General features: G+C 42.2%; 2 protein-coding genes across 11 annotated transcripts in view; both read right to left on the reverse strand.

Moving 5' to 3' along the window:
* Nucleotides 1–20,680: 20,680 nt before the first annotated feature.
* On the reverse strand, nucleotides 20,681–84,858 carry cnga3a (cyclic nucleotide gated channel subunit alpha 3a). 2 transcript variants are annotated; one of them, XM_059963858.1, is made up of 8 exons: nucleotides 84,457–84,858; nucleotides 72,566–72,599; nucleotides 65,783–65,919; nucleotides 61,405–61,521; nucleotides 59,704–59,883; nucleotides 38,934–39,038; nucleotides 34,297–34,403; nucleotides 20,681–25,137 (listed from the first exon to the last, which is right to left on the reverse strand). In XM_059963858.1, the coding sequence occupies exons 3-8, from the start codon at nucleotides 65,881–65,883 to the stop codon at nucleotides 23,735–23,737; spliced, it is 2,013 nt and encodes a 670-aa protein (XP_059819841.1). In that variant the 5' UTR covers nucleotides 65,884–65,919; nucleotides 72,566–72,599; nucleotides 84,457–84,858; the 3' UTR covers nucleotides 20,681–23,734. The 2 variants fall into 2 exon arrangements, with proteins under 2 accessions (XP_059819841.1, XP_059819840.1); XM_059963857.1 differs by lacking the exon at nucleotides 72,566–72,599.
* A 57,139-nt stretch (nucleotides 84,859–141,997) lies between these two features.
* The window catches only part of LOC132391104 (von Willebrand factor A domain-containing protein 3B-like), a 174,185-nt gene continuing 172,003 nt past the window's right edge, over nucleotides 141,998–144,179 (reverse strand). For 7 of the 9 annotated variants that reach the window (XM_059963860.1, XM_059963861.1, XM_059963859.1 and 4 more), the window contains one exon: nucleotides 141,998–143,036. In XM_059963860.1, coding sequence (XP_059819843.1) covers nucleotides 142,763–143,036 — 274 coding nt within the window. In that variant the 3' untranslated portion in view covers nucleotides 141,998–142,762. The remainder of the gene's footprint in view (nucleotides 143,037–144,179) is intronic. The other 2 variants (XM_059963863.1, XR_009511088.1) reach the window with 2 other exon arrangements.

The raw sequence follows: 144,179 nt of genomic DNA on the forward strand, positions 1-144,179 counted from the left end.
TTCAGTTCAGTTCAGTGTTCATTATCTGCAGGCCTCCTTGATCCAGAATTGTCCAAACCAGAAAAAAAAACACATCATAAAAGTGAATTAGAGTCCACAATCCATAAACTGTGTTGATTAAACCTTGCTTTGGCACCATCCTTCATCAGCATCGTGGGAAAAAGAGAGAGAGAGAGTGTAACGTTCTCCTTCGCGTGTCACGAACGCCGAATTTAACGTCGAGATAAACCACAGTTAATAAGAACCAGATCGCAGCAAGATTAACCATTTACTGTTCACTCTTCATATTAACATATGGTGAAAACTGTTGATAAAACAATACAAGATTGATACAGTATTTGTTCCTTCCTTAATATCACATTTCAAGTGTAAATACTTGCAAAGGTGACTATAACTACATTACACTAAGGTGCAGTATACAGGGAGAGTTTACCTGCTCCATTGACTACTTTAAATACACTTCCATGCAAACTATCCGCGACTCTTTAACTAACGAAAGCATAAACATTATCTACCGTCGTTACTTCTAACAGGATCGGCATTAACATCTTAGTTCAATATATCGATTATCTATTAACTTACAGCGTTGCTCTCACTGTGATTTCTCATGCCTGCAAAACTGCTTGTGCTCAGGTGAGCCTCGTGGAAAGCCCCCACCCTCGCGCTAATTTCAAACCGGTATTTTCCCACAAGACGCGGCGAAACCGGATGTGACGTCATCGCATGCCGATATATTTTACATGCAATGAATATACTTTAAACACTTCTAATTCTAACTAGAAAATACTATTGAATGAGTTACTAAGCGAAAATATTATAAACTAAATAACTGTCGTAAAGACAGCACACTCCCCGCTTGACCTTCGTAAGGTCACAATGAGCAGAGTACAAAACTTAGTCTCTTAATCAGTCATTGGGTAGAAGTAGAATAACTTCTGTAACTGGCCTTTGCTAAATTTTCACATCGCCTTGGTCGGTAGTCTTCAATTCGATCTTCCTGACATGTCCATCCCCGCTAGGGAATGTAGCAGTGATTTTGGCCATTGGCCAGCTGTTGCGGCCGATTTGCTTGTCCCTGAGCAGGACTAAGTCTCCAACTTGAAGATTCCTGTGGGGTTCTGTCCACTTTTGTCTCTGTTGCAACAAAGGTAGATATTTTTGTCTCCAGCGAGGCCAGAACTGATTTGCCAGAGCCTGGACTTGTCTCCATTGCTTTGTGTACAAATCCTTGTCTGAAAAGTCTCCTGGTGGAGGAGGTGCTCCTGCCTTCTGCGTAAGGAGCGTTGATGGCGAAAGTATAAAGGGGTTTTCTGGGTCAGAAGACACAGGTAGGAATGATTGTGCGTTTATAATGGCTGTGACCTCTGCCATTAGGGTGCACAGTACCTCGTGGGCCAATCGGGTGCGTTGCTGCATCTCAGGTTTCCTTTTCCGGGTTTTCCGTAAGGACGTGAACCGTTTGACTGCCTGCTCTTTGTTATCTGGTGAGTGCTGGCGTGGTTCTCTGAAAGGCGATGGAGCAACCCCATTATTTGCTTCATCTCTGAAGACCTTAGTGTCTTTGGGTTTTAAAGAAATGGTATCTTGAGCTGATTGTGCAAGTTTGTTTCCGTGCTCGGTTTGAACGAAAACTGACTGACCTAGCGTCTCGTCGGTTACTTTACGCTTGGTAATGTCTTGTTGTGCTTCTTCAGGGTACACCTCAGTGAGGCAGATCTTGGAACAAGAACGGCTTGACTGAGTTTGACTGCAAACTTCTGTACAGTTCGAGCTGACAATTGTTGTCCTGGAGTGAACCTCTCCCTCCCCGCCGTCCTGTTGTGGGGGTGAAGGAGCGTTCTCGGTTCTTTCATTCTTGACTTCATCACGGAGCTGTGAGGGTAAATTTCCTTCCTCATATGGATGTGATGCAATCGTGACTCTCTGAGGTTCCTCGTAGCTGGGGAAGTTATCGAATACGTATGGAGAGGGGAGACGAGCCTGCCAGTCTGTTTGATGTTGTACATAGTCGCTTGTGCATTCCAGTCTGGTCCTTTCTAAAGTAGATCTTACTTCGGTCAGATCACGCGACCCTTCAGGTTCTTCTATGTACTCTGCTTCCGCCATGGCAGCTTCTTCTTCTCTTTCTAGCTGCAGCACTTGCAACTCTGTCAATATTTTTGCCATTTCCAACTGGGTTTCGGCTTCTCTGGCGGCCTTTTCGGCTTCTCTGGCGGCCCCTTCTCTCTGGATTTCAGCTTCTCTGGCAGCCTCTTCTCCTTGTCTGGCGGCCCTTTCTTTCTGGATTTCGACTTCTCTGGTGGCCTGTTTCATTTTCAAAACTGCTTCTTGTCTGGCGTAACGCAGTCGCACCTTGGCGGCTTCTGCCTTGGCTCTTGCCTGTGTGGACTTACTTGATGTCGTTCTACTGCCCTTGTCGCTGGGCGCCATCGACTTGATCCCGGATCGAGCTGACATTGCAGCACTTGGAACACCTGATGACGCCTGGGTGGGCTTACTTGGTGTCGGTTTACCGCCCTTGTCGCTGGGCGGCGTCAACTTGATGCTGGATCGAGCTGACATTGCAGCACTTGAAACACCTGATAATGCCGCTTTTTCACTGTCACGTTCTCCTTCGCGTGTCACGAACGCCGAATTTAACGTCGAGATAAACCACAGTTAATAAGAACCAGATCGCAGCAAGATTAACCATTTACTGTTCACTCTTCATATTAACATATGGTGAAAACTGTTGATAAAACAATACAAGATTGATACAGTATTTGTTCCTTCCTTAATATCACATTTCAAGTGTAAATACTTGCAAAGGTGACTATAACTACATTACACTAAGGTGCAGTATACAGGGAGAGTTTACCTGCTCCATTGACTACTTTAAATACACTTCCATGCAAACTATCCGCGACTCTTTAACTAACGAAAGCATAAACATTATCTACCGTCGTTACTTCTAACAGGATCGGCATTAACATCTTAGTTCAATATATCGATTATCTATTAACTTACAGCGTTGCTCTCACTGTGATTTCTCATGCCTGCAAAACAACTTCTGCTCAGGTGTGCCTCGTGGTGAGCCCCCACCCTCGCGCTAATTTCAAACCGGTATTTTCCCACAAGACGCGGCGAAACCGGATGTGACGTCATCGCATGCCGATATATTTTACATGCAATGAATATACTTTAAACACTTCTAATTCTAACTAGAAAATACTATTGAATGAATTACTAAGCGAAAATATTATAAACTAAATAACTCGTAAAGACAGCACAGAGAGAGCAAGGGCCTTCCTCTGGGAGCAGTGGATGAGAGGGAGAGATGTGTTTTGAAATGTCGATGTGGGGAGATTGATAAAAAGAGGTCCAAAAGAGGTTGCTTATCTATTGGCATTCTGGAAACTATTAGAAGAATGCCTTTAACCATCTGATGTGAGCTACCAGGCGTTCATGTAGTCTTGGGCTAAGTAAGGGTCTGATCTCATTAGTAGTCATGTTAAGCAACTCTTGTACTTAGTCAAACCATGGAATGATGCTGCTGTTATAGAGTTGTGAAAGTTATACAAGGTAACCAAGTTATTTCTCTAGGATTTAGAGGCTGTGCTCTGAATAAAATATCCAGTTACCCTTTAATCTTTCTTTTTATTATTTAAAACATTGCTCATTCTGTCACTCGATGATTGTGAATTATCACCAGATCACTGTATTCAGTTCATATCAGAATGGAATTTGAGATTTTTTGGATTTAAGAAAATCTTTATTTCTATCCCAAAATAAAAACATTCTGGAAATACTCAGCAGGCCAAGTCACATTGTTAGGAAGAGAAGTAGTTAAACTTTTGTCAGAACTAAGGTGGGTACAAAAGCAAGTTAAGCTGCAAGGAAGGATTGAAGAGTTCCCCGTTAGTTCTAAAGATTCAGTTCCAGGGGAAGTTAATGTACTACAGTCTCTCCTGACTGAAGGCAATACTTTGAGGTTAGAGAAAGGCCACGTATGGTGCATAATGCTGCCTTCTGCATTTTTCTTGAAACGGAAGATTAATGACAATCATGTCCACCCTTTCTGTAAATGAACAAATTCTACACAGCGATAGGGAAAGTAGCTGTTTGCCCATGAGGTGGAAAACTGTTGGGAGTATCCTTGTGTTGACTTTCCCTGTGGCCAACTAACCACCACAGCTAATCTTGACTCCTTTCTTAAAGGTTACCACAATTACAGCATCTCTGTAGGTCCCAGAGAAGAGCCTTGTCCATATTTGGGAAAAGGCTATGGACTTGTAACCCGTCATTGCCAAGTTTTGTGATTTTAGTTCGGGTATCATCCACTCCCAAGGCCTTGTTATTTTTGAGTATGGGATGGAATACTTGAAGGTGACAATATTGATCAATGAATTATTTCTGTTTTAACTATCTGACAGTCATTTATACCCATTATTGCAGAGATTTAATCAACAGATCCTACCAGCACTATTCTGTTACCATCTGGTACGTACCAATGCAAAACTGCCTGCCCTGAATTTTATCATTCCTTAATGCTTGGTTGAGAGTTGCAGGCTCACCCTTATTCAGCATTAAGTTCTGACAAACCACACGTCTGATCATATCACGAGAAGGAATTCAATTTCTTTCTTTCCTCTTCACTCCTCTACCTATTATTAGCCTGACAGAATCTAAATTCCATCTGGTAGTGGTGCATGAGTGCCCACAGCTGCATAGAGAGCATCAGTCAGAGTGCAGCCTGCCAAGTGCAAGCTGACACTCACATGATTTTGACATGAGCTTGGACTGAATCAATGATTGCATTACGGTACTGGTTCTTGTAAGGGTATTAATCCCAAGGACTCTCCTCCGCAATTTGGGTCAGGTTTGAGAAGAGCAGAAGTAAGAATGGTAACATTGCTGCTTCGGCAGGCTACGATCTCTGCTTGCTGTTTTTCCCAGGCAATCATTCGCACAAGTGGTTCCTTTCATTTAGACAGAAAATAAAAAATATTTATTTGCTTTTTACAGTATACAGTCAGAATCACACAACGTAGAAGTAAGTCCTGAGGAAGGGTCCAAGCCCAAAACATCGACTGTTTACTCCTTTCCATCGATGCTGCCTGGCTTGCTGAGATCCTTCAGCGTTTTGTGTGTGTTGTGTTGGATTTCCAGCATCTGAAGATTTTCTCATATTTGTGGTTCTACAGAAAAAGGCACTTTGATTCCTATTTCTTGCCCAAATTCCTTCAGCTCAAAGCTTTGCTCCTTGCACTAAATGACAACATTTATACCAATTGCACCTTTATTTTATAATTAATACAGGACATAGAACAGTACAGCCCAGGAACAGGCTCTTCAGACCATAATATTGTGGTGAACCAATTGTTTCTAAAAGTTTCTAACGTTTCTGCCTCCACCATCACCCCAGGCACCCACCACTCTCAGTGTAAAAAAAATCTTTCGCCTCACATCTCAGGTGAGGTCCTGATAATCCTCGTCATCCTTCCTATAATGAGGCGACCAGAACTGTATGCAATACTCCAGATGCAGCCTAACTTATAAAGCTGCAACATAACTTCCCAACTTTTGATCTCAGTGCCTCGACTAATAAAGACAAGCATGTTGTAAGCTTTCTTAACCACCCTATCAACCTGTGTAGGCACTTGCAGGGAGCTATGAACTTGGATCCTAAGATCCCTCTGCTCATTAACACTGTTAAGGATCCTGCCCTTAAAAGTATACTGTCCCTTTGCATTTGACCTACCAAGGTGCAACACCTCACTGTTGGCTAAGTTAAACTCCACATTCAATATCTCCGCCCATATCTGCAATTGAGCTAGATTCCACTGTATGCTTTGCCAGTCTTCTACACTATCCACAACACCGCCAATCTTGGTATTAACTGCAAACTTACTAACCCACCCATCTACATTTTCAACCAGGTCACCAATATGCATCACAAACAGCTGAGGTCCCAGTACAGATCCCTACCGAACACCACTCATCACAAAACTGCATCTAGAGCAAGTCACTCCAACCACTACCCTCTGTCTGCTATGGGCAAGCCAATTTTGAATCCAAAAGGCCAATTCACCATGGATCCCATGCATCTTAATCTGTTGAATGAGCCTCCCATGAAGGGCCTTGTTAACACCTTACTAAATTCCAAGTAAATAACATTCACAGCTCAACCTTCATCAATCACCTTTGTCACCCTGTCACAAAACTCAATAAGGTTATGATGACACGACTTTCCCCACACAAAGCCATGCAGGCTCACACTAACTAGATCATGGAGTTCCAAATGCTCAAGAATTTTACTGCTCGGAATTCTCTCCAGCAACTTCCCTACCACTGATGTGACACTCACCACTCTATAGTTTCCAGGATTGGCCCTTGTTCCCTTCTTGAATAATGGAACAGCATTAATTACTGCCAGTCATCTAGGACCTCGCATGTGAGTAGAGAGGACATGAAGATATTGTTCAAGACCCCAGCCATCTCTTATCTTGCCTCTTTCAGTAACCTGAGGTATATCCCATCTGTCCCTGGGACTTATCCACCTTAATGGATGTTAAGAGACCCAACATTATGTCCTTCTTTAGCTCAAAATGCCCCAGCATATCAATACGCTCAGCACTGATCTCCATACCTCCACATTAAACTACTCATGAAGGACCTCACCCACATCCTTCACATCCAAGCAAGTTGCCCCTCCCCCTTTTATCCTTGAGTGCTCCCACCTTCTCCCTAGTTATTCTCTCACTCCTGATGTACGTATGGAAAGCCTTGGGATTCTCATTAATCTCATGTGCCAATGACTTGTCATGGCTTTTTCCATTTCTTTTTTGAGTTTCTTTCTGAATTCTTTACAATCCTCAAGAGCTCTGTTTGTTTCTAGATTTCTAATCTTTACATACCCTTCCTTTTTCTTCTTGACTAAATTCATCACCTCTTTCGACGTCTAAGGTTCTCTTACGTTGCCATCCTTGTCCTTTATTCTCACTGGAACATACCTGTCCTGTATTCTGTGCAGTTTGTCTTTAAACAAACTCCACACCAGGTGATGACTTGCCCAAAAACGGCCATTTCCAATTAACTCTCCCTAGTTCCTGCCTGGTGCTCTCATCATTTTCCCTGCTCCAATTTAATACTCTTCCACAAGGCCCATTCTTATTCTTCTCAATAGCTATTTAGAAATTTAAGGAGTCATGTTCACTATTCCCTACCTGTTCACCCACTAAAGGGTTGTTCTCCTGGCCAGACTCATTATCCAGCAGCAGGCCCAGTACAGACCCTCCTCTTGCTGGATTATCTGCATACTGATTTGAGAAACCCTCCTGGATGCACCTAACAAACTCTGCCCTATCTAAACCTCTAAGCAGCTCCCAGTTTATATTAGGGAAGTTGAAGTCCGTCATGACAATAATCCTATTGTGTTTACACCTTTCCTTAATCTTTCTGCATATCTCTTCCTCAATGTCCCAATGACTATTGGGGGTCAGTAGTACAATCCCATCACAATGATTGCACCTTTTCTGAGTTCTGCCCATATGGTGGATGAGCCCTCCATTATGTCTTACTGAATGCAGCTGTGGTGTTGTCCCTGTAGTGCTTCTCATCTACCTCCCTCTCTTATCTCTTCTAAAACATTCAAGCCCTGGAATATTAAGCACCCATTCCTGTCTGTCTCTCTAGCAAAACTCTGTAATGGCCACAACAGCATAGTTCCATGTACTGATCCATGCTCTGTTCATCAACTGTATCCATAAAGCTCATGGCATTAAAAAACATACACTTCAAACTATCCATCCCATCATATCAATTACTTTGCTCCGGTCTGTTTTTTACTGGCCCTGACATCTAACTTCCTATCCATTGCTCCACTTTCTGCCCCAGTGCTCTGGTTCCCATCCCCCTGCCAAACTCGTTATAACCCTCCCAAGTAGCACAAGTGAACCATCCAGCCAGGGTATTTGTTTTCCCCCAGCTTAGACGCAAATCGTCCCATTTTTACAGGTCACCCTCCCCCAGAAAATGTTCCAATTATCCAAGAACCTGAAACCCTGCCCCCTGTACCAGTTCCTCAGCCACTCATTCACCTGTACTACCATCCTTTCCTGCTCTGACTAGTGTGTAGCACTAGGAGTAATCCTAAGATTACTACCTTGAAGGTCCTGCTTTTCAGTCTCTTCCCTCACATTGCAAAAGCTGGTTGACTAATACATCCAATGGCACCTGGCCTACACTTGCAAAAAGACTGATTGCTTCTTCCACTGAGCCAAGAGTGGATCCAGCTTACCACTGCCTGAATCTTGTAGGCATTTCCTTTATTGACCAGGATGCAAAATGGGGCCTTGCTGAAATCCACATAGATTACATCAACACACACAAAATGCTGGTGGAACGCAGCAGGCCAGGCAGCATCTATAGGAAAAAGTGGTCGACGTTTCAGGCCGTGACCCTTCATCAGGACTATGGATGGGATTAGTCCTGACAAAGGTTCTAGGCCCAAAACGTTGACTGTACTTCTTCCTATAGATACTGCCTGGCCTGCTGTGTTCCACCAGCATTTTGTGTGTGTTGTTTGAATCTCCAGCATCTGCAGATTTCCTCGTGTTTAGATTACATCAATCTAATTGCCTTTGGTGATCCTCTGTTATTTCCCAAAAAGTTCAATCAAGTTAGTAGGTCACAACTGTCACTGGACAAATCTTCTGTCTCTGATTGACCTGCCTTTCCAAATGAAAGTGTGTATGGTCCCTTCAAACGATTGTATTTGCTGAAGTTTAAAAGTATGAGCAGGACTTGATAGAAACTTATAAAATCCAGAGGGATCTGGAGAGGATGGAGTGGAGATGTGTTTCTTCCAGTGGGAGAACCTACAGCGAAAGATCATTGTTTAAAAATAAAGAGTTGCCCATTTAAGACAGATCCCCTCAGACCTTTAATGAAGAAAACATTTAAATATTCTTATGCCAGGGATACATTGATATTTAATAAGGCCCCTTTATTCCCACTCACTGCCTCCTGCCTGTCAGCCATTCCTCCATCCATCTTTCTCGTAACACCATAGGATTTGATCTTGTTAAGCAGACTCATGTGTGGCACCTTATTAAGTGCCTTCTGAAAATCCAAGTAAATGACACCCACTGTTTAAGTACTATGTTCCTGGTTCATATAAGCAGGGGACAGTACCAAGTTGGGTCTCCAGCATCTAACACTGGTGCTTCAACCAGTCTGTGATATCCTTAAGGAAGGTCTCAACCCGAAATGTCGACTGTTTATTCCCATCCATAGATGCTGCCTGACCTGCTGAGCTCCTCCAGCATATTGTGTGTGTTGCTTTAGATTTCCAGCATCTGCAGTGCCTTTTGTATCAGTGATATTCTTAACCCTGGTATTGATGAGAAATCATATCAGAAACCATGGGCCCTTCAGTTTCCCTCCTTAATTAGAGATTCCATTTTAACTATTCTTCCATGGTCTTTCTTCACCCCCTCTCTGTAACAAAGAGCTCTCTATTGCAAAGGTGAGTTCTTCAATTTAGATGAAGGCATTGAGAATAACATCAGCAAATTTGCTGATGATACTAAGCTGGGTGGCAGTGTGACATGTGATGAGGATGTTAGGAGAATTCAGGGTGACTTGGATAGGCTAGGTGAGTGGGCAGATACTTGGTAGATGATGTTTAATGTGAATAAGTGTGAGGTTATTCACTTTGGGAGTAAGAACAGGAAGGCAGATTATTATCTGAACGGTGTAGAGTTAGGTAAGGGAGAAATACAAAGAGATCTAGGAGTCCTTGTTCATCAGTCACTGGAGGTGAATGAGCAAGTGCAGCAGGCAGTGAAGAAGGCTAATGGAATGTTGGCCTTTATTACAAAAGGAATTGAGTACAAGAGCAAGGAAATCCTCTTGCATTTTTACAGAGCCCTGGTGAGACCACACCTGGAGTATTGTGTACATTTTTGGTCTCCAGGGTTAAGGAAGGACATCCTGGCTGTAGAGGAAGTGCAGCGTAGATTCACTAGGTTAATTCCTGGAATGTCTGGACTGTCTTACGCAGAGAGGTTAGAGAGACTGGGCTTGTACACGCTGGAATTAAGGAGATTGAGAGGGAATCTGAATGAAACATATAAGATTATTAAGGGATTGGACAAGATAGAGGCAGGAAATACGTTCCAGATGCTGGGAGAGTCCAGTATCAGAGGGCATGGTTTGAGAATAAGGGGTAGGTCATTTAGGACAGAGTTAAGGAAAAACTTCTTCTCCCAGAGAGTTGTGGGGGTCTGGAATGCATTGCCTCAGAAGGTAGTGGAGGCCAATTCTCTGGATGCTTTCAAGAAGGAGCTAGATAGGTATCTTTTGGGTAGGGGAATCAAGGGATATGGGGACAAGGCAGGAACCGGGTATTGATAGTAGATGATCAGCCATGATCTCAAAATGGTGGTGCAGGCTCGAAGGGCCGAATGGTCTACTTCTGCATCTATTGTCTATTCAAGGGAATCCTCTTCCCATCAGCACTCGAACCCTAATATTAATTAAAGAACAAGATAAACTTGGCAGACTGAACTGACAGCCTGTTCTTTTTATGTCTGCCTGGCTCTCAGCCAGTCCCTCTCTGCACTTTCCTGCCTGTGGGTTGACCTTGAAGCAGACTTTCTGCGAAGGTCTCAGCCTCTGAAATGGATTCCAGTGACATCAGCTGTTACTCAAAGTTCAGAGCCTAAGTTCCTCCAGGTGACATTTCTTGCGCTTGTGGTTGCCAGAACACAGGATGCACCCTGGAGTTTCTGCATGGCAAATGGTGTGCGTTCCTTGTATCTGTGTTCTCCTGCCATCAGTGAGCCAAGCAGAAACCAGAGAGAAAAAAAATTATGTGAATTTAAAGCTACACACTGCCTCACCAAAGCTCAAAGCTCATATGTCATAGGCTTTGCAGCTTTTGGACACCGTACACTGTGCAAGAGCATGCTGTGCTTAAACAGAAACTAGAGACATATTTCCAGGTCCCAAGTGGTCTGAATTCTACCGATTGTGTACTTAATTAAACTAAAAACTAGCGTAACATTTCTACTTGCTTATTCTTGCAAATGGAGACAGCAAGGTGAAATGAAGACCTAAATTAAACACGCGTACATTTGAAATAAATCATAAACTTGCTCTCCAAAGGCCATGGATCTCAGAGAATGCATTCAGTGAGCCCTCAACAATACGCTAGAACCTACAGTTCACAATGTATTTAGAACTGAATCTGCTTTATAGGATTACATTTCAAAATATAATTACTTCTTCAAATTACTCCTCCAGTTCAGAGGTTCCCAACTTTTTTGATGCCATGGACCAATACCATTAAGTAAGGGGTCCAGGGACCCTAGGTCGGGAACCCTTGTTCTAGTCTAACATTGCCACAGATGCAAAAGGAGAACATTCTGGAAACACTCAGCAGGTCAGACTGATCTCATTGAAACCTATGAAATATTGAAATACCTAGATTGACTGAACGTGGGAAGAATGTTTCCTGTAGACGGGGGAGATGGGAACAGAGGGCAGAGCCTCAGAATACAAGTATGTCCCTTTAGAACAGAGAAGGAATTTCTTTATAGCTAAAGGATGGTGGAATTCATTGCAACAGATGGCTGTGGAGGCCAAGTCACTAAGTATATTTAAAGTGGAGGTCAATAGGTTATTGATTAGTAAGGGCATCATTATAAGAAGAATGGGATTAAGAGGGATAATAAATCAGCCATGCAACACACACAAAATGGATCCTGCCAAAGGGTCTCGGCCTGAAACGTCGACTGTACTCTTTTCCATAGATGCTGCCTGGCCTGCTGAGTTCCTCCAGCATTTTGTGTGTGTTGCTTTAATTTCCAGCATCTGCAGATTTTATCTTGTTTGTAATAAATCAGCCATGATGAAATGGGGGGGGAAGACGGCAGGCTCAGTGGGCCAAATAGCCTAACTTTCTGCCTATCTTACAGATGCAGACTGACCTACTGAGTATTTCCAGCATTTTCTGTTTCTTTTATAGATATCCATCATCTGCAGATTTTTTGATTTACATATCAGCAGACATTCTGTATTCAGAAAAGGAGAATATTTCACTTTAAGTTCGACTTAATATTAATTGAATTCCTGTTGGCTAAGAGTTGCCCGCTTGGTATTTTAATCCTAGAGGTTTTTCCTTTTCTACCAATTGGATATAATGAATACTTGATTTGAGTGATTCTAAACTTAAAATGCATGAGTTCTAATATTATTCCTGAAATTGTTCTCAGAACTTCCTCCAACGTAGTCAAGTTGGGATCCAAGTCATGAATACTGGAATTTGTATTATTTTCAGCGATGTTTTCCCCCTTTAAAACAAGTAATCCTTTACAAGCACCATTTTCCACTTTGCAATATAAGTTTACAAGCATTTTTGCAGTCGAGTGCACACAGTTCTCTCCTGTGCTTAGAAACACAGGAGCCTAATCAAGTAAACTTTAAACTTTAGGCATTTTAACACACATTTGACTGTCAAGCACAGTACCTATTTTATGATAATGATTTCAGTGACAAAATTAATTTTGTAGCTTAGTGTTATGATACTCATTTATTACCAAACTAAATTGAGATTTAACCAGGCATTGTTTAAATTATATACAGTATATCCAATATAGAATTCAATTGCATCTGATTTGGGAACATCAATTAGTGATCAAATTTAGTTATGCTTTAAAAGGAAAAGAGAATAATTTAAGAATGGAGGTTTCAAACTCACTGTCCGAAAGGTTAGTTGAGGTAGAAAATCTCTAAGTACTACAGTGAGTACTTCTATAACTTTAGGCTGCAAGCAGAGCTGGGAGTGAGTTTAGTTAAAATTGTTCATTTTGGATCAGTACACGCAGCTCTTTCAGAGTTGCACTGTCTGTCCCGAAGAAGGGTCTCAGCCCGAACATTTCCATAGATGCTGTCTGGCCTACTGAGTTCCTCCAGTCCCTGAATTGTGTGCGTTGCTCTGGATTTCCAGCATCTGCAGAATCTCTTGTGCTTGTGATTTTCTGTTGTTTCAGTGTATGGATTAAATTGTAATCTATGCCCTATGGGACTAATATTCAGTAGAATTCTGGCTGGAATTTTTCCAAAAGGCCTCATGTTCTATCAAAATAAATAACAGCATTCTGCTTTTAAACAAATCATCAGTTTCTAAAATCATAGCTTTACCTGCAAGCAATGTGCAGTATTGGGTTTGACCCAGGAACTCATTCTATTTATTAAAGCAAAGTCAAAGCTGGGCCCACAGGGCAGGAATCACAGAGGCCCTGCTGACTCACCGAGCCCACACCACCCGATTGCACACGTGCTCCCGATTAGACTACTAACCCATACGGCATTGGAATGTGGGTCTGTGGATCACGCGGAGGAAACCCATGTAGTCATGGGGAGGACGTACAAATTCTTTTAAATTGGGGAATTGAACCCGGGTGTCTGCGCTGTAATAGTGTTACATTAACCATTAGGCTATTGTGCCAACATAGAGTTACTGCAAGGGAGCCCCTCTCAACATGCAGTAAGAACAAAATAATAAAAATCAACCCTATATACTGCATCCTCTATATTAATGTTAAATACGTTCGTTAATCACCTGACTATTGAAGCAAAAGGACACAACTATTTCTCACTATTCTATGTTCCTTCTGCAGGACTTAGAGGAGCATTCTGCTGCATCACTTCATCAGCCCAAAATGTCAACTGTTTATTCCTCTCCAAAGATGGTGCCTGACCTGCCGAGTTCCTTCAGCATTTTGTGTGACCTCCCAACATCTACAGAATCTTTTGTGTTTATGGCTTGCTGTATCCTATTGCCAGTAGCTGATTTCTGAATGAAACTAACATTTCAGTATAAGTTGACGTCCTAACAAGATCAGTCAGGGTCACTTGTAAGAATCTACCTTATACTAAAGTTAGGCAGACTGAATGTCCCCCTTGGCTGGAGTGTCCAGAATAGGAGATCACATTCTCATGTTAAAGGGCAAGAGATTTAAAGCTGAGTTGTGAATAAATTTCTTATTCACTACCACAGAAGACTATGTCACTGAGTATACTTAAATTAGATAAATGCCTAGATAAATGCAAAAGGCATCAGTGGGCGTGTCAGAGAATGGGAAAATTACACATACCAAGAAAGAGGATTAGCCTCAATTATATATTTTTAAGACATTTAGACTGTTTGGATTGGAAGGGTTACAGAGGTGTTACAAAATCCAGGAAAGTGGAAGCAGAGTAACACACATAAAATGCTGGAGGAACTCGGCAGGTCAGGCAGCACCTATGAAGAGGAATAAACAGTTGATATTTCGGGCCAAGAGCCTTCACCAGGACCAGAAGCAGGAGGTAGGCAATCTAGTCAGCATGGGTGAAGCGATCCAAAGTTTTTTTTCCATAACTCTATGACCTTATGACTTTTTGATGGTGTAGAATGGTGCAACAGACTTGACTGCACGAATAATATATTCCTCCTCCTGTTTTATGTGTTTTCTGACACTATCCAGAAGCAGAAGGGATCATTTCTTTACAAAAGAAACTTCAGCTAGAATCAAATCCAGGTTCCCAAATGAAGAAGCAGCTTCTTCCCTAAATTGATCAGATAGCCCTTAGGCACCATGTACTAATTACGGAAAGAATCTACTTTTTAATACAGGCAGTAAAAGCCCAATTCCCTGACAGATTCTGAATCTAGCAACCAAATTCATGATAAATAGCAGGGGAGGAAAGTAATAAGACCAGCCATGTTCCATAAAGTGAAACTATTTGTCTATACTGCAAGGAGGATTAACCAGCTGGCATTGAAAGGTCCCAGGTCAGAAAGATTTGCTAAAGTGTCTTTTGCAACCTCAGGACATCACAAAAGGCTTTATGGTCAATGGAATAGTTTGACGTTTAGTCACTGCTGTGACTAGTGACAAGAGGAAAAGGCTAACATAGACAAAGAGTCAAATTTATGGAGGGTCACATTATCTATAAGGTAATTGCCTCCATCAACTGTCTTGTAAAAACCACAATTGCCTATTCAGGGCTTTGGGAACAAACTGAAGACATCCTTTTGCACATTTCAAACACCTTCATACTTGTAAATGCATTCCACTTGTCTGCACCATACACAGTGTGTGAAACAAATGCAGTCCTTTTTGTATCATTCCTCTCAGAGCAGAATGATTAATTTACCGATGAACACTACTTCCCTATTTTTGTTCTTTTTGCATTACTTATTGAAAAAAATATATAATATTGTTGCAACCAAGAATGACCCCAGTTTGTGTTGCTTGTTCATACCACTGGACCCAGACTTCTGAGATCGAGAGAGCGGAACTGCCCCAGTGCAACAGCTTTTCCACTTTAAAAGCTCTTGGCGCAGGTTTCCTGTCCTCGGGACACAATGGACAATCACCATAGATATATATATTAATGTATATCTATATAGTTATTTATAATTTATATAAATGCCTGGGTTTCCCCGGGTGCTCTGGCTTCCTCCCACAGTCCAAAGGTGTACAGGTCAATAAGTTAAATGCTCATTGTAAATTGTCATGTGATTAGTCTAGGGTTAATTCGGTGTGTTGCTGGCAGCGTCACTCGAAAGGCCCGCAGAGTCTATTCTGCACTGTATCTCTAAGTAAAATTGTATATAAATATATATTCCTATATTGTATGTCTTATCTTATTGTAATTTATATTTTATGTATTACGCAAAACAACAAACTTCATGTCAGTGATAATAAACCTGATTCTGATTCTAATGGCCCAATTGAAAGACTAGAAAGGAACTTTAAAACTTATCTTGGTTAGTACGTTGGAACTAAATCTCCCAGATGCTTCAAAACTACAGTAGTGGACCCCCGTGCAGTCCAGTGTTTCCAACGCAACCCACACTCCCCATGTTCAATAGAAGGAGCTGCAATACTACCAGTGCACCTCCTGAGACCAGCTTGTCCAATATGGAGGCCACAGTTACAGCCAGGTAACTATGCTGGGGAGGTTATATCTGTTCTGCTTAGCACCAGTCTGCTGAAACTGACGGGGACCCAAAAGCATGCGAATTCTGGAAACTGGAGGAGAAAGTCAGCCACTGCAGGAACTCAGCAGGTCAGGCAGCATCTGTGGGTGGGCAGTTTGTTGGGAGACTTTTCAACTCAACTCAAAACATTGATTGCCTACTTCCCTCCAGAGACGCTGCCTGACCCACTGCAATCTCCCAGCAACTCTCTTTTTTTTGCTCCTGAGAAATGCTTTATTATCAGGCACAATAAATTCTACAGAAGCTGGAAACCTTGAGCAAAGTGATTGAGAAATTCAACAGGTCAAGCTGCATCTGTGGAGGGAAATAAACAGTCGACTTTTTGGACCAGGCTCCTTCATTAGGTCTCAGCTACAAACATCAACTATGTATTTCCCTCCGGAGATGCTGCCTGACCTGTTCAGTACCTCCAGCATTTTGTGTGTGTGTATTACTCTACTTCAAGGTGTGTAGTAGGAAGTGAATACCAGACAGAGGTAAAGATTCAACCGGGTTCTGACGGTTTCTTTGAAAAACAGGACAATCCCATTAACTCTTGGGAATCTTCGGCCCATGGTAGCTGAAACTTCAGAGGATTTGGGGTGGTATTGAGAACAAGAACTTGCATCCAGCTCACACAGAGGCCTACCTTAGTGCTGGATGGAATGGACCCCTCACACACTACCCAGTTGTCTGCACTATCACTTTCTTTCTCTTACATCCATGGAAGACTCGGAGTTCTCACTGAGGCTAACAAACCCCTCTACACCCAATGAACCTCTTTGGGACCAAGGCATATGGGATCCCCAGCAAGTGTAGTACCATAGATCTCGGATCACACTGCAATGATGAGCATGCATGTTAATAAAATCAAACTCACTGCAAACTAGATCTTAAGTAAAAGATTACAGATAAGCTTTATTTATTGCATCCACTTCGAAACATTCAAAAATGCAAAGAAATGTCCAGCATTTGCGTCAACAACCAACACTGCCCAAAGATCTACCGGGGTGGGTGGCAGTCCGCAAGAGTCACCATGCTTCCCGCGCCAAATTAGCACGTCCAGGGCTCAATAACTCGTACTTCTGTGGACTCTGGGAAGAAACTGGGAGCACAGAGCGGAAACCCACATGATAACGGAGAGAATGTACAAACTCTTCACGGACAACGGCGGGATCTTCAAATAGACGGCGCAGTATTAGCGCTACGCTACCGCGCCGCCCGGTCAAATCAAAACCCGATCCCAACCCCACCTCTCCGTATCCCGCCAGTAATGAGAATGCTGTGTATAAAACTGCATTCCCCAACGGAGCCTCTCCCGCCCCCCAACACACACACACACAGACTTCAATTAGTTAACAAAAAAAATCAAACTCAGGAACTCAGCGGGTCGAGCAGCATCTGTGAGGGAGATAAACTGTCGGCGTCTCGGGTCGAAACCCTATATTAGGGCCGTGTGTTTTCCTTGGCGCCACCTCATTGTAAGTTGTACAGAACCAAATCACCAGTGAGACTCGGGTTCGAGAAATAATCCATGTCCAGTTTTTTAAAAGTAATGCTCCGGTAATTCATTTCCTGGCCCACGAAGTCCCACCCCGACAGATGGGTGTCGGGCGCCGGGCCGCTGCTCCGAGCGGGCGCCGTGGCCAGCAGCCTCTCGGGGTAGAGATCCGGCTGGAGTCCATTCAGAAACCTCTGCACCGTTTCGCCCAGCTTCGCTTGCCTGACGAGGCGGGCGTGGATCTCCAGCAGCGACGGCGTTTCCTCGCGCTCTCCCACCTTGAGGAAAACGCTCAGCGCCGAGGCCCGTTTGTGGTCGCGGCCCCTGCGGCCGCCTCGCAGTCGGCAGCTGCCCTTCGGGCGCGGCGGCTCTCCTCTCGCGCCCGTGTCTCTCCGCTCGCTGAAAGTCACCCCGGCAGTTCGGCGCCTCTCCTGCGCTGGCAACTGTGTGTTCTCGGGTGGCAGGGCGGCCCCCGACACTGTGTCTGGACGTTGGGTCAGTAAGCCCCCGGGGGCCATTGGCGGCGCGGTGCTGACCGGGGCAACCTGACTCTCTCCGCCCTCCTCGGCCCTCTTGAACACGGCCGTCCCGGTTCTGGGTCCCCTCTGGGAAGCTGACTCGCTGGCTCTTCGCCGCCTCGGGATCCCGTTGCTCGACGCCCTTTGTAAGATCTCCCTCACAGCGGCTTTGCTGTCGTCCCTCGCCAAGCTGTTGAAGCCGCAGGAGGATCTGTGCTTCAGCTGCTCCACGACATCCCGCCTCTCCATCAGGCGAGCGTGGACCAACTCGGAGTGCCGGAGTTTACTGCGGAATCTGTTGAACAGGACACACTGATCCAGAGTGTAAGAATCCGCCACTTGCTTCTTCAGGGAGTCGAAGGCGACCAGGCGCTTCTGCAGTAACAGTTCCTCCTTCCAATTGATCGACTGAATCAACCTGGATGTTTCGACCTCTCTCGGCTTTCGTCTCTCGGCCATTCCTCAGCAGGCGGGAAGCACAAGCAAATCCCCACTCCAATGTTCTCAGTAAGTGATATCAAGCCAATTAATTCAAAGCCTTTAAAGTGACTGCAGGTTAACAACCGTGCGGAAGAGCAGGCTTTATTGCCCGTTGTTAGGGAGGCTGAATCTGTCTCGTCAGAATATAAACACTTAAGATGCATGAAATCCACACAGCGGGTGTGTGATTGTATGCAGCCTTCCAATGGTGGACGAAAACCACGACAAGACGTGCGAGCCACTGGATTGAGATAAAGCTTCCGACATCCAGAGACTCTTTCAAAGATTTCCGAAGTTTAGCTGAGAAATATCGTTACTAGGCAGACCTGTGAAACACGATCCCGTTCATTGTGTCTTTATTTCAATATCAATGGCTCGACACAAACCCTGGCGGGAGAGAGGAGCAACGGGAGGTGTGGGCAGGGTTAGCTGGAGGCGAGTGGGAGGAGATCCTCGTGAGGACTTGGACCGAATGCAGTGAATTCCACATGCTTTTCCCATGTTGGAGCATTCAGGTATGACCAATGAACAATCTACTAGAGAAACACAGATTGAGCACCATCTAAAGGGGGGGGGGGGAGCATAAGGTCAATATTTCAGGTCGAAAACCTACACCAGGATCCAGGAATGACTCATCCCCGGCTATTAAATCTTTTAAACAGAATTCCCTGACATATGTTCTTACACAATTGCACTAATTTACCCAGAAAACTAACACAGAGTGTAGAACAGTGTAGCGCAGAACAGGCCCTTTGGCCCATGATGTTGTACTGACACTATAATCCACTGTAAGATCCATATATCCGTTCCCTCCCACAAAACCCTCTATTTTTCATTCATCTGTGTTCCTATCTAAAAGTCCCCAATACCTATATCTGCCTTTACCACCAGCCCGGCAGCGCATTCCACGCACCTACAACTCTGTGTAAAAAGCTACTGCTGATATCCCCCACTACGCCCCCCCCCTCCCGTCACCGCCATGCATTCTCCCCATCACCTTAAAATTATGCCCCTTTGTATTAGCCATTTCCGCCCTGGGGGAAAAAGTCTCGGGCTACCCCCTCAATCTATTATCATAAATCTTCTCTGACCCTCACCAAAGCTTCCACATCCTTCCTGTGATGAGGTGACCAGAACTGAGCACGATACATCAGAACGGTTTTAATGAGGAAGAAAAACTTGCATTTATGTAGCACAATCAGTTGCCCAAGGTCATTGCAAAATATTTTGTTGTCAGTGCAGCTGTTGCAACATAGGCACTGCTGGTCATGTGATGGTCTCATTGTGTATGGCAAACTCCCTCATTTGGCCATCTGACAAACGCCAAATAATCAGCTTCTCTTTCTAAACATTCATAATTGGCAATTGGTGTTTCTGGCTCAAATTAAATAAAATGGATTTGCTTTCACTGGAGGTGTTAAAGGATAGGTATGAAAATGTTGAAGTAAGTAGAGCACCAATAGACAAGCCCAACTCCCTTCTCGGATAATCAGAATCAGGCCGATTATCACTGATATGTCATGAAATCAGTTGCTGTACGGCGGCATACATTGCCTTAAGAGGAGGAAGGATTACCATGTCTGGACAATAGTTATACTTCAATCAACATCACTTACAAAAAAAATACTTGAGGTCATTATAATGCTTCCGACTTCTTTTGTTTATTACGTTGCAATTGTGATAACACTTTAAAAGCACCTCTCTGTCTGAAAACCATTTGATACAAGCCATTGGACATTTTGGTTCATCTTTGGCATTAGGAAGAACCAATCTGGCCTTCCCAGTGATCCCAGAGGATTTGTCACATATATAGTTGGGTGTCAAAGTAGTGTAGTGGTTAATCAGGGTCAGCATTCTGGTTCAATTCCTGCCACTGTCTGTAAGGCATTTGTACCTTCTCCTCATGACCACATGGATTTTCTCTGGGTGTTCCGGTTTTCTCCTGCCTCCCAAAGATATATGGGTTGGTAGGTTAATTGGTTGCATGGATGTAATTGTACGGCATGGGCTTGTTAGATGGGAAGGGCCTGTCAGTGTGCTGTATCTCTACATAAGACAATTGATCTCATCACTCTGCTGGTGTTGCATGGAGTGTGTCACTCTGATTTTATCCTAACCATTGTCAGACGGGAAAACATAACAAACTTTATTGAATTGTTAGGATACTTCCACTACTAGCCTTCGCCAGTAATCGTTTTGCCTCACTCCCATGTCTCATTCACTTGCTGGGTGGTTGAGTTCAAGCACACAGCACCAGCTAAAAGCGAGTCTTCTCTCTGTCATCGCCATCTCTCTTGACAATCCACTGTTCCTAAATTGGTACAACAATACCCAATACTGATGCCTTTAAACCAAAGTACTGGTCATTATTGGATTCCTACGTGTGTGACCATTCTGAACACAAAACGGTTGTTGCATTTCTTACACTAGGCAGTGGGAAAGTTCACTTCAAGTATACCTGATTAGGTATAGCGTGCTTCCTATGCTCATGACAGGTGCTATATAAATCAGTCTGTACCTCTGAACTTCGTCATTAATTGGTTAATCACCAATCCTCCACTAAGTCTATTAGAACATAGTACAGCATGCTAACAGGCCACTTGGCCCACAAAGTTGTGTCAAACCAGCTAAAAAGCAAATAAAAAATATCCAACCTTCTACCTACACCATGTCCACATCCCTCCATCAAACTAATTACATTACAAACAATGTATGTCCTGCAAAGTCCACAACCCTTGCCAAATTATTTTGTAGTGTATTATTCCTTTTTTTATGTGTGGAATTTATTTAAACATGCAATATTTTATTTACTCTGCACCAGCTATACAACCACAAATTATTTTAGTGTTGTTGAGAGTTAACAATCAGCAATCAAAGAGATACTGAGGGAAATTTTCACATTCCTCTGCAGTTCAATCAAATATGGCTGGGGTGGCGGGGTGGAAATATGTCTCTGCCGAAGGAGGTGTAAGGCACTCCTTCCCTCCTCTAGCCTGCACGTCACCCATGGGCAAAGTGTGGCATCTGCTTAGCATGCCCCACCCCCCGATCAGGATCATGTGCAGCTATGGGAGCAGTTGGTTGTACAAACAGCTGGTACATATCGTACTCCTGGTTATGCTACCACTAACGCCAGGCAGACACTCTCTGAAGAGTATTGATAATGGGAAGGATCACTTCCGTAGAACATATTGCCAAGAGCAATCATGATCATGGAAAGACCATGGTTTGGTATTTAGGTGCGTTGTTCAGAAAACAGATTTTCAGTAATACATCTCACTGGAAACTTCAACCTATCTTTGTTTTCTTTCATTAATTAACATGAAAGAGCAATCAGTATGAAAATATATATGATAGCCAAGTTTTCAGTTTCTGTACATTTTCCACTGAACTCAGGAGCCTCTTTGAAATACTGGTTCCAGCAATAGCTTTACGAACTGAGTAGTCTTTCCGTCTGAATAAAAAAGCTAGGAAGGAAGATAGTGAGCAAAAAAAAATTAAGCCAGCACATCTTGATATGAACTGTATTAAACAGTAACAAAAAAGAATGTCTGACAACATATTTCAATTCATACAAAAACCGACAAGTTGTAAGACTTATTTTAATGTTACACTTACAATGGGCATAAACCAAATGTGTAATTTAAAATGAAAATCTAAAATCACTTTTTAACCACAAAAATTATTGATATTCTTTGGATAATAAATACATTAAAATGATTTCATTTTACCAATACATAAAAAGAATGAGAGAAAATCTTCATATCTGACAATGCCCAAGCTCTTAAATAATACCTGGGTGAACCATTTCTCAAGATATTGATCCCAAATCATAGCAATTTATTTTCATTTTTACTTAGTGCAAAGCAACGAGATGCACTGACCCAGCTGGTTCATCTTTCAGCTGCTTCTTGGACTACCTTTAATGCACTGAACTTCTTTCCCGGAGGATCAATCCCACAGTTGGAGCTGTGATTAACTGGCTCTTTCTGGCCATATTTATTACTTTGATATTTGTTAAAAGGCATAATACAGCAAACATAAGAGATCAAGCAACTGGTTTACATTGCCATGATTTGTTGCATTGTTCTCTTTTATATGATAAAGATGGGTGATGCTCAGAGAAATTAAATGACAATAATTGATACGCAATTGTGTTTGTTTGTGGTGCCTTGCAGTGTTTAACACTCAGCTGCAGAAAGCTATCATGTCATTCATTAGTCATACCCACTTTAAATTTAAAGGGAGGCATTCATATCCTTTTAGAAGCCGGACACACTTCCAACAGGCCTAATTTTTGCTGAGGTTCAGCAGGGAGGCATTTGCATCCTTTTAAAAGGTGGAAACTCTTTCAACAGGCCTATTTTGTGCTGAGAATTAGTGATATACCTCCAAAAGGACCACAGCCTTCACATTAGGTTTAGAGGCTTGTGTGCCTCAATGACCCAGAGAGCCATGTTGGCTGGAGTAAGGGCCTTGTGTTTTGGCTCCAGGTGGCGTCAACCATGTCAAACAGGGCAAAGGGTAGAGGCCCGACTAAGGTTCACTGGTCCTCCAGATTTGGGGGTTCAGCTCAGGGCTAACAGCCCTGACTGTTAAAACAATATTGTTACAGAAGCAGCAATAAAGAATCCTTCTACATCTGAGTGCAATGGTAATCCTGAGTCTCCACCCAGGACTTGCATGGCTGACAGTAGTGAAAACTGAGAGGGAGCTACTGACGTGACGAGGGAAGCCCTGAACACTGCCAGAGATGGAGGACCTTCATTGCTGTCCTAAACAGCAGTGCATAATGGGCAATAAATAAGTTTAGTGTTTAACATTTAAATTCCACACAATAACAAGGCAACTCCAATACAAAAACTTCAACAGCACAGATGTCAAAACATTAATTTGGTGTACTTTGCTTCTGTCTTTACTTCACAGTGTTGATCGACATAATATAATTCCTCTTTCTCTCCTTCCTCTCTCCTTTTTAAATCCCTCTGATGTAACAGAAGCATTTAAATCTAACTATAATTGGTGCTAATGTGAAACCTGTGTCATATTTTAGTTTGTATAGTTTAATTGCAGATCTGTGTTAATTAAATACTAGCTGATATTTTTGGTGTACACTATACCTATATAGTTCCGTAAAAAAATAATTTATTTTCGTAGCAGTAAATCCTAGTATCAAAATGGTAGGAAAAGCGAAGAATGTCCTCTAGGCTGTCACCGTCATTTTCCTTCTTCGGTGTCAGTCGCACTGTCAAAGCCATCAGACAGGTATCCACTGCCAAAGTTCTTTACTTTATTTTCCACCTTTGTGATCCTTTGCTTCAGTTTGAGCTGTGTGGATTTGTACTCTGCCATGAGCCTGGCAAACTTGGTTTGCAAAGTGTCCAGGGAGGCCTCCATTCTTTCCACTTTCTCTTCCAGGTCCTTCGGGTCTGCCCCCTCTTTTGCTGCTTCTTCGTCTATTAAATTGTCCTTCATCAGAATCTGACGTCCCTTTTCTTCCAGAATCTTCTTGGCATCCGGATATTCAGTCAGGGCTTCCATCAGATCAACCTTGGAGAGGCAGAAGAGATCGGAGTAGCCGATACTTCGAATGTTGGCTGTTCGCCTGTTCCCAGCTTTACTGCCCTTTATGTTTAAGATGCTGATTTCCCCAAAGTAGCTGCCGTCACTCAAGACCACAAATTGTGTTACCCCATCATCAGCCACCACCGCCAGTTTGCCCTCTTTGATGATATACATTTCTCTGCCAATGTCTCCCTTGCGGCAGATGTAGTCTCCGGGGCTATACACCTGTGGTTGCAGCTTTAGCACCAGCTCGATTAAGAGGCCAGCTTCGCAATCTGCAAAAATTCGGACTTTCTTTAGTGTGTCCAAGTGGACATTGATGGCAATTTCAGCTTTTAGTTTGTCAGGTAGGTTCTTGAGCACTTCTTTCTCATTTATACTCTTCTTGTTGATCCACAAGTAGTCAAACCACTTAATGATCCTGACCTCCAGGTCTTTGCTCACTTTACGGAACTGCATGTACTGTTTGATGGCGTCAATTTTGGATTGGAACTCAGCCCGAGAGGCATTCATGTTCGAGATCATGGAGCCCACGTTACCAACAATGGTTGCAAAGATAAGTACTCCCACCAGGAAGTCAATGACCACAAACAGAAATTCCTCATCCTTTACTGGAGGAGGGGTTTCTCCAATGGTGGTCAAGGTCAAGGTGGACCAGTAAAGGCAATAGATGTATTTTCTGCTAAGTCGTCCATATTCAGGGTGGGATATGTTTGGATAGACCCAAGTATCGACACCAAACCCAATTGATTTGGAGATTGCATAATAAATGCAGCCATTCCAGTGGATGATGATGAGGATATACAAAACAAGATTTCCAATTCGAAATACATTAGGGTAGTTTGTTCTGGTTTCTGTACGATCGAAGAATTCAAACATTCGACTGAAGCGGAACAGACGATTAAATCGCACCTCAGGGTAATTCAGTCCCATTGTAAGGTACGCTAAATCTGTTGGTAAAAGGGAGAGGGTATCCAACTTAAACTGAGGCATCTTCATGTAATTATCTCTTAATTTCTTTGCATCTTTGACCAGCAATCCTTGTTCAAGAAAACCTAAGTGAAGAAATGTAATGTTACTGAGCGAGACATTATCCAAAAATTAAACTACAGCTTCCCAAAGTAATAACTCTGGAAGAAAAGAATATGATACGTTCAAGAATATCAGTGAATATCAGATTATTTTTTTGGAACAACACATAAGATGCTGGAAGAACTCAGCAGGTCAGGCAGCATCTATGGAGGTGAATAAACAGATGACATTTTGGGCCTAGTACCTTCATCGGGACTGGAAAGGGAGCAGGAAGAAGCAGAATAAGAAAGTGGGGGAAGGGGAAGGAGCACAAGCTGGCAGGTGATAGGTGAAACCAGATGAGGGGGAAGATGTGGGGGGGGGGGGGTTGATGAAATAAGATGCTGTGAAGTGATTGGTGGCAAAAGTAAAGGGCTGAAGAAGGAGGAGTCTGATAGGAGAGTGGACCATGGGAGAAAGGGGGGGGGCACCAGAGAGAGGTGAAGGGCAGGTGAGGAGAACCAAAGGGGTAAGAGGGGAGCCAGAATGGAAGATTGAAAAAAAGGAGGGGGAGGGGAGAGAAATTACTGGAAGTTAAAAAAAAATCAATGTTCATTCCATCAGGTTGGAAGCTGACTCAATAGTAGAGAAGCAGATGTGTGAGTTTGAGGGAAAGGGATAATTTAGTGACCATACCTTGTATATGAGAACTTCCATGAAACCTAAAGCAAATTACTGCTAAAAGAGTCATTTCATTTCTAACTTTAACATTTTACTTTCATTACTACACAATTCAATAAACCTGTGGATATCAGCTTTGTCAATAGTATTTTTAATTTAAGTCAGGAACAGTGGTGTAGCCTCAATCCTGCATAAAATGCAGGCTGCTGAATCTGGAACACAGCTGCTTGAGCTATTAAGTCATGGCAAATTTGAAATTATTTCAACCTTGCTTCACCCTAGTGCAATCCTAACAGGACCAAATGGGCTGTACAGATTAAAATACAAGAAAGTCTGCAGATGCTGGAAATCCAGAGTAACACACACAAAATGCTGGTGGAATTCATCAGGTCAGGCAGCGTCTTTGGAAATGAATAAATATTTGACGTTTTGGGCTCTCTTTGGGACTGGACAGGAAGGGGGAAGATAGAATAAAAAGATGGGGGGAGGGGAAGAAGACAGGCTAGAAGGTGCTACATGAAGCCAGGTGGGTAGGAAAGATTAAGGGCTGGAGAGGAAGGAATCTGATAGGAGAGGAGAGTGGACCATAGGAGAAATGGAAGTAGGAGGCGATAGGCCAGAGTAGGGAATAGAAGAAGAGGGGAAGGGAGGGAAATATATTCGTTACTGGAAGGAGAAATCAATATTCGTGCCATCAGGTTGGAGGCTACCCAGATGGTATATAAGGTGTTACTCCACCACCCCCGAGAGTGTCCTCAGAATGGCATAAGACATGTCAGAATGGGAATCAGAATTAAAATGCTGGGCCACTGAGAACTTCCACTTTTGGTGGAGCTGTTCAATGAAACGATCCCCCAATTTACAGTGGTCTCAACAACGTAGAGGAGGCTGCATCGGAAGCACCAGGTACAACAGATTCGTAGGTGAAGTGTTGCCTCACCTGGAGGGACTGTTGCGGCCCTGAATCGAGGTGAGGAAGGAGGTGAATAGGCAGGTATAGCTCTTTAGCCATTTGCAGGGTTAAGTGCCAGGAAGAATAGTGGGGAGGGATGAATGGATAAGGGAATCACAGAAGGAGCAATCCCTGCGGAAAACCAAGGGGGGTGGGAAGAGGTAAAGTTATTTTTGGTGGTAGGGTTCCATTAGAGGTGGTGGAAGTTGTGGAGAATAATGTGTTGAATGTGGAGGCTCATGGGGTGGTAGATAAAGACAAGAGGAAGTCTATTACTGTTAAGGTGACAGGAAGAAGGGGTGATCGTGGATGTTCGGGAAATGGAGGAAATGCTGGTGAGAACAGCATCTATGGTGAAGGAAGGGAAACCCCATTCATTGAAGAAGGAGGACATCTCTAGTGTCCTGGAAAGGAAAGCCCCATCATAGGAACAAATGTGGCAAAGACAAAAGAACAGAGAAAAGTGAATAGCATTTTTTTACAGGACACAGGGTGGGAAGAGGGAAAGTCAAGATAATTGTGGCAGTCAGTAGGTTTCTAAAGGACTTCAGTCAACAGTTTGTCTCCAGAGATGGAGGGAGATCGAGAATGGGGAAAGAGGTGTCAGAAATGAACCAAGTGAACTTAAGGGCAGGTTGGATGTTAGTTGATGACATTGACGAGCTTAGTGAGGGTGCATGAAGCAGCACCAATGCAGTCATCACTGTAGTGGAGGAACAGCTGGAGAGCATTACCAGGGAAGACTTGGAACATGAACTATTCTATATAGCTAATCAAGAGGCAGGCATAGCTGGAGCACACGCAATTGCCATGGTTACCCCTCAAGTCTGGGGAAAGTGGGAGGAGCTGAAGGAGAAGTTGCTGAGGTTGAGGACCATTTCTGCCAGATGGAGGAGGTTGGTGGTAGAGGGAACTGGTTAGTTTTTTTATTAAGAAAGGAATGGAGAGCTTTAAGGCCTTCTTGATGAGGGTGGACAAACAAACTTGGAACAAAGTGGGGTTAGCCTTCAACTTGTTGGCTATATATTCACACACACACACACAATTTGAATTTAAACTTGTACGGAAACTGAAGTTAACTATAATACTTGAGAACAGGAATTATATTTTGTTTTCTAACTAACTAGGGATGTTAAAAAGGAAAGTTTAGTCTGTAAACTTTTAAATAGGGAATAACACTAGATCTAATTAGTTAGATTAGAGTAATAAAGGAATCTCACTGATTCTAATTAAAAAGGAATTTGTTATGGCTAGATATCTAAGATTTGGAACCTAAACAGAATGTTGGAATTTTGAATTGTTCTTGTTCATGTAAATATTCTGTACATATTGTTTTTTCCCTTATAAACAAAACCTTATTTCCAGAAGTGTGTGGTTTCTATTCGCTGCCTCCTTCCAATACCTGGATTCTTCTGATGGCCTATTAGCACCTTGTGTAATTTGATTTACTCAAAGAGTGTGACTATTAGTCACACACGTTAATACCAGTGCTACACAGGGGTTACATACAGTCCAGGTCAGGTTGATAGGACAAGACAGAATAATAGTTTGGCATAGACTAGATGGGCCAAAAGGCCTGACTCTAGCGTACGTGTCAAGGGGACTAGGCAGAATAATAGTTTGGCACAAAGTAGATGGGCTGAAGGACCTGTGTCTGTGCTGTAGTGTTCTATGGCTCTATGAGTGCCAGTGGTGCTTGTACACTGAACGTGCTACAACTACAAATGCACTATAACACTAGGAAAAGATAAACTCAACAGCATCATGAGTGTAAAGGAGGTCACATTTTGTATTTCTTGTGTATATTTTATGGATAAAGTTATTTTGAAATATAAGAGAAATGTTAGTCATTATCCAATTGCTACCTTGTTACTTTTAAAAATTTATTTCTGTTTTTCTAATTATTTTAACTTATTTTAACTTTTAATATACATATATATATATATATATACATAGCGTAATTCAGACTCTTTCTACGTTATTATGTATTGCATTGTACTGCTGCCGCTAAGTTAACAAATTTTACAACATATGCCGGTGATATTAAACCTGATTTTTTTTTTGTATTTTTTATTGAAGTTCATCAAACAAACATTTCCATAAGATGTATTTCAGACATTGTACATATACATCATATAATCATATATATCACAAATCTCCACAAAGTATTTATCTGGGGTATACACTTATAGAAAAGAGTGGAAAGAAAAAACAAGCAAAAGGAAAGAACCATGTACAAGTAGGGAGTGATTTTTTTTACAACAGATTCATTGATTTCTGAGAATAAAATCAGGCCTATGAGGCATTATGTAGTTAAACCACTTTTCCCAGTATGAATCAAATTGTTCCAGCTTATGATTAACAGATGCTGTTATCTTCTCCATTTTGTAAATGTCCATTGTAATTTCCATCCATGTATTTAAAGTTGGGCTCTCCTGTGATAACCATTTCCTAGTAAGAGTCTTTTTACCAGCCATCAACAGTATATTCATTAAATATTTATCTCTTTTCAACCATTCTTGAGGTATATATCCAAAATATATGGTCTTACTCTCCAAGGGTATTTCATATTTAAATATGTCTTGTAGGACATTGTGTATCCCCCTCCAATAGTTTTTGATAACAGGGCAGTCCCAAAAATATGATAATGATTTGCATTTTGATTTCCACAATTTCTCCAGCAAACAGGGAGGTTACTATCATAATGGGATTTCTGAGAGGGTGTAATAAAATATCTTATCAAGTTTTTCCATCCAAACTCCCTCAATTTCTGTGAATTGGTACACTTCCATTGATATCTCCATATTGTTGTCCATTCTTCCTCAGGTATAATTATCCCTCCTTCCTTCTCCCATTTTGTTTTAATGTATGAAGTCGAATGCGTTTTAAGATTTGACAACCCCTTATACATGCATGAAATGATTCTACTATCATTATCTGATTTATATACTTTTCTAAAGAGCTCTATCAAGCATGTATTTGCCTTGGTTACATTTTTAAGCGTCTTATTAACATATTGTCGCATCTGTAAATACCGATAAAAATCTTGTTTTTCTAATAAGTGTTTCTCTTTAAGCATTTCAAAACCAAACAATGTTCCTTCTTTCATTATGTTGCAAAGAACTGTTATTCCTTTAGCTGTCCAGTCCTTAAATCTAGCCTCCAATTTATTTGGTGGAAAATCAGAGTCATATGCACACCATTTAAGAATTGCAGTATCTCCCTCTAGATTATATTCTTTTATAGTGGTTTTCCATATTTTAAGAGTCAATTTCATCCATAGGTTATCAATAGTATTTATGTACCTTTGCAGGTTGTTATCAGCCAAAATTGCTTGTATGGGGATGGGAAGTACCCGCTCCTCAATGTTTTTCCATTGAGTGTCATATGATGGGTTGCACCAACATATCACAGCTCTCAACTGTGCTGCAAAATAATAATCTCTAAGAGAAGGTAGGCCCCATCCCCCCCTTTTCCTTTGCTAATTGCAAAGTTTTGAGACGAATTCTAGGCCTTTTACTCTGCCAAATATACCTTGATAACATCTTGTTCCATTCATTGAATTGATTTTGATTAATCTCTATTGGTAGGGTCTGAAAGAGATATAACAGTCTGGGCAGTATATTCATTTTAATAGACTCAATCCTTGAACTGAGACTGAAAAAAGGAATTAGGCTCCATCTTGCCACATCTTCCTTAATTTTTTTATATAGAAGCTGATAATTACATTCTGATAATTTTGGCAAATCTTTTGGCATAATGATGTCCAAATATTTGAAAGACTCTGTGTGCCATGCCCAGGGGTATCAACTTTCAATTTCTCTTGGTGGGCTATAGTTATATGAAAGTAATTGGGTTTTATCTATGTTAATCTTGTATCCTGATAATTGACCATATTGTTCAAAGGATTGCATCAAATTAGGTAAAGAGTACGTTGGTTGCCCTAGATAGATCAAAATGTCATCCGCATAACAAGCCAATTTATGCTCTGTCCCTTTAATAGTAATTCCCCTGATATCTTCTTTTTGTCTGATGTATTGAACTAATAGTTCCAGATATAGCGCGAAGAGTAGTGGTGACCATGCACAACCCTGTCTCATGCCCCTTTCTAGGATAAGACTATTTGATAAATATCCATTGATTTTAATCCTAGCAGTAGGATTGTCATATAGTGTCTGCATTGTTTTAATAATTGTGTCTTGGAAGCCAAATCTATCTAAAACTCTGTAAAGAAAATTCCAATTAACCGAATCAAATGCTTTTTCAGCATCTACGCTTATCACTATTGCTTCGAATTTATTTTTTTGTATATGATCCATAATGTGAAGTGTCCTTCGTATATTGTCTTGTGTCTGGCATCGTTGTATAAACCCTGTCTGATCATTACGTATCAGTATGGGTGGAAACTCCTCTAATCGTTTGGCCATGATGGAGGTAAATAACCTGTAATCTACATTAAGAACGGATATTGGTCTAAATGACCCACATTCCATTTTATCCTTGCCTTCTTTCGGTAGAGCTGAGATTATCGCTTCCTTCCAACTGGGTGGCCTTTGTGCCTTTTTTAGAGCCCATTTCAGTGTGGGGAGTAAAACAGGAATTAACTAATTTTTAAATTCTTTGTACCACTCTGCCGTATACCCGTCTGATCCTGGTGACTTGCTTAATTTAAGCCTACTAATTGCAGCTTTTAATTATGTCAGCAGTCATCCTTCTATTTTGTTCTTCGCTTAAAGTGGGTAACTCTAGAGAATTTAGTTTTTTATGCTGATTATCACTTAAATGAGTTTCCTGTAAATACACTACATGGGCTTGTTCTCTTTTCATTTTGGATAAAATTCTCTTACGTTTGATTGGATTTAATAGCCCATTTACATTAAAAGAAATGAATTTTACCTTGTCCTTAGCCATCTGAATTTATCTGTCAATGTATCATTGAAATTAGAATAAAACTTAATCGATCTACTCCCTGAACAAATAAGAACCAAGGAACTCAAATAATAACAAAAATGGCAACGAACGTGTGATTCCAAGGCTGAGGTCTCTAGTAAATGACCCTCTGTTGAGCTAGAGGAAATGTCTAGCTGTGGGGGATAACCCCTCCTATTTGTGAGTTGAGGGCCCTCATTGCGGTATTAATAAAAGTCAGTGAACAAATCCATTACACAGAAAAGATTTCCCTTTGTACTCCTCCTATATATACATACACGCACATACACACACACACATATTACACACATACACATATATGCACACATATACACATATATATATATATTCTCACTTTGGTGGGGAAAAAGGAATAAGTGAGCGAATAAAGAATAACAATTAAGTAATATAAAATCCACATTATAATAAGTATTTCTCGAGATAGGTATATCACTGTGTACTTTTGCTTCTGTTTAGCTTCTCAGCATTTTTAAAGTTAGCCAAACCTTATGGCTCTTCTGAAAGGGGTGAGGACTGTCTTTGGGAAACTCCCAGTCTCTTCCTGATATGTTTCTCTTGGCTTCCTCCCGTCTCTTGCCATCTCGATTCTCGCACTATTTCCCAAGCCGAGCGAGACAATTCCTCAGCCAGGCTTTCTTTTGTTTTGGTCATGCTGACGGACAACCCTCTGGCCTTCATGTCTGTAGTCGCCTCTTCCACTATCTGGTACACAGTTGCCATAAAACACTCGAAGTTTAGCAGGGTACGGAGTTTGAAATCTAATCTTATTTTGCTTTAGTATTCACTTTACTTCGGAGTATTCTTTGCATTTCTGGAGGACTCCAGGGGTGGTAATCTTGGTCAAAATATATTAATTTATCCTCTTAAAAACACTCTTCTTATCCCAGGCCCTTCATAGAATCTCCGCCTTGGTGCTGTACCCAAGGAATTTAATTACAATTGATCGTGGCTTTCTATCCCCGGTAGGTTTTGGAACGAGCGCGCAGTGCGCTCTTTCGACTTCCAGCTTCATAGCCGGGGGAAGATCCAATGCGTCCCGCAGTAACTTTCCAACAAATTCCGTCATAGATGGGCCCTCCGCTCCTTCGGGAACATTGTAGATTCTGACAATTTTCCGCAGTGATCTTCCCTCCAGATCAAGCAGTTTACCTTCTTGGTGATGTATGGTTTTTATTGTCTTGCTCAGTATCCGTTCCACATTTTGAACGCGATCTTCCACCTTCTCAATGCGAGTCTCTGCCACCACTATTTTTTGATTAACTCTGGCGAGCTCTGCCTTAATGTCATGGAGCTGCTGCTTTATTTATTTCTGGACCTCCATTATTTCTTTCAGGATTTCGAACATATTCGCCACTTCGCCTGAACAAGGCCCGGCAGCCGCCTCGCTGGCACGCGGTCGGGTCGGAGAGCCGCTCACTGCACTCCTCTCGGACGCAGACTCCGCAGTGTCGCTTTTTTTATTTCCATTCCTTTTCCCCATTCTTGCCCCTCTTTTCAGTTCAAATATTTTTCGAAAAATACTATATTTGACAGGTTAATGGGGCTTAATACGCATTTTTCTGGAGGAGCTAGTGACTTAAACTGCCACTCTCAACGATGATGTCACCGGGAACCGCTCCTTTAAACCAGATTCTAATTCTGAGTGGGCAGATAGACATTCATGGCAGCAGCCTCCCATCTCTGTACACACATGAAACTGAACTTACTGTGGAGAAGATGGGGACATGGAGCATCTGGGAGAAATAGTCAACTTAACTGGATAACCGGATGATGGCTCGGAGTAGAATGGGCTGAGGACATGAGCCATGAAGTCATACAGTGTTGAAACAGGCCCTTCAGCCCACAGAGGCTCAGCAGACCAGCGAGAGACCATTTACATAATCCTAATCTCACTTTAGTTCCTCGTATTCCCATCATCTCCCCCAGGTTCCACCACCCACAGAGAATAAGGACGATTTACAGTGGCATAGGTAGGGCGGATAATCAGTCTTTTCTCCAAGTTGGAAATATAAAACACTAGATTTATGGTGAGAGAAGGAAAGTTTAAAGGAGATTTGCAAGGCATGTTTTTTTTTTGAATACAGGGAGTAGTGATATGCACTGCCAGAGGAGATATGGAAGCAGATACGATGGCAAAAAGTAAGAAGCGTTTAGGTAGACACATTAACAGCCAAGGTCAGACAGACAGACGGACATACTTTATTGATCCCGAGGGAAACTGGGTATGGACAATATGGACCATATAAACCACGTAGGGGCAGATGGGATTTGTTTAAACTAGAGTCATAGTGGTCACAGATATCAGGTGCTAAGGAGCATATTCCTGCCCTGTCCTATGTGCTAAGTAACTCCCCTCTCCACCTGCACATTCTAGGGATGTAGGAAAAGCAGAAAAAAACCCATAGAGGGAACTTAGACATGACTGGAGGTCGAGATTGAAGCTGACTGGCTGGAGCTATGAGCCAGCTGCACTACCAGCTGTGTGCTCCGTTCAAAGCTACAAAGCTAAAGTTCCACCTTCAACAAAACCACTGCATCAGGAGAAGATGGAGACCATCTTCTCCAAGAACAGAACAAACACAGAGCCATTTATTAAAAATAAAGAGACATGTTTCTTTACCTGTTCGAAACCTTACAATTGAATCCACGATGTAGATCGTATCTGATACATAATCCAACACCAACCATAAAGCAAGGTATTTTGTTTGAAGTTCTTCAAAACAAGCTCTAGAATACAAGGCGGAAGGTTTAAGACAGCGAGGAAAACTCAGTAAGTATACTCTGATAGTTACTGTGATACACTATAGTATGGTATTAGCCAAACTTGGATGTTTTACATCATGGATTCAAAGTTAGCATGGAGAAAATTCAGCATCTGTTAAAATACTGCACTGTGACAAGTTATTAGTCCAGAGTAACATATCCATTACATGTGCTTTTAACCTATATATCCAAACTTTATTGGAGTTAGTTGCCCATTACATTTAATCCCAGTGCCTTGACCCACTTTCACCATATGGCGTAATCAGGAAGTTTCCTTCAACTGTGTCTAAGCACCCAAAATGAAAAAGAGTTTGGTTACATTCAGAAGCAAAATACTGCAGATGCCTGAAATCTTAAAATAAAAGAGAAAGCAATGGAAATACATGGCAGGTCAGGCAATGACAGGGGTGAGATTTATCATTTTAGGTGACTGAGTTATCATCAGAACTAATCCTGAAACATTAACTCTATGTTTCACTCTCTATATTTGGCTACTCACAGCAGTTGACAGCTGACATGAATACAAAGGACTGAATTACTAAGCTGCCACTTTCTTGTGACTTAAAAACCCATGAAACAATAGTAGTAGGCCTCCATTAGTCTCGATAGACCATGGATTTGGACCTTGGAAAGTTTCCAGGGCGCAAGCCTGGGCAAGGTTTTTTTTTAATGGAAGACCGGCAATTGCCCAAGCTGCAAGTCTCCCCTCTCCACGCCACCAATGTTGTCCAAGGGAAGGGCATTTGGACCCATACAGCTTGGCACCAGTGTCATCGCAGAGCAATGTGTGGTTAAGTGCCTTGCTCAAGGTCACACACGCAGCCTCAGCCAAGGCTCGAACTAGCAATCTTCAGATAACTAGACGAATGCCTTAACCACTTAGCCATGCACCAACATCGTGAATCAATACATGCAGGAGGAAATGGTCAAAAATGTCTTGGGTGCCGAACAAGATTTGGGAACCTGGCAATACACAGGTTGTGGATCTGAATGCAGGAAAGAGAATGTGTTGTTTTTAAGTATGAGAACAGAGAATCTTCATAATTAAATTATATTTGTTTGTTAGCAAGTTTCACAAGGCAGACAAGCAGTGAAACATTTCCAAGAGTGACCATTAGACATCAGGTGGATGATAGTCAGGGTTTAAAATCAAGTAACTTTTGAGGTGATCAGATCCCCATGGGCTGCTTTTAATAGAGGTTTGAACAAGGCAGTACATTTGCTCCTGATTAATATTCTTTATCTTCAGTTACGTAACTGTGAATTTCCATCTGAGTTCATGTCATATGATATTTTACAGGTAGTAGAGTCTCTTCAACCGAATTATCCAGCCTGCGACAGGTGGACTCCGCTTGTCATTGGTCTGAAAGAAAGCTATCGGGTTAGGTCCTGCAATCTCCAGGGGTCAATTTTCTCCTTTCTCAAACCCAAATTTCTGGCTTCAGATAAAAGGAATCTCTAGGGTAAAGTCCTCATCAATCCAGCTGAATATCCATTACATTGAAGAACTCTCACTGGCAGAAAAGCAGGAAGAGCATAAGAAATCGGAGCAGGATGAGGCTATCTGGCCCATTAAGCCTGTTCCACTATTCAATAAGATCATGGCTGATCTGGCCATGGATTCACCTCCACCTACCTGCCTTTTCCCCATAACCCTTAATTCTATTACTATGCAAAAATCTATCCAACCTTGTCAAATATATTTACTGAGGTAGCTTCCACTGCTTCATTGGGGAGAGAATTCCACAGATTCACCACTCTCTGGGAAAAGCAGTTCCTTCTCATCTCCATCCTAAATCTACTCCCCTGAATCATGAAGCAATCTCCCCGAGTTCTAGTCTCACCTTCCAGTGGAAATAACTTTCAAAGGCTTTAACTTTCAAAAACATAAGAGATTCTGCAGATGCTGGAAATATTGAATGAAACACACAAATTGCTGGAGGAACTCCAGCCAGAATCTGTGGAAATGTTATCTATACATTCGCCGATGATGCAACTATTGTTGACAGAATTTGAGATAGTTATGAGGAGGTGCACAGGATGAGGTAGATCAGCTGGTTGAGTGGTGTTGCAACAACAATCTTGCACTCAATGTCAGTCACTCCAAGGAATTGATTGTGCACTTAAGGAAGGGGAAGTCGAGGGTACACACACCAGTCCTCATTGAGGGATCAGCAGTGGAAAGGATGAGCGGTTGCAAGTTCCTGTGTGTCGACGTCTCTGGAGATCTACCCTGTGCCCGACATATTGATGCAATTACAAAGAAGGCTTGACAGTGGCTAAATGTCATTAGGACTTTGAGGAGATTTAGTGTGTCACCAAAGACTCTCACAAATTATTACATATGTACCGAGGAGAGCTTTCTAACTGGTTGCATCACCATCGGATATGGAGGGGCCACCGCACCAGATCGGAAAAAGCTGCAGGAAGTTGTAAATTCAGTCAGCTCCCTCATGGGCACCAGCCTTTCAAAATGCAATGTATCAAAAAGGAGTCATCTATCATTCGGGACCCCCACCACCCAGGACATGCCTTCTTCCCATCGCTACCATCAAGAAGGAGGTAAAGGAGCCTGCAGAGACACACTCAACATTTCAGCAACAACTTCTTCCCTTTCACCATTAGATTTTTAAATGGACAGTGAACACTATCCCATTTTTTTTGCTCCCTATTTGCACTACTTATTTAATTAATTTATATATAACACACACACACAATTGTAATTTATAGATGTTATAAATTGCAAGGTACTGCTGTCACAAAACAATAAATGCCAATAATATTAAATCTGATTCTGATCTATACTGTAGACACTGCCTGACTTACTGAGTTCCTCCAGCATTTTGTGTGTGTCCTGCTCTAATTTTTAACCAAATTTTTCACCATCTTTTTAAAGGTGAGATAAAGATTGAAATTAACATGTACGAATACTGTGAAGGATAACACTGTCCAAGCAAGCATAATATGAAGTTTGATGTAATTAGGCCTAAAGAAAATAAATTCCACACATCAAGTGAGATTTTTCAGGGACAGTTGTAATTATCACTTGATCTGCCATTAAGAACTCAAGTAGCTTCTTCTTTGCCAACAGTTATAATGGGAGTTTCAAAAATAAAATGCAATAATTACATTTATCAATAATCAGCGACAGATTCAGATAATCAGTAACTGAAGATTGATCAGAAGTCTGGATCAAAGTTGAAGGTCAATTGGACATCCAGATCGAAGCCAGAAGGTCAAAAGGAAGCCCAGAAGTCGAGGTCTGATAGTCTTTGAACCTCCATAGGACCTTTGGAGAAATCGGGGCTCAGTGTCTGTTAGTCGACGAGTCCACTAGAGTTTCAAGACCAAAGAAGATGGCCTATCCTGGGGTTAGAGGACTGTGTATGTGCGGGGGGGGGGGGGGGGTTGGTGGATGGGAGGGAGGAACGAGGCTTGTTTCACTGTTGTTCCTTTGTTGCTTGGTTTGTTCACTTTTGTTGTTCTGCCAAATATTGTGGGCATACTGTGTGGCACCAGAATCTGTGGTGGCACCTGCAGACTGCCCAGCACATCCTTAGGTTGTGTTGGTTGTTAACGCAAATGACACATTTCACTGTGGGTGCATGTGATATATAAATCTGAAACTGAATTCCAGTTGCACAGGTTAGTGAAAAGAACCTTGTGGTAAACCAAAGGATCATTTACAGCAGTGATGGATTTTTGTGTTTACTGGACCCCTGCATATTCCACACATTTGTGTCATATTTCCTCTGTTAATGTGCTATGTATATGTAATGCCCTGGTTCATATTTTTACTGTTATGCTGTATCTATGTCATTTTGGCAGTTCTGTGAGAACAGCTTGTTTTCAGCTTGTTCACTTTTCAGCTTATGTTTGGGTTGTTGCTGAGGATAAGAAATGAGGAGAAATGTATGCCACCCATTTAGGATGGTTGAATTTAGCGGTGGTTTCTCTGGTGAGGGACACTAAGGTTGGGCTTAGGGTTTTTTTATTTTTTGGTTCGAGAGGTGATGGAGAGGGGAGACACCAGAGAGAAGAGGTCATAGGATTCGACCTGAAGTGGAACCGTGATTCAACGAAGCCCAAGGTGAGATCGACTGAGGATAAGTGAGTTGGAGAAACTGTAAGCTCCAACTTGTGCACATTAGCCTGTTTCATTAAAATGGGCCTTTTTCTTTTTTTAGTTCTTTACCAACCCTTTAGTCAAATTAAGAATCATAAAGATAATCTTTTAATCGTATGCTGTGTACTGACTGTTATTTCGTGGCACTAATTTGTAACAGGGTAGTGAATTACGCAGCATCCACACAAACACAATCTCACAAGTTTGTCGGGCCGGCAGTTGATTTCCCTAGACTTGACGCAGCTGAGGTTACCAGGGTGTTTCATACAGTTAGCCTTGTCAATCTCATTACCGAAAACTATGTGTTAGGTTTTGACTAATTAGAGAAAACTACTGTTGTCACTTACTGGGTTAATTTTTAACCTTACCTGCACACAAGCATACACCAGTTGTACATCACAGGCATTGCGATAACGGACAGCCATCGATAGTAAAGATTGTCTGCAGGATCAATAATGTATATATCTTTCTTTCTGGGAAGGCAAACAGAGTTTGTCAGTAGAACGTATTTACACTGATTCATTTATGTTCACTTGATAAGAATTTTGTACATTAAGTTATTATTTCAGTCAAATTACATAAATTCCTCTGTATATATTTGAAGTTTCCAAAATATCAAGAAATACTTATGAGATTTGACTACCACTACTGATATACTTCACCTAAATATTCAGTGTAAGTAAAATATTTCTAGCATGGAAATTAAAGCAAAAACTAATAATAAACTAGTTGCTGTTAATAACAATACTCTGTTTACCTCATGTAAACTCAGCAGGCTGTAGTCTATGAGAATACTAATTATTAGTCATTACCATTTCTCACAGTTTCAGCCAGTTGTACGCTCTTTCGTCATAATCCATCAAACATAAGCTTTAGGTACAATATCCCATTCAAAACTGGAAGAGCTAGTTTTGCACCAAAGGACATCACTGAATCCAACGGGTGTATGGCAATCTGTACTTACCATTTGCAAATTTAAACATATCTACTACAAACGTCATCATACTAAACAAATAATAAATCAACAATAACAAATCTTAGACTGAATTGGAAATATTTAAGTATGTTACCATTTCTGAAAATATATATACCAAATCAGCCCAGACCCACTTGAAAATCAGATATAAATTACTTTCACAATTTTAATCAATACTAAGTAATTGGATATTTTTCAAGATATTATGTTTAACCATTCGTGCCCTTACAGAGATTGCCATTGAATCTGGCTCACCCACTCCCAGCCCAGTTCCTCCCAACAATTTATTCATTAGGAACACTATGGTGTGAATCTCACATTTGAAGTCTGACATCAATTTTTAGGGTGACCTGCAATGCTAGTTTCCCCCCCCCCCCCCCAAACAAAAATGTTGTGGAGTTTAAGAATTTTTGTTTCAGGGAGGGTAACAAGTCAGGATTTAAAAAAAATCATTGGGGTGAAGATGAAAGGAATTGGACTGACAGGGGGCATGAGGCAAAGAAAGGAACAGCTGTGGCAAAATCAAAGACAGAAGAGGTGGTTAATGCTCAGTTATGGAAGGGTAATATTTATCTTGTTTAATTACACTTTTTGTTGTTTAAAGACTATAATATATGGATCTTTGAAAACAGTAAAATGACCAACTGGTGTCAACAATCACTAACCTGGATCTATTGGAGTACAGGAGAACCTGCATCCAATAGATCTGATTTTCATTAGAAGTTCTTCACTTTCAAATTGTTTACTTACTCTTCCTTGTTTTTCTCATCTTTCTTTTCCTCCTTTTTCACATCTTTCTTTTCTTCCACCTTGCTGCATGATGAACAGCAGTATTTAAGAGCTTACCTCTCATTAAAGAGGCCTCAGAGGACAAAGGATAGAAAGGGCAACACTGTTGAAATAGTCCATCACAGATAAGGTCCATTGTTGGAGACCAGTTGCAAATTGAATGCCTTCCTACTGTTTACACTTTTCTCTTACATGAAAGTTAATTGATCAACTAAAGTTAAAGTCATCCTATCTGTATCCATAAAAATGCAGAATTAGTCAATTTACACGGCTTGCTCATGATTATTTTGTGATTACTGTGATGACAGTCAGAGTATTCAAGGCAATTTTCGGCCTCTTATCTAAGAAAGGATGTGCTGGCATTCAACAGAATCCAGAGGAGGTTCACGAGAATGATCCCGCGAATGAAAGGGTCAATATGTGCGGCACATTTGATGGCTCTGGGCCTGTACTCGCCGGAGTTCAGAAGAATGAGGCAGATCTCATTAAAACCTATTGAATACTGAAAAGCCTAGACAAAGTGAACATGGAGATAGTGATTCCTATGGTTGGGGAGTCTGGGACCAGAGGGCACAGTCTCAGACTAGAAGGACGCCCCTATAGAACAAAGATGAGGAGGATTTCTTTAGCCAGAGTGTGGCGAATCTGAGGAATTCATTGCCACAGATGACTGTGGAGGCAAAGTGATTGGATATATTTATAGCAGATGTTGATAGGTTCTTGATAGTCAGGGCGTCAAAGGTTAATGGGAGAAGGCAGGAGAATGGAGTTGAGTGGGATAATATATCATCCATGACTGAATGATGGAGCTGACTTGAATTAGCTGAATATATCTGCTCTTTTTCTTATGGTCTAAATTCTCTTACTACATTTCAATAATAATGCATTATGACAATGAGTTAATGGCAAAGAAATGTGTCCTTAGTTGCTTGCACTAACTGTGTTTTATAGTAGGAGATGTTCATTCTAATTCATTTCCAAAATTCGGCTCCATTGAAGTCATATAGATTTCAATTTCATATGAGCTTGATCCAATAAAAGTCAACTGGCCTGATCTACTGTGGAAGTAATGGAATGAATGTGCTCAGCTCTGGGCTATTGCAAAAGCAGAATAAGTGTCTCACAGAAGTACAAGACACTCAAGAGAAGGCAACACCCTTTTCTTGTAGTTGTACCCACTTACTTGTGATTCTCCCACTATTGAAAACAGCCCATTATCTACACAATATCTGCCAGAATGCTATTATGGTGCCAGCAACTCAGGTTCAATTCCTGCCACTGTCTGTCAGGAGTTTATTTGTTTCCCCTTTTACCACAGGGATTTCCTCCAAATGCCCTGGTTTCCAACTACATGCCAAGGGCATAAGGGTTAGTAGATTACAAAAAGCACAAAATGCTGGCAGAACTCAGCAGGCCAGACAGCATCTATGGGAGGAGGTAGTGACGACGTTTCGGGCCAAAACCCTTCACCAGGAGTGAAGTAACATGGGATGGTCGAAGGGGGATAAGAAGTAGGGGGAGGGATAAAGTAGAGAGCTGGGAAGTGATAGGCTGGAGGGAAATGTGCTAGGGGGAAGGTGGAGAATTATGGGAAATAAAAGAGAAAGAAAGGTAGGGCTGGGGGGAGAGATTATAGTGAGGGGGGAAAAAGAGAGAGAAAGAGAACCAGACTAAGATAATAGATAGGGATGGGGGTAAGGGTAGGGGGCAGGGATATCAACGGAGGTCAGTGAGTTGGATGTTCACGCCGGCAGGAAGGAGGCTACCTAGACGGGAGATAAGGTATTGCTCCATCGACCTGCGTGTGGCCTCATCTTGACTGTAGAGGAGGCCATGGACAGACATGTCAGAGTGGGAGTGGTCTGTGGAATTGAAGAGTGTGGCCATGTGGAGCAATCTATGTTCCAAGCCTACATCGGTATCTGTCCTCCTCTTTTCTTGCGTTATATCGATGACTGCATCGGCGCTGCTTCCTGCATGCATGCTGAGCTCGACGACTTCATTAACTTCGCCAACAACTTTCACCCCGCCCTCAAATTCACCTTGTCTATTTCCGACACCTCCCTCCCCTTTCTAGATCTTTCTGTTTCTATCTCTGGAGACAGCCTATCCACCGATGTCTACTACAAACCTACTAACTCCCACAGCTACCTAGACTATTCCTCCTCCCACCCTGTCTCCTGCAAAAATGCTATCCCTTTCTCTCAATTCCTCCGCCTCCATCGCATCTGCTCTCAGGATGAGGCCTTTCATTCTAGGACAAAGGAGATGTCTTCCTTTTTTAAAGAAAGGGGCTTCCCTTTGTCCACTATCAACTCTGCCCTCCATCGCGTCTCCTGTATTTCACGCACCTCTGCCCTCACCCCATCCACCCGCCAGCCCACCAGGGATAGAATCCCCCTGGTCCTCACCTATCACCCTACCAGCCTACAGATCCAACGCATAATCCTCTGTAACTTCCGCCACCTCCTACGTGATCCCACCACAAACCACATCTTCCCCTCCCCCCCCACTCTCAGCTTTCCGCAGGGATCGCTCCCTACGCGACTCCCTTGTCCATTCATCCCCCCCCCCCCCCATCCCTCCCCATGGACCTCCCTCCGGGCACTCATCCCTGCAAACAGAAGAAGTGCTACACCTGCCCCCACACTTCTTCCCTCACCACCATCCCAGGCCCCCAACAGTCCTTTCAGGTGAGGCACCACTTCACCTGCAAGTCAACTGGGGTGATATACTGTATCCGGTGCTCCCGATGTGGCCATTTATACATTGGGGAGACCCGCCACAGACTGGGAGACCGTTTCACCGAACACCGGCGCTCGGTCCTCCGGCAGTGGCGGGATCTCCCTGTGGCCACACACTTCAATTCCACAGACCACTCCCACTCCGACATGTCTGTCCATGGCCTCCTCTACCGTCAAGATGAGGCCACACGCAGGTCAATGGAGCAATACCTTATCTCCCACCTAGGTAGCCTCCTTCCTGCCAGCATGAACATCCAACTCACTGACCTCCGTTGATACCCCTGCCCCCCACCCTTACCCCCATCCCTATCTATTATTTTAGTCTGGTTCTCTTTCTCTCTCTTTTTCCCCTCTCACTATAATCTCTCCCCCCAGCCCTACCTTTCTTTCTCTTTTATTTCCCATAATTCTCCACCTTCCCCAGCCCATTTCCCTCCAGCCTATCACTTCCCAGCTCTCTACTTTATCCCTCCCCCCACTTCTTATCCCCCCTCGACCATCCCATGTTGCGTCACTCCTGATGAAGGGTTTCGGCCCGAAACATCGTTATTACCTCCTCCCATAGGTGCTGTCTAGCCTGTTGAATTCTGCCAGCATTTTGTGTTTTTTACCATCTGCAGATTGACTCATGTTGGGTTAGTAGATTGATTGGTCGTATGGTTGTAATTGGGCAGTGCAGGCCTATTACTGTGCTGGATCTCTAAATAAATAAATAAATACATACATACATATATGTATACACAGAATACGGAACAAAACTATTTAGTCTGTCTTGGTTGGAGAACTCTCTGAGCCCAAGAAGTAGCCTGGAGAATCTCCTTTGAACTGCCTAGCAGTGTCACTGTTAATTATAGCAGTGAAGCACTGGAGCCACAGCATGAGAATAGGCGGAGGGACAATAGGGTTCTTTCACTAAAGCTGAGCACTACATCACAGAAACATGCCCTTCGGCCCATCGAGTCTGCTCTGAACTAATGGAATGAATTGGGTTCTTACAGCCTTCTATTTGCTTTACAAGAATCTTCACTCTCATTGATATAAGCCTTTCAATATTGAATTCAGCGTACCAGCTAAACTCACATCCTCTGGATTTCATCAGTCTGCTATCATCGATGTTGTCCACTGTTCCTGCTAAGGAAAGACGAAGAATGCACAGCAGAGGGGTCTAATATCGGAAATGAAATATTCTCACGAAAGGATGTTTAGAAAGCGTCCCAGAAACAAAATGGCTCCCGACGTGATGTCCAGAGTCATGTTAGGGTGGCTAAATGGAGCATTGTACAGAAACAAGGTATTTTAGCCTGGTCAGTCATGGTGAATAGTGATTGCAAGAACCAACTTCTTCCCTGTGTTATAGGAAAACAAGCTAATGTAAGTAAAATGTTAAAGTTATCTTCAAATATTTCTAATTGACCCCAGCAATCATTTTAAATTTATATTATCTATTGGCATCAGGACGCATTAAGAAAAAAAAACACAGCTTTCAGATAATACTTTCTGTCAGACGGCCTACAATGGTCTATTGTAAATGGTGGAATATTTTATAGTCAGCTGATGTTAGTGATAGTAAGAAGTACTGAAGTTGCAATTATTTGTATGGGCATTTGTGAAACTGGCAAATCATGTTTAAGTATCACAGACCTTATCAATGATAGGACTGAAAGGAGATAAACGGAAACATAGGGATTCTGGGATATATCATATTGTACTACAAAATGCAGATTTAATTTATTACACTGCACTTGTAAGATTATCTCTTGATTTCTACAGCACATTTGCCACAAACACCATTCTGAAAGGCATATGAACAGTAAAACTTAAAATGCCACACTGAACTATGTCTATAACAACATGATAATACACAACACATAAATATTTGCAGGGCTGCCTTCCTCTTTACTCTCTTTTATAACGCACTTAAACTTTTTAATTTCTAACAAGAAATCAGATGCAAAATGTTTAGTTTAATTCTGAATGGTTTTGATTTAAGGACTTCCTTGTGTTTTCTTGTAAATCTCTTTGCATCTTGCAAGCTGCTCTTGCAAGATTTTCGTGCTACTTTAACCGCTTTCATGCCACCAGGAGGACATTTTCTCAGTACATGATAGTATAGCGAAAGCTAATGGCAAAATTTGTTCACTACACCATGAAATATCAGAGGACCTTGCATTAGAATCAAGTCTGTAGAGTTTGAAAGGAACCTCAGCCTTACTTTTTACTTCCTACATTGTCCAATTGGTCGATATCTCTGTCTCTTCACTTATGGTTCATTTATGTTTAAACTTAATCACTGTGTTAGTTTTCATCCTGAAAGGATATAGTATTGAGATTTATATTACAGTGTTTGAGTTTCATAATTGTGGCTTTGTTGCTTGTTGTGTAAGAGGAGAGGTCCTACAAAACCTAATGAAACAGGCTAATTTTAAGATCAACAAAGGAGGAGAAAGAGATTGAGAGGCACAAGCCTCTAGTCATGGAGTTAGTCCATGGGGCTAATGGTAACCATGGGAACTGGACACCAGGGCAGAGTCAGAGAAACACATAGACTTTACAGGCTTGGGAAGGCTGCAAAAATTGGGAGAAAAATAACCACATAAAGCTCCACCGTGGACAATCCCAAGCCTAGCTGCGGAAAGAGGAGAGCGGGGCATGGGGCAAGCAAGTCCATCCCGCAAGAAAACAGAGCTACACTGAGATAACTTGAAGCACTGGCCTATGAGTTGTGTTCTTATAGCCTTTCTATTTGCCAGTAGGGCTTCAGAAGAAGATAGCCACATGAGAATGAAAGTTTAAAGGTTGAAGCTTTGGAGGACTGGTAGCCAATGAGTAAGAAGTGCAGAGTCAATAAAGGGGAGGCCATTTTTCCTGATGGACTGGGCTGTGTTCACAGCTCCACAGTTCCTTTTGCAGAGCAGTTGTGGTACCAAGCATAGAATGCTGGAGTTGTTTTGTTGCTTGCTGTGTTCTGTGTTGTTCTGCCGATCATTGTGACCATGCTGTGTTGGGGCCAGAATGTGTGGTGACACCCCTGCGGGCTGTCCCCAGCACATCCTTACGTGCGTTGGTTGCTAACGTATGTGTACAATTATGTAAATAAATCTGAATCTATTTGCACTGAAAAGAATAATAATATATTTGGCTAACACTTAAATATGAACCAGGTTATGAAACAATCCATTCTTCTAATAGCTTGCAATTGAAATGCTGGAGGACAAGATTCAGCTTTGCCAATGTACATTTGGAATCCAAATGAATCATTTCACAAGAGCTTTTTAATTCATTCCTCCTCTGCATTGCTCAGACACACAGGACCTTTGGCATACTAACTGTGCATTTGCCAAGGTCAGTACACTACTACAGGCTACTGCATATTACAGGGAGTGCTCAGAACCCCTAGTGGGAGGAGAATGAATGGGAGCTTGGCTGCTTACCCTCCATCCTTGTTGTTGTTGTTGTTGTTGTTGTTGTTTACATTGAACTGTGCCAAGGGGCAAAAGCTGTTACATGGCAAAATACAGTTGTGTTACAAAGCATGAAATTACCTTGGAACCAATAAAATGCCACTGACACTGTAACTGATACAGTACTATGCAAAAGTCTTAGACACATACATACTATATATAGCTGGGGTGTGTGAGACTTTTGCAGAGTACTGTAGAAAATTTCTGCTTTGGCCTGTACTGATGCTGCAAAAAAAACAAATTTCCTGACATATGTGAGTAATGATAAACCTGACAATGACATGGGTCTCCGTTGTAGACTGTGAGTGGGAAAGGGGCAGGGAGAGGGGAATCATAGTTGGGAAAAGGGGAAGGGAGAGGGGAGGGTGCAGGAAGCACTAGAGAGACACTCTGTGATGATCAATAAACCAATTGTTTGGAATCAGATGACCTTGCCTGGTGTGTCAGGGTTGGGTGTGTCTGCAGTCGTGCCAGCCCCCTATCCCAGCACTCCTCTGCCACCTGTCCCATACCCCTCCCGCAGCACTCTACCCTCACCATTCCAATATCATTTGCTCCTGCCAGAGGCACAAGCTCACTCTCTGCTCCACATTGACAAATGCAGAACTACAGTTCTGTATTATATTCATAGAGTTGTGAACAGGGGAGGCATCAGCAGAAATGAAAACAAGCAAGTGCATAGGAACAGAAAGTCTCTTACATCAACAGTGATATTTAATCCAAAAACCTTCACAAAAGCCTTCACAAATATTAAAAGTGATAGCAGCTGTCCTTTGAGCAGGTTAGCATAAGCAGTATTTTTTCCTATAATAACCTCTATATGGTAACAGTACACACTTCCTGAAATACGAGCAACACACACAAAATGCTGGAGGAACTCAGCAGGGCAGGCAGCGTCTATGGAAAAGGATAAACAGTCAACTTTTCAGGCCGAGATCCTTCGGCAGGATATACCTTACTTATATATCTCACTTTTGTAACACACAAAAGCCAGACTGAAAATATTAGCTATGCGAGCACAAACCAATGTTTTCTACACTGGTTTAGCATGAAAGAGTATGTACCTATTAAAATACAGACAGTATGTAATCTCCAACCTTTCATAAATCTAACAACACAAGAAATTCAGCAGATGCTGGAAGTTCTAAGCAACACACACACACACACACACACACACACACACACACACACACACACACACACACACACACACACACACAAAATGCTGGAGTAACTCAGAAGGTCAGGCAGCATCTATGGAAATGAATAAACAGTCAAAATTTCAGGCTGAGACCCTTGTTCAGGATTGAGAAGGAAGGGGGAAGATGTCTGAATAAAAAGGTGGAGGAAGGGGAAGGAGCCTCAGCATAGCACAAGAATAGGCCATAGACCAACATGTCGGAACAGGAATTAAAATGGTTGGCCACCAGGAAGTTCCAAGTTTGGCGGATGGAGTGGAGGTGCTTGATGAAGCGGTTCCCCAATTTATGACTGATCTCACGAATGTAGAGGAGACTACATCAGGAGCACCAGACCTAATGGACAATCCTAGCGGATTCTTCTACTGAGAAAGAAGCAGAGAGCTGTAAGGTCTTCTAGATGGGGGATAGAAGTGTATAGGGACTGGACATCCACAGTGAAAATGAGGTGCTCAGGGCCAGGGAATTGAAAGTTGGTGAGGAGTTCAAGGGCATGAGAAATGGCATGGATGTAGGTGGGGAGGGACTGAACCAAGGGGGAGAGAATTAAGATACAAGGACATGAGTTCAGTAGGGTAGGAGCAGGCAGAGACAATGGGCCTACTCGGATAGTCAGGATTGTGGATCTTAGGTAGGAGGTAGAAGCGAGATGTTGTTTGCATTTAATGAAATCAGAGCAGAGCAGGGTAAGGGAGCTCTGACTTTGGTGGCAGTGGAGGGAGTTCTCCAGAATTGCTGAGGTCAGTGATGGTGTTGGAGACAGTTTTCTGATCGTCCAGAGTGGGGTCCTTTTCAAAGGGTAGGTATGAGGAGTTGTCTATGAGTTGCTGCCTGACCTCAGCAAGGTGGAGATCAGTCTGCCACACTAGAACTAAACCCCCTTTGCCTGCAGATTTGATGGTAAGGTTGCCCCTCCTTCTCCTTCATTCCAAGAACTCATTTTGGTTCGGAATGTTGTTACTCGTTTCTATCATTTGCATGATTTGTGATATTTTTCCCCCTTACTCTGTGCATTGGGTGTTGGTCTTTATATTTTTTTAAATTGGGTTCTTTTGGGTTTCTAGCTTTGTGGGTGCCTGCAAGCAAACAAATCTCAAGGTTGAATAATTTATACATTCTTTGATAATAAATGTACTTTGAAACTTTGAATAAAGATCTAGCCTGGCCATTCTCTCCCTATAACTCAGGACATTTAGTCCTGGCAACAATATTTTCAACATTCTTTCCTATGACAGGATGGCTGTTGGTGGACTTCGAAAGGCAGCTGAGGTTCCCCGTCCATATCGCAGCCACCACCCTGCGACCAGACATTGTCTTTGTGTCTGAGTCTACTAAGCAGGTGGTGACGCTGGAGCTGACAGTCCCATGGGAAGATCACTTGGAAGAGGCCTTTGAAAGGAAGCTATCTAAGTATGCAGGACTGGTCAGCAACTGCCAGCAGGCTGGACGGAGAGCGAGGTGTCTCCCAGTGGAAGTTGGTTGTAGGGGATTCGCGGCCCGTTCCTTAGCCAGAGCCTACAGAAATTTGGGCATCGAGGGAGAGAGGAAGAGGAGAGCCATCCGCAGTACCACCGATGCGGCAGAGAGGGCCTCAAGGTGGCTGTGGCTCAAGAGGAGTGCCATGGAGTCATGTGTAGCTAGCCATCTGGACACAAGATGGGGTCTGATCAGCCCCGGCTGGGTCACCTGGAGAAGGGTGTATGATGTTGAAAGACCCGAAACACCCGATGATTCCAGGAACATCACTGATGATGTGTCCAGAAGCATCAGTAGATGTATGTGCACAGCTGCAGTCGTACACAGTTCTCCAAGTGCAGCCTCACCAATGGCTTGCAGAACTGATATATAATATCCCAACTCCTCCACTCAATGCAACATACACAGAGTGCTGGAGGAACTTCCCAGGCTATGGAAAAGAGTACAGTCGACATTTCAAGCCGAGACCCTTCAACGGTACACCCTGACCGATGAACACTGGTGTGCTGATTGTCTTTTCCACCACACCGTCTATCCATCTTCTTCGAGACCGACATTCCCAGCAAGTCGCTCTTTGATGGATTCCTAATGCCACAAGTCCACGATTAAAATTAAACATCTTTTGATTGGCCTATTATTGCACAGTGTTACTTACCCACATGACGTACAAGCTCTCCCCCAGTCTGCAGACTATGTCATACTGGAAGTGCTTCAGGATTCATTCGATGACTCTGACTATAATTCCTGCAGCCCCTGACCAACACCACAGTGGGAGTACTTCCACCAGTAACTCAAAGCAGCAACTCACCCTCCACCTTCTGAATCAGGCAAGCTGTTAGCCAGGACATTAGTACCTCAAAATATGCCCATAAAATGCTTCCCTGCTGTTTCTCATAAATGAATAAAAATAGAATGAGTGACTAGCAACTAGGAATGAAACAACATCATGTGGAACCTATTTGCAACCTCATGAACAATCGTTCTCCAAAATGGGAACCAGTTCCAGAATGAACAATGAGATCCAAGAAGCAGAGGAAAATGGAGGAAGAAGTTTGCTTATCAATGTTTGGTGTGCTAAATAAGTGTTACAAGTAATGCTAGAACCCAACACAGTCACCCACAAATCAAATTGCTAAGGTAGTTTGCACCTTGAATCACAAGAAAAAAAGCTCCACACAGCTTCTCAAGTCACCTCCCCTCAGAGTTCACAGATGCACCATCGTTGCCATGACATCTCTGAGGAAATGAGCCAACTCCAGAAGAATCCTCTCCAGGGCAGCCACAGGACAGTTGCATGAAAGGTTATCATGGAGGTGAGGAAGATGGTTGGGGAGAGCATTGTATGGCACTGTTTTGTGACTGGGGAAATCCCCTCATGATGGAATATCTTGATCCATTCCTGTGCTAAAACCACCAGGAGTGATGGACTCGAAGGGCCAGTGAACACAGGATTTTGTATTGTTGTGAGGCTCGAGGGCACGGTGGTCAAAGGAAAATTAGTCCCACCAAGGCTGAGGGTTTTGAGGGGTTAGTTCTTTAAAAAAGTGGCTGACATCTGGGAGCCAGTGACAGAGGAGGTTGTAGAATTAGATACAATCACTATGTGTAAGAGGTATTTGGACTGCCATTTAAATATGATGTTGGAAAAATATGGTGCTAATTTGGGCAGGTGTCATAAAGGCCAAGTCGTACAGCACAGAAACAGTCTCCTCAGACCAATATGCTCAAATTGACTTTAAGAAACCATCTGTATTAATTGTATTGATTAGCATCTGCATGAGAAATTACTAAGGCTTGAATCATGCTTATTTAAATACCTAAAAGTTGTGAGAGTGCCCAGGTCAAATTCCCAATAGCCACTAATTGTCGTGGAAGTTGTGCTGTACCCATGGTTCATAAAATATACTCAAACAGGTCCAGTTTCTAGACAGACATATTTAATTGTAAATACATTGAAATAAAGTGCAGAAAATGTAAATGGGTTTATGTAATTATCAATTTAATTGAATTTAGCATCCTATTTAAACCATATTCATGATTCTACTTCCACTGTGGGGAAGGAAAGCAATTCTTTAGGCAACAACAGTCAATTAATATACATTGCACCTTAGAGTTTCTGATGTAATATTCCTTTTGGTGTAAGATTTAATGTCAAAATACCCTCCTTGTGGGTACTTCAACAGAATAGCTGATCTTTAATTAGCTCTCAGCAGGTTTAGAGGATCTAGTATTATTTCTGGATTCAAAATTGACTAGGCCATTAAACGCACAGTGTCAGAGGGATGATTGGAGAATAACCAGTGTTGTTCCTCTGTTTAAGAAGGGCAGGAAGCATGCCCTCTTAAAGTTCAAAGTAAATTTATCAAAGTACGTATATGTCACCATATACTACCATGAATAACTTACTATGAATTCATTATGAATAAATCATTCTCACAGTAAATACAAAGAAACACAATAGAATCAATGAAAAACTACACACACAACCAACCAATATGTAAAAGACAGACTGTGCAATTAAAAATATAATGATAATGAATAAATAAGTAATATTGAGAACGTGATTTGTAGAGTCCTTGAAAGTGAATCTATAGATTGTGGAATAAGTTTAGTGCTGAGGAGTTATCCACACTTCTTTACCACCCTATCCATGGAGCAATGGACTTGCATCCCAAGATCCACCTATACATCAATTCTCCTAAAGGTCCTGCCATTTACTGTATACCTTCCTCTTAATTTTGACCCCATGACGTGCATTATTCCATGGATTATTAACGTGACCCTTAACCTGCAGGATCAGCCTATCATGGGTGGCCCTGTCAAAATCTTTTTTAAAGACTGTGTATGCAACATCTACTGGCCTACACCCATCAATCATCTTCAACGTCTCTTCCAAAATACTGTTGTTTAGCCCCATCATGGGGCATGATTTCACCCTAGTAGACCACATGTCCTAGTCACCAAATCCCTTTCCCTTTTTAGTAGAGAGGAAAAAGAAAATTTGTTCAAAGTAAAAAGCTAACCCTATCGGGTTCCATATTTCTTTTTTTTACACAATTAATTTTTAGGAATAAAATACTTATCCATTTTATATCCCACTGTAAAATAAGCAATGTTTTGAATCTGCTGAAATGATCTGGTTTTATTTGGGCATTGAACAACTTATTTTTCTCTCTAAACTTGGCACTGTTGCCTTCATTATGTAATCTCCCCCACTCGTTACAGACATTAACAGTGGCTTCGCTCAGTTCTCAGGCAGTCTTTATCTGAAACGTGTTCTGCTCCAGCATGTCGCAGGTTCATCAGCAGGGGATGCTCAAGGCCTTTGAGATGAAGGCAACATTAGTAGTGTTCCTTCCTGAAAAGGATCTCAGCCACTTTCCCTCAATCTCTTACTATTTATTTCTCTTTCTTTATGTTGGAGAGAATCCCAGTTTCCACTTAGCATAAAGCAGCCTATTCATCCTTTTATAAAGTCAGACACCAAGAAAGCACGTCGAGTTTGACATCCAGCGCCTCACATATGAGCCTCAATATATGCACACTTGATCCAAATATACACTCAGTGGTCACTTTATTATTTCCACCTGTACCCACCGAAGCGGCCACTGAGTGTATGTTCATTGTCTGCTGCTGCTGTAGCCCATTCACTTCAAGGTTTGACATGTTGTGCATTCAGAGATGCTCTCCTGCACATCACTGTTTTAAATCGTGCTTATGTGAGTTACTTCACCTTCCTGTCAGCTTGAACCAGTCTGGTCATTCTGCTCTGACTTTTTCATTAATAAGGCATTTTTGCTCACAGAACTGCCGCTCAAAGGAAGTGTTTTGTTTTTATCACCATTCTCTGTAAACTCTGGAGACTTGTGTGTGACAGTCCCAGGAGATCAGCAGTTTCTGAGATATTCAAACCACCCCGTCTGGCACCAACAATCACTCCACAGTCAGAGTCACTTAGATCACACATCTTCCCCACCCTGGTGCTTGGTCTGAACAGCAACAGACCCTCTTGACCATGCCTGCATGTTTTTATGCATTGGGTTGCTACCAGATAATTGGTCAATGAGATACGAGCAAGTCTACAAGTGTACCTAATAAAGTGGCCACCAAGTGTAATTCTAATCAGAGCACAAAAACGCAACTTAAATACTTTTCATTCACATCTGATAAATAGAGCCCCTGCTGCAGAAGTAATCCCAAAAGCTGTGTAAATTGCCGATTTAGCAAATGTATTTTTAGGGATAAGGATTGAACCACACTAATAAAGAACGAGATTAACTACTCTACTGGGACTGCAAGGGATTTTGGGAATGAGGAGGGCTGATGTGGCAAAACAAGATGTTACTCACTTTTCTTCGTTGTTGCATTTGTTGACATTGAACTTTGCCAGAATCCTAGAACCGCAGCATTTAGAATATTAGGATAAGTAAAATGCAAACAGTGAAAACTGCAGGTTACACAGAGACTGTCAGGAGTGTAGGATAGGGAGCTGTAGGCTTAGTACTTGCCGTACAGAGGCAGACAATAAGGAAAAGATAATCTCTGCTTTAATATAAATTATGGATATAAACAGAATTGTCAATGTTCATTGAGGAACATGGTAAAACTTAAGAAATCTTTGGAATCAACAATTATACACCCTTTTCAAATCTACCTGCTGATATCTAACAATTCTTTCTCTCCAGAGACATAACTAATTTACTTTTGATCCTGATGTACTGTACACCATCGACTTCATTCGTCCTCCCTGTTGACTCTGCTTTCTTTAGTGTACAATAATTCTAACCTAATCCCCTGATAAAATTCAAACTTTATGTTTTCCAGCTTTTAATCCTTTGCCAGTTCATTAAAGGTTGTAAAATTGTGGAGAGCATACTTATGGTTTCTTGGTAGACCCATCTTCTTAATAGCAGCATAATTTTGGGAAAAAAATATCATTAATTTGTCTTGAAGCTAGAGTGGTGTATTTGTTTTATTGATTTGTGGTTGGACCAATTAATAAAAATAGAAACATAGAAACATAGAAAACTTACAGCACAATACAGGCACTTTGGCCCACAAAGCTGTGCCAAACATGTCCTTATCCTAGAACTACCTAGGCTTACCCATAGCCCTTTATTTTTCTAATCTCCATGTACCTATCTAGGAATCTCTTAAAAGACCCTATCGTTTCCACCTCCACCATCGCCGCCGGCAGCCCATTCCACACACTCACCACTCTCTGTGTCAAAAAATTTACCCCTGACATCTCCTCTGTACCTACTTCTGAGCACCTTAAAAATATGCCCTCTCGTGCTAGCCATTTCATCCCTGGGAAACAGCCTCTGACTATCCACACAATCAATGCCTCTCATTACTTTGTACACCTCTGTCAGGTCACTTCTCATCCTCTGTCGCTCCAAGGAGAAAAGGCCAAGTTCACTCAACCTATTCTCATAAGGCATGCTCCCTAATCCAGGCCACATCCTTGTAAATCTCCTCTGTACCCTTTCTATGATTTCCACATCCTTCCTGCAGTGAGGTGACCAGAAATAAGCACAGTACTCCCAAGTGGGGTCTGACCAGGGTCCTATATAGCTGCAACATTACCTCATGGCTCTTAGACTCAATCCGAGAGTAGCTGAAGGCCAATGCACCGTATACCTTCTTAACCAGAGAGTCAACCTGCATAGCAGCTTTGAGTATCCTATGGACTCAGACCCCAAGATCCCTCTGATCCTCCACACTGCCAAGAGTCTTACCATTAATGCTATATTCTGCCATCATATTTGACCTACCAAAATGAACCATCTCACACTTATCTGGGTTCAACTCCATCGGCCACTTCTCCGCCCAGTTTTGCATCCTATCATCCTATCCACAACACCCCCAACCTTTGTGTCATCAGCAAATTTACTAACCGATCCCACTTTTCCTCATCCAGGTCATTTATAAATATCACAAAGAGTAGGGGTCCCAGAACAGATCCCTGAGGCCCACCACTGGTCACCGACTTACATGCAGGATATGACCCATCTATAACCATTCTTTGCCTTCTGTGGGCAAGTCAGTTCTGGATCCACAAAGCAATGTGCCCTTGGATCCCATGCCTCCTTACTTTCTCAATAAGCCTTGCATGGGGTACCTTATCAAAGGCATTGCTAAAATCCATATACACTACATCTACGGCTCTACCTTCATCAATGTGTTTAGGCACATCCTCAAAAAATTCAATCAGGCTCGTAAGGTACAACCTGCCTTTGACAGAGCTATGCTGACTATTCCTAATCATATTATGCCTCTCCAAATGTTTATAAATCCTGCCTCTCAGGATCTTCTCCATCAATTTACCAACCACTGAAGACTCACTGGTCTATAATTTCCTGGGCTATCTATACTCCCTTTCTTGAATAAGGAAACAACATCCGTAACCCTCCAATCCTTCAGAACCTCTCCCTTCCTCATTGATGATGCAAAGGTCATTGCCAGAGGCTCAGCAATCTCCTCCCTTGCTTCTCACAGTAGCCTGGGGTACATCCTGTCATGTCCCAGTGACTTATCCAACTTGATGCTTTACAAAAGATCCAGTACATCCTCTTCCTTAATACCTACATTCTCAAGCTTTTCAGTCCACTGCAAGTCATCCCTACAATCGCCAAGATCCTTTTCCGTAGTGAATACTGAAGCAAAGTATTCATTAAGCACCTCTGCAATCTCCTCCGGTTCCATACACACTTTTCCACTGTCATACTTGATTGGTCCTATTCTCTCACGTCTTATCCTCTTGCTCTTCACATTCTTATAGGGTGCCTTGGGGTTTTCCTTATTCCTGCTTGTCAAGGCCTTCTCATGGTCCCTTCTGGCTCTCCTAATTTCATTCATAAGCTCCTTCCTGCTAGCCTTATAATCATCTAGATCTCTATCATTACCTAGTGTTTTGAACTTTTCGTAAGCTCTTCTTTTCTTCTTGACTAGATTTACAACAGCCTTTGTACACTACAGTTCCTGTATCCTACCATCCTTCCCCTGTCTCATTGGAACATAATTTTGCAGAACCCCCCCCCCCCCCGCAAATATCCCCTGAACATTTGCCACATTTCTTCCGTACATTTCCCTGAGAACATCTGTTTCCAGTTTATACTTCCAATTTCCTGCCTGATAGCTTCATATTTCCCCTTACTCCAATTAAACATTTCCTTAACTTGTCTGTTCTAACCATCTCCAATGTTATGGTAATCATCCAAGATGGCGGTGTTCATCCAAGCTGGCGGCGCGACGCAGCTTTCAGCAGTCACTTTTGAGCTGATTATCTGTTATTTGTGAAGCGGGTGCTGTGCGCAATCATAATCAGATGAAAAACGGACGTGGGAGCACGGAGGAACATCTGGAAATTTCCAGGAAGACCTTCTTCGTTGCTGCTGCTGCTGTGAGGTCCAGGTCTCTGCTGGGAAGAACAGGCCCACAGTCCTCGGGGTCACATTGCCGATGGCCATTGGTTGGGGCGTCTTAAAACGCTCGGCAGAGGATGGTGCTCAGAGAAGCTGTACGGGAGGGGATGGTCGGAGGCTCGGAGGTTCGACGGACTCAGAGTCCACTGCAGTCAGAATGCTTTCAGTGTGTGCTGTGTCTGCGAGGCTGGACTCCACGGAGCTTTCATTGTGTGCTTCGTTTGCGAGGCTGAGTCGGGCGGCACTGTGGAAGACCATAGCGGGGGTATTCCCTTCTGCCGCCTGCGTGGAATGACGAGTCTGTTGGGACCCTGAGGACTTGTGGAAACTGTGGTGGCTTCTTTTGAACTTACTGTCCTTTAACATCTTTGGACTATTTTTACTGTGCCCATGGTCTGTTTTTTTTTATCAATTATGCTATTGTTTGCACTGTTGTAACTATGTGGTTTTGTTCAGGCCTTGTAGCTTTAGTTTTTGGTCTTGTTTGGTGGAATTGGAGCTCCTTTCCGGGGAACGCGCTAAGACAGTAGCGCGATATTAATAGGCAGCAGCCTCTCCGGACTCTGGATTGGGGATTGCCAAATGTTATGTGGATTTTCTGGTGTAGTCTGTTTTGTCATATGCTTTTGTGATATCATTCTGGAGGAACGTTGCCTCATTTTTTAACTGCATTGCATTTGTGGTTTCTAAGTGACAATAAACTGAATCTGAATTGTGATCACTATCTCCAAAATGCTCTCTCACTGAGAGATCTGACACTTGACCAGGTTCATTTCCCAATACCAGATCAAGTACAGCCTCTAGGCTTATCTACATACTATGTCAAGTAACCTTCCTGAACACACCTAACAAACTTCAGCCCATCTAAACCCCTCACTTTAGGGAGATGCCAAATGATATTTGGGAAATTAAAATCACCCATCATGACAACCCTGTTATTATTACACCTTTGCAGAATCTGTCTCTCTATCTATTCCTCAATGTCCCTGTTGTTATTGGGTCGTCTATAAAAAATACCCAGTAGGGTTATTGACCCCTTCCTATTCCTAACTTCCACCACAGAGACTCTGTAGACAATCCCTCCATGACTTCCTCCTTTTCTGCAGCCATGACACTAACTCTGATCAGTATGCCACACCCCCACCTCTTTTGCCTCCCTCCCTGTCCTTTCTGAAACATCTAAAGCCTGGCACTTAGTAGCCATTCCTGCCCCTGAGCCATCCAAGTCTTTGTAATGGCCACAACAATATAACTCTGAGTGCTGATCCATGCTTTAAGCTCATCTGCTTTGTTCATAATACTCCTCGCATTAAAATAGACAAATGTTCAGTTATTAAGTTACAGCTCTCAGGCTATATATTCTTTGAGTGTCCCTTGCAAAAGGTTATAAAGGGGTAGATTATTTTCTAAATGGGGAGTGAATTCAGAAATCAGAGATGCAAAGGGACTTGAGAATCCTTGTGCAGGATTCCATAAATCTTAACTTTCAGGTTAAGTCAGTATTAAGGGGGACAAATACAATGTTAGCATTCATTTAGAGAGGTGCTAGAATATATATGCAAGCATGCAATGTTGAGGGAACGAGCAGTCAAATTCCTCCAGCTTGTATGTACATGTTGATTTGACCACAGCATCTGCAGAGTACTTTGTATTTGCAATGTTGAGGCCTTCTAAGGCAATGGTCAGGCTGCATTTGGAGTTTTGTGAACAGCTCTGGGTCTCTTATCTAAGAACGGATGTGCTGACTTTGGAGAGGATCCAGAGGAGGTTCACAAGAATGATTCTAGTAATGAAAGGGTTAACACATAAGGAGCTTTTGATGGCTCTGAGCCGTACTCACTGGAATTTAGAAGAATGAGGGGGGATCTTATTGAAACCTATCTAATATTTCAAGGTGCAGAAAGGGTAAATGTGTAGAGGATGTTTCGAATAGTGCTGGAATCTAGGACTAGGAGGGACAGCTCAGAATACAAAGACATCCCTTTAGAACAGAGATGAGGAGGAATTTCTCTAGGCAGAGGGGGTCTAATTCACTGCCACAGACTGCTGTGGAGGCTAAGTCAATGGGCAAATTTAAAGTGGAAGTTGATATGTTCTTAATTAGCAAGGGTGCCAAATGTTATGGGGAGAAGGCAGGAAAATGGGGTTGCGAAGGATATTAAATGAACCATGATGGAATGGTGGAGCAGACTCGAGGGACTGAATGGCCTAATTATGCTCCTATGACTAATGGTCTTATGGTCTTATACTTTATAATCGCTTGCCCAAATGCTTAACTATAAAACTCGAGTGCCAAACATGTTGTTGGCAGCCAGCTCGCCTTCATTTGGCAAAGACTTTGCTTCCATCAGAGCTCGATGAAGGAGATGAAATGTTACAATAGCACCTCGGGCTTTTAGTATTTGTGTTGCCTCGCTTTGTATTGCAATGTGAGCAAAACATAGAGATTACAGTCAGCAGCATATAAATACATCATACCTTTGCCCTTTTAATACCAGATTTGATCTTTCTGCCTGGAGCTGTAAGTGGCAGAGGAGACCTCATTTCCCATTTGAACTTTTTGCTTTCAGTCAACTAACCCGACTATAAAAATCTTCTGTTCCTGCATTCATGTCGATAAATTTAAATTTATTTTTTTATTCATTATTAATAAGGTCTGGCAGCAAGTGATACATTGACGTAATAAACATCATCAAACGAGAAATCCAAAACTCTACCAGAATAAGATACAAGCAGAAAATATTGCAATGACTCTAGAGGCGGAATAGGAACCATCTATAAACAAGAATATGAAGTGGGTTACATCCACACTGTTAAGTGCATTCCACACTGCTACAACAAGAAGGCATGAAACTGGGATACCAATATCAATCTAAAATACATCAATTGTCTCTCTCTGGAGACTGATTTCTGTTTCAGCTAGTGTGACATTAAGGTCAGGACTAGGAAATATGTGGACTTTCAATTGCTTCATTTAGTTTGAGTCTTGGTTTGAAAGCCACACTCTGTTCTGGAGAGACACTGGAGTCATCTTAGCCAGCTCTTGTGCAGAGCAGTAAAACTTACTTCTTACTCCTTCCTTGGTGCTCAGGATCACCTGCAGCTGACTGCGTGTTACTCTCCCGGCTTGATACATCCTTTATCTCTGGTCCCCGGAAGCGCTCCAAGAATGAATCTGGTCTCTGGTCTTCATCGTGGATTTGCTGGGTGGCCCAGTTCCTCAGCACAATGATGAAATTAGTTAGCCTGGAATAAGAGAATGATACAAAATCATGAGGTGTGTAGATAGGGTAAATGCAAGCAGGCTTTTTCCGCTGAGGTTGGGTGAGACTTGAACTAGAAGCCATAGGTTAAGGGTGAAAGGTTAGGGCCAGTTCAGTTCATTGCTCCGAGACGTTTACTTGGTCTGTGAACATACGGTCTTTGCGGACTTCAGTTCAAAATGCTATTTGCTTGTTCTTATTTTTTGCATGCTTTGTATATTGAGTGTTTGATGGTCTTTTTTTAATGGGTTCTTTTGGGTTTCTTTGTTTTTTGGCTGCCTTTTAGGAGATGAATCTCAAAGTTGTACTGTGTGTACACACTTAGATAATAAATATGCTTTTAAATTTGAAAGCTGAAATATTTAAGGAGTACCTGAGAGAGAACTTCATCACTCAGAGGGTGGTGAGAGTGTGGAACGAGCTGCCAGCAGAAGTGGTGAATGCAGGTTCAATTTCAACACTTAATAGGTAGACAAATGGGAGGAGCATAGAGAGCGATGGTCCAGCTGCCAGCCGATGGAACTAAGCAGAGTAACAGTTCGGCATGAATAGATGGGATAAAGGGCCCATTTCTGTGCAGTAGTACTGTGACTTTTTAAGAACTTGAAAGGTTACAAATATATTCCCAGTGGCCACTCAGTTCTGCATTATCATTTCCCAACCACTGAGCACATCTGCATGAAACTCTGGTGTAGGAAAGCAGCATTCATCATCAGAGATCCTCACCGCCCAGGCCTGGCTTTTTTCCTGCTGCTGCCATCAGGTAAAAGGCACAAGAGCCTCAAGACTCTCACCACCAGGTTCAGGAAGAGTTATTACCCCACAACCATCAGGCTCTTGAACAAAGGGGTTAGCTACACTAACTTGTCTATCCACTGAGATGTCCTCACAATCAACGATCTCACTTTAAGGACTCTTTATTTTGTTATTTCATGTTCTCATTATTTATTGCTATCTATTTATATTTGTATTTGCACAGTTTGTTGTCTTCTGCACTCTAGTTCATCTTTCAACTATATTACTATAGTACTATAGATAAATCTATGCTATAGATTCCCTGAGTATGCCCACAGGGAAATAAATTGTAGGGTTATATATGGTGACATAAATGTACTTTGACAGTAACATTTACTTTGTACTTTGAATTCTCTGAGAGACATAAAATGTACTGGAGATCATCCATTGCTTTGGAATTCTCTCTTTTTTAAAAGCAGTGACCCTAATTCTCAACTCTCCCACAAAAACAAACATCTTCTCCACATCTCCCTCATCAAAACCCCTTCAGAATCTCATGGTTCAATCAAGACCCTTCGCACTCACTGATTACTTTAAGGATGACAGGAGATCAAATGCCAATCATAGAGAATGTTAGATATTAGGTAGATATTCTGATGCTTTGTCCAATTATCCACAGCAAAATCTTTCTACTGCACTCAAAGTACCAAACAATTCCAGACTGTGAAATTAAGCTGGGAAGAGCAATTTGTGGAAATGTCAATGATACCTGGCAAAAGCTCCGTTGCCTGTGAAAGAACTCCGCCGGGATTCATGCTGGTCTTTAGGTTCTGCAGACGTCACCGCCTGAAGCTCAGAAGACGAGTCTTCACACAACGAGTGGGTCCTTAGCAAAATACAATGAAAAGTAAAGATTATGGTTTAGGAACTCACCCACAAAACTGATGATACCTCCCTTCCCTTTCTCGATTTCTTTGTCTCCCTGGAGTCAAACTGTCAACCAACTTCTTTTATAAACCTACTGATTCCCGTGGTTATCTTGACTATAACTCTTCCCACCTTACCTCCTGTAAAAACGCTACTCCCTTTTCTCAGTTTCTTCACCTTTGCCACAGCGTTCCATTCCAGGACATGAGATTGACCATTGGTCCATGTACCATTGACGCTGCCCTCACCCGCATCTCCTACATTTCCCATCATCTCACTGTGCAATAGTGATAGAGTCCCTCTTGTCCTTACCTACCACCCCATCAGCCTCCACATCCCCTATATTATCCCTCACAACTTCCACATCTCCAAAGGGTCCCTACCACTAAACAAATCTTTAACTCCCTTTCCTGCTCCCTCCTGATTCCCTTTTCCATTCCTCTCATACCACTAATCTCCCTCTTGGCCCTTATCCCTGCAAGTGGCCCAAGTGCTATACCTGCCCATACTCCTTGTCCCTCACTTCCATTCAGGGCCCCAAATAGTCCTTCCAGGTGAGGCAACACTTCACCAGCAAATCTGCTGAATTTATTGTGTCTGATGCTCCCAACGCAGCCGTTGGTGAAACCTGTTGCAAATCCAGGGACCGCTTTGTTGAGCACCTCCACATCATCTGCCACAAGCGGGATTTCTCAGTGGCCAAATATTTTAGTTCTGATTCCCATTCTGATGGTGATGTGTCAATCCATGGCCTCCTCTTGTGCCAAGGTGAGCCCACTCTCAGAGTGGAGGAGCAACACCTTATATTCCACCTGGGTACCCTCTAACCTGATGGCATGAACACTGATTTCCTCTTCTGGAGAACAAATCCCCCCCCCCCCACCTTCCTTTATTCCTCACTCTGACCTTTCACTTCTTCTCAGCTGCCTTTTACTTCTGCCTGGGTCCCCTCCTCCTTCCCTTTCTCCTGTTGTCTGCTCTCCTCTCCTATCAGAATCCAACATCTCCAGCCCTTGACCTTTCCCACTCATCTGGCTTCACCCATCACCTTCCGGCTGGCCTCTTTCCTCTCCCCCTACCTTTTTATTCTGGCATCTTACCCTTTCCTTCTCAGCCCTGAAAAAGGGTCGACCCAAAACGTCAACTGTTTACTCTTTTCCTTAGTTGCTGCCTGACTTGCTGAGTTCCTCCCGTGCTCTGTGTGTGTTGCTTTGTATAATTGTTGGATTTTACTAAAGGCCACATCACCACAGTTCAGGTAAGTTTCTTTAAAAAAAATGCAACAGACACTGGACTGAGATGAAAATAGTCAATGAAGTGAAAATAGCTCAATGTAATCTCACACACTTTAGACACTCAAAGAAACAGCGCGAAGTAATTGATCATGGGAATTTGGGCCATACACACTGAAAAGGAAGCGTTGCTTATACAAGCATTGAAACAATTTATTTAACATCCAACAATTTAATTTACATGGAATGTGCAAGGGTTTGGAAAAGACTTACAAAGGGAAGTCTAAATGGCAGAAAGCATAATGGCCATGTTCAGTTCCATGAAAGGATGAACTAAATGGGTGAAGAGACTGCTCTTGGCATCATCATTACAGCCCTTGTAAACTGAAGAAGACATAGATCTAGTTAAACTGTTCATTGTGTAAGAGCTCAGAAAGTAAAGAACATCAATTAAAACCACAGGAAGCCAAGCAGGTCTTTAACACCCACATGTTAATAAGTGAACGGAATAATAGTTATACGTTGGAAATGATAACTCTACCACGAGCAGTCTCAAGCCTGGCTGCGAAAGAAGGAGGGTTGGGCATGGGTCTAGCAACCCCATCACATAAAAAGCCTGATCTACAGAAACACCAAGCTCCAAACACCATATTCCTGGGAGAGGAATGATCTTTGAAGACGGGCTGCACCTGGGGAATGACTTGAAGGACTGGCCCAAGACAGAGTATCCTGGCAAGCTGCCGTCAGCGGCCTATCCTGACGTTGGGTGCAAGGTTGTTACTACGACGCCACTCAGCTAGCTGGTTTATCTCACAACTGTATGCCTTCTCATCACCATCTGAAATTCTGCCAACAATAGTTGTGTCGTCAGAAAGTTTATAAATTACATTTGAGCTGTGCTTAGCCACACAGTCATGGGTGTACAGAGTAGAACAGTGGGCTAAGCGAATATCCCTGAGGTGCGCCAGTGTTGATCATCAGTGAGGTAGAGCTGTTATGAGGGGTGACCTTATTGAAAACTATTGAGTGGTGAAAGGCCTTGATAGGGTTGATGTGGAGAGGATGCCCCCTATGGTGGGAGAGTCTAAGACCAGAGGACACAGCCTTAGAGTTGAGGGCATCCTTTTAGAACAGAGATGAGGAGGTATTTCCTTAGTCAGAGAGTGGTGAATCTGTGGAATTCTTTGCCACAGGCAGCTGTGAAGGCCAAGTCTTTATGTATATTTAAGGCAGAGGTTGATAGATTCTTGATTGGTCAGGGCAGGAGCAATACAGGGAGAAGGCAGGAGATTGGGGCATAAAGGAAAATTGGATCAGCCATGATGGTGGCTGAGCAAACTCAGTGGGCTAAATGGCCTAATTCTGCTCCTATATCTTATGGTCTTGTGGTCGGATGGTTATTTCCAATCCGCACAGATTTAGCTCTGATGGTTAGGAAATTGAGGATCTATTTGCAGAGGGAGGTACATAGGCCTACGTTTTGGAGCTTTTCAATCAGAACTGTAGAAATGATCACCATGTTTGGTGGCAATAAATCCAGGTACCAGAAACTCTTCCTCCACAGATATTCAACAAGACTTGCATCACAGTGGAGTAGGAGAAGCTAAAGATGGTGCCAGAGGTTTCTGCAGATCTGGGAGACTTTTTCAAGTTCCTCCATGAAACAGCTTAAATCTCCTGTAAATGTAAATCTGTTTTTACATTGTCAAGGTGGCTGGGGTCCAGTTGGAGTCCATGATCAACAGCTGCGCTCAAACTAGGTTCTTCACCAACGGTGGGCTTTGCTCTTCAGAACTCACCAAGCAACTGGTGTTTTGGGATCTCTAGAGTGGCTTAGAAGATGTGCACCTTCAGGGTGCGGCCTTGTGTGGCCCTGTGAACAAAATGATTTCTTGCCAATGTCGCTGACTGAAGCATCATGGGAGATCAAAACATCGAGACAAGCAGGCGCAGCTGTGAGAGGCCTCTGCACTCGAGCGATTGCTCTTTCTCGCTCCCCTCTCTCTCAATGGTGAGAAAGGGTTTGACTCTCGAGTCAGGGGAACTTGAAATAAGCGACGCTGCAGGCTGTAACATTGAAATGATGAGCTGTTGGCCTCTCCTCTGGCTGTGGCAGAAGCGATATCTCTCTCCCCCTTGTTGGTGACAGAGAGGCCTGTTGAGATCTTGAAGTGTAAGGATGGGCAGTAGATTTTGATGGTCTATAGATCATGATCTTTGAGGGCTTGCTTTTGCTTGCATGGAGGGTGGTGGGGGGAGGCTGATGCTTCGGTTTGAACAGGAGAGAGGGGAGGGGGAGAGATGATTTCTTGCTGCTTGTGCATGGGAGGGTGGAGGGGAGGCTTTTTTTGTCATTCATTCTTTGGGTTTCTTTTTTTCTGTTTTGTGGATGTCTGGGAAGAGCAAGGATTTCTGGTTGTATACTGTATACATTCTCTGACATTAAATTCAACCACTGAACACCAACCACAACTGCACAGAATAGGAGACTAAGGCTTGTGGTTGCCTGCATGTTTCTAAAAGGATTCCTACTTCCAACCTCCCTGGTTGAAATGCAATCTGAAACCAACACAATAATGGCTGGTTAATTTAGTAACAGTCACATTACTAAAGCACAGAGCTGCACATACAGTCATATGATTGAAGAAATCATTGCGTGTCTTTCCTAGAAGAGCTGAAAATAGCTACCATATTTCTCCTAAAGCAATTACAAACATCTTGCTGCAGTCTCATAGTTTCCAAGTGTTCATTCATTTAGTAATGCGGTAGGAATTCATACTGCTTTGGCCAAAGGAATTTCGCAGAAATGTTATTGCATAATTAACCCTGAGCACGGCGCTGAGAAGTTACATTTCGGACTGTCTAAAGAAGGAGATCATATCGGTGGGATACATTGAGTACAGGCTGTATAGGCTGTTAGCAGGAAATTTCCCTTCCATGTGTAGCAGGAATAAACTGAACAACAGTGGTCCAAAAGGATTTCTATACCTGCTGCTGCCATTTTCTATCCTTTCCAGATCTTCATCGTTGTTTCTGACCGAGAGTCTGTGAAGGGCTGGATACGACCGCTGTGTGCTGACTGTAGCCATGTCTGACAGATCCTGTTGCACAAGTTTAATCGGTACCTGGTAAAGAGATTAATGTTTTAAAAAAACTTAAAGCAAAGAAGACAATTTCAGTTTTTTTTAAAAGATATTAAATGGATCCTCTGCCTCAGGCAGCTGTGGAACCAGAGACCAACAATGATTTCAGGATGTAATGGGGTAGGCCTTTGAGGGGTTGTTGTCAAAAGCAGGAGTATGGGACCAACTGTATTCCCAGCAGGAATGCAAATGTTTTCAATAAACCTAATGGCCTCCTTCAGTGTCCTAATGACTTCATAAATCTGGCAAAATAATAATTAAAGAACATAAAAGCTTAATAAAGTAACTTTTCAATAAAATGGCCCTATTGGTGAACACTCGCAACAGGATATCCAGAGCTTGAAGACACAAAATCTGACATTTAACCAATGCAGGTTCCAAATGACAGACTTATTTATGTAACTCATTAGCAATAGTCCAACAGAAAGGCTAAAATGATGTGGGAGCAGATCTTCCAATTGTCTACCAGCAGCTACTCCAGTGAGCTGTTCCTATTTGAAGATAAACAATCTGACACGGTTCCATTTGACTTATGTTTCGACTAGCCACGTGTTAATCTACAAGGGTTTCCAATGCAGCGCCCCAGTGCAACTCTGCTGTTCTTACGTGGAGGCAGCCTCCTCTGACAATGATCCAGGCAGTCAGCACAACTGCAGATTGGGTTTAGCTGCAGGCGCATTTGAAATCCTGTCCATCTTATCTACTATTGCAGGCTGAGATCCGATGGTGCCGGAGCGCGATGACTCACTGCAAGCAGTGTTCTGCAGATCTATTCACTCCTTTTATTATAAATGTTCTACTCCTTTAAATCTAAATTCTAAGACTCACAATGTTCTTTTGTCTGCCTGCACTACACATTTTCTGTAACTGTAGCACAATTTTCTGCACTCGGTTAGTGCTCATCCCTAGTACTACCTTGATGTACTGATGTAATAAAATTATCAAAAACGGATGGGCAGCAAAACAAAGATTTTCACTGTACCTCAGTACATGTGACAATAATCAACCAATTTATTACAGCTCCTTGCTGTATGATTTCCAAAGCTCAATAATGGAATATCTTGGCCTAAGCCATTAGACATAGAAGCAGATTTAGATCATTTTGCCCATCAAGCCTGCTCTGCCCTTTCATCATGGCTGGTTTATTATCCCTCTCAACCCCACTCTTCTGCCTTCACCCCATAACCTTTGATGCTCTGATTAATCATGAACTTTTCAACCTCTGCCTTAAATCCACCCAATGACTTGGCCCGCACAGCCACCTGCTGCAATGAATCCCACAGATTCACCTTCCTTTGGCGAAAGAAATTTTTCCTCATCTCTGTTCTAAATGGATGGCCCTCTATTCTGACACTGTGCCCTCTGGTCCTAGACCTCCCCCACCCTCTACCATAAGAAACATCCTTTCCACATTCGCCTTTCAATATTCAAAGGGTTTTAATGAGAATCCCCCCACTCATTCCTCTAAACATCAACGAGCTTTATCCATCCAATTTCTAAATGGCTATTGAACCCATGAACACTACCTCACTTTTTTTTATTATTTTCTGTTTTTGCACTAATATTCTTAACTATTTAATAAATATATGTAGCCAATTTCAGCCTGGAGCTTCCCTGGGGCCACAATCAGGGGATGGCACCAGTCTCAGTTTCAGAGCAGCAGGAAGCCGATCAGCGTAAGTGCAACACAGCCTACTCTTAGGACCATGCGACATAGGAGCTGGTAATGATGCAATGTAGCTGTGAAGTTACAGGACCAGAGTTCTGCACCGTTCATCCAGTCCAACGTCCATTTCTCCAACTTCAGGTATCCACTCCTCTCGGCTTTAGTATTTTTAATCACCCCCTCCCCCCATTTCCCTTGTTCCTGCAGTCCTTCACCCCCTTCCCCATCTTCAAAACCTGCCCATTACATTCCCCCTGGTTCTCTACCTCCTTCCCTCTACTCCATGGTCTACTATCCTCTCCTATCAGATTCCTTCTTCCTTATCCATTTACATCTTCCACCTATCACCTCCCAGACTTTCATCACCCACCCACCTTACAGATCACCTAGTTTCACCTATCAGCTTGTGCTCCTCCCTCTCCCTTCTGCTCTGGTCCAATCCTGATGAAGGCTCTCACCCTGAAACATCGACTGCTTATCTCCCACCACAGATGCTGCCTGACCTGCTGAAAATACTCCAGCATTTTGTGTGTGTTGAGGTATTGCTTGTTAATCTTTGGAACAGCCACATGCCTGGAGAAATACCAAACAATACACTTCCAGATGATGGCCCATACTATTAGCAGTTTAGAAGAATGAGAGATGATCTTACTGAAACACACAAGATCCTGATGGGATGAAGCAGAGTAGATGTTGGGAGAACTCCTATGATGGGGAATCGAAAACTGGTGAGCACAGGTGTCAGGATAAGTGATTACTCATTTAACATTGAGATTGTAAGGGCTTTCTCCTCAAACAGGGTTGCAAATCTCTGAAATGATCTTAGAAAGAGAGCTATGTCGCTGAGTGTTTAAATATAACCAATGCTGAGCTGGATTTTTTGGATTATAGAGGAACCAAAGATCATAGCGATCAAGCAGAAATGTAGATTTGAGGCCAATGGGCAGATTGGCCTTATTCTTATCAATGGCAGAGATGCCACAAAGGGCTGTTCCTGCTCCTATACCTTTTCTTTTATTCATTTACAGAACTGCTGACCAGATCAGAATGGGTGTCAATGTAGAGCAGCTATTAGTGCGACGTTATTACAGCTCAGAGCATTCGGGAGTTTGGAATTCAATTCTGGTGCCATCTGTAAGGAGCTTGTATGTTCTCCCTGTGTGACTGCGTGGGTTTCTTTTGGGTGCTCTGGCTTCCTCTCACAGTCCAAAGATGTACTGGTTCATAGGTTAGTTGTTCATTGTAAATTATCCTGTGTTAAGGCTAGTGTTTTAAGTAGGTGGTTCGCTGCACTATATGGCTCATTGGGCCAGAAAGTCCTATTCTGCTCTGTATCTCAAAGTAAATAAATGCCCATTTCCCAACTATCCTTCAGAAAGATGACACTGAGCTGCCTTCATAAACTGCTCCGGTCTCTCTAGCGAAGGTATTCCCAGTATCATGGAGGAAGGAGTTCCAGGTGTTAGACCTGACAACAGAGAAGGACCGGCAACATACTTCCAGGCCACGGTGGCGTGACACTTAATGAGGAATCTGATGCCCTTGTCCTTTCTGTGATGCTAGAAGATGTAAACTTGGGAAGCAGTGTTGGAGTAACCTAGGGTAAGTGACTGCAGTGTGCTTTGTAGATGGTTTCTACAGATATTATGGGGATAGGATTAATGCTTAGGATGCTTGATGGGTGTCAGTCAACTAGGCTGACCAGTTTTCAGAAAAGGTAGAGTTGCAGAAATCCTTATTGTCCGTTATCAAAAATGAATATATTTTTGGAGTCAGGTCTATTATCACTGACATATGCCATGGTTTTGCAGCAACAGTACAGCACAATACATAAATATAAATGTCTTATTATATTTTTATACCTGTAAAAATAAATATAGTACAACAAGAGAGCAAAAGAGTGAGGTATTGTTCATGGATCCATTGTCCATCCAGAAATCTGATGACGAAGGGGAATAAGCTATACCTGAAACTTTGAGTGTGTGTTGTCAGGCTCCTGTACCTCCTCCTTGATAGTAGCTGGTTGGTGGGGGTCTTTCTTGATGAATGCCACCTTTGGTGAGGAGGCTAGCGCCCGTGTTGGAGCTGGCTAAGTTCACAACCCGCTGCAACTTATTTTTCTGGCCTCATGCAGTGGCCCCTCCACACCAGACAGATGCAGCCAGTTAGAATGCTCTCTATGGCACGTCTGTAGAGATCTGCTAGTCTCTTGGTAAGTTGCCGAGCACTTGCAGTATATTGGAACTGCTATGAATTGTGATTGAAGTGACACTGTCTGATAAAGAACTGGAATACTAGCTGGTATGTTTACCCGGGGCTTAAAAATTGTCAACCATTTCTTGTTGATGATTAGATATAACTTCCACACTTGCACTTGTAATTTAAAACCTTGGTTTGGTATGTGTTGTTAGACAATAAGACTATAAGACACAGGAGCAGAATTAGGCCATTTGGCCCATCCAGTCTGCTCCACCATTCAATCATGGCTGATCCTTTTTTCCTATCTCCTCCTCATCCCCGTTACCCTGCCTTCTCCCCGTAACCCTTGGTGCCATGTCCATTCAAGAACCTATCAACCTCCGCCTTAAATACACCCAACGACCTGGCCTCCACTGCTGCACGTGGCAACAAATTCCACAAATTCACCACCCTCTGGCTAAAGAAATTTCTCCATGTCTCTGTTTTGAATGGACGCCCCTCTATCCTGAGGCTGTGCGCTTTTGTCAAAAACCCCCCCCCCGCCATGGAAAACATCCTATCCCCATCTACTCTGTCCAGGCCTTTCCACATTCGAATGATTTCAATGAGATACCCCACCCCCACCCCATCCTGCACCTTCCTCATTTTCCTCAGAAACTCATGCCATTGCTGCTCTGCTGACATCCCTGACATCCAATTTACTTTGGTCAACTCCTCTCTCATACCACTGTAATTTCCTTTACTCCACTGAAATACTGTTATGTCAGGCTTTACTTTCTCCCTATCAAATTTCAAGTTGAACGCGATCATATTGTGATCACTGGTTCCTAAGGGTTCTTTTACCTTAAGCTCCCTAATCGCCTCCAGTTCAGTTGTTCATTTGTTGTAGACTCAACAACAAACTGCTCTAAAAAGCCATCTCTTAGGCATTCAGCAAACTCACTCTCTTGAGATTCATTACCAACTTGATTAGCCCAATCAAGCTGCATGTCAAAATCTCCCATGACTACCACAACATTGCCCTTCTGACACACCTTTTCTATTTCCTGTTGTAATCTGTGGTCCACCTCCCAGCCACTGTTGTATATAACTGCCATCAAGGTCTTTTTACCCATACAGTTTCTTAAATCAACCCACAAGGATTCAACATCTTCCAAATCTTTCTACTGATTTGATGCCATTCTTTACCAGTAAAACCACACCTCCCCCTCTGCCTACCTTCCTATCCCTCCGATATAACGTGTAACCTTGGACATTCAGCTCCCAACTACAACCATCCTTCAGCCACAATTCAGTGATGACCACAACATCATACCTGGCAATCTGTAATAGTGCAACAAAATCACCCACCTTATTTCTTATACTCCGAAAAATACATCGAAAGTTAGATCATCATTGTTAACAATGCTTTAGGAAATAAGGAATATTAGTTCTTATTAATTTTTGTTACTTTTATAAATTCACTGATCTTGTAAAGACTGAGTTCAGAAGACAGTCAGGATGTCACAATCCCATTTTTTAATAAGATGTACAACTGAGGAATTAATGTATACCATTCTCTCTGGTGAGTTTGGAAGTTTCATCTATATTTTTTCACTCAGAATACCAGCTCGTATCAACTTTATCTAACTACCTTCAGTTTAAGTGACTTTCATGGTTATTTTGGAATTAAGAGTTTGTACGTTCTCCCCGAACGTGTAGGTTTCCTCCAGGTGCTCCGGTTTCCTCCCACAGTCCATAGACATAACAGTTAGTAGCTTAATTGGTCATTATAAATTGTCCTGTGATTAGGCTGGGGTTAAATAGTTGTATTGCTGGACCAGAAGGCCTATACCGTGTGTATCTCTAAATTTAAAAAAAGAGGAATCTATCACATTACTATGAGTAAGAAGACCAGACCAAATGAGGGTGTTCCCCCTTAAATCACCTAGATTGTGTGTCCATTTTAAACGTGTTCAATGTCTTGAGAAGTTTAGATTAGAATTGCTAGAACTAAAAACGCCAAGCATTTTTTTAAAAAGGAACAAAAGATAAAAACAAGATAAATGCTGCAGATGCTGGAAATCCAAGCAACACACACAAACAGCTGAAGGAACTCAGCAGGCCAGGCAGCATCTACGGAAGAGAGTACAGTTGACATTTCAGGCCGAGACGCTTCAGCAGGACCAGACCAAATGAGAGTGTTACCCCTTCAGAAAATATTAGCATTTTTAGGTATTAGGGATCTTTATTACATTCAGTATACTCATTGCACCATCACTCATAGCAGTTTTATCACTAGTGTTTATCTGAATTTAAATTCCTCAGATGGCAATTCAACTCATGTCTTGGGATCTTTATTAGAATCTTTTGTATTACCACTGCAGTGACAAAGCCAGACTGTGACCACAAACAGTGCAATCTTTTCCTCAAACTGAAATGCTGTCCTTTAATTTGTCTGGGATTTGTACCCATTTTAAATGTGTTCAATATTCAGAGTATTTAAGCACAGAAGTTGCTGTAATTCAAACCAAAATGACAAAATGTTTAGATTATATACATCAAAGCATTGAGGAATAATTAAAATTAGCTAAAGTAAAATATGATTCTGTAAATTCCACTGTTGTAAGTAGTTCAGAATAACTCATTTTTGTTTGACTTTGCACATTTGAATAGATAAAAGAATATTTGTATGAGTCCAATTTCAATTAACTAGTGTTTTAGTTGATACTGAGGTGAAACAGTTTTGCTATTATCACAGGAAGTGAAGCAGTTAATACTTACTATGACATCGTTTCCCTTGCTGCAGCAATGCTTTCTATAAAGTCAAGAACACAAGAAAAAAATCTGACCAACAGTCAAAAGAAATCAACAATCCAATGACAATATGAATATAAGCTTTGCTTGTGCTATTTTACTAATGGACACTGATTAAACACTATAACACTTCATCTAAGCTCCCAGTTAACTGAGCCAAGACCAAGGATTAGCAGCTCTCTTGTGGGCAAATTATGGATGATTGTGAATTGGTACTTGTTGTAGCCAAGTCTGATTGATTGATTTAAGTTGTGTATGTAATGGCAAAGCAAGCCATTTATACCAACTGGTCCATGCCAATGTTTAAGCTCCACCAGAGCCTGTTTCTCATCTGCATTCTTTATTCTCTTTTCCTTAAAATTAGCACCAAGCCTCCTCTTAAATACATCAACACTGTTCACTTCAACCACTCCCTGTGCTCACTATGCTCATGGCTCACGGGGTAAAGCTTTATTGGTGACTCACTGGTACTGATAACTTCCATTTAAGCTCCTCTCCCTGCATTGATTCCATAAAAAAAAACTTTTCATAATGTTAAAGGTCTGTTAGGTTAATATTTTCTCAAAAGATATTGTCCAGCCTTTTAAGTGTCTCAGCCCACTAACTGTTCAATCTTCTCCATAGATGCTCCCTGACCTATTGAGTCCTTCTGGAATTTTGTGTTTGTTCCCCTGTTCATTTTCATCTTTTAATGTGTATGCTTCAATTTTTTTTAATTAGTCATACGAATTATCTAAAGGAAACATGGTCATCTTCTTCCTCAGTCAACATATCAGACCGGAACCTCTGCAGCCATGCCACCTCTACCCACGGACAGTGGGAACAATCAGACATCCAATAGGAAGAGGATAAAGCACCAAGAATAAACTCATCCTTAACAGTGGCAGCGTGCAGTTTAAAAATCTCAAGAATTTGCAACCGCATTCTTGCGGAAGGTCAAAGTCGTACTTCGTTTACTCCTGAGATTTTGATGATCACAGAAGTCAATCTTCAGCCAATCCAGTCCACAATATCAGGACGTGTCTGAGACCACTGGTAATATCTAGGCTATGGTATTAAATATTTTTTATTCCAGGGCTAAATGTTCCTCCAGACAAGGTGCACGGATACAGTTACAAAATCATCCTGAATTAAATATTGCTAAGGTACATCCTGTCTAACAAACATGAACAAATCCAATCCAACCATATGAGACTATCTTCAATCATCAGAAAATCAATGGAAGAAGTCTTTGACGGTAATGTCATCAGCACTTACTCGAGCAGAATCTGCTCACAGTCTAGATTGGTCCGCATCAGGACCACTCCACTCCAGACCTTATCACAGCCTTGGCCCAAACAGCCCAATTCTAAAAATGAAGTTAGACTAACAGTAGTTTAGAAGAACGAGGGGGGATCTCAATGAAAACTATCAAATATTGAAAAGCCTAGATAGAGTGGACAAGGAGAGGATACTTCTCATGGTGGGGGAGTCTAGGACCAGGGGCCACAGCTCAGAATACAAGGGTGTTCTTTTAGAATAGAGACAAGGAGGCATTTTCTTTACCTAGAATGTAGTGAATTTGTCTAATTCATTGCCACATATGACTGTGATCTCCGAGTCACTGGGTAAATTTAAAGTGGAGGGTGATAGATTCTTTATCAGTATTAGCAAGGCATCAAAAGTTATGGGGGAAGGTAGGTGAATGGGGTTGAGGGAGATAATAGATCAGTTATGATGGAGTGGCACAGCAGATTCAATGGGCCAAATTGCCTAATCCTGTTCCTATGCCTTTATGGTCTTATGTTCTATTTAACATCAAGACACGTTTTAGCCAACTGATCAATGGGGATCAAAAAGGAAGATCACTTTTAGTCACTTAATCAATGACCTTTCAGCAGAAGATCAGAAGTGGGCGCGTTCGCTGATCTGATGACTTTACCATGTTCAATTCTATTTGGAACTCCTCAGCAAATGAGCCGACCTATACCCCAATACAGCAAGACCCAGACAACATTCTAAACCTACCATGATTGAATACAGTAACATTCATGCTGCACCCGCACAAGCACAGGCATTGACCACCTCCAACCTGAAACTGTCAGACCCCCCACCACAGAGATCCAGTTGCATCAACATCACTGAGACCCCACCAATGTCCCAAGTCACCGCTGATTAAAACTAAATTGGGCCAGCTGTATAAATAACGTGACTACAAGAACCAATGGGAGGCTGGTTATCCTGTGCAGAATGACCCACGCCACACCCCAACCCCAAACACTTTCTGCCACGTGACAGGAACATGAGGGAACACTCTACACATGCCTAGACAAATACAAATCCAACAAGAGCTAAGCAGCTCAATGTCACCCAACAGAAAACAAATATTCACTTTCTCCACATGTTTATCTTGCTAAGTACAGTGCAATCACTCATCTTTCCTACTACACCTTCCTTCTCTCTTTTTGTATTCCCCATTCCGGCTCCTTTCTTACCCCTCCCCTTCTCCTCACCTGCCCAGCACCTTCGCATGGTGCCCCTCCTCTTTCCCTTTCTCCCATGGTCCTCTCTCCTCACCTATCAGATTCCTTTCTCTACAGCCCTTTAACTCTTCCACTTATCCCCTTGCAGTTTCTTAGTTCATCCTCCTTTCCCCCTCACCTGGCTTCACCTATCACCTGCCAATTTGTACTCATTTCTCCTCCCTCCCCCCCCCCCCCCCACTTTCTTATTCTGGCTTGGCTTCTTCCCACTTCCATTTAGTCCTAATGAAGGATCTCAGCCTGAAATGTCAATGACATATTCTCCTCCACAGATGCTGCCAGACCTGCTGAGTTCCATCAGCATTTTTAGAGTTACTCATCTAGACTTCTCCAACAGCACCTTACAAACCATGACATAGGCAGCAAGTACATAGAAACATTACTTCCTCTCTATCTCACACTGCATCCTATCTTGGAAATACACCTTCATAAACACTGGATTTAAAGAATGTTCCCTGTAAAATAGCCACGGAAGTGAGAGTTTCTTTCCCAGAAGGATTGTGTTGGCTCTGGAAGACAATTTACTACCACAAAGATATTTAAGGATGGGTGAAAAACACTCTTCTTGACCGGGATGGGCAGACCTTGTAACTAGAGAAAAAGAATCCCAATAACTGTTGTCAATGAGCTCATGTTTAACGTAAGGCAGGGGGTCCCAATCTGGAGTTGATTGCCAGAGACTCTTTCCCAGGACTGAAATGGCTAAAATGAGGGGTCATCATTTTAAGGAGATTGGAGGAAAGGGTGGGAGTCAGAGGTTCATGGTAGAAATCTATGGCATAAAAAAGGTATGGAACTTTGATGTGAGATACAAAGTGGACAGCCAGTATTGAATGACTTATCCTACAAGTACACACAGCAGTGCTCATGACTGACTTAGGAGACAATGTTCAATGATGTTCAAAAAAGTAGCAAGCAAATGTGGAACCTAGAATATTACAGACCCGTCAGCTCACTATGATGTGCCGACATTTCAGACTATCCAGGATTAATCTAGCACTTCATTCACACAAAGCCCTCCCTTCTTCTTTCATCCATGTGCTCTTAAATGTCCCCAATTTACTTGCCTCTACCACTACCCTTGGCAATGTGTTCCACACACTACCACACTCTGTAAAAAAAACCTACCTCTAATTCCCACCCTTTCCTCCAATCTCCTTAAAATAATGCACCCTCATTTTAGCCATTTCTGTCCTGGGAAAAAAGTCTCTGGCAATCAACTCTATGCTCCTTAACATCTCAGACATCTCTTTCAGGTCACCTCTCAACCTCTTTCATTTCAATGGAAAAAACACTAGCTTGCTCAACATGCTCTCTGATCCAGTCAGCACCTGGAATAGCTCCTCTGCACCGGCTCTAAAGCTTCCACATACTTTCTACAAGGAGGTGTTCAATTCTGATCACAGTATTCAACCTGTGGTCTAACCAGCTATTGATAGAGCTGAAGTATATCTCAGGGCTGTTGAATTCAATCCTGTCACTAATGAAAGCCAGCTCACCATACACCTTCTTAACCACTATCAACTTGCATTGTGACTTTAAGGGATCTATGGACATGAACCCCAAGATCCCCCTGTTTCTTCACATTGCTAAGAATCCTGCCATTATCCCGCCTTCAAGTTCAACCTTCTAAACTGTAATACCTGACACTTTTCCAGACTGAACTCCATCTGCCACCTCTCAGCCCAGCTCTGCGTCCTATCCAATGTCCCACTGTAACTCTGACAAGCTTCGACACAATCCACAACACCAGCAACCTTTGCGTCATCTGCAAACTTTCTAATCCATCGTTCCATTTCCTCATCCAAGTCATTTATGAAAATCAGGGTCCCAGAACAGATCCCGGAGAAACACCAGTGATCACCAGTCTCACCAAGCAGAATATGCTCCATCCACTACCACCCTCTACCTTCTGTGGGCAAGCCGATTCTGAATCTATACAGCCAAGTTTTTCTGCATCCCATGCCTCCTTACCTTTGGGTGAAATTGAAAATCAGTGTGATTTTTTTCCTCTAAATTATTTTAAATATTGCACCTTATAAAAATGAGAGAACATATTGAAAACATGAGAGTAGGGGAGATTCAAACAAAAGGACATGAGTTGAGAGTTAGGGGGCAAAAGTTTAAGGGTAACACAAGGGGGAACTTCTTTACTCAGAGAGTGGTAGCTGTGTGCAACAAGCTTCCAGTAGAAGTGGTAGGGGCAGGTTCAATATTTTCATTTAAAGTAAAATTGGATAGGTATATGGACTGGAAAGGAATGGAGGGTTATGGTCTGAGTACAGGTCGGTGGGACTAGGTGAAAGTAAGCGTTCGGCATGGACTAGAAGGGCCGAGATGGCCTATTTCCGTGCTGTAATTGTTATATGGTTATAAGTGAAGAACCAATTTTTTTTATTATTTAACAGGTTAGCAGCAAATGACTGTGTAGAAGTGTATATTATTGGATTTTGAAAATTAAAATAACATTTACCAATAGGCTAAATAGGATTTTTTATTCCCATAGAGAAGGCACTAATAAATTTTAGACAATAAGAAGTAGAGGAACTCTGGACGGATTTTGTTACACCCAAAGTGTCCTGGGGATCTGGAACTCGCTGCCTGAGAGGGTGATGGAGGGAAGGGCCTGTGATTTCCCGGGGGGGGGAAGGGGTGCATTTGTGGCAGAAGCGAGATTAGAATTACAGTTCTTTTTCTTCACCGCCTACCGTCACCACCCCTCCCCGTCTTCCAGCTCAAGGACAGCGTCGACTTTGCGTTTTTTTTTAATTGTGAGGTGCGACGTGTTGCAAGAAGCTTCCTCTATGACACTAGTGTGGAGTTCTAATACTTAACTGGCGAAAGGTCGGTAGCACACATCTTTGACCGTTTTAGAGTTAATACTATCAATCTAAGATCGCACAGGAACGTTTGCTTTTTTTGTAACTGCATACAATAAAAGACAATAAAAAACATCATCAAATCCTTCCAGAAGCATTGGAAGAAACTCTTCGAAATTCCCCAGGAACTTGCCAGGAGCTGAAGAGTAATGTTTCAAGGGATGCAACATGATGGCTATATGGTTCAAAGAAACATTTAACTATAATTCCCCTCCTTGTAAAGTGGCAGGCTGAAACAGGTAAAGAGACCGGGGTACACCTGCCTCAGACAGGAAATGTGAGGTTTGAGGTAAAACCTGCCCTCTACTAATGCCTAGATATCATAGAGCAGAGCTCCCTCGCCATGGTTACTGGACGGGTAACCATGGGGATACAAATAGACAAACGAAAGCTACAATTTCTAGTCTTCTTCCCTGTGAATACATTACAATGAAATCTATTGACCACGATTAAAATCACACAGAAATCAGACAAAAAAAAATTATTTGGCTGACGCGTCGCAACTGTTGATTGCCTCACCGACCCTCGAAGGTGGATAGGAAAAGGGCTTAAAGCGGCAATGGCCAGAAGCAGACAAATGGGACTAGCTCCGGTAAACAACTTGGTCAGCACAGAACAGTCAGGCCGAAGGGCCTGTTTCTGAGCAGTATTGCTCTTGAACTTCACTTCTGAAAGCCTGTAATTTCTTGGCAAAGCAAAAAAGGCCAACTTGACCCATAGTTACATAGAAAGCACCAGATACCTTACACAAACCTGATTAGGAACATCTCCCCGGATTAAGTTTGTGCAGTTACACGTGTATTGGGGATTAGTGTAAAACCTTCCCGGAGGAAAGCCGTTTTAAATCCACTGCTATCTAGTTATCCCATCAGAAGGGAGGATGACATTGAATCTCTGAAGCCACATTATAAATGGAGGTTTGATCCTAGTATCAGCCAGCGGGGGGATGGGTGATCCGACTTTATCTCTTGATTTGATGCCTGGATGTATTTTAATATATTTCTGACATCTTTTGCTCTTTGGTGCCAACCGTGGGACGGTTCAAGGTTCTTTCTTTCTTTCTTTCTTTCTTTTTCAATCTTTTTATTGATTTTCACATATACACAAAAAAAATAACATAGTAATAAGTAAATTATAAATACAATAGACTTGAAATCACATTGATAATAAGATAATAATATCCTACTAAACATCAACAAAAGAAAATACCTTAATCAAGTCCACATGATTATATGAAAAAAAAAACAAAAATAACCATTAAAAAAGAAAAAAAAAATATTAAAAAATATGTGAGAAAAAAATATATATTAAAAAAAAATAAAACACTAAACTAAACTAACATAGGCAATAAGATAGTGTCAAAGAACTCCGGAACTCCATACTTGAACATGAATAAGCAGAAAGGTCTGGAGAAGGCCAAATTAATTCATATGAAAATGTCGAATAAACGGTCTCCAAGTTTCTTCAAATTTAATTGATGAGTCAAAAATAGTGCTTCTAATTTTTTCCAAACTCAGATAAGAAATAGTTTGAGAAAGCCATTGAAATGTAGTAGGAGGATTTACTTCTTTCCAATTTTGTAGTATAGACCTTCTGGCCATTAATGTTACAAAAGCAATCATTCGTCTGATTGAGGGGGAAAACTGATTACCATCTTCATTTGGTATGCCAAAAATTGCAGTAATAAAATGAGGTTGTAAATCTATATTCCAAATTGAGGAAATAGTAGTAAATATATCCTTCCAATAATTATGTAAAGTGGGACATGACCAAAACATATGGGTCAATGAGGCCACTGCTAAATGACATCTGTCACATAGAGGGTTAATATGAGAATAGAATCGAGCAAGTTTATCTTTAGACATATGAGCTCTATGTACAATTTTAAATTGTATTAAAGCATGTTTAGCACATATAGAAGAATTAACCATTTGCAAAATTTTTTCCCATTTATCTGTTGATATGTTGTATTGAAGTTCTTTTTCCCATTCTTGTTTAATTCTAACTGATATTTCTGGTTGTATCTTCATAATCATATTATAAATAAAAGCTACTAATCCCTTCTGACAAGGATTTAAGGTAAAGATCAAATCTGTAGTGTCCATCAAAGTTGAATTAGGAAAAGATGGTAAAACTTTATGTAAAAAATTTCTAATTTGTAAATATCTGAAAAAATTAGATTTAGGTAATTCAAATTTATTAGAAAGTTGATCAAATGACATCAAAGTATCTTCAAAAAAGAGATCACGAAAACATTTTATACCTTTCCTTTTCCATATGTTAAAAGCTTGATCTGTCCAGGAGGGTTTGAAAAAGAAATTAAATAAGATAGGGCTATCAAGAACAAAGTTTTTCAAAATAAAAAACTTACGAAATTGAAACCAAATTCGTAATGTATGTTTAATAACAGGATTAAATATTTGTTTATTAAATTTAACTAAATCCGCAGGAAGACAAGAACCAAGAACAGAGAATAGAGAATATCCCTTTACCTCATTACATTCCAAATTTACCCACTGTGGGCACAGTGGTGAATCCAAATCTAATTTCCAATACAATAAATTACGAATATTATTTGCCCAATAATAAAATCTAAAATTAGGTAAAGCTAAACCACCATCTTTTTTTGATTTTTGTAATTGCTTTTTACTTAACCTAGGGTTTTTATTTTGCCACACAAATGAAGAAATTTTTGAATCAATGTTATCAAAAAAAGATTTAGGAATAAAAACTGGTAGGGCTTGAAATAAATATAAAAATTTCGGTAAAATCATCATTTTGACAGCATTAATCCGACCAATTAATGATAAAAACAAGGGAGACCATCTTGTAGTAAGTTGATGAATTTGATGAAACATAGGTAAAAAATTCAGTCTAAATAAATCTTTATATTTCTTGGTAATTTTTATACCTAGATAAGTGAAGTTATCAGTAACAACTTTAAATGGTATCCTATCAGTCAATAAAGTTTGTGCATTTAAAGGAAATAATTCACTCTTATCTAAATTTAGTTTATAACCAGAAAAAGTACCAAATTGAACCAACAAGGATAAAATAGCAGGAATAGACCTATCAGGGTCAGAAATATATAACAGCAAATCATCAGCATAAAGAGATAATTTATATAACCTCATTACGGGTAATACCAAAAATATTAGGAGATTCACGAATAGCAATAGCTAAAGGTTCTAATGCAATATTAAATAATAAAGGACTTAAGGGACAACCTTGTCTCGTACCACGAGATAATTGAAAAAAAGAGGATCTGTGGTTATTCGTAAAAACAGAAGCAACAGGTTTATGATATATTAATTTAATCCATGATATAAAATTAGGACTAAAATTAAAATTTCTCAATGTATTAAATAAATATATCCATTCAACTCTATCAAAAGCTTTTTCAGCATCTAATGAAATAACACATTCTGGGATTGTGGGTGGTGAAGTATGAATTATATTAATCAATTTTCTAACATTAAAAAAGGAATACCGATTCCTCATAAAACCAGTTTGAATCAAGGTTCAAAGTTAACTATCACTTATATGTACATGTTGCCATATACTGCACAAAGATTCGTTTTCTTGCAGGCATTTCCAGTAGAATAAAGTAATATAATAGAATCGATTAAAAAACTACACACAAAGACTGACCAATGTGCAAAAGACAATCTGTGCAAATACAGAAAATAATAATAATAAATAAATAAACACTGAGTTGTAGTGTTAATGAAACTGAGTCCATGGGTAGCAGAATCAGTTCAGTGTCAGAGTTGAGTGAAGTTGTCCCCGCTGGTTGTTGAAGTGTGATCGTTGAAGGGTAATAGATGTTCCTGAACCTGTTGCGAAGGTCCTGAGGTTCCTGTACCACCTTCCCAATGGCAACAGCGAGAAGAGAGCCTGGCCTGGATGGTGGGGGTCCTTGATGATGGATGTTGCTTTCTTTTAGCAGTGCTCCTTGTAGATGTGCCTAATGGTGCGGAGGGCTTTCCCTGCAAAAGACTGGGCTGTATCTACCACTTTTTTGTAGGCTTTTCCACTCCTGGGCATTGGTGTTCACATACCATTTCATGTTTGACTGGTTGATGGTGACATCGCCTTCAAGTCAGCTTGCAGAGTATGAACAAGTACTTTGGATCTGTCTTCACTAGGGAAGACACAAACAATCTCCCAGATGTAATAGTGACCAAAGGAACTGGGGTAAAGGATGAACTGAAGGAAATTTATATTAGGCAAGAAATGGTGTTGGATAGACTGTTGAGTCTGAAGACTGATAAGTCCCCGGGACCTGATGGTCTGCATCCCAGGGTACTTAAAGAGGTGGCTCTAGAAATTGTGGACACATTGGTAATCATTTTCCAATGTTCTATAGATTCAGGAACAGTTCCTGCTGATTGGAGGGTGGCTAATGTTGTCCCACTTTTCAAGAAAGGAGGGAGAGAGAAAACAGGGAATTATAGACCGGTTAGCCTGACGTCAGTGGTAGGAAAGATGCTGGAGTAAATTATAAAAGAGGAAATTACAACACATTTGGATAGCAGTAGAAGGATCAGTCTGAGTCAGCATGGATTTATGAAGGGAAAATTGACTAATTGAAAATTGACTAATCTTCTGGAGTTTTTTGAGGATGTAACTATGAAAATGGACAAGGGAGAGCCAGTGGATGTAGTGTACCTGGACTTCCAGAAAGCTTTTGATAAAGTCCCACATAGGAGATTAGTGGGCAAAATTAGGGCACATGGTATTGGGGGCAGAGTACTGACATGGAATGAAAATGGGCTGGCTGACAGGAAACAAAGAGTAGCAATTAGCAGGTCCCTTTCAGAATGGCAGGCTGCGACCAGTGGGGTACCGCAAGGTTCGGTGCTGGAACCGCAGCTGTTTACAATATACATTAATGATTTAGATGAAGGGATTAAAAGTAACATTAGCAAATTTGCTGATGACACAAAGCTGGGTGGCAGTGTGAAATGTCAGGAGGATTTTATGAGAATGCAGGGTGACTTGGACAGGTTGGGTGAGTGGGCAAGTGTATGGCAGATGCAGTTTAATGTGGATAAATGTGAGGTTATCCACTTTGGTGGCAAGAACAGGAAGGCAGATTACTACCTAAATGGAGTTAAGTTATGAAAAGGGGAAGTACAACAATATCTAGGTGTTCTTGTACATCAGTCAATGAAAGCAAGCAAGCAGGTACAGCAGGCAGTGAAGAAAGCTAATGGCATGCTGGCTTTTATAATAAGAGGAATGGAGTATAGGAGTAAAGAGGTCCTTCTGCGGCTGTACAGGGCCATGGTGAGACCCCACCTGGAGTATTGTGTGCAGTTTTGGTCTCCAAATTTGAGGAAGGACATTCTTGCTATTGAGGGAGTGCAGCGTAGGTTCACAAGGTTAATTCCCAGAATGGCGGGACTGTCATATGTTGAAAGATTGGAGTGACTGGGCTTGTATACACTGGAATTTAGAAGGATGAGAGGGTATCTGATTGAAACATATAAGATTATTAAGGGATTGGACACGCTGGAGGCAGGAAGCATGTTCCTGCTGATGGGTGAGTCCAGAACTAGAGGCCACAGTTTAAGAATAAAGGGTAGGCCATTTAGAACAGAGATGCCGAAAAACTTTTTCACCTAGAGAGTGGTGGATATGTGGAATGCTCTGCCCCAGAAGGCAGTGGAGGCCAAGTCTCTGGATGCATTCAAGAGAGAGTTAGATAGAGATCTTATAGATTGCGGGGTCAAGGGATATGGGGAGAGGGCAGGAACGGGGTACTGATTGTGTATGATCAGCCATGATCACAGTGAATGGCGATGCTGGCTAGAAGGGCCGAATGGCCTACTCCTGCACCCACTGACTATTGAATGCTCCTTCCAGGGGCTTGCGCACAGAATAAGAGCGGCCATCGTGCAGAAACACACGGGAGGCTGGAGGAACTGAGCGACTCGGGCAGCACGAAATGTGCAGACCAGGGTCTCCATCTGTTGTCCATTTCCTTTCACAGATGCTGCCTGACCCGCCGGATTCCTCCGGCATTTTTCTGTGTTCCAGCGGCCAGCACCTGCCGTCTCTTGGGTCTCGCCTCCCAGTGCGTGCTTTGTGCAGTGGCACCGTCGGAGGGTTCGCTGCTCCTTGCGGTAAGCGTCGGAGCCCCCTTCCCGTGCATCCGCCTACAAAAGAGTCAAGACTGTTGTTCCCTAGATCAATATCGAATCACTAATGGGATCTTGTTATGCCGCGGTCCCTCCTAAATGCTGAACTTTGTTGGTATAAAGAGTTTGGGGACTAGCTGTAAGGGTGAAATGAACTGGGTTACTAGCCATGCGAAGTCTTCCTAAAGATGCTTCTTCTATCCCGAGGATTCCCCTATACAATTGTAGCAATATAGACGTTTGATGGAAATAATCAAAGTTGGAAACTTTTGTTTTATATTGCCTCAAACATTCATATTTACAACCCTTACCTTGTCTTGGGCAGCTCCAGCGATCTCTGGTCCAATTAATAACACCCCGGCTCTCCTCTTCCCTTGGTCGGTCTGCTGGCGCCAACTGCCCCGTTTATGAGTCGGGTCTCACACGGATCCTGTGAGGATCTGGCCAATCCTGCCTCTCTCCGACCGATTTCTATCCCAGTGGCGGTCCATTTCCCCCGTTTGTGGTGAAGGGCACATCATTCCGCCTCGGGATGGGGTTCAGTTCAAATCACACCTTCCGCGGGAGCGACCAGTAGTAGCCCGGCAGCGTGAGGCTTTGCTCAGTCGTCGCTTTTAGAGTGGCACCGGGTCGGGAAGCGGCTGAACGAGTCGAGGGCATGTTCAAGTGTCAGAGAGGTAGCGGGAGGGAAGGAATAATCCGCCTCCCCATCTGCAAACCACAACACACTGATCATTACCACTGCACTTTGGAGCGTCACGTAGATTATCTGTTTAGTATGCACTAGCGATCGTACTATGAGATCAGAGGAGGGCACTCTCAACCCGGGCTGGGACGTACAACACAACTGGATGCTTATTCTGGGGTAGATTCCGACCTTCTTTATGCTGTGAAATCCACGCTACCCCCCCCCCCCCCGCTCCATTAGTTTGTACTAAACTTATTTTCCCCCAGATCCCTACCAGTCTGTGGGTGAATTGGAGAGGGTAAGGTACCGGCTGTAAACCGAATTAGTTTAATTATCAATTTATGCTTCAACATTTTCAGAAATCCTTACGTTACATTTCCGGAGAGCTTAGAATTAAGAATAACGACGCTCACGTTACTCCTTGCAAATCTTGCAGAGTCTTGTTTCAAACGCTTTGTGGAACTCAAGCCCTGATTACCTCTAGCACTTCTGAATTTCCAATTGGGGAATATAATCGGCCCTTTAAACTGGATAAAATGTGGAATTGCTCGTGAAATCAAGATCGAGTGCACGAATTTATCATTTAAAATGTGGCAAAATTTGGTTCTATAACTTAAAAGTCACTAATTGGAACGGAATGACTGACTGAATGGAATGACGTTTTTGTGGAGGCTGCGGTCTGTAAGGGTATCCCTTTGTTGCGTTTCTGCTTGTGTCTTCCGAACAGCTCCTTCATCCTTTGGGTTTTTAATGTGCACTGACATCTTCCCCGGAGGACAGAACTTTGAAACTGCCTTTCACAACATTCTCCACGGTCCCGAGGGTAACGCAGCAAGTCCCCATTGACGCGCAGCAGAGAACGTTCAAACATCAAGCTGACTGATCGCGCGTTCGTTGAAGCACAGAGTTTAATGCGTTAGCAGTTAAGACAGCCGAGGGTGCAAGTGTCACGACACATTCTGGCGCCAACACAGCGCGCTCGGCAGAACAACACAGGACACTACAATCAACGAAACAACAGCTTGGTACTACAACCGTTCTGCAAAAGAATTACAGCCCATTCTATAAAGAAAACTGGCCTCCCCTTAACTGATAAACACAAGAGATTGTGCAGATGCTGGAAATCCGGATCAACACATATACAAAGTGCTGGAGCAACCCAGCAGGTTAGGAGGCAGCATCAATGGAGGTGAATAAACTGTCGACATTTCGGGCTGAGACCCATTATCCCCCTCATCGACTCTGTTTGCACTTCTTGCTGCCAGTCCTCCTTCAGATTTCAAATTCTCATTCTTAGGTGGCTCCCAATTTTTGTAGTCTTCCCCAGCCTGAAATCAGCCACAACCCCAGTTCCTATGGTTACTATTAGCCCCATGGACTAATTCCAGGACTAAAGGCTTGCGCCTCTAAATCTCCTCTCCTCCTTTGCAAGTCAGCCTGTGTCATCGTTTTCTACTACCTCTCCTCTTAGACTGAGCACCCATTTTGCTTCTATGCATTTCCTTGGAATTCATTTCCATGGTGAAGTCATATCTTTGCAAGATTATATATTTTTCAAGTTCATGGAATTATGCTTGCAAATTTAGTCTCTTTCCATTGTTTACTTTCTGTGACCTTAATACAAATGATCATATTGTGTGTTGTGAATTAACATTGAGCTTCAAACTATGGGACCTGAATTCATTCTTGACATCACCCACAAATAGGCAGATATTCCCAGGCTACGAACTTTGTTATGCAACTGCCACAGTTGCATAGTGGTTAGCGCAATGCAGTTACAGCTCAGGGCATTCCGGAGTTTGGACTTCGATTCCAGTGACATCTGTAAGGAGCTTACACATTTTCCCTGTAACATGGGTTTCCCTGAGCCTGAAGATTAATTTTTGAACATCAGATCATTGCCGTATCATTCACTTCCTTTGCAGCAGCTAAGGCTGAAGAGTTTCATAGCATGGAGCCAAATTCGACACTCAGGCAGCAGTCAGCACAACAGCTTTGCAATGCAAACTGTAAGATTGGGGTTCAGTCCCCATCAGTGTCTGTAGGGAGTTTGTACATTCTCCCTGTGACCGTCTGTGTTTCCCCTGGATGCTTCAGTTTCCTCTCACATATCCAAAGTTGTACTTGTTGGAGTTAGTAAGTTCTGGGCACGCTATGTTGGTTCTGGGAACATAGCAACACGTGTGAGCTGCCCAGCTCATCTCAGGTGCAAACAATACACTTCACTGTGACATAATGTGTGCTTCCATAATAAATTTACTTAGAACTTTGAACTTTGAAATAAAGCTAATCTTAATAAAGGTTTGGAGACCATTCCTGAAACCATGCTGGTAGGTGAGGATTATGAGGGATCAGTGTTCCATTGCATGTACGGTTCTTGTTGCCTTTGGTCTACTTTTTTCCTGTTCTCTTACATTGCAGGTGCATGCCTCCCCAAAGGTTTTCACCATCCTCACTGTATCAATCTTTTAATGCCTCACTGAGGAGCTTTTACATCCTTTACACTTTTACTTCCACTCAGCTCAGTTAAGACAAAAGTGCAAACAAGAACAATGAGGCTGTCAGGCTGCTACATTAATGCCCCATTTTGTATTTATAAAATTAAAGATTGATGAAGATTTCAAGATTAGCATTATTCGTCACGTGTACACCGAAACATACAATGAGGCGTGTAATTTTGGGCCAAGTCAAGTCAGGCAGGAAGGATTGTGCTGGGGGCAGCCCATAAAACTACTAGGACCACAAGGCAGTAGGAGAAGAATTAGGCAGTTCGGCCCATCGAGTCTGCTCCATCATTACATCATGGCTGATTTATTATCCCCCTCAAACCCATTGTTCTGCTTTCTCACGGTAACCTTTGACACCCTTAGTAATCAAGAACCATGCTTCCAGTGTCAACAGAGCATGCCCACAACTCAGGGGCCCTAACTTGCCTGGATTTGGAATGTGGCAGGAGAACAGAATACTGAAGGAAACCCACATAGTCACAGGCAGAAATCCAATCTTACAGCTAACGCTGTAAAGCCTTGTGCTAACCAATACTGCACTACCGAGGATGCTTCAATGACTTTTAATTAACCTAGAGTCAACACAGCATAGAACTATTAAAAGTCAGGTAAATCACAACCAGCAATATAACAAATCACATCTGTGCCTGCAAAGCGGAGCTCACCCTTGTTGGGTGCATAGTTCTAACACCCATGTAGATCTCTCCGCAAAATTTCTGAAATTGGACAAAAACACAAGAAAAGCAATCTTAGGGTACGTGCTCTGAAATTGGATCTTTGCACTTCCCATTTCTCTGAACAAATTGCAGTTGGTATCTCATCGCTGTGTTGAAATCATGAGGGGTTAAGTTAAGTCTTTTTCTCAGGGTAGGGGAGTCCAAAATCAAAGCACGTAGATTTAAGGTGAGAAGGGAAAGGTTTAAGAGGGACCTGACTGGAAAGTTTTTCACACAGAGGGTGGTGGGTGCATGAAATAAGGTGCCAGAGGAAGCTGTAGGGTGGGTACAATTACGGTATTTGAATGCATGTAGACAGCTACATGGATAGGAAAGATTTAGTGAAAAATGGACCAAACGCAGGCAAATGGGACAGTTAGACATCATAGTCAACACAGACAATCTTGGCTGAAGGTTATGCTTCCATGCTGTATAACCTGATGGTACTGTAATGTTAATGTGTTGAAATTTAAAGGTTTTTCCCCATAATAGCCACAGTACCGTGGTGGTGAGGGGAAAAGGCAGTGGACTGGAGGGACGGAAGATCTCTTGTGCTAAGGCATTTCCTCAGTGGCCTGATCAATAAGTGTTCCCCAAGCCACAGTGTGCTTTTGACTGTGGGTCTGCTAACAGTGAATGGAGTTCTAGCTAATCATCTTGTCAATGAAGAGCAATGTCAGGAGATGCTTAGCACAAGACCATAAGACCGTAGGACAGAGGAGCAGACTTAGGCCATTTGGTCCATCAAGTCAACTCCGCCATTTCATGTTGTCTGATCTATTTTCCTTCTCAGCCTCAATATCCGGCCATATCCCTTCATGCCCTGAATAATCAAGAATCTATCAAACTGTGCCTTAAATATATCCAATAACTGGGCCTCCAGAGTCACCTGTGGCAACAAATTCCACAGATTCACCACTCTCTGGCTAAAGAAATTCCTCTTCAACTCCATTCTAAAAGGATGCCCCTCTCTTCTGAGGCTGTGTCCTCTGGTCTTAGACTCCCCCGCCATAGGAAACATCCTCTCCACATCCACTCTGTTGAGGCCTTTCAACATTGAATAGGTTTCAATGAGGTCACCCCTCGTTGACCTTGATCCTTTTACTTCCAGAACTCTGTGAAATATGCCTCACTTATTTTTTGTTGCTAATAATCGAGGATCAAAAAACTCGTCAGTGGTAGTGTCCCAAAGATGTCATTTAGTGCACAGCTGAAGTGGGACAAACATCAGACACATTAGGTTGAAGTGTGCACTGAAATGTCCAAGTCAGTTTTCCACAAGTTACTAAGCAACTTAGAAATGATTACTATTGTGAATCAGCAGATGTGTTGGTGAGCGGGACCGTCTCTGGCCACCTTGTGAACCGGTCTACCATCATTAGGAGGTACCGCGCTCCTCAGGACACTGGTAGGGGCCCACGATATCCACATGAATGTGGTCGAACCTCTGGTGGGTGGGTTCGAACTGCTGTGGCGGGGCTTTATTGTGCCGCTGCACCTTGGCTGTTTGGCACTGCGTGCATGTTTTGGCCCATTCACTGACCTGCTTGCGAAGTCCGTGCCACACGAACTTGCTGGAGACCAGCCGGACAGTTGTCCTGATAGATGGGTGCACCAAACCGTGTATGGAGTTGAAAACTCGCCGCCTCCAGGCTGCCGGGAGGATGGGTCGAGGTTGGCCGGTAGCCATGTCGCACAGGAGGGTCTTCTCACCTGGGCCTACGAGAAAGTCCTGCAGCTGCAAACCCGAGACTGCGGTCCTGTAGCTGGGCATCTCGTCGTCTGCCTGCTGTACCTCTTCCAGTGCTGCATAGTCCACCCCCAGGGACAGGGCCTGATGAGTGCGTCGGCCACAACGTTGTCCTTTCCCGAGACATGCTGGATGTCCATTGTGTACTCGGAGATGTAGGACAGATGTCGCTGCTGGCGAGCCGACCGGGGATCGGGCACCTTTGTGAACGTGAAGGTCAATGGTTTGTGGTTCGTGAACGCAGTGAACGGCCTGCCTTCTAAGAAGTATCTGAAACGCCGGATTGCCAGATACAGTGCCAACAGCTCCTGGTCGAAACCACTGTACTTGAGTTCGGGTGGTCGTAGGTGCTTGCTGAAGAATGCCAAGGGTTGCCAGCACCCCTCAATGAGCTGCTCCAGCACCCCACCGACTGCTGTGTCGGATGCGTCCACTGTAAGTGCGGTCGGAACGTCCGTTCTGGGGTGTACCAGCATCACGGCATCTACCAAGGCTTCATTGGCTTTAACGAAAGTGGCCGCAGCCTCCTCATCCCAAGTAATGTCCTTGCCTTTACCCGACATCAGGGTGTACAAAGGGCGCATGATACTGGCTGCTGAGGGGAGGAAACAGTGTTAGAAGTTCACCATACCAATGAACTCCTGTAGGCCTTTGACCTTGTTGGGCCGGGCAAAGTGGCGGATCACGTCTACCTTGGCGGGCAGAGGTGTTGCCCCGTCTTTGGTAATCCTGTAGCCCAGGAAGTAGATGGTATCAAGACCGAACTGGCATTTGGTCGGGTTGATCGTGAGGCTGAAATCACTCAGGCGGGAGTAGAGCTGGCGGAGATGGGACAGATGCTCCTGGCGACTACTGCTGGCTATAAGGATGTCGTCCAAATAGATGAACGCAAAGTCCAGGTCGCGTCCCACCGCATCCATTAGCCGCTGGAACATCTGTGCGGCATTCTTCAGGCCGAACGGCATTTGGAGGAACTCGAACAGGCCGAACGGGGTGATAAGTGCTGTTTTGGGGATGTCTTCAGGGTGCACCGGGATTTGATGGTATCCCTGGACAAGGTCTACTTTGGAAAAGTTTCTTGCCCCGTGCAGGTTTGCTGCAAAGTCCTGTATGTGCGGCACAGGGTAGCGGTCTGGAGTTGTAGCCTCGTCCAGTCTGCTGTAGTCGCCACATGGTCTCCAACCCCCGACTGCTTTGGGCACCACGTGCAGGGATGTGCATGTGCAGCCCACGGGCTGTCTGACCTCCGTACGATCCCCAATTTCTCCATCCTCTTGAACTCCTTCACCAGGCGGAGCTTTTCTGGGGGGAGGCTTCGTGCGCGAGCGTGGAGGGGTGGTCCCTTGGTCGGGATGTGGTGCTGAACCCCGTGTCTGGGCATGGCTGCCATGAACTACAGTGCCAGAATCGATGGAAAGTCCACCAGGATTCTGGTGAATTCATTTTCCGACAACGTGATGGAGTCCAGGTGTGGGGCTGGCAACTTGGCTTCACCCAGGGAGAACATCTGGAAAGTCTCGGCATGTACCAGTCTTTTCCCTTGCAAGTTGACCAGCAGGCTGTGAGCTCGCAAGAAGTTCGCTCCCAGGAGTGGTTGGGCCACCGCGGCCAGTGTGAAGTCCCACGTGAACCGGCTGGCACCGAACTGCAACTGCACTGTGCGGGTGCCGTAGGTCTGTATTGTGCTGCCGTTTGTGGCCCTCAGGGTGGGTCCTGGCTTCCTGTTGCGGGTGTCGTTCCCCATCAGGGGCAAGACGCTGATTTCCGCTCCGGTGTTGACCAAGAAGAGGCGTCCCGACTGTTTGTCCCAGACGTACAAAAGGCTGTCCTGGTGGTCAGCCGCCATAGTCATTAGTGGCAGCTGGCCCTGACCCTTGCAGGGCGGGCAACAGCAGCGGGCTTTTGTGCCCCACCGCTGGTCGTAGAAACACCACTGTTCACTGGCCTCCTCACTCCTGCCTCTGTGTTGTGTGCGCCCCCCTGCCGGGCCTGGTCTGGTCTGGTCTGCTGTTGCGTGTGTGGCCTGGTAATCTAACAGATGGATGCCACACTCTCCCTCTTGGCTTTGCACAGCACATCTGCCCGGGCCGCCACCTTCCGGGGGTCGCTGAAATCTGCGTCGGCCAGCAGCAGATGTATGTCCTCGGGCAGTTGCTCTAGGAACACTTGCTCGAACATGAGGCAGGGCTTGTGTCCGTCAGCCAGGGCCAGCATCTCGTTCATCAATGCTGATGGCAGTCTGTCTCCCAAACCATCCAGGGGAAGCAGGTGGGCAGCCTGCTCACGCTGTGAGACGCCAAAGGTCCCAATGAGCAGCGCTTCGAAAGCTTCATATTTGCCTTCTTGCAGGTCGCCACAAGTTTGTTGGATAGATTTGACACTTAACTTCTATCAAGTAGGAGTTACAAGAAACTGAAGACCTACATTCCCCTCTGCCGGCTGATTTCTGAACTATCTGAATCGATGAGTACTATCTCATTATTCTTCTTTTGCACTATTTATTTATTTGTTCAAGATTCAAGATTGTTTATTGTCAGTTTTCAGTACACAAAGGTTAAGGAGAACAAAATGGTGGTTTCCAGATCTGATGCAGCATAAAACGCATAAAGAGCACTATAAAAACACAACAAGTATAAATATAAAAGCAATCCACTGAATACAATGTTCAAGGAACCGCTATATGAGGGATGATTGATAAGCCCGTGGCCTAAGGTAGAAGGAGATGAGTTATACAGCTCTCGTTACATGCACATGCAGGTCAACTCTTTGAGTGATTATGCAGAAAGTTTGAAGTTAATAACTCATCTCCCGATGAAGGAACAGAACAGAGAGGATGAGCAGGCGAGTAGCTGGGCATAAATTAAACAGTTGGCAGGTGATTGGCTCGCTTTAGTCGTTTCCCTCAGGCGGAGGAAAAAGTAAGATGCTTATTGTAAAATAGCTAATTTGCTTGTTACTTTTGAGAAGCAGGGCTGACAGAGATATTTCTCGTAAGTAGAAGTAATAATACTCTCAAGTTCAAGTCAAGTTTAAGGTTTTGTCATAGGCATACACAACCAGAGTATAAATGCCATGAAAATTAGCTTTGTGCAGCAGCAGCACAATATATTAAAAGCATTAATTAACAGAAATCTAAATTAACATAGATTTTACATTGGTTGCACAACAAAATAAAGAAAATAAACATAATGGTGCTAGTGAGAGAGAGAGGAAAAAGGAATATAGTCTGAGGTAGTGAATGATTTTTTTCAAGTCAGTTCAAGTTCCTGATGGCAGTGGGAAAGAAGCTCTTGTTGAACTTTGAGGTGAAGGTGTTGAGGCTCCTGTCTATATATATATATATCTAAAAGCAACTGGTTTTAAGGCGCCAGTAACCTGACTGACTTGGCTCCTTCTCCTGTCAGCAGAAATGGTTCTGCCGGGCTTAGTTGCTAAACCACACATGAAGGCCAGGAGCTGGACTTGATTGTCAGAGGTTATTTGAGACACACGCCATTGGGAGCATTTAATACTTTATCCTCATTTCCCTCCTCCCCATAGCTATGATAATTTTAAGGAACAATCCCATTGTACCTGCAGATAAAACCAGCAAGGTACCTAGATGGGAATGATTCACTTCAGCAGTGACAAGGCCATCTCACAGAAAGAACCCCTTCTCAACCAGTGACCAAAGCAAGCCATTCATCAGTGAATTAGACAGCATTTCCTATTGCAGTATGCTATTGTTATGAAGTAATAATAAGAACTTTATCAAGCAGGAAGGAAACGTTCAATAGCTCGTCAATCTATCGAGCAAACATGTTTGTTATTGAGAACAGATTTCAGATTTCCATTACAATGAAATTTCAACTGATCGCTTTGGTTTCAAAGATGTAGTTGTATTTCAAAAAGCAGTCTGGCAAGCATTCATTTACAATGGTGAAGAAAAGCATGGAATATTTTTTGATAAGTGTACTCATATTATGTAAGTGCAGGATTAATGGGAAAGTATTGGAAATAGTCGTCATCTTATTTTTTATTTTATTTCCTCTGCTTCTGCTTTTGTGTTTCTTTGTTTTTTTTAACATGTTATCTCTTTGGTGCACTTATTCCAATAAATACATCTGACGATGATGAAATATGTTACAAGCATAAAGATTCTGTTTTGAAATGTTGTTGGTAAGTGCCCCAAGCCAAAATCCTGTACGGCATTACATATTGTTTTGTAATGTGAATTGTGCTGTTTAGAAATATCCCTGCACCATCACTTTTCATCCCAGTGACAGAATTCATTAAAATAATTTATATTTTTAATATACCCAACATTTAAAAATGTATGGCTCAAAATGGCAACATGAAATTGAGTCAGTTATTGAGCCTTTAATTCAATTTGAATGAAAAATGCCTCTGGCGGAAATAATTGTTCCCATACAATTATTCATATTATAATTCTTTAAAAGAAGCATTATAGATATTAAGCCATTGTTGGCTTATATTTGCATAAAAATGTAGAAAATAAATGTTGCAATTTAATCTGTTCTATGGTGAGAAAAATGGATAATAATCATGTAGGTGGCTTCAGCTGGCAAGGTGTTGGAGAAATGGACTGTGTTGTGTTCTGTCTAAATATAGACCATTTAATCAATCTCAGAAATATGTCTAAACACTAAAGAACTGAAATCTTATTTTTCACATGGATTTCTTTTTTTTGTAATTTATTTTTTATTGAAGTTCATCATCAAACAAACATTTCCATAAGATGCATTTCAGACATTGTACATATATATCATATAATCATATATGTCACAAATCTCCACATAGTATTTATCTGAGGTATACACTTATAGAAAAGAATGGAAAGAAAAAACAAGCAAAAGGAAAAAACTATGTACAAGTAGGGAGTGATCTCTTTTTACAACATATTCATTGATTTGTGAGAATACAATCAGGCCTATGAGGCATTACGTAGTTAAACCATTTTTCCCAGTAAGAATCAAATTGTTCCAGTTTATGATTAACAGATGCTGTTACCTTTTCCATTTTAACAACTTTTAGTTTACTTCAAATGCACAATGATTTGCAAAGAGGGAATTATGCAAAATCGACTGTTGCTAAAATGCACAAACAATTGATGATCTAATCTGAACGTGGTATGTTTCGTAGCTTCAAAATATTAAAACTAATTCAAAGGAAGACACAGGAGTCCGAAATACGGTCTAACTTCAAGTTTACTTTAAGCAAGGCGTGTGCGTTTCACATGGTAACGTGATGACATACACAATATAACACATAATGAATGATTTAATCAAACAAGAATGCTTAATTGATGTTGCGATGTTCACCAAGCTTGGCAATTAGACTGCTGATGTTTCATCACCAGTCAGAGTGACATCCTCAGTAAGCAGTGTTGTTGTTTACCTCTGGGAGTGCTCACATTTGTATAGGTCCCCATTTGCTTGCTTCAATCCTGATTGGCTACCCCTTTGAATTCTATTGGCTCATTTCTTTGGCTCTAAGGGTTTCATGGGTGGTGTCCGGTTCGATATGTTTGTTTAGAGAGTTATCAGAAGAGAACCACACTTCTAAAGATTCTCATGCCAGCTTCTTGATTGCTCAATCCCAGCTAAAGTAGTGGCCTTCTAGGAGCCAATAGACTTCAAAGATCAACAGAAGGGGTAACCAATCAGGACCAAGGCAAGCGAATGGGAGGGGGCTATATCAATGTGAGCATTCGCAGAAAGAAACACCAGCAACTGCTGGCTGAAAATGTCGCCTCGGCTAATGATAAAGTATCTGCAAGCTCAGTGAACTCCACATACCTCAGCCCGAGCTATGGTATTCACCACCTTCCTACAAGATGCTCAATCAAACAATATATATACAAGATTACTCATATTATTGAAATATTAAATACACAACAAAATGCATATGCTGAGATTCCTGTCCACCATCCAACAAGCAAATGCAATGGTAAAGTGGCATGGCTTTGAATACAACAATGAAGTTTACAACATTGTGCAGCAGTTAAAAGCAAGAGCATGTATGTCAATGATCCTGGAATGTCTGCAGAGAGAGGAAGTGTCCATGGAAACATCTCTGATCTTCATTTTATTTATTTTAGTGATGCAGCATCTTTCGGTCCAACAAGCCCACACCGCCCAATTACACCCATGATCGATTAACTTATGGAATGTGGGAGGAAACTGGAGCACCTGAAGGAAACCCACACGGTCATGGGGAGAACGTGCAAACTCCTTACAGACAGTGGTGGGAAATGAACCCGAATCACCGGCACTGTAACTGCGTTACACTAACTGCTACACTACATGCGTTAGCCAAAGGTATAACAGGAAGTGGAAGAAAGTTACTGAGATTGCTATCTAGTTATACACCATTTACTAAAACAGAGAGGGTAGAATAAATTTATTATAAGAACATCTGCAAATCTACGCAATGAGTGTTATTGGAATTTTAACATTTTATTTATGGAAAATACATCAGCCCAAAGTTAAAGCTGAAAATACCAAAATTACTTTGCAGACCAGAGAGAGAAATAGTGTTATTATTCAAGGCTGATGACCTTTCATCAGGATGAGAGTAAATCCAGAAAATAGAAAAATAGAACTTATTGGGGATTTCAAATAGACCATAACAGTAAGAAAAGGTTGAAAGCAAAAATAATCAACCTAATCAGAATTAAACAAAATTAAAATTAATCTGTGTTCCATACCACTTGGCAACAATATAATGGAGGAAAAGTTGTCCAGCTCAGTGAAAACAATGATACAGGTTGTCCCCGAGTTACAAACGTCCGACTTATGAACAACTCATAGTTACGAACCAAGGAAGGAGAACGCCATCCACCATTTTAAGTCATTGTCGTTGACACTGTGTTGAGTGTTTAACTTTGTATTTGGCTTAAATTTTTCTTAGTAAGATTCACCCTGACCCCACCCTCCCCCCCCAGTTGGCTGGTGGCGCAGTGAGATCAGCGCCAGGCTCAAGATTCCCGAGTTCGATTTAGTGAAAGACCGCTCCCGTGCTGGGTTGATGTCGATCCAGTGACTCACGTACCATCCGTGCCGGTTTGACGTCGAGCTTGCAACTCGACCTCGTAAAAAAACACTGCCACCTCTAGGTTAAATTCCCACGTGGAATATTGTAGAGGATCAAATACCCGAACCCAGCACAGCCCCCATTTGTCCCATTTAACTTGTCTCAGTGCGGTGGAGTTTAGGACCCAGTGGACCTCGGGAGCCGGCACAGGTCAGGACCCACTGCCCGGAGTGTTTCTGTTCTGTTGATGGGAACTGATCGCGATTAGAAATAAAGTGGAAATAATAAAGCGTTTGGAAAGAGGTGAGACGCCATCGGTCATTGGAGAAGCATTAGGCTACAGTCAGTCAACAATCGGAACAATTTTAAAGGATAATGGATAAAGTAAGAATAATGGAGCATGTGTAAGGCCCTGCCCTGATGAAAGCTACAATTATTACTAAGCAATGCAGTGGTTTAATTATTGGAATACATACATTTCTTAAGTGTTTTATATGCATAGAAAGATAAAATATATGCTATATACTAAGACAAACGTTTGACTAACTGACGCTAAATACTACCGAATGTATTACATGCAAATCCGACTTAAAGGTGGATTCTGGAACGGAACTCATATGTAACCCGGGGACTGCCTGTATATTGTTACGAATACCTCTTGTACTTTACAGCCAATCAAATTGCATACAGAGAAAAATATCCTGACAGTTGCAATTTTCAAAGTAATAGATTTTACTTCACAATGTTAAGCAAAATGCATTTGTAAATTTCATTGCTTGTCATATCAAAGCTATGTTCTAAAATGCCCTAAGGGTTTTGCTTAATAATGATTAATTGATAAATTATTTCCTTCACAACAACATAGCTGTAAGTCATTTACATCCTCAAACCTGTTCTGCTATTCACTCAGCTCCTGAGTTATCTATATTTTAAATTCAACTACCATCGAAGATTCTGTAATACTTAATGTTCTTACCTAATTAAAACATTCAATTGTAATTCTGAAGTTTTTAATTTGTGCCCCTCTATAATGCCACAAAATATCCAAGTGCATAGGGAGACTAGCAGAGAAATTTGCTGATTTCCAAGAAACAAACTTGATCATAGATTTGAATATCAAAGTCATTCTATTGTTATTTAATTCTTCCCAGACCCGATTTGTTTCTTCCAATGCAGACTTCCCTATTTACTATTGAACAGAGAGGCTTGATGGTGTTTAGGACTTTCTAAATCAGTTTTACTGTTGTTGAGGAACAATACCAAATGCTATTCCTCACCTCAAATTCCCAAATTTTCTGTAGAAAAGAAATTCCCAATATCTACTGTACTTGGGGCCAATGCATCACAGCCCTACATTTCAACAGTGACCACAATTCAATAGAGAGACAGACAGACGGACATACTTTATTGATCCCGAGGGAAATTGGGTTTCATTACAGTCGCACCAACCAAGGATAGTGTAGAAATATAGCACTATAAAACCATAAATAATTAAATAATAATAAGTAAAATTATTCCAAGTGGAAATAAGTCCAGGACCAGCCTATTGGCTCAGGGTGTCTGACACTCCGAGGGAAGAGTTGTAAAGTTTGATGGCCACAGGCAGGAATGACTTCCTATGACGCTCAGTGTTGCATCTCGGTGGAATGAGTCTCTGGCTGAATGTACTCCTGTGCCTAACCAGTACATTATGGAGTGGATGGGAGACATTGTCCAAGATGGCATGCAACTTTGACAGCATCCTCTTTTCAGACACCACCGTCAGAGAGTCCAGTTCCACCCCCACAACATCACTGGCCTTACAAATGAGTTTGTTGATTCTGTTGGTGTCTGCTACCCCAGCACACAACAGCAAACATGATAGCACTGGCCACCACAGACTCGTAGAACATCCTCAGCATCATCCAGCAGATGTTAAAGGACCTCAGTCTCCTCAGGAAGAAGAGACGGACGGCTCTGACCCTTCTTGTAGACAGCCTCAGTGTTCTTTGACCAGTCCAGTTTATTGTCAATAATCTGACTTGGCAGAGATTGTTGAAATGACGGAGCAGACTCAATGGGACAAATGGCCTAATTTTGTTCCTATGTCTTATGGTGTTATGGAGAGGGAATTTGCAGCAACCAATTAACCACATTTCTTTGGCTGAAGTCAGGGCTTTATGCTTTGGCTATTAGTAAGGTCACCCATGCCAAATAGGTCAAAGGGTAGAGACCAGTCTAATATTGGTCCACCGATCCTCCTGGTTCATGGGTTCAGCTCAAGGCTAACAACTCTGACTGGTAAAACAAAACTGTTAATGCAAACACCAATAAGGAATCCTTCTACATTTGAGTGTGATGGTATTCCCGAACCTCCACCTGGGACTTGCAAGATTGACAGTAGTGAAAACCATGAGGAAGCTACTGCTATGTTGAAGGAAGCCCTGAAAATGCCAGAAATGGAGGACCTTCATTTCTGCCCTAAATACCGGTGGTGTAATGGGCAGTAAGTATTGTACTTCTTTAGAACTGAGGAAGAAACTGGAGCGATTAGAGGAAACCCATTCATTCCCAGGGTGAATGTGAAAATTCCACACAGATGGCACCTGAGGTCAGGGTTGAATCTGGATCTCTGGCATTGTAAGAGAGCAGCTGGACAAGCTGAGCCACTGTGCCAGCTTCTTCACATGCAACTCATCTGTTGTATTGTGACAGTGTTTAGCAAACACAATGTATGAATGATACACAAGTGCTGTGTATTCACCGCACTGTTTCAGCTTTCTGTGAATGGCAGGCTGAAAAACATTGGAAGTTACCATAGCCGCAGTATGCAATGAATGATTTGCTGACTAGTATGCACTGTAAAATACAGCTCAAACCTAGTAAATACTACATCATTAACCGCCTTAATGCTGTTTTTATCTTGAATGGATTCCCTGGCATGTATTAATGTTACAAATTACAACACTCAATTAACTCTGTTTTGTCACTAATTCTAACTGCAAACCCACTCAGGTCAGAAGTATTAATATATGCTTAATTCATAACTGCTACTCATTGTTTACCTTACTTTTTATTAACTTTCTATCTCCTAATGGGAGATAATGATGACTATTTTAATAGAACAAGACACAGGAGATAGCAGTATATGCTCTTAATCAAAAGAGTTCAGGTGACTATAAAGTTTGAGAGCACACTTACGAGATGAAATGTTTCAAGTTCAAGTTGTTGCCATGTGTACAGGTACTTGTTTATGGAATACAGCATGGAATAGGCCATTCTGGCCCTTAGAGCCATGCTGCCCAGCAATCCCCCAGTTTAACCCTAGCCTAATCATGGGACATTTTACAATGACCAATTAACCTACCAAGCAGTATGTCTTTGGGCTGTCGGAGAAATCTGGAGCACCCAGAGAAAGCCCAAGCGATCTTGGGGAGAATGTACAAACTCCTTACAGACAGTGACGGAATCGAACCCGGATCGACTGTACTGTAAAGCATTGTGCTAACCACCACTACAAGGTACCTGTAGTGTACTATACAGGCACAATGGCAAACACACAGGCAATAGGTTCAGGCAACAAACAGAACATACATTATACAAGGGAGTGAAGAAAAAGACTGCACAGCCAGACATTATTACAGAAATGCATCATGAAGTGAAAAATGAAAAAAATGCAGATGATGGAAACTTGAAATAAAAAATTAGAAAGTGCTGGAAACACTTGGCAGGACAGCCATCAGCTGTGGACAAAGGAACAGATTTAACTAGACTAGACTGCTCCTCTTCACAAACTGGCTTCTGACCTCCCGAGTTTTTGTGCCATTTTCTGCTTCTATAGTAAAATGTATTCACAGGTAATGCACAAAGGAAGTTTTAAAGGTTTTACTGGGTTAACATTATCTGAATATCTTGAAAACAAAACAAAAAATCAATTACAAACTAGAGAAAATCTGCAGATGCTGGAAATCTGAGCGACACACACAAAATGCCGGATGAACTCAGCAGGCCAGGCAGCACCGATGGAAAAAAGACTACCTTTTTCCATAGATGCTCCCTGGCCTGCAGAGTTCATCCGGCATTTTCTGTCTGTTAAAGAAACAAATATGCTGTGAGGTTCAACAAAGCACTGCTGGGATAGGGCATTTTAAATAAATTAAGCTTCAGACTTTTAAAGTTTTAAGAATCCCTGGGTAGATGAGAAAAGATTGCTCATTTCCCTACTCTGTTTTTTCCATTAGGGTAACGATGATCTTGGACAAATTAAGAATGTTTGTTTTATTTTTATGGCAGTTCCCTCCCTAGTTATCTGTCCAGGGCTTTCGTCCTCTTCCAGACGATGCACTGTCTACTACTGGTTCTTTGTTTCCTGCCCACAGATTTACGTTACTTGACATCTTAAGAGCCACTTGTCTGATGGAATAACCACAGAAAACAGATGGAGTACAATTCAAATGGCATCTAAGAGAATAAATCTTACCAGAAGAAATTAATATAAGTTTTGGATGGGATGGTCAAACTCAAGAAAAATGGGGCCACCATTTTTTAAACGTAGGAGTGAAACAATTTTTTTAGCCAATTATGATTTGTTGTTAAATTTATTAATTCGCAGGATCTAGGCACACTGTGTTTGTCAATTCCTGATTTCCTCCTGAAGTGTGATTAGTTTGCACTTGGAGTATTGTATGGAATTCTGACCAAGGGTGTGGGGAAAGGGTGCATATAAGTTTGCCAGGATGCTGATTGGATTGGCTATAAGGAGAGGATGGACAAATTTAAATACAGTCAGAAACTTTTATCCCAGAGTAGAAATGACAAATATTAGAGGACATGCATTTAAGCTAAAAGCAAAAATGTTTAAAAGAATTATATTAAGCAGGGTTCTAGTTTTACACAGAGATTGCTCAGTGCCTGGAATAGATTGCCAAGGGCAGTGAAGCAGATATAATTGTGGCATTTAAGAGATTATGAAATAGACACAAGGATATGCAAGCAAAGGAGGCATATGGATTATGTACAGGCAGAAGTGTAGTTTAAATCAGCATCGTATTCAGCACAGACTGAAAGACGCGTTCCTGTGCTGTCCTGTTCTAACTCATTTAATTGCCAGGCCATTTCAGTTCAAACTCACAGTGGTGGAATTGGAATCACATATAAGCTGGCAAATTTCCTTATTTGCAAGATCGAGCTGGATAACCCAATATAGAGCAAAGAACATAGAAATCTACAGCACATTACAGGCCCTTCGGTCCACAATGTTGTGCCGACCATGTAACCTACTCCAGAAACCGCCTAGAATTTCCCTACTGCATAGCCCATGTAGCAGGCTCCCCCTTTCCACACAGCTGGTGAATCCAAAGGAACGGCAGAGACTGATACAGTTCGGCAGCAGTGACATCGCAGGAGTTGCCTGTCAGCGTTGAGCCCAATATAGAACTGGCTTAAGGACTCCAGCTCTGGATTTTTCTTCTGGGTTTTACTCCCACAGCCTTTCCTATGAGTGGGTCTGGCTGCAAGGCAGCAGAGGTTTGAGTTCAGAGCGTAGCTTCTCCTAGGTAAGTTGTCAACGACAGCTGACGAGCCCTATCTGCCAAAACAGCTGGTTTTAGTAGAAATACTTCCACCAGGGGTAGAGGCTAAGCTACATGTAAAGGCCAGTTGTACTTGGTGGTCGGTGACTAGTTGAGACGCCCCCCCCCCCCCATTGGGAGCATTTAATAGATAGTGGGAGCTTATCCCCACTAACCCCCAGCCCCTCCCCAGCTATGAGAACCTTAAGGAGACTCTCTGCTCCCACAGCCTATTGAAAATGCAGGAATACAGAACTTCCTAGCACATACCTGTAAGTTTAGAGGGTGTAGCTTCATTGGGGTGGCAGGTAGCATAGTGGTTTGCACAACAGTTTACGGTACCATACGTATGATAAAGGTTTAATTCACACCAATGTCTGTAAGGAGCTTGTACCTTCTCCACGTGACCGCTCGGGGTTTGCTCCAGCTGCCCCAATTTCCTCCCACGTTCCAAAGGTTAGGGTTACTGAGTTGTATTGGTAATGGCAGTGGGACAACATTCGCAGCTGTCTAGCACAATCTTCGCTGATTTCATTCGATGCAAATAACATATTTCAGTGAGAAGCTGGTGATGAAAAATATTACCAGTTGTATCCTGGTAATTTCTCAGCGTGCCTGAGAAATTACTTGGATCCAGTCCAATTTGCCTGCTGTCACAACAGCTCCACAGCAGATACCATTTCATTGGCTCTTCACTCAACACTGGAGAATGAAGATGCATACATCAGGTTGCTCTTGATTGACTACAGTTCTGCATTCAATACTATCATCCCTTCAAAGCTAATCAATAAGCTTCAAGACTTTGACCATAATACCTCTTTGTGCAACTGCATCCTCAGTTTCCTCACTTGCAAACCTAGTGTCATGGCTCCGGTTGGCTGTTCCCCTTTAACACTTCTTTCTCCCTGATTATGCCCCAATCTCAGTCATTTAATCTCCATTTGCTGCTAGTTTACCCAATTACCGTACACTTGGTTTTCATCAGAGACTGGGAAATAAATACGATGGCGACACTGTCACAGGTTGCCAGTTTGTTGGTCTATACTCGTGTGATACTTTGTCCCCTTGTCCGATTAGAACCGTTAGTTCTAAGTTCCGCTCTAGTTTCTAGAAAGTCCCTGTAAATCCCGTCTCCTTGTCAAGATTCCTCCGGTTTCCTGTTCTATATTCTGGTCTACACCAACCTCCCCAACTCAGTCGGCATGCTGGTGTCCTGCACTTGGGTTCTCCTCAGTCGCCCCATGCAACACCCAGTCTGTTCCACTGGCTGCAGTTTCCGTAATCACTTTGTCAAATAAAGATAATCTTTCTCTTTCACTCGTCTGATGGAAGTTAAAGAAAACCATGAGATACATGATTGGCCACATTGATGCATCTTGCAAAGACAGGTATGGGAAGGACATTAAATGGTAGGGCACAAAGTAATGTCAATCAGTAACAAGACTTTGATTTCCTCGAAAGTGGCAACACAGTTAGATAGCTCAGAGTAAATATATATTTTACCATATACAACCCTGAAATTCAATTTCTTGTGGGCATTCACAATAAATACAAAGGAACACAGTAGAATCACTGAAAAACACTGTAAGGTGAACTAGGAACTGATGTGCAAAAGACTATAAACTGAGCCAATCCAGATGAAAAAAAAACAAACAAAATAATAAGCAATAAATATCAAGAGCATTGGATCAAGAGTTCTTGAGAGTGAGTGGGAAAAGTTCAGTGTTTGGTGAATGAAGTTGAGCGAAGTTATCCGTTCTGGTTCAAGAGCCTGATGGTTGAGAGGTAATATCTGTAAACCCATCAGGTTTTGATAGGGTGATGAAAGAAGACATACATATCTTCATATATCTTCATGTCTGTATATGTCATGACTTAGAATATAAAATTGAGGCATTATCTTGTAACTTCAGAAACAGAGGTTGTCACCCCTGGAGTCACCAGACTGAAAGACAGATGTGGTCATAATGGAGAGTGTACAGAGAAGACTTACCAAGTTGTTGCCTGGATTGGACTATTTCAGTTATAGAATTAGATTGGATAGACATGACTTTTTCTCCCCCTGGATTCAAGGGGCTGAAGGATGAAGGATGACCTGATCAAGGTACATAAAATTATAAGAGGCTTAGTTAAGATAGAAAGGCAGAACCTTTCTCCCATGGTCACAACTCAGGCAGCAAAGGTTTAAGGTGAAAAGAGTGTGTTTTAACAGGGATTTGAATGGAAAGTTTTTCCACACAGAGAGATGTTGTTACCTGAAACTCATTGCCAAAGAGGGTGATGATGTTAAATATAATCAACATGCTTAAGGAACATTTAGAAAGTAAGATAAAGCCAGAAGAAGATGGTCCTATTGGGGGTTAATGAGACTAGAAGTGATGGGAGAAAAGATAGGCATGGATGTGATGGGTCAAAGTGCCTGTGCCTGTGCCTGTGCCAAACAACTTGATTAGTTTATGGATTGAGATTAGCACTGCTAAAAAAGTGCTGGACCAGGCAGCTAGTCAGTAGCCTTCATTTCTAAAGCAGTTTTTAAACTTGTAGAAAAATGGTTTATATGGTTATAAAAATCATCTGGTGTTGAGAAGAGAATGTATAATTAGGCTAATTGTTTCTAGGAAGAAAGGAGTATGTTTACAAGATTCAAGATTCATGATTGCTTAATGTCATTTCCAGTAAACAAGTATAAAGGAAAGCAAAATAATTGTTACGCCGGATCCACTGCAGCACAAAACATGCAATGAGGTAAAGAACACAATAAAAAAACACGTTAAATATAAATGGATAAAATAGCTTGCTTGCACAGATTGATTGTTCATAAACTGACCCTAGGCCCAGTAGTGTCTGTACAGAAGATGACTGACAGGAAATGATAAAGTACTGGTGGTGGGGGTGTGGAGGAGTGGGTTAGTGGGTGGAGGTGTTGATCAGCCTTACTGCTTGGGGAAAGTAAATATTTTTGAGTCTGGTGGTCCTGGCGTGGATGCTACGTAGCCTCTTGCCCTGATGAGAGTGGAACAAATAATCTATGAGCAGGGGGTGAGATCCTTCATGATATTATTGGTCCTTTTCTGGCACTTTCAGCATATACAGTACATCTTTGCTGGTGAATAGGCTAGTGCTGGTAATGCACGTGCATGGTATGGTAACTACAGATTTCGGGGACTTCTTGTCCACTGCAGTCCAGTTTCCGTACCATGCAGTGATGAAGCATGTTAGGATGCTCTCTACTGAGCATCTGTAGAATGAGCTGAGTATAGATACTCATGGTCCACTCTCTTCGGCCTCCTCAAAAGTAGAGGTGGTGCCAAGCTTGCCTGTATTTTCTTAGGTATTTATATTCATTGTGTGTTCTTTATCTTTTTGAGTTTTATTGTGCTGCATTGGATTGGAAACAACAATTATTTTATTCTCCTTTACACTTGTGTACTGGAAATGACTGCTTAAGATGGCGTTAAGGAAGCTGTGCGACAGCTTACTGGTAGTTCAGAAGGCAAGAAATACAACTAAAAACATTACTTATAACATCTTTTCTGAAGTAAATTGTGGTCAGCTATCACCACAAACAATGAAGAAGCACACAGAGGTGAAGCTGAATCGAAGGATGGGCTGTACTGGTGTATCGCAAAGCCAGGCCTCGACGAGTTCAATATATGATCACAGGCAGAGTTGGCATCACTGTCAGAGAGGGAGTGAACTATTCGGAGAGGAGTCGATGCAGCAGAGTTTCGAAGCCCGTCCACCTAACCCGGGTGTGAGATTGGACCACTCCAAGCGCTGAGCGGATCTGATGAAAGCAAGAATGGCTTTGGGCTGTGCGGTCTGGGTGTGTTGTTGCAGCAGAGCCCAGGTCCTAGAGCAAGGCACTACCGGTGCTTAGACAATTTAAACACCAGCCCAGTTACACTGGAAAGCCCAAGTGTCAGGACCGGCGGCGAGGGTCAGGCTAGTTCTGCTCGCTCTCCCATGGCATTCATTCCTCTCTCCGATGGTTGTCGTCCCTGCAAGTTTTGCAGCAATGTTGCCCCGCTAATATGATCGATGCTTGGGCCTACTACTCCAGGTGCACCAGGGAGCGGATCTAAGCACTCAGTCTGGTTCAGAATGCTGTCATTTGCATCCATCGTCTGCATGATGTGTGTGGCTTTTTTCCCCTTTCTCTGTGCAGTGGCTATGGTCTTTGTTTTTTAAATCGGGTTACTTGGGTTTCTTGCTTTGTGACTGCCTGTAAGCAAACAAATCTCAAGGTGTATATTTTATACATTCTTTGATAATAAATTTACTTTCTTGGTGTTTGATTTTAAAAAAATCTTGAATCTGGCTGTGTAGAACGTGTTCTGGGACCGTACTGTGCAAGATGTGCCCTCCCAGAAGCTTGAAACCGCTCGCAGTTTCTACTGCAGTGCTCTGATATAAAGTTTTTCTGAAGTCGATAGCCATCTCCTTTGTCTTGTTGATATTGAGGAAGAGGTTATTTCCTTCCACCTCCTCTCTGTAGGCCATCTCATCATGGCTGGTGATGAGCTCCACCACTGTTGTAACATCAGCGAACTTGTCATTGTGATTACTCAGGTGCTGGGCTGTGCGGACATGTGTGAGCGGAGAGTACAGGAGTGGACTCAGCACATAGCCCTGGGGAGAGCACCCATTTTGAGGATGATGGGGAGAGAGGAGCAGTTGTACATCTTGACTATGTGAAGCCTGAGGTTTAGGAAGTCCAACAGCCAGTGGTGCTCAGTGGTGTATGATCAATGAATCAGATCAATATGATATTATGATCCCTTCCCTAAAAGATGATGAAAATTGGTTCATCTGAGTGAAGCTCCATCTGATGGAAGGTCATTGACCCCTAAAAGGTAAATTTTGTTTTTCTCTTTCTCCAGAACCTGCCCAACCTGCTGCTAAATATTAGACCTTTTTTTATTTTTATCTCAGATTTTCAGAAGCTGCATCTTTCTATTTGTATTTTGAGGCACATTGTACTTAGTTATAAACAGTCAAAGGCTTGGGCCAAGACTCTTCATCAGGATAAGTACATTGAGGGGAGAGTCCTGAAAGGTTATGGGATGACTACCAGATGAAGGGTTCTGCCAGAAACGTCAACTATTTATTCCTCTCCATAGATGCTGCCTGACCTGCTGAGTTCCTCCAGCATTTTAAGTGTTACTCTGGATTCTCAGCATCTACAGAATCTCTGTGTCTAATTAGTTAACTGTTGAATGCCATTTTGAAGGTTTTTATCACCTCAGAAATGGATTGACAAATATGAGCATTAGAAGGTTTCAGTAAATACATTTTTTTTAAATGGACGAAAGGATGCAACAGCGGGTAGACCAGCAACTGAATGGTCTACCAGAATGTAGGTAAGCACTGAGCTAAGGTCCTGATGAGGGGTCTCAGCCCCAAACATCATTTCTTTATTCCTCTCCATTGCTGTAGCCTGGCCTGCTAAATTCCTCCAGCAGTTTGAGTGTGTTACTCTGGATAGCCAGAATCTGCAAAACCTCTAGTGTTTAAGCCCTGACACTGATGAGTTTGCTGAAGGCAGTAATTTCTAAGAACCCAGGATGAAAGCCATCACAATGAAACAGTAACCCAATAATCAGGCATTTGACTTATTATCACATTCTTTAAATCTCTGCAGAATCTTCCTTATTCCAACATATAAAAACAATCCAGCATTTGAGTCACCAAGAACTTTTCAGTTGAGGACAGTGCTCAAAATCTGTCATTGCATTTTGCATCATGTTGTAAAGTGGTTGAAGTAAATCGGCAACAGAGGTAATTAAGTATTCTGGAGCAGTCTGAATCCCAGCATCTTTGTGTCCCAGGAGCAGTAGCAGCTGGTACAAGACTAGGCATCTCATTACACTAGGTGCCTCATTACAGTTTGATTTGACTGATCGTATCTTGTTCAGTTGTAATAGTGAAAGTCATCACAATGAAACTGCAATCCAGTAGTCAGGTTTTTGACTTATAATCATGTTCCTAAATCCCACTTCAAAGACCAAGGAATTGAGCAGTTTGCAAAGGCAGACAGAAATATGCGTGAAGAAATAAAATCTTTTTTATACGTGTAAGAAATTTTCAGTTATGAAGTATTAAAAAACTGTTGGACAACAGTCTCCTGGCTACAAGACCATGAGACAATAATACATTGGAGGAGAATTAGGCTATTCAGCCCATCGAATCTGTTCCACCAACCCATCATGAGTGATTTATTAACTCTCCCAACCCCTTTCTCCTTCCATCTCCTCAAAACCTTTGATGCCTTTACTAATCAAGAACCTATTAACCTCTGTTTTAAAAATACCCAATGACTTGGCCTGCACAGCCATCAGTCCACAGATCTCCACCATTTGGCTAACATCTCTGTTGTAAATATGTTCCAGGTAAACATCTTTGGCCGATGTGGATAGAGACTTCAGAAGATTCACTACTTGCTGGGCAAAGGAATTTCTTCTCATCTCTGTCATGAGTAGTTGACATCTTACTTTGAAATTACAGCACCCTGGTTCCAGATAGCTCTATCAACAGAAACATTATTCCTGCACCAACCTTATAAAACTCTGCAAGAACTTTGTTTCTCTGATTCTTCTAAATTCAAAAGAATGTTGGGCTAGTCTGTACCGTACCACCAACTCACCAAGAATAAATCTCTGCTGCAAATGTAAGGACACCAGACCTATGTACAATATCCTAATGTGGTCCCACAAAGACTGTATGGAACTGGATCAAGTGTCTCCACAATGGCAATCAAATTCTTTTTGGATCTAAGCAAACATAGCATTTGATTTTCAGGTTTTCTCTTGTACTGGTTAGCTAAATTTCAGTGATTTGTGTACAAGGACACATGAATCACACAATGGCACACCTTTCGGTCTCTTACTTTCTAACAAATGGTGGATGACTTTCCATTTTCCCCCATTATATTCCCTCTGCCCTGGTCATACCCATGCACTTAACTTGTATGTATTATTCTTCCTCAAAAAGTCACATTGCCACCCATGACACTGGACCTGTTACTCCCACTCTTTGCCTCCTGCCAATCAGACAATCCTCAAACCATGCTGGTATCTTTCCTATAATACCATGGGCTTGTAGCTTGTTAAGCAGCCTCACGTGCGGCATCTTGTCAAAGGCCTTCTGAAAATGCAAGTACACAACATCCACCAATTCTCCTTTCTCTATCCCTCTCATTACTTCCTCAAAAGATTCCAACAGGTCTGTCAGGCAAGATTTTCCCTTGAGGAAACCATGCTGACTCTGTCCTATTTTATTATGTGCCTCCAAGTACCCTGAGACCTCATTGTTAACTATTGACACCAATATCTTACAACCACTGAGATCAGGCTTACTGACCCATGATTTCCTTTCCTTTCCTTCCCATCCTCTTTGAAAAGTAGAGTAACATTTCCAGTCCTCCAGAACCATGCCAGAATCTCCTGATTCTTGAACGGTCATTACCAATGCTTCCACAATCTCTCCAGCCACCTCCTCCAGGATTCTTGGATGTAGTCCATCTGGTCCAGCTGACTTTTGGTATCCTTCTTCATATTATTAACTTCCCTCATATTTCATATTTAATCTTTTCCTTCCTTACTAATTTTTTATTGTATTCTATTGGTTTTTAAATCTTCCCACTAACTTCCCACTAATTTTTGCTCCATTATACATGTTCTCCTTTGCTTTTATGTTGTTTTTGACCTCTCTTGTCAGCCATGGTTGCATCATCCTACCTTTAAGATACTTATTTTCTTTGGGATGTTTCTATCTTATGCCTTCTGAATTACTCCTGAAAACTGTGAGGGGTTTCAATGGGGTGGAGTTTGTTAGGCGTGTTCAGGAAGGTTTCTTGACACAATGTGTCGATAAGCCCACACGAGGAGAGGCTGCACTTGATCTGGTATTGAGAATTGAACCCGGTCAGGTGTCAGGTCTCTCAGTGGGAGATCATTTTGGAGATAGTGATCACAATTCTATCTCCTTTACCAGAGCATTGGAAAGAGATAGGAACAGACAAGTTAGGGAAATGTTTAATTAGAGTAAGGGGAAATATGAGTCTATCAGGCAGGAACTTGGAAGCATTAATTGGAAACAGATGTTCTCAGGGAAACGTATGGAAGAAATATGGCAAATGTTCAGGAGATATTTGTGTGTCGTTCTGCATAAGTACGTTCCAATGAGACAGGGAAAGGATGGCAAGGTACAGGAACTGTGGTGTACAAAGGCTGTTGTAAATCTAGTCAAGAAGAAAAAAAAGCTTACAAAAGGTTCAGAGAGCTAGGTAATGTTAGAGGTCTAGAATACTACTAGGAAGGAGCTTAAGAAGGAAATAAGGAGAGCCAGAAGGGGCCATGAGAAGGCCTTGGCAGGCAGGATTAAAGGAAACCCCAAAGCATTCTACAAGTATGTGAAGAGCAAGAGGATAAGACGTGAAAGAATAGGACCTATCAAGTGTGACAGTGGGAAAGTGTGTTTGGAACCGGAGGAAATAGCAGTGGTACTTAATGAATACTTTGCTTCACTATACACTATGGAAAAGGATCTTGGCTATTGTAGGGATCACTCACAGCAGACTGAAAAGCTTGAGCATGTAGATATTAAGGAAGAGGATGTGCTGAAGTTTTTGGAAAGCATCAAGTTAGATAAGTCACCAGGACCAGACGGGATATACCCCAGGCTACTGTGGGAAGTAAGGGAGGAGATTGCTGGGCCTCTGGTGATGATCTTTGCATCATAAATGAGGACAGGAGACGTTCCAGAGGATTGGAGGGTTGTGGATGTTGTTCCCTTATTCAAGAAAGGAGCAGAGATAGCCCAGGAAATTATAGACCAGTGAGTCTAACTTCAGTGGTTGATAAGTTGATGCAGAAGATCCTGAGAGGCAGGATTTATGAACATTTGGAGAGGCATGATATGATTAGGAATAATCAACATGGCTTTGTCAAAGGCAGGTCGTGCCTTATGAACCTGATAGAATATTTTGAGGATGTGACTAAACACATTGATGAAGGAAGAGCAGTAAGTATAGTGTATATGGATTTCAGCAAGGCATTTGATAAGGTACCCCATGCAAGGCTTATTGAGAAAGTAAGGAGGCATGGGATCCAAGGGGATATTGCTTTGTGGATCCAGAACTGACTTGCCTACAGAAGGCAAAGATTGCTTGTAGATGGGTCATATTCAGCATGGAGGTCGGTGACCAGTGGTGTGCCTCAGGGATCTGTTCTGGGTCCCCTACTCTTCATGATTTTAATTAGTAAATTTGCTGATGTCACAAAGGTTGGGGGTGTTGTGAATAGTGTGGAGGACTGTCAGGGGTTACAACGGGACATTGATAGGATGCAAAACTGGGCTGAGAAGTGGCAAGTGGAGTTCAACTCAGATTAGTGTGAGATGGTTCATTTTGGTAGGTCAAATATGATGGCAGAATATAGCATTAATGGTAAGACCCCAAGATCCAGCACCAACCTGATTTTGCTTACCTGCATATTGAAATCCCCCGTGACTATTGTAACATGTCCCATTTGCCTTGCATTTTCTATCTCCCTTTGTAATTTGTCACCCTGATCCTGTTCAAAGGGCTGTATACATCTCCCATTGGGGTCTTTTTATCCTTCAGTTATTTAACTGCACCCATACGGATTGTACATCTTCTGATCCTATGTCACCTCTTTCTAAGGACTTGATTATATTTTTTTTACCAACAGAGCCAACCAACCATTCTACCTCTCTGCCTGTCCTTTCAATACAATGTGTATCCTTGGATGTTAAGCATTGTAACTACAGCCATCTTTCAGTCGCAGCTTAGTGATGCCTACGACGTCAAGCCTGCCAATCTCTAACTGTGCTACAAGATCATCTATCTTATTTCATGTACTGCATGCATTCAAATATAACACTTTCAGTCCTTATAACCATATAACAATCACAGCACGGAAACAGGCCATCTTGGCCCTCCTAGTCTGTGCCGAACCCTTAATCTCACCTAGTCCCACCTACCCGCACTCAGCCCATAACCCTCCACTCCTTTCCTGTCCATATACCTATCCAATTTTACCTTAAATGACACAACTGAACTGGCCTCTACTACTTCTACAGGAAGCTCATTCCACACAGCTATCACTCTCTGAGTAAAGAAATACCCCCTCGTGTTTCCCTTAAACTTCTGCCCCCTAACTCTCAAATCATGTCCTCTAGTTTGAATCTCCCCTACTCTCAATGGAAACAGCCTGTTCACGTCAACTCTATCTATCCCTGTCAAAATTTTAAATACCTCGATCAAATCCCCCCTCAACCTTCTACGCTCCAATGAATAGAGACCTAACTTGTTCAACCTTTCTCTGTAACTTAATTGCTGAAACCCAGGTAACATCCTAGTAAATCGTCTCTGCACTCTCTCTAATTTATTGATATCTTTCCTATAATTCGGTGACCAGAACTGCACACAATATTCCAAATTTGGCCTTACCAATGCCTTGTACAACTTTAGCATTACATCCCAACTGTACTCAATGCTTTGATTTATAAAGGCCAGCGTTCCAAAAGCCCTCTTCACCACCCTATCTACATGAGACTCCACTTTCAGGGAACTTTGCACAGTTATTCCTAGATCTCTCTGTTCCTCTGCATTCCTCAATGCCCTACCATTTACTCTGTATGTTCTATTTGGATTATTCCTGCCAAAATGTAGAACTTCACACTTCTCAGCATTAAACTCCATCTGCCAACGTTCAGCCCATTCTTCTAACCGGCATAAATCTCCCTGCAAGCTTTGAAAATCCACCTCATTATCCACAACACCTCCTACCTTAGTATCATCGGCATACTTACTAATCCAATTTACCACCCCATCATCCAGATCATTTATGTATATTACAAACAACATTGGGCCCAAAACAGATCCCTGAGGCACCCCGCTAGTCACCGGCCTCCATCCCGATAAACGAAGAGGGCTTTTGGAACGCTGGCCTTTATAAATTATCCACCACTTTATTCATCACCTGTTATAATTTTGTCCCCATGTTACACTGCAACTTAACCCACTGACTGCAAATTTCCCCTATCATCTGCCTGTCTTTCCTGACAGTCTCACTACACACTGCATCTACTTGTATAGCAACTACCCCATCTTCAGCCCTATCACTATGGTTCCCGCCCACCACCAATTTAGCTTAAGCATTTCCCAACAATTCTAGCAACCCTGCCCGCAAGGATATTGGACCTCCTCAGGCTGAGGTATAACCTGTCTTTTTTGGTCATACCTTCCCCAGAAAAGATCCTACTGATCCATAAATCTGAAACCCTGCCTCCTGCACCAGTTCCTAAGACACACATTCACCTGCCAAATCATTCTACTCTACTTAAGAGTAGAGAGATACAAGCACAATATAGATGTATGGGATGTGTGGAGATAAACATCATGGTTGAAGTGCACAAGGTAGGATGAGAGGGCTGATTTGGCTCACAGATCTCATGACCCAGTTTTAGTGCTGACTTCCACTGTGTGTGTGGAAACTAACGCTGTTACCTCATGGGCATCCCCTAGGTCAGAGGTCGGCAACCTGCGGCTCCGGAGCCACGTGCGGCTCTTTGATCTCTGTGATGCGGCTCCCCGTGGTTTGTTAGCTTTTGAAATGTAATTCGAAATTTGAAGATTATGGTGATCTTGTACAATCTGAAAACTTTGCGGAGACACCGTTTCCTAGCACATCCAAACCGGCTCACAATTAGCCACTGTTCCAGCTAAGGGAGATAGCCTACGGGGGTTTGTGAGTACGTGTCTTTTGGAGCATCCGCGCCCATGGGGACGGGTTGAGGGAGGCTTTAAAGCAAGGCTGTTTAGTTCGAATAAAGTTACCTTTGACTGCAGTCTTTATTTTAGCGCTGCGTGTAGCACACCGCTACAACGTGTTTTTTTATCGCTATTAATATACATCACCACTGCCAATGCCTAACAGCCGCCAGTGCGCGATTTCTTTTAATTCTTCGATCCAAGGTAGGCTAACTATGGAGTAACCTTCAACCCAACGTCTTTTTTTCGGGAGTTCAAAATGTTTTTGTTGCATGCAGAAATGTAATTTCGTTTTCTCTGCAGGAGTTCATCAATTTCATAAATGCAACACATTATAGTTTGTTTATACATAGCATAAAGGCAAAAAAAAAACCCGTTGTATGCAGTGTTATTTCATTTTGTGGCTCCCAGTGTTTTCTTTTCTGTGGGAAATGGGTCCATATTGGCTCTTTCAGTGGTAAACGTTGCCGACCCCTGCCCTAGGTGCTCTACTTTCCTCCCACATCTCAATAATATGCAAGCTGGAAGGGTAATTGGCCATTGGTGTGTAGGGGAGGAGTATAATCTTGAATGGGTTCAGTGGGGGGGATTGTAAGAAAGTTGATGGCATGTGAGCAGAATAAAATGGGTTAGGGTCTGATGAGTGGGGGAGAAAACAAAAATAGTTGATGATTGGTGTGGACTTAGTCACTCAAAAAGTCTTCTTTCAATGCAATATCCGTCAATAACTCCACTGAAGAAGCAGTCCAAAGTTTTTTAGATATTTAAGGAATTAAAGGTTACAGGAGGGTGGCAATGAGGTAAATGGTCATCCTTGATCTTGTTAAACAGTGGAACTGGCAGTAAATTCCAATTGATTAATCCTGCTTCTATCCCTCATGCTCTTACAGTAAGCCAATATTTTGTCCCAGTACCATAAAACTCGATGCTACATTTACCCAGGTAATTTGATGCATTCCAGCACCTCTATATTTAAAGCAATCAGATTATTGTCATTCCGGATCAACCCTATCAAAGGTCATGATATTTAAAAATTCTCAGCTGACAGATTCCATTTACTTTCAGATCAAAATCTCCACTGTTAATAGGCTCAGTCACTTACAGCAAGGATTAAAGTAATTCTTCTCCTGCTGCTACAGAGCCAAAGGACCCGTGGCATCTTCCTGTTACACATGCCTCGTGACAGGTTGGAAAAATAATCTGAAAGCTGTTGTTGGATTGGAACGAGGGATGATTGGGACAAAGGGAGGAGTATTTGGGAACGCTTAGATACAGCATGATAACAGGCCCTTCCAGTGCAAAGAGCCCATACCGCCCAACTACACCCATGTGACCAATTAAGCTACTAATATTGGAGTATAAAAATATTATGGAGTATAAACCTTGTATTATTTGCTGTGTAACCAAAACTATGTAGTCAGTTTGCTATGCATGTACCCAAGATGAAATCCTAGGAATGTTAATGAGAGGTAGCTAAGAGATGTAGTCAGCTTAGAAACTTGCTACTTGCTATGCATGTACCCAATTTAGCAGGAGAGTGAAATGTTGAGAATGTGGAAGTTAATGTTGTGTTAATGGAAGGTGGCTAAAGGGATGTAGATTAGAACATGATTAAGTAATAAGAATGTAAACTTGCTATTTGCTAGAGAATGAAATCTTAGGAATGTAAAAGACAATGGTGTGTTAATGGAAGGCAGCTAAAGAGATGTAGATTAGAACTGTACGTGTGGTACTTGGGAAACTAGACCAGGATTTTGCTATAAAAAATGCCGTGTCTGAGGATCGGTGGGCAATCAGCGGCTAGCTCAATGACTGTCTCAGCTTTGATTTGCAAATTAAAGTTTAACCCTTCTTGAAGAATCTTCTGCGTCTCCTAGTCATTTGTGAGGCACGAAAAACCACGACACTAACCAGTACATCTTTGGAAAGTGGGAGGAAACTGGAGCAAGTGGAGGAAAACAGCACGGTCATGGAGAGAACGCACAAACTCCTTATAGACAGCAAGGGATCTGAACCCTAGTCACTGGGGTTATAACAGTGTTATGCTATCCAATGCCACAGTGTCACCCCATTATTTACTATATAATGGCATTGATATTGTTAAACTCTGTGGGTGTCATATACCTCTGAACAAGATGTGAATTGTATAGCTTGCAGTGCTTCTGGAATATTACTATTTAAATGCCACATTTTATTTGAATCAGCAACTCAAAATTCAGAACAAAATGTCTGTCCTTATCAAGTCAACCTCATTCTCATTACAGAAATAGATTTAAAGATGAGCTTTATTGTCACATGTACATCGAAAAGCATCAAATTAGTGAGAATTGTGCTGGGGCCATCCCATAAGTATTGCCAATTCTCCAACACCAACATAGCATTGCCACAACTTACTAACCCTAACCATACATGGTTGGAATGTGAGGTGGAACAGGAGCACACAGAGGAATCCCATGCGGTCAGGGGGAGAACGTGGAGAATCCTTACAGAGAGCGGCAGGAATCGAACCCCAACTGGCGATTGCTGGCACTGTAAAGGGCGCCGTGGTGGTGTAGCAGTGAGAGCAACGGTATTACAGCTCGGAGTTTGGAGTTCAATTCTGGCTCCATCTGTAAGGAGTTTGTGGGTTCTTCCTGTGATCATGTGGGTTTCCTCCAAGTGCTCTGGTTTCTTCGCACAGTCCAAAGACAGTTGTAGGTTAATCGATGATGGTAAATTGTCCTGTGATAAGGCTAGTGTTAAACGGGTGGGTTCCTTGGCAGTACGGCTCATTGGCCCAGAAGGGCCCGTTTCTCGCTATATCACTAAATAAATAAAAACGTTGAGTGATTGTGTTAACTGTTATGCTGAACATATGGGTTTGAAGATGGACACAATCTTCAAACCAGGATATTCTTGTCTCTTTGAATGCAGCCCCAAAACAAGCAAAGCACATGGTGAGACGGCGTAGTTCCAAATGCTGCCAGCAATAGGAAATGACTTTACAAACTGTTTCCCAACATCTGAGACTCACTAAGAGACTTCAAAGGCTTACTAAGCAAACCTTGCCAGCTTTGATGCAGCCCTGCCTGTCTTCTCAAAATTCAGCAGAGCTCACTTTTCTTCTCTTCATAAAATTTGTACCAGCCGACGATTCTTGAAAGGGCCTCAAAATGACATTTGTAAAATTTCAAATGAAGAATATCAGGCTAAGTTCCACATCAAACAGTGTATGAGAAATGATGACAGAACACAACATGTAGATAAGCCTACAAGAGGAGAGACTGTACTTGATCTGCTATTGGGAAATGAACCTGGTCAGGTGTCAGGTCTCTTAGTGGGAGAGCATTTTGGAGATAGTGAACACAATTCTATCTCCTTTACAATAGCATTGGAGAGAGATAGGAACAGACAAGTTAGAAAAGCGTTTAATTGGAGTAAGGGGAATTATGAAGCTATCAGGCAGGAAATCGGAGGCCTAAATTGGAAACAGGTGTTCTCAGGGAAAAGTACGGAAGAAATGTGGCAAATATTCAGGGGATATTTGTGTAGAGTTTGGTATAGGTATGTTCCAATGAGACAGGGAAGTTATGGTAGGGTACAGGAACCGTGGTGTACAAAGGCTGTAATAAATCTAGTCAAGAAGAAAAGAGTATAAAAGGTTCAGAGAGCTAGGTAATGTTAGAGATCTAGAAGATTATGCTACCAGGAAGGAGCTTAAGAAGGAAATTAGGAGAGCCAGAAGGGGCCATGAGAAGGCCTTGGCGGGCAGAATTAAGGAAAACCCCAAGGCATTCCACAAGTATGTGAAGAGCAAGAGGATAAGACGTGAAAGAATAGGACCTATCAAGTGTGACAGTGGGAAAGTGTATATGGAACTGGAGGAAATAGCAGAGGTACTTAATGAATACTTTACTTCAGTATTCACTATGGAAAAGGATCTTAGTGATTGTAGTGATGACTCGTAGCAGACTGAAAAGTTTGAGCATGTAGATATTAAGAAAGAGAATGTGCCAGAGCATTTGGAAAGCATCGAGTTGGATATGTTGCCGGGACCAGATGAGATGTAGCCCAGGCTACTGTGGGAGGCAAGGGAGGAGATTGCTGAACATCTGGCGATGATGTTTGCTTCATCAATGGGGACGGGAGAGGTTCCGGAGGATTGGAGGGTTGCGTATGTTGTACCTTTATTCAAGAAAGGGAGTAGGGATAGCCCAGGAAATTATAGACCAGTGAGTCTTACCTCAGTGGTCAGTAAGTTGATGGAAAAGATCCTGAGAGGCAGAATTTATGAACATTTGAAGAGGTATAATGTGATTAGGAGTAGTCAGCATGCCTTTGTCAAGGGCAGGTTGTGCCTTACGAGCCTGATTGAATTTTTTGAGGATGTGACTAAACACATTGATGAAGGAAGAGCAGTAGATGTAGTGTATACGGATTTCAGTAAGGCATTTGATAGGGTACCCCATGCAAGGTTTATTGAGAAAGTAAGGAGGCATGGGATCCAAGGGGACATTGCTTTGTGGACCCAGAAATGGCTTGCTCACAGAAGGCAAAGAGTGGTTGTAGACGGGTCATATTCTTCATGGAGGTTAGTCACCAGTGGAGTGCCTCGTCTGTTCTGGGACCCTTACTCTTCATGATTTTTATAAATGACCTGGATGAGGAAGTGGAGGGATGGGTTAGTAAGTTTGCTGATGACACAAAGGTTGGAAGTGTTGTGGATAGTGTGGAGGGCTGTCAGACATTACAACGGGAAATTGATAGGATGCAAAACTGGACTGAGAAGTAGCAGATGGAGTGTGAGCTGGTACATTTTGGTAGGTCAAATATGATGGCAGAATATAGAATTAATGGTAAGACTCTTGGCAGTGTGGAGGATCAGAGGGATCTTGGGGTCCGAGTCCATAGGATGCTCAAAGCAGTTGCGCAGGTTGGCTCTGTGGTTAAGAAGGTGTATAGTGTATTCGCCTTCATCAATCATGGAATTGAATTTAGGAGCCGAGAGGTAATGTGCTCAGTTCTGGTCGCCTCACTACAGGAAGGATGTGAAAGCCCTGGAGCGACGGAGGATGAGAGGTGACCTGATAGAGATGTACAAGATGATGAGAGGCATTGATCATGTGGATAGTCAGAGGCTTTTTCCCAGGGCTGATATGGCTGCCACAAGAGGACACAGATTTAAGGTGCTGGGGAGTAGGTACAAAGGAGATGTCAGGGGTAAGTTTTTTACTCAGAGAGTGGTGAGTGTGTGGAATGGGCTGCCGGCAATGGTGGTGGAGGCGGTTACGATAGGGTCTTTTAAGAGGCTTTTAGATAGGTACATGGAGCTTAGGAAAATAAGGGGGCTATAGGTAAGCCTAGTAATTTCTAAGGTAGGGACATGTTTGGCACAACTTTGGGGGCTGAAGGGCCTGTATTGTGCTGTAGGTTTTCCATGTTTCTAACAGAGACTAAGAAATTGAGGCCCACCTGTTAACTCCAACCGTTTTATTACTGACTATGGAAGTAAAGCTTTGAACACAGTCCCAGCGGTGCTACCATATTTGTGTAAGGATGCACTCTTAATGCTTTGAGATTCTCTAATCACTGGAGCTGGAAAGAGGGACATAGAGCAAAAAAGACCAAGACTAAACAACAGTGACAGAAGACTAAGGGAGCAATAATGAAATCCTTCTGTGGATTCAGAAGTACTTATACAACACACTGCCCTAAATGATGATGTGGAATGGGCAAGGTTTGATCAGGAAAGCTGGTTTCCATGTTTTTACAAACTAGATGCTACCTGAAAAAGGATCTAGTGTTTTCCCAGCATATGTGACAAATAAACTCTTTTCATTAACAATGCAAGGTGGGCAAGTGGAAATCTGATTGGATGAGGACTAACCAATCAGGAGGGATGGACTACAGGGGTATAAATACCACTAGACTAGATATGCTCAGGCATCATCTCTGAAGAAGACGGTAGAGTTTGGCATTGAAACGTCTGTTATAATCGATACCTGTATCCACCTGGAAGCCTGAGAAGAGTTTATTCATAGATGCTACCTGTTTTCTACAGAGGATAAATGAAATTAATATACACTCAGTAGCCACTTTATTAGGTACATCTGTCCAATTGCTCATTAATGCAAATATCTAATCAGCCGATCATGTGGCAGCAACTTAATACATGAAAGCATGCAGCCATGGTCAAGAGGTTCAGTTGTTGTTCAGGAAACTATTATAATGCAGAAGAATCGTAGTCTAAGTGATTTTGACTGTGAAGTGATTGTTGGTGCCAGATGTGGTGGTTTGCGTTCCTCAGAAACTGCCGATCTCTGGGATTTTTCACGTACAACAGTCTCTAGAGTTTACACTCAATGGTGTGAAAACCAAAAAAAAAATCCAGAGAGTGGCAGTTTTGTGGGCAAAATGCCTTATTAATGAGAGAGGTCATAGTGGTTCAAGCTGACAGGAAGACGGCAGTACCTCAACTAACCACGTGTCGCAGAGTGGCGTGCAGAAGAGCATCTCTGAAGGCACAACTCTTTGAACCTTGTACTGGATGGGCTACAGCAGCAGAAGACCATGAAAATACACCCAGTGATCACTTCATCAAGTACAGTATACCTAGTAAAGCGGCCACAGAATGTATACTGTATCTCGTGTGCGTACGTGAATACATAGAATGGAGAACATGCTTGGATAGAGTGTATGTGGAGAGGTGTTTCCATTAGTAGGACAGTCTAGGATGCAAGGGCACACACTCAGAACAAAGAGTGAGATGAAAAGGAATTTCTTCAGAGGGCCGTGAATCTGTGGAATTCGTTACCACTAGAGGCTGTAGAGGCCAAGTCATTGTGTGTATTTAAAATAGAGATTAAAAGTTTCTCTATTGTTAACAGGGTTATGGGTTACTGGGGAAAGGCAGGAAAATGGGATTGATGGGGACAAAATCAGGCATGATTGAATAGGAGAGCAGACAGAAAAGGCTGAAAGACCTAATCCATGGTTTTACGCAATCCAGCCTTTGTGCTTATAAAACTGAATTATTCTAGCAATTAAAGTTCACTGGGAACTAAATACATATTAATTTACATCATTTTGCATCAAGTAGTCTGATTGTAGAGAAACTATTTGCTATAAAATTAAAATGAAAAGCAGGAGAGACGTCAGAAGAGAATGGCCAGACTGGTTGAAGCTGACAGGAAGGCGACAGTAACTCAGATAACCGCGCATTACAACAATGGTGTGCAGAAGAGCATCTCTGAATGCATAACATATTGAATCTTGAAATGGATGGGTTATAACAGCAGATGACCACGAACATACACTCAGTGGCCGCTTTATTAGGTACAGGAGGTGCCCAATTATCAGCCACCTAGTTTTTAATAATAATAATACTTTATTGATCCCAAGTGGGAATTTCTTTCATTACAGCAGCAACATTTTAAAAACACACATAGCAGTGTGCAGACTTAACTAACAATAAAGTACAAAATAACAACACACACAATAATAATTTACCAATGTGCAATAATGTGCATTAATGTGCAATAAAAATGTACAAAATAATAAAACATTGTACCATGCTGTGTGTTCTCTTGTCACACAGAGATGAACTGTTGTATATGCTTATTGCATTTGGTAGGAATGTTTTTCTGTGACGATCCTTGTGACAGCGGAGCTGAACGAGTCTGTTCGAAAAGGTGCTCCGCTGCTTATTCAGTCGGTCATGGAGAGGATGTGCCTGATCGTCCATCATGCATAACAGTTTGTTTAGTGACCTCCTCTCCACCATTAACTCAAACGAGTCTGGGTTGTAGACAAGGACAGATTTAGCCTTTCTGATGAGTTTATTCAGTCTTTTTGCATCTCCAGCACCGATACTGCTCCCCCAACATAAAGCAGCAAAGAAGACTGCACTCGCTACAACAGACCGGTAAAAGATCTCCAACCTCCTGCTGCACACACTGAAGGAACTCAACTTCCTTAGAAAATGGAGTCAGCTCATCTCCTTCTTGTAAACAGCCTAATTAGTCCTATACATGTGTACATTTTATCCTTCACCATAAACATGTTGTTCTCTCTGCATCCATTGTGATCATGTTGGATATGACAGCGATGTGAGGTGATTTGTAGCTGTGCTACTTTGTCACAGGCAGTCTGGAATAATTAATCAACCATTTTAAATCCTCAATACACAGGTACTTAACATTTTCTGCTTAGCAAACAAATCTTCTTGCACAGGGTTAGGGTAATGCAACACAGATACGACCTCTTTCACCCAGACCATGGTGACCACCCAGCTAGCTGCAATTTCCTGTGTTCGACCCATAATCCCTCTAAGCCATGCCCTCCATGATCCTATCCAAGTGCTTCCTCAATGATGATATTGGACCTTACCCAAACACTTCCTCTGGCAGCTTGTTCCATATGCTCACCACCCTCTCCGAGAAATAGTTGTCTCTCAGATCCCCTCTCACCCTAAATCTATGCTCCTTGGTTCTCCACTACTCTAAGGAACAGAATCCACTCTTTCTATTCCTCTTATAATTTTATGCATTTCTATAAGGTCACATTTCATTCTTCTACATTCCAAGGAATATAGACCCAGCCTGGCCAACCTCTCCCAATAGCTCAGACCTTCTAGTCCAGGCAACATACTCACAATTCCTTTCTGCACTCATTCCAGTTTAACAAGAGATTCAGCAGATGTTGGAAATCCAGACTAACAGACACAAAATGCTGGAGGAACTCAGCATCTACAGAAATGAATAAAAATCCAAAGTTTTGGGCCGAGACCCTCCTTTAGGACTCACGTCATGAAGAAGGGTTTTGACCTGAAACATCGACTGTTGATTCCTTCCTGTAGATGCTGCCTGACCTGTTGAGTTCCTCCAACATTTTGTGTGTGGTCCATTTTAATCACATCTTTTCTGTAAGAGGATGGCCGAAACTGCACATAGTACTCCAAGAGCTGCCTACCAATAACTTATAGAACTGTAACATAATGTCCCAACCCCCACTCTCAATGCTCTAACTGAGGGCCAGCATATTTAATGCCTTTTCACCACTCTGTCTATCTGTGACACTGATTTCAACAAACTATGCACCTGTACTTCTGGGTCCCTCTGCTCCATTACACTTCCAATTGCCCTACCATTCATAGTAGAATTCAGATTCCAGTTTGACTTTCCAAAATGCCTCACTTCACACTCATCTGTGTTGAAATACTTTTGCCACTCCTTGGCCTACTTCCCTAACTGGTCAAGATCGCCTGTAATGTAGAATAAGCATTTTCACTGTCAACAGCAGCTCCTAAGTTAGTGCCAAGTCTTGGCATAGTCGATATGCTATGTCTCAATGCTTTGTGAATACATTACGAGTTGAAAAATGCTTGAATGATTCACCTGAGCAAAGACATCCAGAGGAAGACTGCAGCCATGTTAACATTTCAATGTGCCAGATTGGATTGGAATTAATGTTGGAGGATGATGGATGTGCTAACATGAAGGATCATGTCATAGGATTACTTTAAGTCATGGAGTCATAGAATATGGCAGCACAAAACAGGTCCTACAGTCCATCTAGTCCATATCAAACTATTGTTCTGCCTAGTCCCATTGACTTGCATCTGGACCATAGCTCTCCATACCTCTCCCATCCAAGTACCTGTCCAAATTACTCTTAAAAGTTGAAATCAAAGCCACCTCCACCACTTCTGCTGGCAGCTCATTCCAAACCACACCCTCGCCACCCTCTGAGTGGGGAAGTACCTCCTCAAACATTTCACCTTTCACCCTCAACCTATGACCTCTTGTTCTAATCGCTCCTAATCTCAATGAAAAAGATATAAATTTTGTTCCATTTATAAATGTAAAGTCCGTATTAAATACAATCTTTATATTTGGGTTTACACTTAACAGCCACAAAAGCAAACCGCTTTCCCATGTACAATTTACAACCCAATCCTAAACTCTCCGTCAAAATTATGTTTGAACAGTTAGTGGCCTTTGTGGTTTGTTGATTTGAGGCACAGACTGAGAATCATTCTGAAGCACTGAAGCTGTACCTAATTAGCATAAGCCCCTGGGTATCAGGCTTAACAGTTTTCAGTAATTGATCCCAGTGCATCAGCAGTCACGCATATTCAAAGGACACATTCTTGCCATTTGATAATTTGTCCACACTTCAGAATCTTCATCAACTGGAAAACAATTTAATTTCTGTATAATTAAAGAAGGTGCATTTTGTTGCATTGGATATATCGGTTATTAGATATATAGGATACATTTGCTTGCTTTAACTCTCAATTATATAAATTTATGTTGATGTTAAGCTTCATTAACTTTGTGTGAAAGGACAAACTCCTCACAATCTCACTCCAACAAATCTTTCTCTAGCCATTACCATCTGGCTTGGTGCAGCTTCCTGTCACAATATATGAAAACTGTGGGGAACTGTCAGGCCCTCAGACAAGGTCAGTAGATGCCGTCTATCATCAATTCTTATGTGTACAGGACAAAGAAACAGGTAGGAAAAGTCATTGTGGACACTGGATACTTAGCAAACTGCCTTTTCCGGAGGCTCCCTTCTGGAAAGCACTGTAGGGCTATAAACAACACCTTCACACCATCTTAAAAGTTTCTTCTCCCAGGCAGTTAATCTATTCAACCATTCTAGTTAGCCCTCCTCCCACCACCCACCCCTCATCTATTACCCTAGTCACGGCACTGTAAAGACTTTAAACCACTTTTTATAATACTGTTTATGTTGTAAATATATGCTGGTATTTATGTTTTTATGCACATTTTATTGCATATTCACACTTTAACCACTAATTAAGTAATTATTATTTCCAATTGCTGAATGTTGTTGTTTTTGTTGTATGTTACACCAACACACACCGCAGCAAATTCCTAATACACGTCTACCTGAAGTCAAGGACAGATATACAGAAAGATGCTGGGAAAGGGCAGGAACATGAAGGATCCCACCCACTCTGCTTATGGACTGCTTGTCCCACTCCCATCAGGGAAGAGGCTGTTCAACATCCATGCTGGGACCATCAGACTCAAAAACAGTTACATCCCCCAAGCCACCAGACTAATTATCATCTCCACCCATTAACCCACCCCACCACTTATCATTTTCTATCCGAGTCACCTTATGTACATACATATATTTCTGTACCTAGCATCACTTTATGGACATACAATCAGTTTATGTATATAAACTAATCTCATGATTTTATTGAATTCTTTATGCTTATTGTGTTACTGTATGCACATTGGATCCCTACTAACAATCACCTCATTTTCCTTTACATTTGCATACTGAAGGACAATCAACAATCTTCAATCTTGAAACTTGAAAAACATACGGTGAATAAAGAATCCTTGATCAGCTTTGAAGACAGATGTCAATCTCATACTCTGAACAGTATCCGTGATGAACTCGAAGCGGACCATGATAAGTTTTAATAAATGTTAATTTTAGGAGCTGATTGAGTTTAAGTCTTCCTTCACTGACCAGGATTTGACCTGACCGAATCAAGATGTGCCAAATTACGCTGTGAATTAACAAGGAGAGCCTGGAGGAACAAACAATTATGTTTGGTTATAAAGAGTCGCTACCAAATATTCTTTCAATTATCCTGCTTATTTAGTTAAACTTACTGTCAGTTTTCATTTGACATTAATTATGGCTCTTGTCTGAATTGCCACTTTTAATCAAAACATTATTTTTTAGAAACACTCACTCCAAGCATCTGACAGAGTGGCTCCAATTAAAAAACAACATATTTTCAAAATAATTCATTTCATCATTTAACCCTTTTCTACAAAATACTCAAAAAGATTTCAAGAATTGCGAGACAAACAACAAAAGATATTAATTTACATCAAATATTAGTCCTTAATTTGACCATTTGCTTTTATTTTAATTCTTTAGTTCTCCATTGCATTCCTGCTCTGAGCTGCCTATGGCCTACTACACTTTGAGAGACAGTTGTAATGTAAGCACAAGGAACAGCGTCTGGTCGTCTACCAGGGTATGTTGTACCCTATTGGACTCAACAGCACATGCAAAGCTTCAGCAACTTGCTTTATCCATTTGTTTCTGAACTAGGTTGAAAAAGGTTAATCCCTTATTCCCTGGAGCGTAAGAGTATGATAAGATATTTGATAGAGGTATACAGTACAAGATTATGAGAAATACAGATAGGATAAATGCAAGCAAGTTTTTTCCCCCCACTGAGGTTGGGTAGGATTAGAACTAGGAGTCATAGTTCAAGAGTGAACAGTAAAATGTTTAAGGGCAACCTGAAGAGGATCTTCTTCACTCGAAGGGTAGTGTTGAGTGTAGAACAGGCTGCCAGTGGAAGTGGTGGATGCAGGCTAGATTTCAAAGTTAAGAGAAGTTTGGATAAGTACATGGATGGAAGAGGTATGGAGGGCTGTAGTTCAGGTGCAGTTCAATGGGACTAGGCAGAGTTCCAGATTGGCATGGACTAGACAGGCTGAAGGGCCTGTTTCTGTGCTGTAGTGCTCTATGACTCTTCGCAATTCTGCTGTAGGTCATCTGTCTGTACTATTGGATCAGTTTATTACTCTCCACTAATACAGCCTGACTTGTCAAGCTTTTCCTTCAGCTCTCCATTTCACAACTTTTATGTCCCTTTGTTTACACTCTTTCTGTCTTCAACAGCTCTCATTAACCTTTTGACCAGATGGCTTCAGTGGCAGCTCATCACCATAGCAACCTCAGTCTCGCCCAGTTCTATCCACCTTTCTCCATCCATCCTTCCCTCACTCACCCTACCACTTAAAACTTGCCGTCTGCTTTTCCAAGTCCTGATGAAGGGGCTTCAATCTGTTTCTCTTTCCACAGATGCAGCCTGACTTTCCTGTGTTCACTTTAATTGGCATAGTCCCTGTTGGGAAAGAATGTAACAAGGAACACGTGGGTTTTAACCCAGTGCTGTGTTTCTGAGTGTTTTCAGGATTTTCTTTTGCTTCAGAATTAGGGCTAATGAGGTGTTCTAGGTGGCACACTTCTGGTATGTTTTTTGATGTGTCTTCGCTCTCCTTCTCTGCAAATGCCCTCATGCATCTATAATCACATGAGAAAACTGGCCAAAGTCAGCATGGTTTCCTTAAGGGGAAATTTTGCCCGGGGAACTCTTTGAGGAAATAACAGGTTGGATAGACAAAGGAGAGTCAGTGGATGGTGCGTACTTGGATCTTGACAAGGTATCGCACAGAAGACTGCTAAAGAAGATATGAGCCCATGGTATTACAGGAAAGATATTAGCATGAAGAGAAGATCAGCTAGACTAGCAGGAAGCAAAGAGTAGGAATAAAGGGGGCATTTTCTGGTTGGCTGCCAGCGACTAGTGGTGTTCCACAGGGTCAGCGTTGGGAAACACATCTTTTCACATTATATGTCAATGATTTGGATGACAGAATTGACGGCTTTGTGTGAAGTTTGAAGATAATACAAAGCTAGTTGGAGGGGCGGATAGCACCAAGGAAGCAAGGAATCTGGGGAGGCCAAAACATTGTGCATATCTAAAACTGAAGATGATAAGTTCTTGATTAGTAAAGGTGTCAAAGGTTATGGGGAGAGGCAGGAGAATGAGGTTGAAAGGAATAATAATTTAGCCATGATGGAATGGCAGGGCAGACTTGATGAGCCAAATAGCCTAATTGTGCTCCTATGTCTTATGGTCTTGTGACTCAATTCTTGCGCTTCATTCAGTCACAACAGAAGTAATGAGACCTAGCCTCCCAGGAGAAGATGGCACTGGGTTCAGATCCATGAGTATAAACACCAGGGTTTGAGATGGGCAGCCACCAATTTCAGGATAAATGTTCAGTTGCATTAATTAGAGTAGCCAATTAATTTTTAAAACAATTTATGCATAATCATGCACTTAAAAATACAGTGGATTCTGGTTAATTGGGGCACATCGGGACCAGTACATTTCGGCCTAGTTAAACAGCTGCCCCAATTAGCCAAAGTTTCATGGAAATAGTTAAAAAGGTATAAAAATCAAATTGAGTAATGAATTATGTACTTAAATGAAACAGAGAAAAAATTAGTACACTGTCATTACTACAGGGGTACTATAAGACTGTGTATTTATTCCTAATACATATCAAGGTAGGAATTCATCCACATCACACTCTTTGGGCTGTATCTTCACCTAGTACAGATGATGGATTTCCTTCATACAATGCTGTCCATAATTGCATCCTCCAAACCTGCATTTTAGTTGTAACATTGAGAATGATTGTCAATACCTTCAAAATCTTCATAGTTCCTAATTTGCAGAAGTAGTGAAATCATTTCACTTTCACTCCCAGTTGTTTCTGGCATCTCCAAGTCTGAATGCTTGAAACCACAGTGAGCAAAATGGTTTGGAAATGTCTTATGGCTTATTTTTCGTCAACTATCGGTGACAAAAGTTACTGCTTGTTGAAGACAAACACTCGCAACTGACATAAGTCCTGATGAAGGGTCTCTGCCCGAAATGTTGACTGTTTACTCTTTTCCATAGATGCTGCCTGGCCTGTTGAGTTCCTCCAGCATTTTGTGTATGTGGCTTGGATTTCCAGCATCTGCAAATTTTCTCTTGTTTTTAATTGGGCTATTTAAAGGCTGTTCACTTGAAGCACGTTGTAGTGTCTAGTAGCCACAGAAGTGCAAGTGACAGACGCTAGTTAAAACTGTTCGGCAACAGTCTCCTGCCCCAATTAAGTAGCATCAATCAGTTATTAATCAGTTGTAATCTCAGATAAACATTACCCATCTCCCTTTTATTTCATTCCCCCTTCCTTCTCTTCCTCTCACATCTCCATTTCCTCTTTCTTTTACTGCACTGTTCCACGGTTACAATCTACCTTCAGAACTGGAAACTTAACTTTATCAAAGTATTTATTGTTATAATAATAGCCTGTGCTGCCCAATTATAGCCATATGACCAATTAACCCACTTACCTGTGCATCTTCGGAATGTGGGAGAAAACTGGAGCACGCGGTGGAAACCTACGCGGTCACAGGGAGAACATACAGACAGCAGTGGGACTGCCAAGGCCTGCATTTCTGTCTGCTATTGCTGGTGTGAGAATTCAGCAAATAAGCGGCTTAACTTTTCCCTTCTCCCTCTTAAAAACTTCACATGTATGGCAATTCCCATTCATAAGCTAATTAATCACACTAATGGAGCTGCGGGGGTGGGTGGGGGGAAACAGTGACAAATTCACAGAAGCTTAAGTTGCAGAAGGAAACTGATAAATATTGTAGGTCGGGAAAAGCAATTCAGAAATAACATCAAAGCTGCCAAATGATTCTCGTTGCTCTTAAAAATGCCTGCAGCTGACCCTCTTTCTGGAGGAGGGAGGAATTTGTCGGATAAAGGACTGCATGAACAAGTGCATACTTAGTGTAAATAAAGAAAGCATCCCAAGAGCACAAGGGCAGGATTAGGTCAATTGTCCCCCAACATTTCTCTCACATCCAGCATGATAAAGCAAACCAACTCTGATGGGTAGGTCAAGTTATCCGGATGCATAACTACCTTCTCCCTAAACCGGGGGTCGGCAACCCGCGGCTCCGGAGCCACATGTGGCTCTTTTACGTCTGTACTGCGGCTTCCTGTTGCTTTGGGAAATAATTGGTCAGTATTTAATTAAAATGTAATTTATGTTGGTTTGTTAGTTTTTGAAATGTAATTCTAAATTTGAAGATTATGGTGATCTTGTACAATCGAAATAAGACGTTGTGGTGACCCATTTCCTGACACATCCAAACCGGCTCACAATTAGCCAGCGTTCAGGCTAAGGGAGATAGCCTACGGGGGTTTGTGAGTATGTGTCTTTTGCAGCATCCGCGCCCATGGGGGGCGGGTTGAGGGAGGCTTAAAAGCAAGGCTGTTTAGTTCGAATAAAGCTATCTTTGACTGCAGTTTACTGACTGCGTGTAGCACACCGCTACAACGTGTTTTTATCGCTGGTTGTCCAGAGGGGAGGTGCTGAAACGCTTTGTCGCGTGTCTGGAAGAAGTGAAAACTTTCCTGGGCAGCAAAGGGCTCACCTTTCCTGAGCTGGAACAGCCAGAGTGGCTGGAAAAGCTACACTTCATGGTAGACATGACAGCGCACCTGAACACGCTGAACACAGCTCTTCAGGGGAAAGGACGTACAGCCCTGCACATGTTGGAGGATGTTTTGGCATTCGAGCGCAAGTTGACAGTGCTTGCCAGAGATTTACAGAAAGGCACATTGTCTCACTTCCCCAATTTGAGAGAGTTCAAACAAGGTCACGACATGATAAATTCGGAGTATTTACATTCTGCAATCATCGCAATGCAAACATCGTTTGGGAAACGCTTCTGTGAGTTCAGAGAGGAAAAAAACACATTATCCTTCCCGGTCACTCCCCTAAGCATCGATCCATCCCTACCGAATACGACTGCATTGTCAGGTGTGAGTCAACCTGACCAAGTATGATAAATATTTTAATTGCCTATTATTTTACGTATATTCATATGTTTTCATTGTTCAGTGAAATAGTCCTTTTATTTTTCAGGTTGACAGCTGGCTGACGTTATTTTTGGTTTGTTGCTGGCGGCAAATTTAAGTTTAGCGTTTTTCATAAATACAAGAAGGACTCAAATAGACGTTGAGTATTTTACTTAAAAGTAACCTTCAACCCAACGTCTTATTTTCGGAGTTCAAAATGTTTTTCTTGCATGCAGAAATGTAATTTCGTTTTCTCTGCAGGAGCTCATCAATTTCATAAATGCAACACATTATAGTTTGTTTATACATAGCATAAAGGCAAAACAAAACGTTGTATGCAGTGTTATTTCATTTTAAATGTCAAACGGGTTTTGCGGCTCCCAGTGTTTTCTTTTCTGTGGGAAACGGGTCCAAGTGGCTCTTTCAGTGGTAAAGGTTGCTGACCCCTGCCCTAAACAGATCCTTTACTCCCAGTTAAGAGTAGGTAAGCAAGCCCCTGGTGGAGAAAGGAAACACTTCAAAGATGAGATCAAAATCAGCTGAAGAATTTCAACATTTCATCCGTCAGACTATTTGAGGTAATGTATTTTCATTCTTTCTTACTTCTCATCTAATATTTGTGTATCTGTGCACTTGTAATGCTACTGTGACACTGTAATGTCCTTTGGGATCAATAAAGTATTTATCTATCTGAAAACTGGCAAGCCAATAGACACAGCTGGAGGAAATCTGTTCGAGAGGGAGCTGTACTACATAAGAAAGGCCGCCATTGTGCTGCAGAGAACAAGCAGCAGCGGCAGAAGGACTGGCCCAAATTCCATGAGAATACATGGATCCTGGATCGGCCTCCACAGCCACCGGAGAACCCTCCAATAGACAACCCCTTTGGAGAACAGTATACTCAATTCAACTGATTACAGTACTACTGCTAAGGCTTCATAAGGCCGCACTTGGAGTATTGTGAGCAGTTTTGGGTCCCTTATCTAAGAAAAAATATGCTGGAATTGGAGAAGGTCCAGAGGAGCTTCACATGAATGACTCTAGGTATGAAAGGGTTACGTATGAGGAGCATTTGATGGCTCTGGGCCTGTACTCGCTGGAATTTAGAACGGTGGCTGGGGTGGGGGGGGGATGTTATTGAAACCTATCAAACATTGAAGGGCCTAAATGGACTGAATCTGGAGAGGTTTTTTTTATAGTGGGGTGTGTAGGACTAGGGTCAGAATGGAGAGGTGTCCATTTAGAACAGAAATGAGGAGGAATTTCTTTAGCCAGAGGGAAATGTATCTGTGAAACTCATTACCACAAATGGCTGTGGAGGCCAGTCATCAAATATAAACTGGATGCAGATTAATTGGGCCATTGGTTAATCAGGGCATCCACTTATACGGGACAATTCTTAAAGAGGAAAATCTAGTCAAGAAAATAGCCAGGGTTCCTTTTGTTTATTTAGGACACTATGCTGCTAAATTGGGCAGGTGACTGTTGCCAAACTGTTTCTAACTAGCATCAGAAATGTCCATTTGTGTAGCTGTTAAACTCTATACCGAGCTTAGTGAATAGGTTCTAAATGGTGTCAGTTGTGTGTGCTTATCTTTAAAAAAATGCAGCGATTTTTGTCACTGATAGTTGGTGAGAAATAAGCAATTCCAAACTGCTTTGCTCACTGAGATTTCAAGCATTCAGGCTTGGGGCTGCCAGAAATGGTCTGGAGTGGAAGTGGACCAAATTCCACAGCTTCAGCAAGTTAGGAACTAGGAAGGATTTGAAGGTACCATCAATCATCTTAAATGATCAATGAATGAAAATCAATGGAAATGAAGATTTGGAGGATGCAAGTTGTTTAAGTATTGTGTGAAGGCAGTCCATATTCTTCACTAGGTGTCTGCATTGATTTTGTTCATTTACAGTCAATCAAAAGAACACAGCAGTGTACACTGGATGAATTCCTCTGTCAATAACCATTAGGAACAAATACACAGTTTTGTAGTGCTGTAGTAGTAATAGTGTTCTAATTTATTCTTATTTCATTTAAATACATATTACTTGGTTAAACAGTTTTTTGACTTTTTTTTTACCTTTTTAATTATTTCTGTGAAACCAGCTGATTTCATTAGCTTGGAAGTAGATACAGAGGAGATGTCAGGGGTAAGTTTTTTACGCAGAGAGTGGTGAGTGCGTGGAATGGGCTGCCGGCGGCGGTGGTGGAGGTAGGAACGAGAAGGTCTTTTAAGTGACTCCTGGATAGGTACCTGGAGCTTAGAAGAATCGAGGGCTGTGGGCAAAGCCTAGGTAGTTCTAAGGTAGGGATATGTTCAGCACAGCTTTGTGGGCCAAAGGGCCTGTATTGTGCTGCCTATTTTTTATGTTTCTATGTAATTGTGGCAACTGCTCAATTGGGCCAAAACATACTGGTCCCAATGTGTCCCAATTAACTGGAATCCACTGTATTTAAAGCAGAGATTGATAGATTTTTGAATAGTCATGTGTCAAAGGTTACAGAGAGAAGGTGGGAGAATGGGATTGAGAGGGATAGTAAATCAGCCAGAATGGAATGGTGGAGCAGACTCAATGGGCTGAAAAGCCTAGATCAGCTCCAATGTCTTATGGTCCACTACTACCGTTCATTAAAATCATGGCTGATCCAATCATGTTGAACTACTTTTCTGCGCCACCCACATACCCCATGACTCACTTGAAGCTTTCCGAATTTCTCGTATCTGCATGCTGGTTTCTTGCGTTTCATGCACCAGGAAGGAAGAATGAATGAAAAAGTGAATCATTATTTATACAGCGTGAGATTACAATACGTTGTGTTACAGAGGGATCTGTGGGTTCCAGCACTTGAAATACAAAACAGTTAGCATGCAAGTACAGAAAGATATTTCAGAAAGCTACAAGGCAAAGTCAAAGTCAAGATTATTGTCCTACGCACAAGTATGTATACGTGCAGGTGTAATGAAATACTTGCTTCCAGTAGCGTCATAGGTACATTGAATCAGATAAGTATTCACACAAGAAAAGAATGGGTTAGAATTTTTTTTATTTTACTTTTATAGTATTTTTATATTTGTAGTATTTTTTATTTTATTTGTTTAGCCATACAGTGCGAAGTAGGCCCTTCAGGCCCCTTGGACCTTGTCACCCCAGCAACCCCGGCAAACCCAATTAATCATGGGGACAGTTTACAATGACCAATTAACCTACCCAGTACAGCTTTGGACTGTGGGAGGAAGCCGGCGGACCCAGAGAAAGCCCGCACGTTTCACGGAGAGGACGAACAGAGACTCCTTACAGAGCAGGCAACGGAATTGAACTCTGAACTCCAGAATGCCCTGAGCTGTTATAGCATTGCACTAACCCCCACACGACCTGTTCTGGCAGTCAATAGGGTTATTCCCACGTCACTCATTTAGCCGCTCCCGCATGGGAGGAGTTCACATATGACACAAGCATATTATCAATGAAGTTCAGTTGGATATCCTGCAAGGCTGGCATCCGAGTGTCTCTGTACTATCACTCAGTATCAAACACAACACTACCGTGGTTTAGTCGATAAAAGAATTTTGTGCAGTCATGTAAACGTGTTCTTACTGATACCGGGTAATGAAGTTTTAACCCAGCAGTATAATTTTGCAATAACAAAGAATCTAATTAAAATAAAGTTAATTATATAAAAGTTTGGTTAGGCTGAAATGCCAATTGCCCCATTACATGAAGAATGTGGAGGCTTTGAACAGGGTACAGAAGAGGTTTACCAGAATGCTGCCTGGTAAGGAGAGGCTGAACAAACAAGTTGCTTTCTCTGGAGCATCAGAGGCTGAGGGGGGAGCTGATAAAAGTTTGTAAAATTATGAGGGGTAGACATAGGGATAGGGTAGACAATCGGGATCTTTAACCAGGACAGAAATGTGAAATACTAGAGAAAATGCATTTAAAGTGACAGGCGGAGAAGTTTAAAGGAGATGTTTGAGGCTAGTTTTTGTACAGACAATAGTGGAGGAATATGGATCTTCTGCAGGCAGAAGGGATTTAGTTTAATTTGGCATCACGTCTGGAATTATTCCAGTTCTATATTTGACATGTGTATGTCGAAATATACAATGAAATGTGTCGCTTGTGTCAAATCAAATCAGCGAGGAGTGGTTTGGTCAATCCGCAAGTGTCACCACCTATCTAGCACCAAATCGCTAATCCTATGCCATGCAGTTGGTTGGTTCCCATCCTGTACCGTTCTCTGTTCTATGATTCTGTATTACATAGCCAAGCTCTTTTACATAGTTCGTTCATTCATTATGCACCGTGTCGAATGATGTGGGTGATCATGGACTTTCCATGACCGTGATTGTTCTTGGCCAATTTTTCTGCAGGAGTGTTTTGCCATTGCCTTCTTCTGGGCAGGGTCTTTACAAGATGGGTGATCCTAGCCATTATCAACATGCTTCAGGGGTTGTCTGCCTGCTGTCAGAGGTCACATAACCAGGACTTGTGATATGTATCATCTGCTCATACAACCATCCACCACCAGTTCCCATGGCTTCACGTGACCCTGATCGGGGGGTGGGGGTGAGGGAAGGGGTTAAACAGGTGTTACACCTTGCCCAAGGCTGACCTGCAGGCTAGCTGAGGGAAGGAGCTCCTTACACCTCCTTTGGTAAAGATGTATCTCCATCCCTCCACCCAATACAGTACATTCCCCTCTATTTAAACATCAGCCTATTATATAAATGTTTTAAATAAAACGTCAGGACAGAGATCTTCACCTGGAGTGTGTGAATGTTTAGAATTTTCTGCCCAAGGGGTCTCTGCGGACTCTGTTGCTGATTACTGTATGTTCAAGAAAGAGACAGGCAGGGTTTTTAGCTATTAGGGAATCAAGAGAAACACAATGTAGGAAAATGGTACTGTGATGTGTGAACCATGATCTTCTTGAATGGTGGGATGGACACAAGAAGCCAAACACCTTCTCTTCCTTCTATTTCTTGTGCCCTTGCGGGGCAGCACTCTAGCATAACATTTTACGGTGCCAGCTGTAAGATTGGGGTTCGATTGCTGCCCTTGTTGTTGTGTACAGGAGTTGTGTACATTCTCCCTGTGACAACGTGGGTTTCCACCACATGCTCCAGTTTCTTCCCACATTCCAAGGGCATATGGTTAGGATTAGCGAGTTGTGGGTACGCTATGTCGGTGCCGGATACGTGGTGACACTTGCAGATTGACCAGCTCAGTCCTTGCTGATTTGATTTGACACAAGCAACACATTTCATTATATATGGTAATGCACAATGTACAAATATAGAATAACAGAATAGAATGTTTACTCTTTTAAATTAACAAATATTCAAAGATGGTATTTAAAGCAGAGATTGATAGATTTTTGATTAGTCATGTGTCAAAGGCCCCAAAGACGGTAGCTGTTTAAACTATGTCATTTTAAAAATTACAATAAAGGGCAATATTTAACATTCAAGTTTTTACCAGTAGAGTTTGCAATCACTGAGAGTTTCTGAAACCGCTTTAGCATTTTCTGATACATTATTCAGATCATTTTTCTTGATCTTTGTAATGTCTTTCCCCAGTGCATGCAATACTCATCAAAGTGTGCTGATGTTGTCAGGGGAAAGGGGCATTTTATTTCTGGCAGCCAATGTCAGCATCAGTATGTTCCACATTTGATCAAAACCATGAGGAACTGAGTTGAATATGTCCAGGGTAATTTCAAAGTAGAATCATTGTAATCAGCAGGGAGAAGAACTTTCATCTCATCAGTCAGGTCTGAATTCAAAGCTGGGCCTCAGAGGTAAACAGACTGTTGTCTAATCACAAACAAGAGAAAATCTGCAGATGCTGGAAACCATTGTCTAAGCCATTGCTCCATCCGTATCCCTCTTTCACATATAAATAATCCAAAGTACTGCCAGATCTGGTGAAGGAAAAGTGCAATTGAAATGTTTAAGGACACTTTCAGAGATAATCAGAATGAATAAGTAAATAATAAATGCTTCTCAGGCTACCAGCTTGGTACAGGTATTGATTTTAATCGACATTTCGATGACAGACTTTGCTATCTTCATCAAGGATGACGCCTAGGCAAGTTTAGTCCTGTGGTATATATCCCACCAACATCCATCCCTCCTGATTGATTGATCCTTGACTGATCAGGTTTCTGCTCTCCCACCTTGTTTACAATCGAATTCCAGTTCTTACTTAGAGCGAGACCTTCATCTTTTTGTTTTATTTCAATGGCTTCCTTCACCAGGCAGCCCCAAAAGCCATTGACACAGCGCAGTAGTTTTGTACCGTCGAAGTCAATCCTCTGGCCATTGCAAATGCAATGGTTTGCTACTGCAGTTTTCTCTGGGTTTTCCAAACCAATACATCTCCTGTGCTCCTTGATGCGGGTTTCCACCTTGTGCCCTGTCTGGCCGATATACAAATAAGTAGATACTTTTTACCCCACCAGATTAAGGTAACAGTGCTTAGTAAAGACAAGTAGTTCATTCCAAATTGGTAATGTAACAATAAGTAATACTGTACCAAGTAACTAGCTGCAGTGATGAAACATCTTTTGATCTCTCTTATAGGACACCAACCCTTCAGATGATCTCTGCTATAATTCCTAGGGTAATGTTAGAAAAAAGGAATAGAAACAGTGAAAGGATTTCTTGTTGGCATACTCAATCAATCCATAATAGAATAATAACTATAATCAAATCAATTAAAGACTGCACTAACTTGGACGTTCAAACAGTGTGCAAAAGACAACAAATATGCAAATACAAAAACAAAGAAATAACAACAGTAAATAAATAAACAATAAGTATCGAGAACATGAGATGAAGAGTCCTTGAAAGTGAGTCCATAGGTAATGGGATAGGTTAAGTGAGTGAATTTATTCCCTTTGGGTCAAGAGCCTAATGGTTGAGAGGTAATAATTGTTCCTGAACCTGCTGGTGTGAGTCCCGAGGTTCCTGTTTCTTCTCCCTGACGGCAGCAGCAAGAAGGGAGCGTAGCCTGGGTAGTGGGGGTCCCTGATGACGGATGCTGCTTTCCAGCAACAGTGCTTCATGTAGATGTGCTCAATGGTGGGGAGGACTTTACCCATGATGGACTGGGTTGTAACTACTATTTTTGTTGGATTATCCATTCCAGGGCATTGGTGCTTCCAGACCAGGGTGTGATGCAGCCAGTCAATATACTCTCCACTACACATCAAAAGAAGTTTGTCAAAGCTTTAGATGTCATTCTGAATCTTTGCACTCCTAAGGAAGCAAAGAGGTTGACACGCCTTCTACACACAGATATCTGGTATAATTTTCTTAAGATTAGAGCTTTGTTAATCACATTAAGTAGTTGATTGAATCTCTGGGGATTATATTTTGTTGGAATAAAATACAAAAATATTTGATATTCTCGTGACTCTTAATAAAATGTCATTGATCTGAAATATTAACTGCATATGGATGCTGGCCAACTTGTTGAGCATTTCCAGTATTTTCTATTTGTTGTTTTATTTTTATCTTATTTATCTCCATTTAGAGATACAGCACAGTAACATGGCCTTCTGGCCCAACAAGCCTGCACAGCACCAATACACCCGTGTGTGACCAATTAACCTACTAACCTGTCTGCCTTTGGACTGTGGAAGGAAATCCATGTAGTCATGGAGAGAGCGTACGAGTTCCTTAGAGACAGCGGCTTGGGTCACTAGCACTGAGCACTGCACTACTGTACCTTTTACTTTCACATAAACTCTTTTTATATAAAGCTGTTGTTTCTATAAAGATATTTTATGTAAAGGTAACATGTCACTGATCTCCAGTGGTTCCTCCTTCTACAGATTTCCCTGGCTATGGCAGATGCAAGACTGTCATCAGGAAGTGCGTCTTTTGTTAAAGGTGAGGGCAGTGACTGAGGGGAATGCTTTGGTTCCTGTAGTATGTTAGAACATAGAACCGTACAGTGTAGCTGCAGACCCTCTGGCCCACACAGTGTTTGTGCTGGAGAGGATGCCAAAATAAATTAGCTCTTTTCTGCCGGCTCATGATCCATACACCTCCATATTGCTGTGACTTGTTAACGTCCACTAACTTATCTGCTTCCACCACTACTCCAGGCAACCCAATCCCCCACCTACCTCTCCTTGCATAAGAAATGTTGCCCTGCTCATCTCAGTAAGTTTACCCCTATCATCTTAAAAGTAATTGACATTCCTAATGGGGATAAAGATTCCGACTGTCTACCCTGTCAAAACCTCTCATAATTTTGAAAAAAAAAGCTTCTGTCAGGTCTCCGTTCAGATTCCAATGTTCCAGAGAAAACAACTCAAGTTCATTCAACATAAAAGTGGTCCAACCTCAACACAGAGTGCCAAGGTTCTTATGAACGCAGAGTCTAATGAGTGTGAGAAGCAAAAAACTACAGATGCTGGAAATCTGAAATAAAAATGAACGTTGTAAATAGCTATTTACACTAATCCTATTTTATTTCCCACAAACTCATCGCCTCCCCCAGATTCTACCCCTCACCTAACTGATAAGCTGAGATTTTGTTGGGAATTGAATGGTGGAGTGGACCACATTTGGAGTATGTTGAGTATTTTTGGACTAGATATTCGAGAAAGGATGTGCTGGCTTTGGAGAGGGTCCAGAGGAGGTTTACAAGGATGATCCTATGAATGAAAGGGTTAACATATAGGAAGCATTTGCTGCCTCTGGGCCTGTACTGACTGGAACTAAAAAAGAATAACGAGGATCTCACTGAAACCTATTAAATATTGAAAGGCCTAAATAGTGTAGGTGGGGAGAGGATGCTTATAGTAGTTTGAGAGACTAAGACCAGAGGGCACAGTCTCAGAATAGAAGGATATCCCTTTCATATAACCATATAACCATATAACAATCACAGCACGGAAACAGGCCATCTTGGCCCTCCTAGTCCGTGCCGAACCCTTAATCTCACCTAGTTCCACCTACCCGCACTCAACCCATAACCCTCCACTCCTTTCCTGTCCATATACCTATCCAATTTTACCTTAAATGACACAACTGAACTGGCCTCTACTACTTCTACAGGAAGCTCATTCCACACAGCTATCACTCTTTGAGTAAAGAAATACCCCCTCGTGTTTCCCTTAAACTTCTGCCCCCTAACTCTCAAATCATGTCCTCTAGTTTGAATCTCCCCTACTCTCAATGGAAACAGCCTGTTCACGTCAACTCTATCTACCCCTCTCAAAATTTTAAATACCTCGATCAAATCCCCCCTCAACCTTCTACGCTCCAATGAATAGAGACCTAACTTGTTCAACCTTTCTCTGTAACTTAATTGCTGAAACCCAGGTAACATCCTAGTAAATCGTCTCTGCACTCTCTCTAATTTATTGATATCTTTCCTATAATTCGGTGACCAGAACTGCACACGATATTCCAAATTTGGCCTTACCAATGCCTTGTACAACTTTAGCATTACATCCCAACTTCTGTACTCAATGCTTTGATTTATAAAGGCCAGCATTCCAAAAGCCCTCTTCACCACCCTATCTACATGAGACTCCACTTTCAGGGAACTATGCACAGTTATTCCTAGATCTCTCTGTTCCTCTGCATTCCTCAATGCCCTACCATTTACTCTGTATGTTCTATTTGGATTATTCCTGCCAAAATGTAGAACTTCACACTTCTCAGCATTAAACTCCAACTTTAAACTTAACATTAAACTTTCGAACAGAGATGAGAATGAATTTCTTTAGCCAGAGAGTGGTGAATCTGTGAAATTCATTGTCACAGACAGCTGTGCAATCCAAGTCATTGGGTATACTTAAAGCAGAGGTTAATAGATTCTTGATTAGTTAGGTGTCAAAGGATACGAGGAGAAGGCAGAAGGATAGGGTTGAGAGGGATAATAAATCAGCCATGATAAAATGGCGGAACAGACTTGATGTGCCAAATGACCTAATTCTGCTTCTATGTCTTATGGACTTATGCTGCTCCAAACCAGGAGCAATTTACAGAGGTCCTACCAACCCACACACCGTTGAGGTGTTGGAGCAAACTGGAGCACCTAGAGGAAACTCATGGACTAACAGGGAGAACATGCAAACTCCACACGGATAGCACAAAGCACAAAGGGTTCAACTTTTCCAGTCAGCCCATTTATTTAGCTATTTATTGACAAATCGCGCAGAATAGGCCCCACCTGGCCCTTCGAGCCACATTGCCCTGCAACACCCAACTTAACCCCCGCCTAATCACGGGACAATATATAATGATCAATTAACCTACTAACCAGTACGCCTTTGGACTGTGGGAGGAAACTGGAGCACTTGGAGGAAATCCATGCATTCAACGGAGAGGACTTACGTAGACTCCTTACAGATGACATCAGAATTGAACTCTGAACTCCAGTGCCTCGAGCTGTAATAGTGTTGTGCTGCCATGGCACCATTTAGCTTGGGATAAAATCAATATGAACAAGAAGATAGCGATACCAGAAGTGAAACAGATATTTGTTTTATGGGAGAAGTCACAGGAGCTCCAGAATCATGTCTGGTATTATCCATGCTTCAGTAATCAGTTTGAAACACAATTCTTCCGCACAGTAAACAAGAAACAGGTGGGAATTTCTGGCTTATGGGAATAAAATGATGTGTGGCTGTGATTCAGCTGACAAGATGACTTCGGCAATGAGGATAACGTAAAGGAAACACACAAGCAGCTTTCTACAGGATTTTATTCCTCTTTCACAATGGCACAAGAAAGTGGGAGCAAGAGTAGGGCACCTGGCCCCTCTAGCTGCCCCACCACTCAATTTGATCATAGCCAATCTGCAATGGCCTCAGCACCTCTTCTGTGCTGGTTCTTCAAAACCCTCAATTCCTCAATCTTTCAAATATTTCCCCATTGAATATACTGTATCTAATGATCTGGGTTCTGAGAACAGAAAATTCCTATGATTCACTAGCCTCTGAGAGAAGAGTTTCTAAATGGGAGATTCCAGCCCTTAACTCCAACATCAACATGATCGGCAACTGGCCTCATTCTATGTTACAGATCCCTGTGATTCTGCACCAGATGAATCATATGGAGAGTTTTAAGATTCTTGATTGGTCAGGGCATGAAGGGATTCTTGATTGGTCAGGGCATGAAGGGATTCTTGATTGGTCAGGGCATGAAGGGATACAGGAGAAGGCAGGAGATTGGGGCTGAGAGGAAAATTGTATCAGCCGTGATGAAATGGCGGAGCAAACTCAATGGGCCAACTGGCCTAATTCTGCTCCTATATCTTATGATAATATTTACTACAAATTCAAGATATGGTGAAATCACAAAGATAATTTATTGAGTATTTGCATACAATTTCACGATGTTTTGCTTACAAATCATCCCAATTTCTGCGGTGCGATATATACCAACATTTGGAATTTCAACCTCTATCTGTTTGAAGTTTTGCTTTGGGTGCACTTTAACATTGCTTTCCATTTTAATTACTTGCCTTCATTGTTACTTCTCATCACCTCTCTACAACGGGTGATTGATAAGTTTGTGGCCTAAGGTAGGAGTCAATTAATAACATCTCCTTCTACCTTAGGCCATGAACTTATCAATCACCCCTGATATGTTATTAACTGAATAGTTATTAACTTCAAACTTTCTGCATAATCACTCAAAGAGTTGAACTGTATGTGCATGTAACGAGAGCTGTGTAACTCATCGCCTTCTACCTTAGGTCACAAACTTATCAATCACCCCTCTGTGAACACTTTCTGGAGGTCCAAGATCCGTGTGCTTCACAACTGCTGGACTAAGTGTGTAAATGTAGGAGGGGACTATGTTGAAAAATAAATGTGCTAGGTTTTCTAAAATTGACTCCTTCTACCCTAGGCCATGAACTTATCAATTACCCCTCAAACACTGGAGGCTCAGCTGTTACCCTTTCTCACACTCCCCCTAAGGAAGGTTACAGCTGTGACTACCCAACAGAGTGCAGTGCGTAAGTTGTATGAGAAAGTCAAAGCAGTTGTCCATCCCTAGATTTGAACAGGTACAAAGTGAGAAACTGATTAATCCACCAGATTGAGAAATCGATTATACAGATTCTGAACAAGAGTTGTACGAGTTTTCATGACTATCGCTTTCAGTTGAAGAATTCAACTCTTTCAGTTTGGATTCTGATCCAGAGCCCGACCGCCATTCACAGTCCTCAGCAAATGAAGAATCTTTGCGCATTCTATGATATTTCTTGAGTTTCACTCTTTCCTTTGGCTTCGTCCTGTGTCCTTCATCAGAAGATGACAAGCTTTCTTGCAGTTCCTGTGACTTAACTGGTTTTGAAATAGGTTTTATAAATTGCACACTATGTCTGGAAAACAGAAGAAAAGAACATAGGTTTAGAAAAGGAAGATAGCTAGTTAGTTCTTACTTCTCACACAGGGTTGCCATGTTGCAACATTATTACAACTCAGGGCGTCAGAGCCCAGAGTTCAAGTCCAACATCCTCTCTAGGAGTCTGTACATCCTCCCCACACAAAGCGGGGGTTTCCTCTGGGTGCTCTGTTTCCTCACAGTCCAAAGGTGTACCAGTTAGTAGGTTAATTGGTCATTGTAAATCGTTCCATGATTAGGCTATGGTTAAATCGGAAGTTATTGGGCAACATGGCCTATTCTGTCTCTGAATAAATACAATAAACGCACACAAAATGCTGGAGGAACTCAGCAGGCCAGGCAGCATCGTTGGAAAAGAGTACAGTCGATGTTTCGGGCTGAGACCCTTCGTCAGGAGTGGAGAAAAAAACACGAGGAGTCAGGGTTAGAAGGTGGGGGAGCGGAGGAAGACACAAAGTGATAGACAAAACTGGGAGGGGGGAAGGTGAAGTAAAGAGCTGGGAAGTTAATTGTGAATGAGATACAGGGCTGGCGAAGGGGAAGTCTTAACAGGAAAGGACAGAAGGCCATGGAAGAAAGAAAAGGGGGAGGAGCACCAGAGGGAGGTGATGGGCAGGTCAGGACATTAGGTGAGAGAGGGAAATGAGAATGGGGAATGGTGAAGTGGGGTGAGGGGGGCATTACTGGAAGTTTGCGAAATCGATGTTCAAAATAAATATTGTCAGTCTCATAGAATTATAGAGTAATAAAGTCATACACTGCAGAAATGGGTCCAAGCTAATGTACCCATCCACACTAATCCTATTTCCCCACACTACACCTACCCTTAACAGGCCCTTGCAGCCCAACGAGCCTGCAGCACCCAGTTACATCCATGTGACCAATTAACCTGCTGATCCCTGCATCTTTGGAATTTGGGAGGAAAGCAGGGCACCCAGGGGAAACCCAAATGGTCACGGGGAGAACGCAGAAACTCCTTGCAGGCACTGGCAGGAATTGAACTTGAGTCACAGGAGCTGTAATAGTGCTACCAAACATCCTAACCGCTATCAAGGGAAAAAGATTCAGGCTGTCTATTCTACCTATGCATTTTATAATTTTCTATACCACACAACCTGCT

This window comes from Hypanus sabinus, chromosome 3 (assembly GCF_030144855.1).
Source record: "Hypanus sabinus isolate sHypSab1 chromosome 3, sHypSab1.hap1, whole genome shotgun sequence".
Taxonomy (NCBI): Eukaryota; Metazoa; Chordata; class Chondrichthyes; order Myliobatiformes; family Dasyatidae; genus Hypanus; species Hypanus sabinus.

What these genes read in the sequence shown, in the direction of transcription:
- cnga3a (XM_059963857.1), bottom strand. Translation starts at nt 65,883, where the DNA reads ATGGCTACAGTCAGCACACAGCGGTCGTATCCAGCCCTTCACAGACTC. An exon ending in GGCAACGGAGCTTTTGCCAG is followed by an intron (nt 59,884 to 61,404) that starts GTATCATTGACA and finishes CTCTTATTCCAG; the next exon opens with GCTAACTAATTTCATCATTG. An exon ending in CACCAAGGAAGGAGTAAGAA is followed by an intron (nt 39,039 to 59,703) that starts GTAAGTTTTACT and finishes TTGCCTTCCCAG; the next exon opens with AAAGAAAGATATATACATTA.